We start from the raw sequence: 140,856 nt of genomic DNA on the forward strand, positions 1-140,856 counted from the left end.
CTAGCTAATTGACTAAATAACCTCTTCTTTATCAATCAATTTCACTGAATATAATTTTAAAATTTAAAAGCATTAAGTAATTTTAATTAAATTCATTAATTCATATAAAATTTGCTCATAGGACTTTAAAAAGATTTAGGGGTGTTATTTTTCCCCCATATACTCACTGCGATCCCTTTGAGATTGAACGGAGTCTTAGTTTGAACAATCAGCTGCGCAAGTTGAGGAACATAATGGCCTGAAAATAAATAATGTGTTAGGTTTTATAGTTTTAGGGACTGTGTCTGTGTTTTCATTTATATCAAAAGTATTGCTTTGATAACTACCTCCATAGCTTTCTCCGGTGATAAAGAAATCGTTATTCTTGTACTGAGGAAACTTATTGAACCAACGCTGAAGGAAAACAAGACTATCCTTTGCTGTGGAAGAAAATAGGCCACCGTTTCATGAATCATGTCAGTAAGAATAGAGATAGGTTGCTCATACTTTCAAAAAGTAAGGTTATTTTTAAAATGATGACTATAAGGTTATACTAAATATTTTATATATTTTTTTTGGAGGGTAAATGGCTAAATGCTTCATATATTAATGAAAAATGATTTTTTCCGGCAAAAAAATAATGGAAAATGATTTTTCTTTAAAGCAATGAAATGATTCTGAGTTGAGCCATAGTGGGCCTCAAAGCCCATCTTCTCTCGTCATGATTAAGGAACTCGAAGTCCACATCTGCGTCTTCCCTAGCTCCCTGTTCCGCCGCATGATATGGAAGAGATTGCCAGAATACCAACGCAACAGACGCGAAGTCGGCGATATCGGCAACTTTATGATCAGAATAAGAATGGCCGCATCTCCACCATCGATCTCAACTGGTTTGAACCGTTGGTTATTTATTTGCTCTTTGACTCCCCCCCACCCGGCGCCCCCTGATTATGCTCCGGTGACAGAGGCGATGATTCTTTCCATCTTCGGACGGACTCACCTCTCCACAAGATAAACACATTGGTGGTAATGGATTGTGTCTTCCATAAGGGGTTCTATAAACTAGACAACAAGATTGAGGTAATGCTTTTTCTTGTTTCCCTTCCAAAGTCCGGTTCCAGTGACTAAACGGGTTCTTAGATATATAGCAAACTCAGGCCTCTTGAATTCTACACATTGATTAGTAACCCTGATTTTTAGTCCAACTTAGAATTTAGCATGTTCAGACCCAAAAAAACAGAGAGAAGATTCTATTCTAGCAGGCACAAAATTAGTTGAGCGAAAGAACCTGTAATTTCATCATCGATAAAGCGATAGAAGGATTTGTTGGCAGAGTAAGAGAAACCAACTCCAGCTGGTGATTCCAGGTATAGCATATTTGCCTCTGTAAAGAGGAGAAGATCAATCAGCAAATCGGATTCAAATTACATTTTATAATTTATATTGGTTGCTGGTGTGGTGTCTTGGACTAACCTTTGTTCCAGCTGTAATCATTCTTTACTAGACCATTTTCGGTCGGTTTGAAAGGACCATGCTCAACGAAAGCTCCAGCTCCAAGAGATGAACAGCCAGGCCCTTCAAAAACCAAAGAACAAGAAACCCAGAAATCATCTTAATTGCATCTTTCGTTTAGGAGACCGAAAAGATCATGTGTATTTCCATATTGGTTTATCCGTAAAATCATACCTCCATTCAACCAGAGAACCAGGGGCTTGGAAGCAGGGTCTACTTCTGCTTCTGCAAAGTAGTAAAACAGAGCTCTCTGCTGCTTGTCGTCGACGGTAATGTAACCGGCATATTGCTGGAACTTCACCGGCGGCTGCCCCGGCAAACTGCTGATCTTATCATCTTCTGAAACTGAAATTGCAGTCACAAATATTTGTGCAACAACAAATAATATTGTTGCAACCATAGAAAATGGTCGCGGCGACATGGTAAGCTCCGAAGATATGGTTTTGATTTTGGCCTTCTCTGTTTCTGTGTGAACGGGTGACGGAGATGAAGCTTTAAGAGAAGGAAGGTAACTGTGCCTGTAAGATGTGTTTGAATTTGGAACATTTAAATTAACGCCTAGAAGAATATTTTTTCCAAGAGGGACGCGTGATTGACTTGTCTTCTTGCGTTATCGTTATTTTGTCCATTTCTTTGGGTTGTGTGAGAAAACTATTTTCATCAATATTTTCCCCTTCTTTTTGTCTGATCCTTTTAGGGTCTGCTTGGGAGATTCAGAGTCTTTATGTTCACAATTGCATTGATGCTTGCTTTTGATTTACTTAGGGAGTGGGTTTAAGCACTGATTACAGTACAATAGCAATCATATGCCCTGAGAATAGACGCAAGCATTATGCATACAAATTGGCCCTTTTATATTCTTTTAAATTTGGATTGGGATGTGGATTTGGATGGGGTAGCTATCGTGCAAGTTCCATTAAATCTAATTTTCATTCATCTTCCAAGAAACTTCTGCGGGAAAAAGAGAGAGAGAGAGACAGGTATTGGGAAGCGGGTCTTGTTTGGGTTCAACGATAATTGCAGATTAAATTATATGGGGAAAAACAAAAATTAAGAAATAGAACGTGTTTTCTACTATGCTAGAAGGCGGGATCTCCTTTTGAAAGATGTCATTAGATAGATTGTGCGATCAACACATGTCAACTACCTAACATTAATGTTGTGAAGTTTATTCGCATTGTTATTTAATGGGAAAGCGATCGTGAAATACAAGAATGAATAATCAAAAATCACATAATAATTAAATTGTGGAGATTACGCAGCAAGTGCATTTGAGGCGAGTGTCACGGGCGACAAGAAAAGGACGGCGAATGTAAAGACAAATTAGAGGCCAGAGAGGCGGAGATTGTGAGATTATTGCGCCAAGAAGAGTGCCAGATTGTATAAATTGATTTTTGTCGTGGCAGCGCAGGGACCAAATTAAAGGTCCATGGAGGAAGTCTATGTGAAGGCTCATGGGACCTTGCCAAGCCGGTGAAGCCACAACTGTGAACCCTTTAAAATAATTGATAATCATTGGACGATGGTGGTGCAGTATTATAATCAGAATAAATAAACAAAATAATTAACGGGGTTGATTAGATTAGGGAGAGTGGTTTGGCTGACGCCAAGAGATGCCAGAAACAACACAAAGGACCTCTCTCGGGTTTTACGTGTTCAAATACTTTCCTTTCTCTTGCAAATCACACTCATCCGTCTTCACTGAATAGATTTTAAAATCTGGTACATGTTTCGCCTTAACTAGCCGTTGAGTGAGAATTCCAGCTCGTGATATACTGTAAGATATTTTTGTCCAATAAAACCAGAACCATTGACTACGTCACGGCAACGTCAGATTCTGATTATGAGTTTTTGGGGCACTCTCTTAATTTGCGCCATTTTCGGAAGATGTGGACAGCCATATTGCAGGTCCCCACCCAAAAAAAAAAAAACATGATCATTCACCGTCCCAATTATCTGACTATTACTGTCTCCACTTTCACGATGCATAAACCAAAAGAAGAGGGAGGGCGATGGCATTATTGCAGATAAGATCCAAATAATCCAAATATCCCATATTAGCAGATCCAAAAGAAGACACACACTGCATGATGGTCGGTCCACGGATACCTTGTACATCAAAATGCACAAAATGCGAATATTAATGGGGCGAAAGAAGTAAAATGAGAAGGGAGGAAAAAAGATATAGATATATATATATAGGGAAAAGAAAAGGTGTTTTGCAAAGCATGAGGGCATGAAGCAAGGCGCGATCCTAACCAGAAAGGAACCAAAACTGGAAAAGCAATTAGAGAGATGCATTAAGAAATTAAAGAGTGAAACCCGATGAATCACATAATATGTAATGTGTTTGGGACAGTTTGTCGGTTTCACATTCTATTGTTGGACGCAGTGCTGGTCTGCTACATAAGGATGATCATATATTACGGTTACAGTACCACATCACAACCCTTTCACAGTCTGTGATTTTTTCGAGCAAACTTACTTTTAGTCTCCCAGATCAGATCCGATCATGAAAACAACAAACAAGAAGCAAGAGCAGTCCGTACATTACTCTTTCTGGTATCTGAAACACTCTTCCATTTGTTTCATTCGGCACTTCTGGGGTGGCTCTGCAACGATGCGCTTCACCATCTGGCTGTCCAGTTGCTGCGTGAGAATGTGGATTCTGATTTAGAGTATGAGCCATCTCTTGAGGATTGGTTTTCTGAAACAGACATTAATTTGCCTGATACGTGTGGATGCTGTTTGTTGGGGATAGCTCCTGCCTTCCCCCATTATTCATCACCGAGTTTAAATAAAACTAACAAAGTGCAAGTCCTTTTGACTTTAGGAAACCATTAGATGAAAAATAAGCTTAACTGTCCATCATATTTTGATTATATGAATATTTCTTTTAAATTACAGGGTCAAATTTTTACCAAACAATTGGATAGGGCCGCAAGACCAAACTTCTATGCGGTGTGATTTTGTTGTACTTTTTTTTCAAAAATGTTATGGTGACATTTTATAAAGGGACTCAAATGGTGGCTAGGTCCTGGGTTTTAAGCAAAAGCCTGGCCTTTACTTCGTGCACGCACCGAAGTTGAGCTCTTAGTCATTTACCCGGTTCTTAAAAATTCTGCAGAGAACGCTTATCATTTAAGAAATTTCGGCATATATCCTGATTTCCTTTGAAGCAATGAATCCCATAAACAGAGATGGTGTGCGACATGCGATCGCCGTTATTACGTCTCTGAGAAGTGGAACTCCTAACGCATGTAATCTAACAGAGGCATTGAAATTTGCAGATCTTTTAGCAAAAAATGCCTATGATAATAATGCAGATTCTACATTTATTTTAGAAGCCATTGTGTTCCTCCTCACTAGATAGACTTTGATGAGTGATGACAAATTGAAAACAGTGCATGGCAATTAGTCAAATTAAAGCAAAATATATTAAAAAAAACAATTTTCGAAATTATATGTTAATAATCCCAAAAGAACAGCTTAACAATCGTTAGTTAGTTATACAAGGCTCTGTACTCTTCTTTCTTTCTTTTTTGACAGAAACAATTCAAAACCGCAGGAGAGATACAATCTATTAAAACAGAAATAATAGACAGGGCATAAGCACATACGCGAGAGAGAGAGACAGAGAGACAGAAGCAAGCCCCATATACAACTGAGGCGTCCCTAACATCATCTGGGCCTGTCGCTTGGGCTCTATATTCTTTTTGCACTCTGAGACCAGGAGGTAGCCTCAGGCAACACCTTGACGAAACACTGATGAATCACGGCCTAAATTGGTCGGACCTATTGTGCTGGATGTGGATGATCATATATTACATGGACGGTTGACGGGTGGCGCATAAGCCTTTCATGGTGTTTGTAATTTTGCGAGCAAACTTTGAGTCTCTCAAAAATGGAAGTATGAAAGGTAGGGAGATGGGAAGAACAAAGGAGAAGGCATTAAAAGCGTAGCTCAGAGATCTGCTGGGTGCGACGGCGGCCATGGAGGTGCAGTAAGTGAGTATCATTCCGAAGGTGGCGAAGGTGAGCTCCAATCGGAGAGGAAAGCCACGAGTGAGGAAGTCGATGATGTAAAGAGAGAAATAAAAGCCCAGTGTGTTCCCAAACATGAAGCATACAAAAGTAACATAACTATAGGACTCAGCCCCGCCTGATAAGTGGCCGTCGCCATGAGAACCGCCACAGTGAGTAGTGCAGTCCGGACATGGCCGGGTTTATCTCTCCCTTCATCGTATCTGAGATATTTTTCCATTTGTTTCGTTCGGCCCTGCTGGTGGGGTTGAACCGCGACCGCTTCATCAGTGGCTGCGTCGTCAAAGGGTGGCGAAGGATCTCCATTCTGATTCAGGGTAAGAGCGATCTCTGAGGAATTGTTGTGTGGACTAGACATTATCGCTTATGCTGTTGTCCAACGACGTTTACTGCCTCAGCTCCTACTACCATATACCAGACCAACTACCTATTCAACGGCTAACCTTGCACCGGGAAAAATTAGTTGGTCACACTTTATTAGTTTGACTTTATTTTTGTTTTTTGATACACTAGTTTAACTTTATTTTTAATTAAATAGATTATTGTATTTTTTTCCCCTTTTCAGTCAATAGTGATAGGCTGTATGTTCATAATATGATAATGTGAATAATACATAAATTGTCATAAAAATAAAATACAAGAAAAGATTTAAAAAAATAAAACGATGGAATAAATTTATTTATCATCAACATAAAAATAAAAACTTATTATACTTATATATAACTGTTGCAAACATCTATATATAGTTTGAAACATGGTTAATTTTAATTTTATTTAGATTTATCTGACAAAATAATCTATTTGCATTCTCAATAAGAGCTACACATGCATTATCTGCTAACTTGTTTTGTCTTATAAATTAACAAATTATAAGTAATACACACTTATAATCGGAGAAACTATAAAAATTCAATCAAAAGGAAAAAAACCGGAAAAACCTAATTATAAATGAAGTAAAATTATAGGCGCTTGTATCTTAATTTTTTTTTCATAGAATGAAATCAATAAACGGAAGTCCTTTGACTCTGGGAAACAGTTAGATATGCAAGATAAGCTTAATTACTCTGACCTCCAGACGCGGTACTAGAGTTTAATCAGACCACTAAATGGAGGTTTAACTTGTTGACTTTGGGAAACAATTGGATAGTTAGATAAAAGACAAGCCCGCGGTTTTCATCATATTTTTATTTAAATATGTTTCTTTGAAACGGAAATCAAAGTTTTATGAATTGATTCCGATGATGAGCATGTCAAATACGAAGTCAGATTAAAATCTATGCATCTGGAAGTGCCCATGTGTGCTGATATTCGGAGCATGATCAACCTATGCGGTGTGATTTTTGCAGTTCTTAAGTTGGCGTGATAGAGAATTTTGCAAGTTTATTAGGACGAAACTTCAAATATAAAACAACAAATAATTCGATTTTTAACGTAAAAGATTGACTCATTCGCTTTCTAATCACCACAGATCAATCATTTTAATTTCACAATTTCCTTTGCAACCTCTATGGTTTAAAACAGAATGCATATGTGCCCTGTCCTTGTTGCAAGAAATCGGATCGATATGTGTATTTTTTAACATACTCATTAATCATTACCATTACATTCAACGTGTCACGATTTCATACGTAACCTTGTGACTTACAATGAAACTATTTATCATGTTAATTCTCTTTTCAAAAATGGCTTGATAAGAATTTCGCATATTGCTATTTTACCTCCTTTAACGCAAATCTCCCGGGGGGGGGGGGACGGCTTTTTAAAAATTGACATTTTCAAGTTGACCATGGCCCAGTTTTTGCACATTTAGCTCATGACATTGATGGCCCATTTGAAAAAACTTATGAGTAATTTTTCAACCATGATTTACAGAATACAAGATAAGCGTACGTATTATTTTATCTTTGTCGGATAGATTATAGATGAATGATTATTATATTTTAATTTTACATGTTAAATATTTAATACAAATGGAAAAAAAATCTAATGCCATACTCGCAGATTAAATTTATCTTCAGTGCTTAACAAAATATTAGGCGTAATTATTGGAGCGCTTTAAAATTTTAAATGGGCTTATATAAATGATTAGCACATCATCTGAAATAATTTTATTCGTTTCTGTTGGAATCATCTACAACACACGCTTCCCCGAGAAAACCAGCACCAACGCCTTTTGTGTGTGTGTGTGTGTTTTTTTTTTTGGTTGCAATGCAACATCAGATTCTGATTGTCATTTCTTAATTCAGTGGCGTCCCAAACACACGCTGTCTTTTACGTCCACTCTCTCAGGGTCCTTTTTTACCAACTGTTTTGGACGGTCCTGAATGGGGTGAGATCACATGCGTTGAAACTAATTGGGCTAGCCCATTCTCACTCAGTGGCTCAATTTCTGCCGGCTACTTCAACATTTCGGACTTCGCCTCTTGGTCTATGGTCGCTGAAGCATCTTTTGTAATTCATCCATCAGATTCCCACTTCCCACATTTCTATGTCGACCCTCCCCCAGATTCCTCTCTGAAACACTATCAGCCGGCAACAACAGGGACTGCGGCGATCTGTTTTGGCCCTTTAAACATTCTCCCTTAACTAAATTTATAAATATTTGGCTCACCATTATCATCGTCCTTGGCTTTTCTCCTTCTCACGCCGGTGGTTGGCCGGACCAGATATCCACACAATGATTATTGAGTAATCCAAACAGCCCCTAAATTATAGTTTTAAAAGTGTTTTTATAATATGCAAAATAAATATGTGGATGAGTTTGCATCGATTGGTGAAAAAGTTTTTTTTTAAAATGATTATTAAGCAATCCAAACACCCCTTAATAGACCAACTACTCAAGATTTGGGTCTCTTTGATTAGCACTTCTGTTAACAACTCATCAATCTGATTAGATGACTTTTCAGGAGTAATAAAACAGGCTGTAGATTTATAGATCTTAATTTTATGAAATTGGTGAATAATTTGATTGTGGTCAAATAAAAAATGTTAGGTTAGAAGTATGGACCCAGAAGAAGCACGAACTGCTCGGGAATCGTTAGACCTGGCATTCCATATGTCAAACATTCTTGACACGGGCCTGGACCGTCACACTCTTTCTGTTTTAATTGCACTGTGTGACCTGGGTGTCAATCCGGAGGCACTTGCTGTTGTCGTCAGGGAACTGAGAAGAGACAAGGCTTCTCCAACTCAGCCATCATCCTCCCTGCCCGCACAACCATCACATCTGCCCTAAATGAGCTTTAATATTCGCTTTTCTATTTTGCCTACGCATTGGGTTTCCTGTGCTTCAGGATCCATGCGCGAACATGATTATTAGTTTATCTTTTGGGGCAGACAAATGCTAAAATTCATAGATATCCATTAAAAGAAAAGTATTTAAGAAGTGATAGGAACTATTGTTTTTATTTGATTGATGATTGATACATGGAATACTACGTAAATAAGCTGTGCTTCCATATCAGCAGAGCACATCAGTGTTGGGGGATAGGAAGTAGTTTTCCTTGAAGGAAGGCATCAAACAGCATAAATGCCCTCTTTGGTTGAGTGGCCGGGGCTACATGGGAAGCCCCCCTTATCAATGCATAACTTAACCATTTCCCATACTCTTCTGTCCACCCTCCAACCTGCAATTTGTTTCACACGTCAGCATTGTCAAGGTGTTGGCTTCAATTGCTTTTAAAACTTACAAGAGAAACAAAATTTAAATTAGCTCACCTGCAGCTTTTCACCCACAAACCAGGGTGTGTACTCTGTCGTTACTTTGAGTTTCAATTCTTTAGCTAATTCCCTCACCAAACGTCGAGTTCCTATGAATGGAATTTTTGTATCCTGGTCTCCACTATCACGTCACATGCCATTCTAATTCATTATTATGTTGATATTCATATGTGCAACTTGCGAGATCTAATTAGTACCTGTAAACCACCACCCTTATGCCTGACTTCACGAGCCAGCCTACTACCTTAATCGTCGAGATTTCCCAGCTTGCAACTGAATAATTTGTATAGATGGGTCTACAGAACATAATGCCATCTAATTTATGCACAAAGAATATATAAAAGTATCAATTGTTACGTTCAAGTAGTGATCGGCAATTTACTTGTTACAATAGGCCCATCTGTTTGCTCCAACAAGCTGCGCATGCAAAGCCATCTGTACGTCCTTCCTATTTAAATAGTTGGATAAGAACGTCAGTTTGAGTTCACAGACGCCATCATCTCCCTACAAAAAAGACATTGAATTGATTGCTTTTCAATACACTCAAGCACCCATATATTTATGTCATTCGGATGTTGACTGATGACTTCACACCTGGCGATTGTTTGTATATGGCGGCAAAAGCTGAGACATTATCGGGGTTGGTGGGTGAGCGAGGATAGCTGTCGTGGATAAATTTAAAGATTCGCATGTTTGGCCCAGAATATTATCTGGGTCTACTGAATGAGCAAACGCAGTTTCCACAATGCCATAGAGTTTCTTGCAAGTGTCAGAGATCTTACCCTGGATCATTTGTCTTACATACTCAGAACCCTTACATGCTCTGTTGATAACGTTGTAAGTCAAATCCGATATTAACCCATGGGACCAATAGTAATCAACCTTCGAATCGAAGTCATTCTCAAACTCTAGCAAGGGATTTCCTATCTGCAATCCGACAAAAATTTTAGGGGGGCTATTGACTAAATATGTCTTGATCGCCCGTTTTCATACACGAAAAACAAAAACAAAGTCAACTTGTCGTAATGCTTCTCACCGCTATACCCTTGAGGTTGGGGATGACCTTGGTTTGACTAATAAGCTGTGCAACCTGTGGCACGTAGTGCCCTGACAGTGGCACAAACCCGACACTATGAGATTGAGGTCCAAGAAAATTTAAGTGTCCTAGAGGCCATAATTTATAGTAGGCTATATGTATATGTGAATGATTCCACGTGTTCCATAGGCATACCTCCATAACTCTCGCCTGTTATGAACAATTCTCTGTTCTTGTATTCTGGAAACTCGGCAAACCAACGCTGCAGAAATGCCAAGTTGTCTCGTGCTAACAAGGAAAACAATCAAAAGAGTAAGTTAGAGTCAGTTCCTCTTTCACGCAAATGATTAGTCAGAAGGATGATTGATATCGTTCTATAGGAGATGCCTTTAAAACTTGATATGGCGAGAAAATAAACCTATGATCTCATCGTTGTAGGAAGCATAGATGGACGTGTTGACGGAATAAGAGAATCCAACACCTGCCGGTGATTCCAAGTATAACATGTTCGCCACTGCAGTAAACACAATGTGAACTCTTGGATTTGGATTGTGTGTTAACGATGCAATAAACAAATTATTGTTCTTTAAAGATGCTACTTATGTTGCACTTATTATTCTTATTTTAGCTCTAGAGAATCATACCTTTGCTCCAACTATATTTATTCTTCACGATACCCTTTGCACTGACTACAAATGGCCCGTGTTCAAGGAAGGATCCGATGAGAGAAGAACAGCCTGGACCTAAAAGTGAAAAGAAACAAATTATATTATTTTCTTAGAAAAATAAGTGTTGCTCGAGATTATCCAGAAGTCTGAAGCAGGAAGGGAAGGCAACCTCCATTGAGCCAGAGAACGAGAGGCTTGGAAGCAGGGTTTGTTTCTGCTTCAACAAAGTAATAAAACATGGATCTCTGTTTCCTGTCATCGATGGTTATGTAGCCAGCAAATTGCTGAAACGTTACGGGTGGCTGGCCAGGCAAGCTTTGGATCTTATCCTCTCGTGGATAAGACTCCGCCATGGGGCATGTGAACACAAACATGGCACACACTATGGCCAACCAGTTCCATGGCTGAGGCAACATAGTTGACGGAGAGCAATAATAATTGATGGTGGGGGTGGTCATGGTTATGGAAACGGAATGAGGAAATTATATAGCAGGTTAGATGGCTTTGAGATAATGGTGGGACCCCGCATGTAAGACTATCATCTTCATAACTGTTCCCAAAGGGATCGCCTGTGGTAGAACCCAACCTGTTCACTTCTGTAATGCCCAATACGAGGGCTTTTGAAGCATGAAGTTGTTTTCATGTTTTCAAAAAAGACGAAGCCATGTTTATCTGTGCCAAATAGCATGATGACGCAGCAAGCGAATATAATCTCCTCAAAAAGAATATAATCTAGCTCTTTTCTATAAAACAAAGAAAAAAAAATTCTTCCAAATATAATTTTCTCAACTATAGGTATTTCCTTCATGCCTATAATTGATATTTGAGAGCGGCGTGAGACTGTCGAAGATTAACCAAGAGCTCGGCCACCGCCATATTATTAGCCATGGTCGCCCCGATCCTACTCACTCATTGTTTAGTGTGGTTCTTTATATGCATAAAAAAATTTTTAAAAAAAATTATCAGATTATTCATGAAAATTCTTTCCAGTTTTTTTTAAATCAAAAACTATAAATACGTGATTAAGAATTAGGTGAAATTATTAAAAAATGATTAATTAAGAATTTAAAAGAAGAACTGAATAAAGAAAGTAGGAAATAGAAAGTTTGAGAGGATACATGAAGGAAAGATGTGGGGCCAACTTCGAGGCACCATCCTGTAAATGAATAAATGGAGACATAATAATTTCATAGCGATGCTGATTAAACATCCGTTTACTGTTTACATCGCAACAACCTTTTTTCTTTTTCCCCAAAATAGATAGTGTACATCGCTACAACCATTGAGATGGACGCAATACTGATGCAACAGTCACGCATCGAACTTGGATCAACTTAAAATTATTACGGCGCGGAACCTCTCCGCTTAGGCATTCTCTCCATTTCCCTCCATTAACGCAAAACTTGGACGCAACATTGATTTTGGCCTTCTCTGTTTCTGTATTAATGGGTGACGGAGATAAAGCTAAGAGAAGGAAGGTAACTGTTCCTGTAAGATGTGTTTGAATTTGGAACATTTAAATTAACGCCGAGGAGAATATGTTTTCCAAGAGGGACGCGCGATTGACTTATCTTCTTGCGTTATCGTTATTTTGTCCATTTCTTCGGGTAGTTTGAGAAAACTATTTCATCAATATTTTCCCCTTCTTTTTGTCTGACCCTTTTAGGGTTTGCTTGGGAGATTCAGAGTTCTTTATTTTCGCAATTGAATTGATGCTTGCTTTTGATTTACTTAGGAGTGGGTTTGCGCACTGATTACACCACAATGGACTTGGATTCTCTCTACTACCTTCCCATCCTCTTCCCCTCCACTACCCTTCTTTTCTCTTCACAACTATTGGATCAAAATTTTAATGGTCCAGATTTAACATCTTATAAAAATAATATTATTAAAAAAAATTTAAACTGTTAAAATCTGGTTTGAACAGTTTACAATTGTATTAAAAAAAATTGCTCTATAATAACAGTCTGTAGTTATGAACTGTTCAAATTAGATTTTAACAGTTTAAATTTATTTATCTATTTTTATCATAATATTTATTTTTATAAAATGTTATAAAATATTAAATCTGAACCATTAGAGTTTTGATCTAATGGTTGTGAAGAGAAAAAGAAGGTAGTGGAGGGAAAGAGGATGGAAAGGATAGTGGAGAGAATCCAATTCACACCACAATAGCAATCATATGCCCTGAGAATAGACGCAAGCATTATGCATACAAGTTGGCCCTTTTATATACTTTCAAATTTGGATTGGGATGCGGTAGCTATCGTGTAAGTTCCATTAAATCTAATTTTCATTCATTTTCCAAGAAACTTCTGCGGGGGGGAAAAAAAAAGAGTGAGAGAGAGAGACAGGTATTGGGATGCGGGTCTTGTTTGGGTTCAATGATAATTGCAGATTAAATTATATGGGGAAAAAACAAAAATTAAGAAATGGAACGTGTTTTCTACTATGCAAGAAGGAGGGATCTCCTTTTGAAAGATATCGTCAGATAGATAGTGCGATCAACACATGTCAACTACCTAACATTAATATGTTTGGATTGATGTTGGGCAAAACTGACTTCTAACTCAACTGATTTTATAACTGAAACTAGAGTAAAAGTCAGTTAGGGTATGTTTGGATAGGTGTTTTTAAAAAATCAGTTGAAAAAAATTAAAAGTTGTTTGGATGATTAATAGAAAAGTTAGTTTAGTTGTAAAATGAATAAAAAAGGTATGGACTTTATTGAATAGTAATGTTTGAAATTTTATGTTTTTAATGTGATAATAGTTTAAAAAATACGTAAAATTATTATGATAAAATATAAATAGTTTGTTTGTGAAATTATAAAATAAAAATATTTGTTATAAAGGAAAATTTAAAAACACATTGTAGATAATTAATTAAATATACATAATGGAAAAATATGAATACAAATTAAAATTCATTTGGTCTAAATAAAAGCTCATTATGCTAACGAAGGAAATGAGGCAGAGGGAAAAATGTGAGGGTAAACCTGGGATGCTCATTTTTAATAATTACCGTTTGAAACTGCGATTTGAAAAGTCATATTTTTCTCCATTGAATCCAACTGAGGTTGAAAGCCAGAAGTTGGTTGGAAAAGTTAGCCCAGCCAAACAACAACTTTTGTTTAACTCGGTTTGCAACCTCAGTTTCACAGATTCCAAGGTACTTTTGCAGTTTCTAATTGCAATCAAACATGCTCTAAGTTGTGAAGTTTGTTCGCATCGTCATTTTAATGGGAAAGTGATCGTCAAATGCAAGAATGAATAATAAAAAATCACATAATAATTAAATTGTGGAGATTACGCAGCAAGTGCATTTGAGGCGAGTGTCACGGGCGACAAGAAAAGGACGGCGAATGTAAAGACAAATTAGAGGCCAGAGAGGCGGAGATTGTAAGGTTAATGAGCCAAGAAGAGTGCAGATTGTATAAATTGATTTTTGTCATGGCAGCGCAGGGACCAAATTAAAGGTCCATGGAGGAAGTCTATGTGAAGGCTCATGGGACCTTGCCAAGCCGGTGAAGCCACAAGTGTGGACCCTTTAAAATAATTGATAATTCATTGGGACGATGGCGGTGCAGTATTATAATCAGAATAAATGAACAGAATAATTAACGGGCTTGATTACACTGGGGAGAGTGGTTTGGCTGACGCCAAGAAATGTCTGAAACAGCACAAAGGAGCTCTCTCAGGTTTTACGTGTTCAAATACCTCCCTGTGTCTTTCAAATCACACTCATCCATCTTCACTGAATAGATTTTAAAATCTGGTGCATGTTTCGCCTTAATTAGCCGTTGAGTGAGAATTCCAGCTCGCGATATACTCCGTAAGATATTTGTGTCCAATAAAACCAGAACCATTGACTACGTCACGGCAACGTCAGATTCTGATTATGAGTTTTTGGGGCACTCTCTAAATTTGCGCCATTTTTGAAAGATGTGGACAGCCATATTGCAGGTCCCCACCCAAAAAAAAAAAAAACATGATCATTCACCGTCCCAATTATCTGACTATTACTGTCTCCACTTTCACGATGCATAAACCAAAAGAAGAGGGAGGGCGATGGCATTATTGCAGATAAGATCCAAATAATCCAAATATCCCATATTAGCAGATCCAAAAAAAACACACACTGCATGATGGTCGGTCCACGGATACCTTGTACATCAAAATGCGCAAAATGCGAATATTAATGGGGTGAAAGAAGTAAAATAAGAAGAGAGGAAAAAAGATATATAGCGAAAAGAAAAGGGTTTTGCAAAGCATGAGGGCATGAAGCAAGGCGCGATCTTAACCAGAAGGGAACAAAAACTGGAAAAGCAATTAGAGAGATGCATTAAGAAATTGAAGAGTGAAACCTGATGAATCACAAAATATGTAATGTGTTTGGGACAGTTTGTCGGTTTCACATTCTGTTGTTGGACGTAGTGCTAGTCTGCTACATAAGGATGATCATATATTACGGTTACAGTACCACATCACAACCCTTTCACAGTCTTTGTGATTTTTGCGGTCGAGCAAACTTACTTTTAGTCTCCCAGAGATCCTATCATGAAAACAACAAACGAGAAGCAAGAGCAGTCCGTACATTGCTCTTTCTAGTATCTGAAATAATCTTCCATTTGTTTCATTCGGCACTTCTGGGGTGGCTCTGCAACGATGCGCTTCACCATCTGGCTGTCCAGTTGCTGCGTGAGAATGTGGATTCTGATTTAGAGTATGAGCCATCTCTGAGGATTGGTTTTCTGAAACAGACATTAATTTGCCCGATACGGGCGGATGCTGTTTGTTGGGGATAGCTCCTGCCTTCCCCCATTATTCATCACCGAGTTTAAATAAAACTAATAAAGTGCAAGTCCTTTTGACTTTAGGAAACCATTAGATGAAAAATAAGCTTAACTGTCCGTCATATTTTGATTATATAAATATTTCTTTGAAATTAAAGGACCAAATTTTTGTCAAAAAATTGGATAGGGCTGCAAGACCAAACTACAATGCGGTGTGATTTTGTTGAACTTTTGTTTCAAAAATGGTATGGTGACATTTTATAAAGGGACTCAAATGGTAGCTAGGTCCTGGGTTTTAAGCAAAAGCCTTGCCTTTACTTCGTGCACGCACCGAAGTTGAGCTCTTAGTCATTTACCCGGTTCTTAAAAATTCTGCAGAATGCTTGTCATTTAAGAAAATTCAGCATATATCCTGATTTCCTTTGAAGCAATGAATCCCATAAACAGAGATGGTGTGCGACATGTGATCGCCGTTATTACGTCTCTCAGAAGTGGAACTCCTAGCACATGTAATCATACAGAGGCATTGAAATTTGCAGATCTTTTAGCCAAAAATGCCTATGATAATGCAGATTCTACAATTGTTTTAATTAGAAGCCATTGTATTCCTCCTCACTAGATAGTCATTGATGAGTGATGACAAATTGAAAACAGTGCATGGCAATTAGTCAAATTAAAGCAAAATATATTTTAAAAAAAAATCGAAATTATATGTTAATAATCCCAAAAGAACAGATTAACAATTGTTAGTTAGTTATACAAGGCTCTGTACTCTTCTTTCTTTCTTTCTTTTTGACAGAAACAATTCAAAATCACAGGAGAGACACAATCTATTAAAACAGAAATAATGGACAGGGCATAAGCACATACGAGAGAGAGAGAGAGAGAGAGAAGCAAGAACCATATACAACTAAGTTTAACTCAAACCTATGTTAGCTCAGTTGTAACTGAGGCGTCCCTAACATCATCTGGGCCTGTCGCTTGAGCTCTATATTCTTTTTGTACTCTGAGACCAGGAGGCAGCCTCAGGCATCACCTTCACGAAACACTGATGAATCACGGCCTAAATTGGTTGCACGTATTGTACTGGATGTGGATGATCATATATTACATGGACGGTTGACGTGTGGCGCATAAGCCTTTCATGGTGTTTGTAATTTTGCGAGCAAACTTTGAGTCTCTCAAAAATGGAACTATGAAAGGTCGGGAGATGGGAAGAACAAAGGAGAAGGCATTAAAAGCATAGCTCAGAGATCTGCTGGGTGCGACGGCGGCCATGGACGTGCAGTAAGTGAGTATCATTCCGAAGGTGGCCAAGGTGAGCTCCAATCGGAGAGGAAAGCCACGGGTGAGGAAGTCGATGATGTAAAGAGAGAAATAAAAGCCCAGTGTGTTCCCAAACATGAAGCATACAAAAGTAACATAACTATAGGTGCCCATAATTGAAACCCCAGCACGCTGTTTCGGATTCACATTCAGGTTGGTGTCCTGCCACACACCGCCGGGAGGACTCAGCCCCGCCTGATAAGTGGCCGTCGCCATGAGAACCGCCACAGTGAGTAGTGCAGTCCGGACATGGCCAGGTTTATCTCTCCCTTCATCGTATCTGAAATATTTTTCCATTTGCTTCGTTCGGCCCTGCTGGCCTGGTGGGGTTGAGCCGTGACCGCTTCATCAGTGGCTGCGTCGTCAAAGGGTGGCGAAGGATCTCCATTCTGATTCAGGGTAAGAGCGATCTCTGAGGAATTGTTGTGTGGACTAGACATTATCGCTTATGCTGTTGTCCAACAACGTCCCTGCCTCAGCTCCTACTACCATATACCAGACCAACCACATATTCACCGGCTAACCTTGCACCGGGAAAAATTAGTTGGTCAGACTTTATTAGTTTGACTTTATTTTTTGTTTTTTGATACACTAGTTTGACTTTATTTTTAATTAAATAGATTATTGTATTTCCCCCCCCCCTTTTCAGTCAATAGTGATAGGCTGTATGTTCATAATATGATAATCTGAATAATGACTGGACAATCCATAAATCGTCATAAAAATAAAATACAAGATAAGAAAATATTTTTTAAAAAAATAAAACGATGGAATAAGTTTATTTATCATCAACATAAAAATAAAAACTTATTATACTTGTATATAACTGTTGCAAACATCTATATATAATTTGAAATATGGTTGATTTTAATTTTATTTAGATTTATCTGACAAAAATAATCTATTTGCATGCTCAATAAGAGCTACACATGCATCATCTGCTAACTTGTTTTGTCTTATAAATTAACAAATTATAAGTAATACACACCTATAATCGGAGAAACCATAAAAATTCAATCAAAAGGGAAAAAAAACTGAAAAAAAACCTAATTATAAATGAAGTAAAATTATAGGCGCTTGTATCTTAATTTTTTTTCATAGAATGAAATCAATAAACGGAAGTCCTTTGACTCTGGGAAACAGTTAGATATGCAAGATAAGCTTAATTATTCGCCGCGTTTTTTTTTTTAAATTTGAATGTGCATTTGAAACAGATCAATTGTTTATGATTTTTTTTTTAAGAAAAAGGCTATTTTATTCAATAGTCAAACAAAAAAGAATCCCCTAAAAAGGCGGACCAGTATACATTATGAAATGAATCCGCTGAATACGTCAAATACGTTGTCAGATTAAAATATTTGCGTTTGGAACTGGAAGCATGATCAAACTATGCGGCGTCATTTTTGTACTTCTTAAATTGGCACGGTACGGTTGCCGAGTTTTGCAAGTATAAAAAGAAAATGATTGGAAAAAAATCAAATTATAATTTTAAAAATAATTTTACAGTATTTAAAATAAATATGTGAAAAAGGTTTTTTTTTTTACTTGTATAAAAATATTTTTTGTGTTTTCCAAACACTCCTTTCATATGAGGCTTCAACTTTGCAAGTATACCCCAAAAATAAAACGATGTTTAGCATAGAAGATTGACTCGTCCATTTTATGAGGAAAGTTCCTCTGAAGGTTAACTATCTCTTCTTTGGTCAATGTCACTTGGTTGCATCGACTTCGTAGTGAAATGTATAAAAATATGGAGGCCTGGATCTCATCACTAGGCATATACTCATTGTGAGCTGAAGGCTAGTGTTAGAACATTATATTTTACGGCAGCTCATAATAAATTATAAATTTATAATTAAACAGATTATTATTATTAATTATAACTATGTTTTCACATACATATTAATATTTTTGCCCGCTATGACAACTTTTTTATTTTCCAAAACAGCGAATTTTAATAAGTGGCATTTTCAAACTGACCCCGAAGCCCATGTAATTAGTCAGAGTACGCGGGCCGAATCAAAGTGCTAGAGCCATGCGCGATTTTAAATTATACTGCCCTGAAGTCACCTGTAATTGGTAACAAATTCTTTTATATTGAGAAATGTGTGAAATTGATAAAAGTTTTCAAAATTTATCCTTATTAAGTTTTTTTTTTTATATTCACAAATCATTATCATCTCTTCTTCTTTTTTTTTCCAATGAAAATTAAATAAATTAAATTAAAAATAAATATTAAATAAATTATAAATAACTTATATTTAGGATCAAAATTACTCCCCATAAGTGTCTTACAATCAGGATTAGATCGAGTGGTGATTAATAACAGCTTGACAAAAGTCTAAGCCTCACTTTTTAACACATACCAGATTTATGCAAAATGAATGCAAGTTTTGTTGGCACGTGATGAAATCTGATGAAAGAGTCATTGAAACGTAAGAGATCAACATTGTGCATTGCGGAAACTGAAAAACAAGACATTTGAAAACAGTACAACATGCAGCAGTTGGAAATTATACAGTCAAACTAAAGCAAAATGCCGGGGATTGGGGGCTACTTAATTTTCAAAATAATATATGTTAGTAAAAGCAATCACAAATCAAAGAACAGCTGTCTGGCAAAAAAAAAAAAACAATAAGATCAGGTGAACAATTGTTATTTTTTGATTTAGAAGGGTAAGTACAAATGAGATTAATTACAAATGGATTGACCCCGTGGGCTTTCAGCTGAAAGTTTTTATGCTAATGGACCACGGCATTATCAATTAGCTACACAAGGCTTTGTGTACGTGCTCTTTCTGTTTTTCTAATGGTCTGACAGAAACAATTCAAAATCGCAGGAGAGACAATAAAACGGAAATCGACAGACATAAAGGAGGGAGAGAGCAAAGCGAGCCACAGTTAGCAAGTGCAAGAAATCCACTGAAACAGAAAAACAAGAGTGTTGTGGAATTTTATTAAAAGTGGTCACAAATATTCTGCACATCTGACTCATATACAACCATGACAAGTTTATAACTCAGTAGTTGTCAATTTACTCGGTCGTTCCTATCATCATGTAGGGTGCAACGGCAAGCATGGATGAACAGTAAGTGAAAATCATTCCGACGGCGGCGAAGGTCAGCTCCAACTGAAGGGGGAAGCCGCGGGTGAGGAATCCAATCATGTAGAGGGAGGAATAAAAGCCCAGCGAGTTCCAAAACATGAACCATGCAAAAGCAAAATAACTATTGGTTCCCATGATTGAAACCCCAGCACGCTGTTTGGGATTCACACTCAGATTGTTGTCCTGCCAAACACCACCGGGAGGACTCAACCCCGCCTGATAGGTGGCCGTCGCCATTAGAACCGCCAAAGTGAGCAGGGCAGTCCGGACATCGCTGGGTTTATCTCTCTCATTATCGTATGTGAAATATCTTTCCATTTGTTTCGTTCGGCCCTCCTGGCGGGGTTGAGCTGCGACGTGATCCGCTTCACCATCTGGCTGTCCAGTGGCTGCGTCGTGGGAGGGTGATGAAAGATTTCCATTCTGATTCAGAGTAAGAGCGATTTCTGAGGATTGGTTTTGATCTGAAGTAGACATTATTGACTGCTCATGCTGTTGCTGATCAATGTTTCTGCAGCCAGCTTTCTGCCTCACCCACTTATATTTAACCGGCCAATTATCCAACGCCTGACCTCCAGCGCGGTACTAGCTAGGGTTTAATCAAACCAATAAATGGAGGTTTAACTTGTTGACTTTGGGAAACAATTAGATAATTAGATAAAAGACACGCTCGCGGTTTTCATCATATTTTTATGTAAAATGTTTCTTTGAAACGGAAATCAAATTTTTATGAATTGATTCCGATGATGAGCATGTCAAATACGATGTCAGATTAAAATCTATGCATCTCGAAGTGCCCATGTGTGCTGATATTCAGAGCATGATCAACCTATGCGGTGTGATTTTTGCAGTTCTTAAGTTGGCGTGATAGAGAATTTTGCAAGTCTATTAAGACGAAACTTCAATGTTGCAAATACCAGCATATAAGAATACTTTGATGTTGACCCCAAAATATAAAACGAAAAATAAATCAATACTTAACGTAAAAGACTGACTCATTCGTTTTCAAATTACCACAGATCAATCATTTTAGGGTTAGTACGAGAAAAACTGAGGGGGGAAAAATTTTAATAAACTTATTTTTAAAAAATTGAAAAGGTAGGGTTAAAATTTTCTAATTACTTTTTTTTTTACTCTTTTATCTTACATTTTCTTTTTATCAAATTTTTATAACCCCACTTCGATTTTTTAAAACAAGCTTATTAAAAAATTTTCTCCCCTCCCCTCCATTTTCCTTGTACTTTTCACAGTTTCCTTTGCAACCTCTATGGTTTAAAACAGAATGCATATATGCCTTATCCTTATTGCAAGAAATCGGATCGATATTTGTATTTTTTATATACTCATTAATCATTGCTATTCCATTCAACGTGTCATGATTTCATACGAAACCTTATAATCAAACTATTTATCATGTTAATTCTGTTTTCAAAAAATGGCTTGATAAGAATTTCGCATCTACATTTTCAAGTTGACCATGGCCCAGTGTTTGCACATTTGGTTCATGAGATTGATGGCCCATTTGAAAAAGTGGATAAATAACATTTTAATTATGATTTATAGAATACAAAATAAATATATTAAAAAACTTTTATCTCGTCTTATATAAAATGTGTTTATAAGTATTTTTAATCGGGAATTCAATCAGACTATGAGATTCAAAGCATGAGCGAGCGGGATTTTAATATTTTATTCCCCTTAGGAAAATGGAAGGGATCCTTTTTTTTTTTTTGGCAATACAATGGAAGGCAAAAATCTTTTAAGAAAATACAAACGGAGGGATCCCTTTTCCTCCCCTCCTAAGTCCTAAGTATGGGAAGCTCGAGTTGAAGGAGAGGGGAGGAGCTAAATTTTATATTATTATTTCAATGAGATTTTGAATATCGTAATACTTATATTCATATGGGATATGTTGAAATTTCAGAAAATAATAAGGCTTTAAAAATTGGGTTGGTTTAGGTACAGGTCGAATAGATTATAGATGAATGATTATTATATTTTAATTTTACATGTTAAATATTTAATACAAATGAAAAAATCTAATGCCATACTCGCAGGTTAAATTTAACTTCAGTACTTAACAAAGGGCTTTAAATGAATGGGGCTTATATAAATGATTATTGGACTCAGCACATCTATTCGAACTTCGCACATCATCTGAAATAATTTTATTCGTTTCTGTTGTAATCATCTACAACACACGCCTCCCCGAGAAAACCAGCACCAATGACTTTGTTCCCCCCCCCGGCCGATTGCAAATGACTTTGTTTCTGCAACATCAGATTCTGATGGTCATTTCTTAGGTGACAGTGGCGTTCCAAATGCGCACTATATTTTACATCCACTCTCTCATGGCCACTTTTTTTCAACTGTTTTGGACAGGCTTGAATGGGCTGAGCTCGCACTAATTGGCCCGTTCCCACTCGGCAGCTCCATATCCTGCCCGCTACTTCAACATTTCTGATTTTGAGGGTGTTTGGATAAAAACAAAATCATGATTTTAAAAATGCTTTTATGATATATGAAGTAAATATATTGAGGAGTTTGTCTCGATTTACATAAAAATGCTTTTGAAAAGTGATTCGGGTTACCCAAACACCCCTTTTATCTCTTGGTCTATGGTCACTGAAACATCTTTTGTGATTCATCCATCAGATTCCCACTTCCCATGGTTCCTCCTCAACCCTCGCCCAAATTCATCTCTGAAACACTATTAGTCGGCAACAACAGGGCCCTGCTACAATCTATTCTGGCCATTTAAACATTCTCCCTCAACTGAATTTATAAATATTCGGCTTATCATTATCATCATCTTGACTGTTCTCCTTCTCACGCCGGTAGTTGGTAGGACCAGATATCCACACAATACTGGTATGCTATCTCCACATTTTTGTTTTTCGCTATTTCTGTACTCACTCCTCACCAACATTCATTTTGGTATTTGGCACGACCGTTTTATAGATGATCTAGGGTTTGGCCTATCATTTATCACCTTTCATGTGGACTACTGTGTCTGAATTTTGTCTTTTCTCATTTATTTCTTTCTTGTTTTTCCTCCCTAAAAAAATATTTCTTGTTGGGTTTCTTTGACAGCAAAATTTGCGTTTCAACATGCTCATGAGACTAACAAACCAACTACTCAAAATTCGGGTCTCTTTGATTATTACTTCTGTTTACAACTTATCAATCTTATTAGAGGACTTTTCAGGAGTAAGAAAACAGGCTGTAGATTTATAGATCTTAATTTTATGAAATTGGTGAATAATTTGATTGTGCTCAAATAAAAAATGCTAGGTTAGAAGTATGGGCCCAGTAGAAGAAAGAACTGCTCGGGATTCCATATGTCAAACATGCTTGAACCGGCCTGGACCGTCACACTCTTTCTGTTTTAATTGCTCTGTGTGACCTGGGTGTCAATCCGGAGGTACTTGCTGCTGTCGTGAGGGAACTGAGAAGAGACAAGGCTTCTCTAACTCAGCCATCATCCTCCCTGCCCGCATAACCGTCATCTCTGACCTAAAAGAGGCTTAACATTCGCTTTTCCATTTTGCCTATGCATTGGGTTTCCTCTGTTTTAGGATCCATGCGCAAGCATGATTATTAGTTTATCTTTTGAGTGTACAAAAACCAACCAAGTGTTTATGGACAAAAATGTTTTACAAGCACTTAAATGCTAAAATTGGGAGATATCCATTAAAAAAAGTATTTAAGAAGTGACAGGAACTATTGTTGTTTTTTTATTGATGATTGACACGTGAAATACTATGTAAATAAACCGTGCTCCCTTATCAACAGAGCACATCAGTGTTGGGGGATAGGAAGTAGTTTTCCTTGAAGGAAGGCATCAAACAGCATAAATGCCCTCTTTGGTTGAGTGGCCGGGGCTACATGGGAAGCCCCCCTTATCACTGCATAACTTAACCATTTCCCATACTCTTCTATCCACCCTCCAACCTGCAATTTGTTTCACACATCACCATTGTCAAGGTGTTGGTTTTAATTGCTTTTAAAACTTACAAGAGAAATAAAATTTAAATTAGCTCACCTGCAGCTTTTCACCCACAAACCAGGGTGTGTACTCCGTTGTTACTTTGAGTTTCAATTCTTCAGCTAATTTCCTCACCAAACGTCGAGTTCCTATGAATGGAATTTTTGCATCCTGGTCTCCACTGTCACGTCACATGCCATTCTAATTCATTATTATGTTGATATTCATATATGCAACCTGCCAAATCTAATTAGTACCTGTAAACCACCACCCTTATGCCCAACTTCACGAGCCAGCCTACTACCTTAATCGTCGGGATTTCCCAGCTTGCAACTGAATAATTTGTATTGATGGGTCTACGGAACATAATGCCATCTAATTTATGCACAAAGAATATATAAAAGTATCAATTGTTTTGTTCAAGTAGTGATCGGCAATTTACTTATTACAATAGGCCCATCTGTTTGCTCCAACAAGCTGCGCATGCAAAGCCGTCTGTACATCCTTCATATTTAAATAGTTAGATAAGAGCGTTAGTCCGAGTTTGCAAACACCATCATCTCCCTGCAAAAAAGACATCGAATTGATCACTTTTCAATACACTCAGGCACCCGTATATCTATGTCATTCGAATGTTGACTGATGACTTCACACCTGGCGATTGTTTGTATATGGCGGCAAAAGCTGAGACATTATTGGGGTTGGTGGGTGAGCGAGGATGGCTGCCGTGGATAAATTTAAAGGTTTGCAAGTTTGGCCCAGAATATTATTTTGGTCTACCGAATGAGCAAACGCAGTTTCCACACTACCATAGAGTTTCTTGCAAGTGTCAGAGATCTTACCCTGTATCAATTGTCTTACATACTCAGAACCCTTACACACTCTATTCATAGCGTTGCAAGTTGAATCTGATATTAACCCATGGGACCAATAGTAATCAACCTTCGAATCGAAGTCATTCTCAAACTCTAGCAAGGGATTCCCTATCTGCAATGCGACAAAAATTTGGGGGAGGAACGTATTGACTAAATATGTCATGATTGCCTGTTTTCATACACGAAAAACAAAAACAAAGTCAACTTGTTGTAATGCTTCTTACCGCTATACCCTTGAGGTTGGGGATGGCCTTGGTTTGAATAATAAGCTGTGCAACGTGTGGCACGTAGTGCCCTGACAGTGACACAAACCCGGTGCTATGAGATTGAGGTCCAAGAAAATTTTAGTGTCCTAGAGGCCGTAATTTATAGTAGGCTATATGTATATGTGAATGATTCCACGTGTTCCATAGGCATACCTCCGTAACTCTCGCCTGTTATGAACAATTCTCTGTTCTTGTATTCTGGAAACTTGGCAAACCAACGCTGCAGAAATGCCAAATTGTCTCGCGCTAACAAAGAAAAAAATCAAAAGAGTACGTCAGAGTCAGTTCCTCTTTCACGCAAATGATTAGTCAGAAGGATGATTGATATCGTTCTGTAGGAGATGCCTTTAAAACTTGATATGGCGAGAAAATAAACCTATGATCTCGTCGTTGTAGGAAGCATAGATGGACGCATTGACGGAATAAGAGAATCCAACACCTGCCGGTGATTCCAAGTATAACATGTTCGCCACTGCAGTAAACACAATGTGAACTCTTGGATTTGGATTGTGTATTAACGATGCAATAAACAAATTATTGTTCTTTAAAGATGCTACTTATGTTGCACTTATTATTCTTATTTTAGCTCCAGAGAATCATACCTCTGCTCCAACTATATTTATTCTTCACGATACCCTTTGCACTGACTACAAATGGCCCGTGTTCAAGGAAGGCTCCGATGAGGGAAGAACAGCCCGGACCTGAAAGTGAAATGAAACAAATTATATTAATTTCTCAGAAAAATAAGTGTTGTTTGAGATTATCGAGAAGTCTGAAGCGGGAAGGGAAGGCAACCTCCATTGAGCCAAAGAACGAGAGGCTTGGAAGTAGGTTTTGTTTCTGCTTCAACAAAGTAATAAAACATGGATCTCTGTTTCCTGTCATCGATGGTTATGTAGCCAGCAAATTGCTGAAACGTTACGGGTGGCTGGCCAGGCAAGCTTTGAATCTTATCGTCTCGCGGGTAAGACTCCGCCATGGGACATGTGAACACGAAAATGGCACACACTATGGCCAACCAGTTCCATGGCTGAGACAACATAGTTAACGGAGAGCAATAATAATTGATGGTGGGGGTGGTCATGGTTATGGGAACGGAATGAGGAAATTATATAGCAGGTTAGATGGCCTTGAGATAATGGTGGGACCCCGCATGTAAGACTATCATCTTCATAACTGTTCCCAAAGGGATCACCTGCGGTAGAACCCAACCTGTTCACTTCTGTAATGCCCAATACGAGGGCTTTTGAAGCATGAAGTTGTTTTCATGTTTTCAAAAAAGACGAAGCCATGTTTATCTGTGCCAAATAGCATGATGACGCAGCAAGCGAATATAATCTCCTCAAAAAGAATATAATCCGGCTCTTTTCTATAAAACAAAGAGAGAGAAAAAATTCTTCCAAATATAATTTTCTCAACTATATAGGTATTTCCTTCATGCCTATAATTGAGATTTGAGAGCGGCGTGAGAATGTCGAAGATTAACCAAGAGCTCGACCACCGCCATATTATTAGCCATGGTCGCTCCGATCCTACTCACTCATTGTTTAGTGTGGTTCTTTATGTGCATAAATTTTTTTTTAAAAAAAATTATCAGATTATTCATGAAAATTCTTTCCAGTTTTTATTTTTATAAAAAACTATAAATACCTGATTAAAAATTAGGTAAAATTATTAAAAAATGATTAATTAAGAATTTAAAAGAAGAACTGAATAAAGAAAGTAGGAAATAGAAAGTTTGAGAGGACACATGAAGGAAAGATGAGGGGCCAACTTCGAGGCACCATCCTGTAAATGAATAAATGGAGACATAATAATTTCATAGCGATGCTGATTAAACATCTGTTTACTGTTTACATCGCAACAACCTGTTTCCTTTTTCCCCAAAATAGATAGTGTACATCGCTACAACCATTGAGATGGACGCAACACTGATGCAACAGTCACGCATCGAACTTGGATCAACTTAAAATTATTACAGCGCGGAACCTCTCCGCCTAGGCATTCTCTCCATTTACCTCCACTAACGCAATTCTCTCCATTTCCCTCCACTAACGCAAAACTATGTCATTTCCCACCTCTCCACCCAATCAACTTCTTGTATTCCCCTCCACTTGGTCCGGCGACATCGTTTTGCAGTGCCCTGATCTTAAAAAAAAGGAAAAAAGGAACACTCACTCAAACAAGGGAAAAAATCACAGATCTCTTCTCGTCTTCGTTCACTTATACCAACTGAGAAACAGCAATGGAGGAATAGAGAGAACAGCGCCACTACAGCAATTATAACAAGCCTTGTGAGTTATTTATTTATACAATATCATACTACAAATTGAGTATTCTTAACAAAAAAGAGGCAATCATCGAAGGCTATATAAAGACTGCGTTATGTGTGAAGAAAGACTGAAAGAGATCTATGATTCTTTTTTTTTTTTTTTTTGAGTTGTTTTTATCATTTATTTAACATCAGGGCATTCCAAAACAGCATCGCTGGACTACGTGTAGGAGAATTACAAGAAGCTGATTTGTGGGGAGATGGGGAACGACGTAGTTTTGGGTTAGTGGAGGGAAATGGAGAGGGTGCCTAAATGGAGAGGCTCTGCGCCGAAATTATTGTATAACAAATACTGCGATGACTAGGCCCACTTAAAAGAAGAACATTAGGCTGTTGCTTCAAATAGGCCGAGCCCAAATACCTTCAGGGCCAACCCATTCAAATTGGGCTCGATCATTCCCTGTTAATCAAATCAGAGGCCAGAGAGGCGGAGATTGTGAGAGGCGAAGAAAAGTGCCAGATTGTATAAATTGATTTTTGTCGTGGCAGCGCGGGGACCAAATTAAAGGTCCATGGAGGAAGTCTATGTGAAGGCTCATGGGACGATGGTGGCGCAGTATTATAATCAGAATAAATGAACAGAATAATTAACGGGCTTGATTACACTGGGGAGAGTGGTTTGGCTGACGCCAAGAAATGTCTGAAACAGCACAAAGGAGCTCTCTCAGGTTTTACGTGTTCAAATACCTCCCTGTGTCTTTCAAATCACACTCATCCATCTTCACTGAATAGATTTTAAAATCTGGTGCATGTTTCGCCTTAATTAGCCGTTGAGTGAGAATTCCAGCTCGCGATATACTCCGTAAGATATTTGTGTCCAATAAAACCAGAACCATTGACTACGTCACGGCAACGTCAGATTCTGATTATGAGTTTTTGGGGCACTCTCTTAATTTGCGCCATTTTCGGAAGATGTGGACAGCCATATTGCAGGTCCCCACCAAAAAAAAAAAAAACATGATCATTCACCGTCCCAATTATCTGAATATTACTGTCTCCACTTTCACGATGCAAAAACCAAAAGAAAAGGGAGGGCGATGGCATTATTGCAGATAAGATCCAAATAATCCAAATATCCCATATTAGCAGATCCAAAAGAAGACACACACTGCATGCTGGTCGCTCCACGGATACCCTGGACATCAAAATGCACAAAATGCGAATGTTAATGGGGTGAAAGAAGTAAAATAAGAAGAGAGGAAAAAGATAAATAGGGAAAAGAAAAGGGGTTTTGCAAAGCATGAGGGCATGATCCGGAAAATAAATTACTCGATGTGGACACTCATACATATAAATTACAGGGGTAGTTGCGGGGTAGTGCGAAACCTATCCACAGTCTTTCTGATTTTGCGAGCAAACTTTGAGCCTCTCAAAAACGTGATGCAAGCTAGAGAGATGGGAAGAGCAAAGCAGAGGGCAGTAAAAGCATAGCGCAGAGATTTGTTGGGTGCAACGGCAAACACGGATAAACTGTACGTGCAAAGCATTCCGGAGGCAGCGAAGGTCAGCTCCAACCGAAGAGGGAAGCTGGCGGTGAGGAATAAGATCATGTGCATGGAGGAATAAAAGCCCCCTGCGTTCCAAAACATGAACCATGCAAAAGCAGAATAACTTTTGGTACCCATGATTGAAACCCCAGCACGCGGTCTGGGATTCACATTCAGATTGTTGTCCTGCCATACACCGCCGGGAGGACTCAGCCCCGGCAGATAGGTGGTCGTCGCCATTAGAACCGCCACAATGAGCAGGGCAGTCCGAACATTGCTGGGTTTATCTCTCTCTTTATCGTATCTGAAATATGTTTCCATTTGTTTCGTTCGGCCCTGCTGGTGAGCGGCGACCGCATCATCGGTGGCTGCCTCGTCGGAGGGTGACGCAGGATTTCCATTCTGATTCACAGCAAGAGTGATTTCTGCTGATTGATTGTCTGGAGCTGACATTGTTGCTTATGCTGTTTTGGAACGATTTTCCTGCCTGCAGCCCTGTACCATATTTGTATTCAACCAACCAATAATTGCACCCCGCCTGACCTCGTACGCGGCACTCGCTGGAGTTTAATCAAAAAACAATAAATGGAAGTTTAACTTGTTGAATTTGGGAAACATCAGATAATAATCAGATAAAAGACAAGCTTGATTTTCATAATGTTTTCGTGTAAAATGTTTCTTTGGAAAGGATCAAATTTTTATGAATTATATTATATTGATACCGTTGAGCAGGTCAAATACAATCTCATATTAAAATCTATGCACCTGGAAATGCCCGTGTGTGCTGATATTCAAAGCGTGATCAAATTATGAGGTGTGATTTTTGCAATTTGCACCTCTTAAATTGGCATGATAGAGATTTGCGAAGTATATATATTAAGATGAAACTTCGATGTTGCGATCGAATATATAAGAATGCTTCAATGTTGAGAAAATGAAACAGAAAATAAGTCGATGTGAATTAACATAAAAAATTGACTCATTCGCTATGTAATCAGGGCGGACCGGCCACTTTACAATTTCATTTGCAGCCTCTATGTGATCTAAAACAGAATGCATTTATACCTTATACCAAACTAACCCACTTTGTTTTTTGGGGGGACTGAAAGCCAGCCCACTTACTCAACGCCTAGCCTCGTACTAGGAAAAATTAATTAGTGAGAAATTGCTGGTTTCACTTTATAATTTCTTTGCAAAGAACTGTATGGTTTAAAACAGAATGCATTTATGCTCTGTCCTTGTTGCAAGAAATCGGAGAGATATTTAATTATATATACATTTATATCAAATATCATGTACTTCGCTCATCAGTCATTACTATACATTTATTACATTCTGTGTACTGCGATTTCACACGATTTCGGAGGTAGTATATTACTATTTCAATGCGATCTTTAATATCAAGGTATACTTATATGGGATAGGTTGAAATTTCAGAAAATATTGTAAGGTATTAAAAATTGGGTTGGTTCATGCACAGTTAACTATTCCAACTGCAGTTGAATCGATTATAATTGTTGAATCACCAATATAATTTAACCTTCCATGTTAAAATATTCAATGCAAACAAAACCAAGTAAATGTAATACCATGTTCACAAATTAAATTTAACTTGAAGCAATTATCTGAACCCCAAGTCAAAACATTAAGCGTACCCACCGCATCTATTCAATCTTCACAGATCAATGTCTTTTTTTTTTTTTAACTTACTAGAGCAATGTTAACGCTCAATAGGCATATAAGGAAAGTTTTTGAGGTTTAATTTCTTTTAAAAGTTACTATTAATCAAGAAAAAATTCCAAAAAAAAAATGACCGTTGACTTTTAAAATTCTAAATCAGTATTAATTACTACACTCCTAAGGAAAATAACTATACTTAAAAAGAAAGTAACAACATATTTTTATATTAATTCCTGATTTAAAATTTTAAAATTTAATAGTTATTTTTTTTTAGATTTTTTCATTAATTAATTGTTTTGCGTACTTATTGTAGAAAGTAACAACATATTTTTATATTAATTCCTGATTTAAAATTTTAAAATTTAACAGTTATTTTTTTTGAGATTTTTTCATTAATTAATTGTTTTGCGTACTTATTGAATATTGATTTTTTTTTTTGGTACAGAATATTGAATTATTGATACTCCACTCAGCAGTCAGCACATACATGAAGCTCCGTTTGGAATGGGCCAACCAACATCCGTTAAAACTCAAAACTGATTGGGCTTACTCGGTTCCTCCATTTCCTTCTGGCTCGTTCAACTTATCCGATTCATACATTTTGTCTCTAGTCATTCAAACATCTTCGTAATTCATCCACCAGATTCCCACTTCCCACGGTCCATCTTCTACTCCTTTCCTAAACACTATCAGTCGGCGACATCAGTGCCTGATGCGATCTGTTCTGCTCTAGCTTTTTAAGCCTCCTCCCTCAACCAAGTTTATAAATATTCCGCTCGCCAATATCATCGTCCTTGGCTGTTTTCCTTCTCAGGCCGGTGTTTGGCCGGGCATTCCTTTTCATACCCACGCCAGATCCACACATTACTGGTATGTTATCCCCACATCTTTCTTCTTCGCTATATCTATATTCACTCCTCACCAACCTTTATTTAGGGATCTGGCACGACCGTTTTAGAGATGATCTGGGTTCTTGCTTATCATTTCTCGCCTTTCATCTAAACTACTGCATCTGAAATTTGTATTTTCTCATTTCTTTCTTTCTTCCTACCCCCCCCCCCAAAAAAAAACTTTCTGGGTTTCTTTGCCAACAAGATCAGCGTATGAATATGCTTATGAGAATAGCAGATTTCTGTTTACAATTCATCAATCTGATTAGAGGCCTCTTCAGGAGTAAGAAAATCCAAGCTGTAGATTTATAAATCTTAATTATATGAAATTGGTGAATAATTTGATTGTGCCCAAATGAAAAATGCTAGGTTAGAAGTATGGACCCAGAAGAAGCAAGAACTGCTCGGGAATCGTTAGACCTGGCATTCCATATGTCAAACATTCTTGACACGGGCCTGGACCGTCACACTCTTTCTGTTTTAATTGCTCTGTGTGACCTGGGTGTCAATCCGGAGGCACTTGCTGCTGTCGTCAGGGAACTGAGAAGAGACAAGGCTTCTCCAACTCAGCCATCATCCTCCCTGCCCGCACAAGCGTCATCTCTGCCCTAAATGAGCTTTAACATTCGTTTTTCCGTTTTGCCTATGCATTGGGTTTCCTTTAGGATCCGTGCGCAAGCATGATTATTAGTTTATATTTTGAGTGTACAAAAACCAGCCAGGTGTTTATGCCTAAAAATATTTTACAGGCACTTAAACGCTAAAATTGGTAGATATCCATTGAAAAAAATTATTTAAGAAGTGATAGGAACTATTGCTTTTATTTGATTGATCATTGATACGTGGAATACTATGTAAATAAACTGTGCTCCCATATCAGCAGAGCACATCATTGTTGGGGGATAGGAAGTAGTTTTCCTTGAAGGAAGGCATCAAACAGCATAAATGTCCTCTTTGGTTGAGTGGCCGGGGCTTCATGGGAAGCCCCCATTATCACTACATAAGATAACCATTTCCCATACTCTTCTGTCCACCCTCCAACCTACAATCCGTTTCACAGGTCAACATAAACATCGTCAAGGTGGTGACTTCAATTAATCTTACAAGAGAAACAAAATTTAAATTTAGCCCACCTGTAGGTTTCCATCCACAAACCAGGGTGTGTAGTCCACTGTCACTTTGAGTTTCAATTCTTCAGCTAATTTCCTCACCAAACGTCGAGTTCCTATGAATGGAAGGTTTGCATCCTGGTCTCCACTGTCACATCACATGCCATTCTAATTCATTATTATGTTGATATTCATATATGCACCCTGCTAGATCTAATTAGTACCTGTAAACCACGACCCTTATGCCCGACTTCACGAGCCAGCCTACCACCTTAATGGTCGGGATTTCCTTGCTTGCGAATGAATATCTTATATTGATGAATCTGCGGAACATAATGTCATCTCATTTATGCACAAATAATAACAATTGTTATTTTCAAGTAATGATCGGCAATTTACATGTTACAATAATCCATGTGTTTGCTTCGACAATCTGCGCATGCAAAGCCGTCTGTACATCCTTCCTATTTAAATAGTTGGATACTAGCGTCAGTCCGCAAACGCCACCATCTCCCTACAAAAAAGACATCGAATTGATCGCTTTTCAATACGCTTAGGTACCCCCATATTTATGTCATTCGGATGTTGACTGATGACTTCACCTGGCGATTGTTTGTATATGGCTGCAAAAGTTGAGACATTATTGAGGTTGGTGGGCGAGCGAGGATGGCTGCCGTGGTTAAATTTAAGGAATCACAGGTTTGGCCCAGAATGTTATCTTGGTTTACTGAAACCACGAACTCGGCTTGTACAATGCCATGGAGTTTCTTGCAAGTGTCAGACATCTTACCCTTGATCAATTGTTTTGCGAACTCAGAACCGTTACATACTTTGTTCATAGCGTTGTAAGTGGAATCCGATATTAACCCATGGGACCAATAGTAATCAACCCTCGAATCAAGGTCATTCTCAAATTCTAGCAAGGGATTCCCTATCTGCAACCCGACAAAAAATTGGGGGACAAAAATGGGTATTAACAAATATGTAATGATCGCCCGTTTTCATACGCGAAAATAAAAAACAAAGTCAACTTGTTGTAATGCTTCTCACCGCTATACCCTTGAGGTTGGGGATGGCCTTGGTTTGAATAATAAGCTGTGCAAGCTGTGGCACATAGTGCCCTGACAATGACACAAACTCAGCACTATGAGATTGAGGTCCAAAGAAAATTTTAGTGTTCTAGAGGCTATAATTTATAGTAGGCTATACGTATGTGTGAATGATTCCACGTTTCCATAGACATACCTCCGTAACTCTCGCCCGTTATGAACAAGTATCTGTTCTTGTATTTTGGGAACTTCGCAAACCAACACTGCAGGAATGCCAAGTTGTCTCGCGCTAACAAAAGAAAAAATGGATACGAGTATGTTAGTTATTGTTTCATGCAAATGATTAGTCAGAAGGATGAATGATATCATTCTGCGAGAGATGCTTTTAAAACTTGATATGGCCAGAAAATAAACCTATGATCTCATCGTTGTAGGAAGCATAGATGGACTTGTTGACAGAATAAGAGAATCCAACACCTGCCGGTGATTCCAAGTATAACATGTTCGCCACTGCAGTAAACACAATGTGAAATCTTGGATTTGGATCGTGTATTAATTATTGTTGTTTAAGGATGCCACTTATTTTGCACTCATTATTCTTACTTTAGCTCCAGAGAGACGTACCTTTGTTCCAACTATATTTATTCTTCACGATACCCTTTGCACTAACTGTAAATGGCCCGTGTTCAAAGAAGGCTCCGATGAGAGAAGAGCAGCCCGGACCTGAAAACGAAATGAAACAAATTATATTAGTTTCTCAGAAAAATAAGTGTTGTTCGAGATTATCCAGAATTCTGAAGCGGGAAGGGAAGGCAACCTCCATTGAGCCAGAGAACGAGAGGCTTGGAAGTAGGGTTTGTTTCTGCTTCAACAAAGTAATAAAACATGGATCTCTGTTTTCTATCATCGATGGTTATGTAGCCAGCAAATTGCTGAAACGTTACGGGTGGCTGGCCAGGCAAGCTTTGGATCTCATCCTCTCGTGGGTAAGACTCCGCCATGGGGTATGTGAGCACAAAAATGGCACACACTATGGCCAACCAGTTCCATGTCTGAGACAACATAGTTGACAGAGAGCAACATTAATTGATGGTGGGGGTGGTCATGGTTATAGGAACGGAATGAGGGAATTATATAGTTGGTTAGATGGCTTTGAGATAATGGTGGGACCCCGCATGTAAGACTGTCATCTTCATAACTGTTCCCAAAGGGATCGCCTTTGGTAGAACCCAACCTGTTCACTTCTGTAATGCTAAATACGAGGGCTTTTGACGCATGAAGTTGTTTTCATGTTTTCAAAATGATAAGGATTATAAATTAAGGTCGTATTTATTTTATTATTTTATATTTTCATAATAAAAAAATGCCTCATAAATTTCAGTGGTTAAAGAATTCAACTTCATTCCAGTTTGCGAATACGCCCCCGATATTCTCAACCTGCTTCTCGGGGGTACTGTTATTTTGAGGACTCGATCAATAATGCATGAATGGTCAAAATTTCAGAGAACCCACGAGCTATGATTAGAGAGGACATGAAAGGGAAAAAGCATAACTAAAGATGAGGCCATGTTTTTTTTGTCCGGTCAAAAAAGAGGAAGCCACGTTTATCTGTACCAAATAGCATGATGACTCAGCAAGCGAATATAATCTGGCTTATCCTCAAATCTGGCTCTTTTCTATAAAACAAAGAAAAACAATTCATTATGCAAGTCCCAATGATGTGCCTCATTTTTAATTGAGATTTTATAGTAATTTTTAGTGTGCCCTTCTGAATATAATTTTCTCAAATATAGCCATTTGCCTCATGCCTACAATTGAGATTTGAGAGCGGCGTGAGACTGTCTAAGATTAATCAAGAGCCTGACCACCACCATATTATTAGCCATGGTAGCTCCCATTCACTCACCGTTTACTGTGGTTCTTTATCTGCATAAAAATTTATTAAAAAAATTATCAGATTATTGATGATTTTTTTTTTTTTGCAGTTTTGTAATAAAAAGTTATAAATACCTGATTAAAAATTAGGTAAAATTATAAAAAATGATTAATTAATAATTTAAAAGAAGAATTGAATAAAGAAAACAGGAAATAGAAAGTTTGAGAGGACACACGAAGGAAAGATGTGGGGCCAACTTCGAGGCACCATCCTGTAATATGAATAAATGGAGACACAATAATTTCATAGCGATGCTGATTGAAACATCCGTTTACTGTTTACATCGCAACAGCCCCTTTTTTTTTCTCTCTCTTTTTTAAATACATTCTGCACATCCCCACAACCATTGAGATGGACGCAACACCGACACAACATTCAACGCATTGAACTTGGATCCGGGGCTCAATTATTGTTATATTATAACAAACACTTGGATGACTAGGCCCACTTAAAAGAAGAACATTAGGCTGTTGCTTCAAACAGGCCGAGCCCAAGTGCATTCAGGGCCAACGCGTTCCAATTGGGCTCGATCATTCCCTGTTAATCAATTTCCTCCCTGCTGTGCTGGCTGCTTCAACTCCACAATTCACACTTTCCTGGTCTTCCATGCTCGTTGAAACAATATTTGTTCCCTCTCTATCTTCATGACTTCATCCTGTCGTCAACCGTTGACCAAATGCTGCATCAAGCTGAAGCTTTCTCTTTTACGCTTTAATGACTGGATGCTTGACTCTTTTCCTTCCTTCTCCTCCAGAGCCATAGGTTCCTTGCTCTGCAATAATATCAGACGGCTGGATCATGACAGAATGAAATTACCCACGTCAACAAACTTATGTACGAAAAAGAGAATTAACAAAGCATGGATTCAACTTCTCTCGGCGATGAAGGACCACTGAGAGAGAAAAGAAATCCTCCAATGCGAGTCCAAGAGTCCATATTCCATATGTTACTTTGGGTAATCGAGGCAAACTAGGCGATAAGGATTCCATAAATCGGTGGGAGAATAAATCTTCGACCTCACTTTTTCACCGAAGATTCTGCAAAAGTCACGCCAGTAATTTTCAGCCAATCATCAACGCCTACACCGTGGTTCGCTTCTAGAGACACCATTCATACAACTTGACCCTGAGGCCAGATTCATCCTCCCCACAAACTTATAGCTATCAACACTGTCGCAATAATACTCAAATATTACAAACATATGTATGCTGATTACTAAAAATCTGGATTTAGATCTTCAAATGGTAGATTAAGAATTCCCATACTAATGAACCATTGAATGAACCAGAATAGAAGTGTTTGTACTATCAGGCACCTCCGAATACTATGCTTTCGTTTTGGTTTTTGGCAATTTTCTAAAGATTAGTCTGAGGCCTAGCCACTTGCTAGATATTAGCATATATAGGTATATATAGAGCAGGGTCAGTCTATATCAAGTTGCTAGCTAAAGCCTGACCGCGGTATCTCACTAAAGCGGCCTCTAAATTAGACTATTCTGATGCTTTTCTGGAAATGTAGCCTTATCCCATGTTCCACACATAGATACTCACCTACATTGTCCATCCCATTCCTTCATTGTCTCCGTTCATACTCACTAGAGTTTATTTATGGTTTAACTAGCCCAAGAATCGGATGAAGAATATACTTCTCAAGCTCTGAATTTTTCAAAAAGGGGAAAAAGAAACACCAATGCTCAAGACCAACAGCAGTAGCAATAACAACAACATAGAGTAAGTAAAGGCAAGTTTACAAGGGTGGTCTGAGGAAGAAAATGATGTTACAAGATATGAAAAACTCTAGTTTCCGGGGGTAATTCCATCGTCCTATTATTCCTGCGTCTGAATCTCTAATGTTACAAAGCTTCTTTGTTTTCTTTAACAAGCTAAATGTGGCAGAGAAGTCAAGTAATGATTTGTTCATTAAGAAAAAGGTCAAGTAATCCAGTGCTACATCGAAGCTTTTTCAGAGAACATAACTGTGGAGTTAATTATATCCGAAAAATGCAAACTCCTGACTACTTTTGGTGACAAGGCCATTTTTCTGGCAAATTTTTAGTCTTTTCTTCGCCACAGCTGAATCGGATATCAGTTATAATGTCATTACGAAAGCTCCATATTCACAGGTACAAAATCCAAATAATTGGATGGACCAGCCAGACCCCAATCATGCCCTTTTCACCCAAAAAAAGGCAAACTTCACTAGGTACTATTTTTGTATGAGGGGCGGCTAAATTTTTCAGGTAAAGATATTATTCTCCAGACTGTAATTATATCTTGAACATCAGCGGGAAAACCTAAAGCCTATATTTTGTGCTCCAGGTCAAGCCACTGGCCAGAGTTAACAGCAAAAGACAAAGATTACTGACCAAATGAAAGGATCATTGACAATAATATTTACCTCATGCATATATAGCAGTGTTGTATTTGTTGGCAGCTGGTGCATTCTCCAAAGTTTGTAACATCCGAACAATGATAAGAATTATCATTCGTCCAATCCTTATGAAATTTGCTTATTTACCAACCAAATGCAGCTTCTTCCTATAAATGTTCCAATCAATTTAAGCATGTGTTCTCTTGTCCGCCATACAAGATGTTCCCATTAGTTGCCTGATTAAGATAGGTCAATGCTCCAAGGTTCGGATTAATTTCTATGATCCTGGAGCGTTTATTGTTCAGAAGAAAGAAAAGCGTACGAGTAGTCATAGTTCTTATATAGCCGCTTATTTTAGCTGATGATATGAGTGGAATTGAAGATTCGTCTCCCTAAGCGTTAAACAAAAAACACCAACGTAACGTACGTTATTTTGAGCATAAGGGGTCCCTGAAGCTACAGGAGTAGCAGGTAACAATGTTGACCTTTCACTGGGGTTAAGAACAAACTACAATCATTGTACGGACACAAGAGGCCAGCTAGAGCGTTGGACGGCTGTTCAAGACAAGTACCCTTCAAAGATCACCTGCCATAATGATTACCACAAACGAGATTCGTTTGTGATCAAACTCTTGAGAATAAGAGTACACAGATGTTTGATAAACACCTGGGTTTGAGCTTGGACCCACTGGAAAACTGGTGCAACTAAGAGAATTAAATACAGGCGCGTATAAGCTAATAGTGAGTGGCGCCCTTAAATCCACAAATCTGGAAGCTTGACAACACGTAAACGAGTAACTACAGGTTTAATCCACGATCTTGTTGAAATTTCCCAGGGAGGAGTTTTAATTTGATATATATCAGGGAATCAAGAATAAGGAAAGAGGACTGGTGCATAGACGAAGCATGGTAAATCCTATCGTTTTAGACTTTTAGTCATTTGTTTTACGGTTTCAAGATACTGATTCTCCCATATTGCTGCTCTTCTTCTTGGTCCTGCTCCATTCAGTGGCTCCTAAGGATACATATCACCAAATTCTACTCCACTGAAATTTTAAGCAACATATCAACGCCAAGTGCCAACTGGCACTGCCCCACCTTGCACCCTCCCACTTATGCTTATAAAAGGAGAAGCCATTGCCACGTCTCAGCACATACCAGCTCTTTCTGATCAGGTCTTACTCTATACACTCTCCAACATTCTTCCCATTCTCCAGTATATCTATTGCCAGGACTCGCCCTTAAGGAATGGCGTCGAGCTCAATGTCATCCACTGGTTCATGGAGTGCCCAGGAGAACAAAGCCTTCGAAAGGGCTCTTGCAGTTTATGACAAGGACACTCCTGATCGTTGGTACAATGTTGCCAGGGCTGTCGGTGGAAAATCACCAGAAGAGGTGAAGAGGCACTATGAGATGCTGGTCCGGGACATTCAGCATATAGAATCTGGGAGAGTGCCCTTCCCCAATTACAAGAAAAGTGTGGGCTTTGATGACCAAAAAAGGTACGTACTCTCGTCTAATATTCTTAACGCCTCCCCAGAAAATAAGAGTCACTGCTCACTTGCTCTAGATTAATGATTCTAACGTTGCTATATATATATATATATATATATATCTAACTGTGCATTTGACCCTTCTATAATTTGCAGGCTGAAAAACCTGCAGCTCCGGTGAACCATCAGTGACAATGAAGATTCTGATTGTCTCGTAATTGCATATTATAGCACTTGGTGTTATGTGGCATAATATATATATATATATATATATAAGACTTTAAGTCATGAGAATTAATTATAGCTCATGATCTATTTGTACTTTAATCGATGTCGTTGAAGCTGCCAAGAAGAATCAACGGCTATATATGCTTTCTAAGTTTCTGTTTGGCGTCATTAATAAAGCTACCAGAGTTCATGGTACTTCCTCCGCTTTAACTTTGGTATAGTTTCAATTTTTTTTTTTTACAAGGTTTAAGAAATTATTAATTAATGTAAAAAAATTAATTACGTCATGAAAACAAGCGGTGAAATGACGAGTTGATTATATAAAACAGAAGCATAATGTTAGCTATCTGTGCATGAGAATTGTCCGTATATTACATCAGCATAGCTTGAATCACTTGGTAGAAAATCACTGCAAGCTTATATGTTCTTTGTTTTGTCTAGGGATAATTAATCTCCAGGTCCTTATAGTTTTATCTGATTTTTAATTAGGTCCTTATAAAATTTTTTCTTTTTATCAGATCCTTTTACTTTCGTGTATTTTTAATTAGGTCCTTCTATTTTTTTTCTTTTTATCAGGTCCTTATAGTTTCACTTATTTTTTAATTAGGTGCTTTGTAGTTTTTGAAAAATTATTTATTAACTTTATTCTTTAAAATTAATTTCATTTTTAAATTAATAATTATATAATTGGACAAAATAATTAATATAATCATTTAGTAATTAATAAATAATCAGAATAATAATTATAATTAAATATAAATTATCTATAATCATATTTTAATTTTAGATAAATTTATTTTTATAATTTGAATTTTATAATTATAAAAATTCGAATTGAAAATAAATAATATATTTGTTTAACTAAAAATTTAAAAAAATATTAACATAAGATTGTTACAATAATTTATTATTTTCAAAATGTTATTATTTGTAAAATAAAGAATAAAAACTACAAGGACCTAATTAAAAACAAAGTAAAACAATAAGGACCTGATAAAAAGAAAAAAAATTATAAGGACTTGATTAAAAATATATGAAAGTATAAGGATCTGATAAAAAGAAAAAAAATTATAGGGACCTGATTAAAAATCAGTTGAAACTATAAGGACTTATACATTAATTATCCCTTTTGTCTATAACCATACGAAGGACCATTTTATATGTTGTCTAATAGCCTTCGGTGTCGTAAATTATGGTATGTTTTTGGTCGAGTTTCACGCACTATGGTATATAAAATCGTGGATTTGTATTCTAATATGGAGATCCCCTCGAGCTTTGAAAACAAGCTTTTTGAATATTAAGGGGCGGAGAGGAAACAAGAAAGACGCTAAAACCGAGCACGGTAGGTTGTGATGGAAGCAGAGACTGGAAAACCTTTTACCTTGTCCCTGTGGTCTGGGATTCAACGTTTGGATGTTGAATTGGCGTTGGAGATAAGAAGAGGCGGGAAATTTTGCTTTGAATGTCCTTAAGAAAAGAGTAGTATTGAATCGGTGGTCTCCAACAAAACGCTGCCACGTGCACACGAAATCATACGTTGCTTTGCTTTTCCTTCTGTCTTTCAACTTTTCAAGACCGTGGTTTAGACTTTCAACGGTTACTAACCTTTCATTTTTCTTTTAAAAGGAAGGAGAAAAGACGAGAGAACATTTTTCTCAATTTATAATTATAATAAATGAAAAAAAAATGGGGGGAACTTTTTTATTGTTTCCCGGACTTTCTATAAAAATAACAAAATTTTGAATATTCCAATCAGCCGAAGAATAGCTGCTTTTCAACACGCTCTCATGAAACCTTGGTCTTTTATGATTGATTTTGTTGTCTATGAAGAGCCTCATTCTCCTCTCCATATACTCGTTTGGTAATAAATATAAAACTTATTTTATATTATAATAAATATGAGATTTATTTTGTAGTATAAATTCTAAAGAACCCATTTAAGAAAAGGAAAATTCTAACTAAATCCGGTTAAAATATCAAAATTCTGATTAAAGCCTATACTTTTAACAAATTCCTAATTAAGTCAAGAGGTCTTGTTAGGGATTTTTGAATATTGTTAAAAGACTAAAATACCCATTTAAAGTAGCAAATTGGTAACTGGTCCAATCAATTTATGATCTAAATTCTTTTTTTTTTAGATGTTGTTAGATGAACCATCGACTTTACATGTTCTTACTCTATATGTTGTTAAAAGAGTAAAATATATATATTTTTTGTATAAATTTATATTAAGAAGTTCATATTACTCCATCTGTCCCATGAAATGTTAGAAAAGTTATTTAGATTTCTAATACAAACTCATATTAATTATTAGTAAGAATTTTAGCAATAAGACTATAAGATATAACATGATGAGAACATCTATATGGTAGATATAACAAAGCACTCAAGAAAATGACAAATTTGATGCCGAAATATACTAATACATTAAGATTCTAATTTTTCAACTATAAGGAAAAAAAATTTCTTTTAAAAATTATTAATTTAATGGCATTGAAATCAAATAATTAAAAGGTCCTATTCCCACTACCCAAAAGAAAAGTCCTCATTTCCATAAATTTCTTATCAATATATTGGAATTAGTATAAAATATTATATTATGCTTTGTCAATATTTTGCTCTTAGTATTTTCAAATTTTTTCATGTAAAACATTTTGTATAAATAAATACTATATAATGTAAAATTTCATGGTTTAAATTTTTTTTCAAAATAACATTATTTTAAATCATAAAAGCATATTTTAGTCTTTTAATAATATTTAAAAATTCCTAATAAGACCTATTAACCTAATTAGAAATTTGTTAAAAATATTAGTCTTAATTTGTGTTTTGATATTTTAACAGGATTTAATCAGGATCTCCCCTATTCTGAGGACAAAGAGGCATGAACCGTTACAAAACTTGAGTTTCAGCATCAATCAGATGTCGTCCTCCCCCTTCGGCTTCAGTACGGGTCGGATATATTCAAAGTATATATATATAACTAAATAATTTAAATATTAATAATAAGTATATCAGAATAATTTATTTTTTATGAAACTGAGTAATATATATATATATTCAAAATATATACATTGCATGCATTGATATATCTAGAACTCTTCAAAAACAAAAAACAAGGGGTATTTTTGTCATTGTTCATTGAATTTCAAAATACTACTTGAAGTTTATTTTCTTCTCTATCATTTTGAAGTGTTAGGTGCATGAATTGAAATTTTATATATTCAAGACTTTTTATATATCATTTTCCTAAAAATACATCAAAAAAATGTGTTTTTTTTGTTGGCAGTCTCAGTATTGGCTAAATCATGATATACAAATAGTCTCTCAAATACCGTGCGATATAAAACTTCTGGCCTGTTCTAGGTTTCTTGGGTTGGCCTCAAACCTGGACAAATGAATAGAGGTTTAATTTATTTAATCATGAAATGTTAAGTCAGAAAATTATGGTTTATAATAAAAAGATAAATTGTTTAAGCAGTAAATAACGCTGTTGGAATTCAACCTTTTTTTTTCCCGGCTGTGACATACGTTTCTATCACATTCCACACTTTTCGTCTATTTTTTTCCCGGACTTGTTTTGTACTACTTCCGATCCTTAATATAAGACCTCGTCAAACTTTTATTTTAATCTTAAATATAAGACTCCAATCCACTTTATCTTTTATATTTATATATATTTTTTCAAGGTAGTCCTTCTAATAGTGATAATTCTAACCAATACACTTGATTAGTATGGATATTTTAGGAAAGACAATACCTATTTATTACAAATAACTAGCTTAATTTATTTCCTTAATCTCCTCAAATTAGTCAATTAGCTTTTTTAATTAGGATCGGGGGTAGTAGTTTAATTGACAGTGAATGAATCAAATTATTTATGATCCCATGCACACATTATCATCAGTTTAGTGTATATTTCTTCAGTCAATAAAATAGAAATATTTTCTGAAACCGACTTATATTGTACTATATCTGTGAGTCTGGTTATAAGAAAGATGATAAACAGTATAAACGTGATAATGCGCAGGGCGTTTTGTTAAAATTTTTATGTTGTGCATAGACTAGAACTGTTTTTTTCGTATATGTGAATCAGAATATGTCCATATATGCAACTGGAACGAGATGGTGCTGGTCCCAATTACTATACGTGCATGCGAGATTCAATACAAGTGAATTAATAAATGAGTACTAAGGGCATAAATTAAATCAATACAAAATAAATGAGAGAAAACGACATAAAATTACATTTTTGGGTTTTAAAGTGAGGGGAAGCCACAGAAAAACAACTGCCCTACCCTCCGTGGTGTAACTGTTCCAAAAGCCGGTGATAACAGTATGACTTTATCAGTATGCTTGACTACGTCAATCTGTTTAATGACTATGTACAGTACTTTTTCATTTAATAACTATGTACAAGTCCTATCATGCTTGTTTACTTAGTTGTTACGCGTGCAACAACGTATATTTATTTGTAATTGAGTGCGTGAAGTTAAACGCTGCCACGTGTACACTTTCAACTGTTTAATTCAATAATTTGAATAGTTTATATTTTATCGGAATGATTTAAATTTTTCTTGCTTAAATGCAAAGTGCCACTAATTTTTCAAACCATAGCTGAGAATTATATTTATCTGTGGAAGAGAAGGTTTTTTTTTTTTTTTGATACAAGGAAGAGAAGGTTTTATTAAGGAAACTTAAAACCTTAAAAGAACAGACTTCAGGAGAGCCCACGATCGAGGCCCAAGTTCAGATTTAAAACACCCATGACGCATGCCGAGTACGGATAGACAACACATGACCTGTTTCTTTAAGACTTCATGGGTCACTCTGGTTCATTAGCCGACGTGGGTCCAATTTCACGATCAATGCCAGTGTTTTGACATCAACTAGCTAGGAAGTTAGTTTAATTAGTGAGGAGTCGGTTCATAATTTATAACATTGTGAATTCGAATCCCATTATCGACATAAATATTGAACTGATCCGTTAAAAAAAAAAAAAGATAGCTGATCAAGAAAAGCTTATCATACAATGCCGTGGTATGGGAGCGCACCCTGATCTGATCGGTGATCTCATAACATGACAGTGCTGCATTTATAATCTGGAATTAATGATCTGATTTATTGCTGGAGTTGTTAGTGAGGCTGGTGGACAAGAGTGAAAGAGGGCTGTACTAGTACTAGCAGGCTTTGTAAGTTGAACGAGTGGTTGTGAGATGCAATACAGTGGCCCATGCTTTCTTTCATGGAGGACGAGCCATGTCGGCTTCACCCCCCTTTTCCATTATTTGCTTTCTGCTTTTTAACATCCCTCATTATTTGCCGTAACAACCCAATCATTGCTCATTTCTGCTGCCAAGCATCCCATTACTCACTCCAGATATCTGCAGAAAGGTTTTACATATGCATGGAATGTACCTGCTGATGAATTCATGATTTTGGAGGTACTTTTGACGATCTTGATTGCCCCGGGAGTTGGCATATTCACAGCTTACAGAAATGACATTGAGATATATAACTCCTATTCGCACATCTTTCCACGTGCAGGAAACCAGATCAGCATATAGCCACCTCAAAGTTTAATTGATTAGTTACATTCGTGAGGTTAAAAGGTTGTCGATTGGGCATTTACCCGATTAGCTCATTCGTGGGGTTCGCCTATATCACAGTCCACACGTACGTACGATTATAAAAACTGGTATGTTTTAGATTCAACAACTAATCTATTAATTTTCTTAATTTTATAATCAATTATTCTTCAATTTTCAGGTTTCTTACGTGTTTAGATGATATTCAACACACGCTGAGACAATAGACCGCCACGGAAAGGCTAGCTGGTTGCAATATATCATCATATCTGTTTTAGCAGAATCAAAATTTCCAAATTAATTTAATTTAATTCCACGCAATCACCAATTCATGTTTTGTTATGTACCAGCGAGCACCTCTATTTCAGCTTCTCTATATTTGAACCTGAAATTAAATGTAATAATCTGCCAAAATAGGCGAAGAAAATGGCAAGGTTTTCTCGGAAGCTGGATTTGTCAGATTGGGGAATGCATAATTTTGGCTGAGAGTTGGATGCGACTGGCGGGAAAGGGACAACTATTGTTATTATGATCATCATAAGAGGCCATTTTCTGTCAGATCATGTTAGTTAAAATACTCCTCCACTACTTAAATGTAAGATTGTACGATACAAAATGAATTTTATATTTAAAAATTTATGCTGCCGGGAAATACAAGTCTAATTCAATTATATATTGTTAAGAATATACAAGCAATTTTCAAAGCTCCAGTCAACTTCTATCAAAGCAAGCCACAATCACAAAATCATGTAAACACGAGTGAGTTACTTGAAGTTCCAATCCTCACACAAACGAGTCCAAGGCAATGAGATCAACCCATTCCCGTAGTGGCATGGTGATGGACACTCGCAGGTGCACACAACATACCATCCTTGATCCATAAATTTAATTATAGATCCATTAAAACCAAGGAACTTTCAAGGTTGATCCGCACACGGGTAGTACTGTCATTGAACCAACTTCCGCTCTGCCGTTCACATTTCTTTCTTAAAAAAACACCTTCGTGTGTGTTACTCTTCCTATCTTTAATATAGGACTCGATTTTTGAATTAATTTTAATTTTAAATATAAGACTTATTTATTATATTTATCAATTTTTTTTAAATTACTCCTATGGATACTCCCTCAACTATAATCAAGTAGAAGAGGGAGGTAGAGTATTAAGAAAGATAATTATGGTATTTTAGAAAAAATGTGTCATTTTTCTTACAATTAACCAACTTAATTAATTTTTCTAATCTAATCAAATTAGTTAAATGAGTCTTATATTACGAATAAGAGGAGTATAATTTATTGGAAAAAATGTTTACTAAAAATAGAGTTTTGATACGCGTTTTTGGGAAGTGTTTTTCAACACGTGTCTTTCTCTCTTGGCAGCATGAGAGGAGGGCCCACGAGCGAGCCAATGATGATGGTTTTTGAATTTGCGTTCATCTTTAATAAATGAGGAGGATACGGCAGGACACGCGGCGCAGGATAAGGTTCCCTCAGCTCCTTGGTGAATGCCACGTCATCCCCATGGGCACGAGTAGCCTTATCTCTCTCCTAAATCTCCCCCTTCCCTCCCTCACATACTAACAACTCACCGCGCCCACGTGCAATCCCACACTTGTCTCTAATTATTCCTGCCACGTGTCCCAGACACCGGTTCTAAGCGTTTTTCTTCGTCGTACCCATTAATCCCCGATACTAAACGAATGCCTAACACTCTTTTTTAAAATTTATTTTAACTATTAAAACCCCTCTTCTTTTCTCAATACTCACAATAATTTTGCTGTAAAAATTGTTTATTTTTTAGAGACTTTAAGTTAAAAAAAATGTTATTTGAATTTTTTTCTGAAAAAAATTGAAAAATACTCTTAGAATGGGCAGAAAACTAGTTCGATAACAAACTAATGGATATGTAAATAATACTACCTCCGGTCCTAATTATAAGACCCCGTTGACTAATTTGAGGAGATTAAGGAAAGAAGTTAAGTTAGTTATTTGTAATAAATAGGTATTGTCTTTCCTAAAATATCCTTACTAATCAACTATATTGGCTAGGACTACAATTATTAGAAGGATTATCTTGAAAAAAATATATAAATATGAGAGACAAAATGAATTGGAGTCTTATATTTAGGACCAAAATAAAAATCAAATAGGGTCTTATATTAAGGACCGGAGGTAATATTTACATGATCTTGGAAAATTCATAAAAAGTCAATTTCAAATGTAAACTTCGAAAAAAAAAAATACTGTATGTGATTTTACACCAGCAAGAAAGAGTGACAAAAACTATATCCAAAAAAAAGAAGGAAAGAATGGCATAAAAATATGACATGACAAAATATAGCGTGTTGGGTCATGAATGGTAAGGCTATTCACGGGACGGATCGGGACCGGGACAGGCCTGTCCCGGTTCCTTCCCGGTGAACAGTAACAGGACAGATTTTCTGTCCCGTGTCCCGGTCCGTCCCGGACATTTTTTTTAAATTTGTTTTTTAAATTTTTTTAAATTTTTTTTAATAAAATCTGAATTTTTTAATTATATTTTTTGGGCTTAAACCTTATAAAAAACATCTTTTTATTTTTTTATTTGTTTGGGCACTCTTAAACAAAAGCTCAAAATATTACATATAATAATCATTAAAAACTCTAAACAAAAGCTTTTAACACAATAAAAACTTGCTAAAAATTCTAATAATCAATAATCTCAAATCATTAACAAATATAAAAACTCTAAATAAATATATCTATAGTTCCATACAATAGTCTCAAATCTTAAAAAAACATGAAAAAAATGATATTATATAAATAGAATAAAAAATTAAAAAAATTAAAAAAAAAAGGACCGGGACGGGACTGCCCCGTCCCGTGTCCCGTCCCGTCCCGGTCCCCTTTTTTGTCCTGTCCCGGTTTGTCCCGTCCCGAAAAATTTCGGGACGGATCCGTCCCGTCCCAATAAGACCGGGACCGGAACGGGCCGACCGGGACGGGCCGACCTTGAACACCCATAATGAATGGAAATGAAAAATTGTTTGATTATTTAGAATTAAAAAAACTGTACATATAAATTTAAATTCATAAACTCAATATCTTTTTTTTTTGGCTAAGTTTGGATAACTGTATTTTAAATTTAAAAATAGGTTAAAATCGCTAAAAATAAAACTGTACTATCATCAGCAATAGATGAGCATTTCAAAAACAAAGTTAGTGGCTGAATAAACAATAGGCAAATATGTTTTTGTCCAGCTTTTATTAAAAACACTGATTTAGATATATAAAATAACTCATTTGAAAGTCCCGTGAGCACGAAAAGGAAACTTTGGAAGTTTTTTTTGGCCATCTTTAAAAGTGTTTGTGCTATAAGAATTACTGCAAAACAAAATTTAAGTAGTTTGCGATTTAATATGGGAGAATTATAATAAATTCTCATAAAAATAATTACTAAATTTTTTTAATAATAAATAAAAATTATTATTTTTATTTAAAATTTGTCATTACAAATTGTTTAATTGTAATTAAAACTTTATACCACGAGTAATTAGGGACTTGCTGAAAGACCATTTCAACGAGACGGGGTTGGGCCCCACACGCGGACGGAAGGCAATCATCTTCCGTCGAGGCAGGGCTTATGTTTTCCTTTCCTTACCATACTTCACACCTGACAACGGTCCATTTCTTCCGCCTACTGTAATTTCCACTTCCATCAATATCTGCATTATATTGCTCTGCGCAGAATATTAAAAATATCCTTTTTAAAATTAAGAAATTAATCAATATACCTAAAAAATGATCCCAGTATTCACACTTTTATTATTTTTAATCAAATCATGATACTTATAGAAATAACCTCTCAAAAAATCATGAAATGTTAAGTCAGAAAATTATGAAAAGGGCTTTATAATAAATATCTAAATTGTTTAAGAAGTAAAAACAACGCTGTTGTAATTCAATTTTTTTCGCCGTTGTGATTCACGTTTCTCTAACTTTCCACACTTTTCGTCCCTTTTTTTTTTTTTGTTTTTCCTGTTTTGTTGTGTAGTTTAAGGGACACCGTCATGGGTTGTCAACACTTAACAGCAAAGACAGCGAATGAAACAAGCAACCTCCATAGTATTTCTTTGTATTTCGTTCCCGTGTTTCACGCTTCTTCCTCCCACGCCCACATCACCCTCAACCCAGCATTTCAGTGTATATTTCTTCCGTCAATAAAATGGAAATATTTTATGAAACTGACTTGTGTTGTGCTAGTATATCGGCAATAGGTCTGGTTATGAGAAACAGACGATAAACCGTGTAAACGTGACAGCACATTTTTGAGAGAAGGGGGTTCTTTTGTGAGCGAAGGCTTTTTTCTAAATATAAAAACTAATTGATTAATTTAAATAGATTAAAAAATAAATTAAATTAATTATTTATAATAAACATGTATTGTCTTTCTTAAAATATCCTTACTAATCAAGTGTATTAGTTAGAACAGTAGAACTATTATTATTAGAAAAATTATCTTTAAAAAAAATAGATATATATAACAGACAAAATAGATTATGGTCTTATATTTATGATCAAAATAAAAGTTAAACAAGATCTTATATTAAGAATTGAAAGTAGAATTAAATATTACTATTAGTTTAAAAAAAAACGCACCCTAAAATATTTACCCCTGTGCTGTCCAATGAGGAGTTTGGACACTCGGACGCCGCAATTAATTACCAAACTACTCGGAACAAGAACTTCAATTTGTTTGTTAGTGCTATCTCGGGCAAGGCTAGGAGAGAGGGATGTCCATTTTGTATGAAAACTGACATCAACGTAATTAAATTTTAGCTGACGCGTGTAGCTAACATAACTAATTAAATACATGAGATGTTTTGCATAAATTGCTTGTCTATTACTTGTACCTTGAATTAAAAATTATATACAATTACCCAAGCAGCCAACGTTCCATGTCACCATTATTATCAATTTAAAAACTGACTCATATTGACTGCATGGATTAAATTTCAAAATCACGTTATTATCTCTAATTAAGTTTAAGGAGCTGATAAAATCTTTAAAAGTTATTCTCATTAGTTATGAAAATCTGTAATTAATTTCTGTTGTGCCAATTTTATTCATTGCATGTATTAACAATAGAACCAAAACAAATGCTGGCAAAAAATATCATCAAAACTAATTACTTTTTTATTTTAATTAATTATTCAATACATATATTAAACTTTATTTGTTATGCATAGACAGAAAGCTGATTTTTCGTACATGTGGATCAATACATGACCAAATATCATAGGCTAATGCACCTGAAACCAAAAGGCACGGGTCACAACTAGAATATAATATTTCCGTGGCACTAATGGCATGAATCAGTAGCACAAAATAAGTGAGTGGAAGCAGAGCAATTATGCTGCCCGCCCTGGCGTAACAGTTCCAAAAGCCGGTGATAAGAGCATGACTTTATTGGCATGCAGGGTTACGTCAACCATTTTGATAACCATGTTCAATAATTATTACGCTTGTTTAATTAATTGTTATGCAACAACATATGTTTATTTCTAGCTGAGCCCGTGAAATTAAAAAGAAAAGCTTTGGTATATACCAAGCATGCAAGCAAAAGCACAAGGTTGGTTTTCGGTTGAGCCATGAAATTTGGACTTTTTTTTTTGACGGGCCATAATAATTCGGATTATTTTTAAAAGTTATCTTATTGGATGAAGCAGAGGGGAAAAATACGATTAATGGTGTAATTTTCATCTTTTTTTAATTTACCCCGATAGTCTCAGAAGATGCAAATTCCAGACCCAGCGCATCACATGAAAGAGCGACCGAATCTATTCGAAGTTGGAACGAGGCGTGCGCGCGCTTCGTAGCAGAGCCCACCTCTCCCCCATATCTCTCTATATCTAATATCTGTATCTCACCACATTCAGTACCTACTTTATTCATATATCACCTCCGCCCTTTTCATCCTCTCAGTTTTTTATTTATTATTATTATTATTATTTCATTTTCAACACAATACGATCCCACTCGCCCTCTCCCTCCCTCTACGTTTCTGGAACAGTACTTTTCCAATTTTTTATCATAACAAATGCGTTTGCCTGTATACGCATTTTCTGTGAGGGCGTGGTTTTGAAGAGCCAGTATTTCTGGATTTGTCAAGCCCCCGGTATTCGTCGTAGAGAGCAGCAAAGATAAACAGAAGTGGAGTAGATAGACATACTATTCCTCCTCGTTTTTGGCCTTCCCCTGAATTATCGCCCCTTTCTTTCCTTTTCTATTTTCGCTCCCCAACAACAAATTAAAATTTATTACCTTTCCTGAAGGTCTTGGCTAACTCACAATCTGATAAAACGCGACGATTCTTGTTTCCGTGTTGGTTTCTGTTCATTCTCATACCTTTTTTTGGATCCTCCCATTCCACGTATACCCCTATTTGTCTGCCCGAGATTGACGATAATCTCGTCCGCATTTTCTTCGAGGATAGAAATTTACAAGTGCTAACTCTCCAATTGTTAATTTTCGGGAATCCCTTGTTTGCGTCGGATCACTGTAAAAAAATTTAGCTCCGAGCTACCATCTGAGTCTGATTTCTGGGCAGCATCAATATCAGCTTCAGCTGCTTCTTTGCTATTGAGATGCCATATCCTTATCGCTTGAGAATCCTCTGTTTTATCTGCCATTGATTGCCCTCTGTAAAATCGATTCTTTTGATCTGGCTTTCTTACAATTGATCGGTATTGTGGGCTTTCTTTCGTGAAAATGAAGTCCCGGTCCTTAGATTACTGGAGGAGTTACTTTCGAACCGCGAACTCCGATATATTTGATATTATAGACCATGCGATCATGGTGGCCGCCTCTGATTGTCCAAAGGAGTTTCGATTGCGAAGAGATAGAATCGCGGAACGGTTGTTTTCTTGTCGGATGACTCGTTGTTTGGGTTGTGAGCGAGTGGAGTTGGCGGTGTCCGGTGTCGACCAGGAGTACGATGGAGGTTGCAAGAGTGGTTTTGATAGAGACGGAGCTGAGGTGGAAGCAGGTGCAAGTAAAGAGAGCAAGGCCCATAGTAGCAGAGATGACCGTGGAGACATGAACATGAATCACGTTAGCAATTTTAGCTACGGAGAAGCTGAAGCATTGACGGATGAGATTGAAGAAGAGTCTCAACTGGTTGGTGAGACTTTGAGAATCAAGGAAATTCTACATAACTGCGAAGAAGAGGTATGGTCTTCTCAGTTCTTTCCTACAAAATGCTCTGGCTGTCAGCTTTTAGATTATTCTTCCCTTGTTCTCTTTTCTTCCTCTTTTTTATTTCATCAGCTTTTAATCGTATGCTTCAGTTCATGCTTCTTGATTTTGCAATTTGATTGGAGATTAGGTTCCTGACTTTGGGCAGCGACAATTTTAAATGCATCTGGTTCTTTGGAAGACTTTTGAATCCTCTGGTCACTCATTCATGTTGTTTTGTTCAATGTTGCAACAGTCTGATTCGGAAATATTCGAGTCGTTGAGGAGGCTACAGCTGATGGAACTGACAGTGGATCTTCTAAAGGTTTGAGTTAAATCATCTCTTGTCATTCAAAGTGTCCGTCATGGCCTTTTCATTTCTATTCTTGTTTTTCTGGGAAAATCTTTTGACGGATTTAACCTTTTCAGGCGACTGAAATTGGAAAGGCTGTCAATCCTTTCCGGAAGCATGGATCAATGGAGATTCGTCAGCTTGCACGGACTCTTATTGAGTATGTTTTAGTTTCTCCCGGATGCTTATTTGCCATGAATATATCTTAAGCTTGTCTTAGGGAGAAAAATGAGCCTGTTTGTTGTCTGTTACATGTTATGTATTATTGGGCACATCTTTCGTTGCCATTGTTCCTTGTTGACTGCTTATTTCTTGTGAAAACCTAACTTTTGATCAGTGTATTAGACGTCAGTCGTGTGATTTTTTCTGAACATGAATGATTTATGAGGTTCTGCATTTGTGGTTTCTGATTTAACTGCTTACTTGCAAAATGGATCGAAAATATTGGCATTTTAAACGGAATTTTTTGAATTGCAGTGGCTGGAAAGAAATGGTGGATGAGTGGGTCAATGCAACCACAACAAATGCAGGTATGATTATGTTTCCCGCCTTCATTTGGTAGCCATAAGGTTAATCCTGCTGTTTCTTCTCCTTTCTAATAATGTACTGTTAATGTTTGTAATTGATTGTGGATTTTCTTATAATTATCTGTAGGTTCTGAAGGTACCCCAGATTCAGTAAATCCATCTGTTGTTGATGAAGAGGAGGAGGAAGGCCTTCCATCACCTCCTATGGATGAAGGGGCTTTCTTTGCAGCTCAAACTGCATCAATGGAGTTATCACAGGTACTGACCTCTTCTTTTGCCGTTTGTCCTATATCTTTTGTGCAGTATTTGATGGTTAGAAACTGACTTCGATATTCATGGCTGGATGTCATTGCTGGATGGTTCAAAGTTCTTTGATGGCATGGATGATGATGGAAGTGAGTTGAATTTGCAACTTTTACTCTTAGCTCGCTTTTGCTCTTCGGTTCTTTATTTGAATTCCCCACTTCTTTGATTCATGATCATGAATGGGGAATGTTGTTTCAGATCCTCGACAGAGTGGGGAATTCATCAAGAACCGGGAAAATGGCAGAAGACCAGCTCTGGACAATCAAAACATAGTAAAGAGGAAACCGCAGGCTTCTGATGGGGCGGAAGCCATGGTCAGAGATAGCAGGAATCAGCAAGCAAAGAAAAACGAGGCTGTTGCGAAGCTAAATAAATCAGCAACTGTTGGTTCTGGTCCTGGCAGACCATTAAAATCTAGCATGCAACGAAGAGAGAATATGGAGCCAAGGATGTTGCAAAAGATGGACAGGAGTGGAGTCCCCAAGAGGCCACTTGCTGGTCCGCAAGATGTAAGGGAGAATCTCTGCCTGAGTGTGTCAAATTTTTTAGATTTTTTAAGTTTTGTCTTACATTCATGTCTTCTCTATCAGAAGTCGAAGTGTGCAGATGATACTTCAGTCCAAATGAAGCTAGAAGCTACCAAGAGGAAACTTCAGGAGAGTTATCAACAAGCCGAAATTGGTTTGTTAGACTCCCTAGAAATCTCGTCTGCAATTTTGTCTAACTTTGCTTTCAAGTTAATTGTGATGTGGGCTTTAAAACTTAAATGACGAGCCTCGTGTTTCATTGTTTACTTGCAGCCAAGAAGCAGCGAACAATCCAGGTTATGGAGTTGCATGATCTCCCCAAGCAAGGAGGGATTGGCCACAGAGCTACACATTTCAAACCTATGAAGCACCAAAACAGGAATTGGGCCCAGGGACGAAGGTAGAGCTTCATTGTGTGCCAAGTCCTTTCGACCCTTCCTTTTAAAGTTGATGGTGGAAGAGCAATAACTGGCTAGGCCATCCTATGGACTGAAGCCGGATCTGCCTGGCCGTTAAAAGGAACACATTCACAATTGTTACTTGGTTCGAGCTGTTTTGATTGAGAGGGAAGTAAACTCTGAAACACTGTTTATTTCCTTAGTTAAAGACCCGTAGTATACATACAAATCAATTTGTTTATCCAATAGGTAACTTTGGCGCTCAACTGACATGGTTTAAAATCATTGTCTATAATATAAATCCCATTTTTTTCCCCGACTCTGATGTAGTAGACTCACGCAATGACTAGAACATTTTAGGGCGGCTTATGCGGGCAGAATTTGATTACATTCCATATGGGTGGATTGAAACAGATCTGGGAATAGGCATCTGAATAGAATATAGAATGTATCTAATACTCTGGGGTAGAGATGCGAAAGGAAGATTGATGCCTTGTTCGTTTTGTGAAATACTCGTATCAATTATCATGGACGGGGGGGAGTGAGTGATGACGAATGCAGTGATGAGATAGAGTTGAATAAATATTTCATGTGGGAGCACGTGTCTGTATTTGTAAATTTGGTGACATGCCTTTTGGGGTCGGCTTGACTCATTTCCTCTCATTCTCTGTTTAATGGGACTCTTTCTTAGGCGTGGCTGAGTCACGAGCTCAGAATTCCACGATACCCAATCCGTTTTGACCAAACCCTCCTTCTCATTAATGCAAGCCGCAAAGTTTGTTCCGCAATTCCTCCCCCTAATTTGACTTTTATATTTATTTGTGAATATTAATATTAATCTAACTGATAAATATGTTTTGGAATTGGAATATCGATTTTCCTCTTGACCGCCAGCTGAAGTCCGCGTGTCTCAACTACTCGGCAAAAAAACATGTGCATGAATAGCTTATGAGCATTATATAAATTAATTTATTTTCATTATAAAATATTGCTTTTGTACATAAAAGAGAACCAGAAATACCTAGAGTCGTTACTCTTCCATCAAGTCGTACTTTGACCGTCATCTCGTGTTTGGGAGTAACTTGTTTTTCCTTCGGCCTTGGGTTTCCTTTTTCATGAGTGATTTGAAATTCAACTTTACATGAAAGATGAAACCGCCTTGTTGAATTCATGAATCGATCCCACGTCCAGAACAATGGAATTGGTCTAACTTCAGACCCGCCACTTGGCTTTATGAATCACGGTTTTATTATGATTCATCTCTACCCAAAACCTTATAGAAAAGAAATGGAATAAAAATAAAGTAAAATTTATTTCAAAAACAAAATAATGTTTGATATTTTTTTATTTTACATGAAAAATCATATGAGCAGTCAAACGCGACCATATTCTGAGGCAATCTTTTTGGCTGTTTTTTCAAGACAAGATTCTGGATATCGTATTCCATGAATATAACCGTGTAATCTGTTAAAGCATTGAGATGCGTAGCGTGGCTGCTGCAATTTTATTCAATGAGTTTTGTGTGGGTGTGAGCCCAGCAGAGTCCCTTTCTGAAAGCGGGAGGGACCACGTCTGCAAGTTGATCCACCAGCACAAATCCTTCCATGTTTGAAAGTAGGGGGGGGGGGGGGGAAGGGAAGTCACTTTCCGCGGCAATTCCCTTCTTGGCGGTGAGGTGTTTACTTGAGCACAAATGAACCATGATATGAGGATAAAGACTCAAAAAGATTAAGTGATCTTATCCTTCCGTCACAAACAGATCATATACTACCTCCGGTCCTTAATATAAGACTCTGTTTGACTTTTATTTTGCTTCTAAATATAAGACCCCAATCTACTTTGTCTCTCACATTTATACATTTTTTTCTAAGGTAGTCATTCTAATAATTGTAGTTCTAACCAATATAGTTGATTAGTAAGGATATTTTAGGAAAGACAATACCTATTTATTACAAATAACTAACTTAACTTCTTTCCTTAATCTCCTCAAATTAGTCAACTGGGTCTTATAATTAGGAACGGAGGTAGTATTACTTTGCCTTTCTTTCAAGTTATTCAATATGCTCCACAAGCATTGACCTAAGCCATAATTAGCAATAATCGCTTGCATGAATACATGGGAGCTACCACTGCGATTCCAAATGGGAAGTAAAAACAGGGCTTTTTGTGGTTAAAGAAAACAGATAAGGAACTTGGAAAGACAAAAAAAGGTTGAGGAAAGTGGGAGAAAATGAGACGGAAAGATGCCACCTAACTAGGCTGTCGTGGTGTTTACCTAATTAAACAGCTCTCAAACCACATGTGTAGATACACGGGAGTGTCTTGTTTTCCTTGCTTTCGTTAGTTGTCGCCTCCTCGTTAACGTCGCACCTCACACGTTTCTCAGTTAAATCCATGCATCTCAAGTATTTGCTTACCTTCATTACCTCGTTCGCAAGAAACCGTTATATCTCATGGCCCCGTTTGTTGTATTCTTTTAAGCCTTAAAACCATTTTTACCCCGACAAGGCGGCAGCCAATTGAAATTGACCAAGAAACTGCTCAATGAAAGAAAGAGGAACAACAATTAAAACCTCATCGAAAAAGTTAATACAAATTAGGATTTTTAAAAAATATTTTCAGTGTTCAAATATAAACAAATTACTCATGCTTTGATGGTTAATGCGGTCCTGACTTAGTATTGACCTTTTTATGAGATTCTTAGCTGCTATTTTCCCTACAAAGGACAAGTTATGGGCAGACAGCTACTTAGTAATAATTTAATAAAACTTCTGTGCGCTACGCATTTTAAAAAATAAGTCATGTTGCTTGTAATTTATGTAGTACGAGCACGACTTGCTGAAGTTTTTTGTATTATACATATTACACAGATTCTCCTCAAGTGAAGGAAAAACGTTGTCTTTATAGTCTATCGTCTTAAATTTGCAAGACTAACGAAGATTATACATTTCATGCACTATATACTACCGCCGGTTCTTAATATAAGATTTTATTTGACTTTTATTTTGATCCTAAATATAAAATCATAATCCACTTTGTCTCTCATATTTATGTATTTTTTTTCAAGATAGTCATTCTAATAACGGTAGTTTTAGCCAATACACTTGATTAGTAAGGATATTTTAAGAAAGATAACACATATTTATTACAAATAATTAATTTAATTTTTTTAATTTATTTAAATTAGTCAACTAGCTTTTATATTTAGAACCAGAGGTAATTTTTATTTAATGTTAAATAAAATCAGTTTATTGCTGGGCAGCTCCATCGAGAGGAGATATCATGCTGTCAATGAACGATGAAATGAAGTATTAGGTGATGATTTTGGATACAGGACTATAATTTTTTAAGGTAGTAAATAATGAAGGTGCTTTTATTAATTAGTTAAAATTTTATAGTCCAATTATTAAATTATTTTAAAATATAAAAATACTTAGTCTAAATAAATGCATAATAATTCAGTATTACAAGAGTAAATATTTCAATTCTTACTCTGTTATATTTGGAATCTAATAATAAAGACACGCAATATCTTTTAAATATCCGGCCGTGAGGTGGCTGGCCCAAATTTTAAGAAACGTTTTTGTATGTTATCCGATCTTATCACGAGATACACTGGGAGAAAAATATCTTCTCGTTTTTTTTTGGGGGGGGGGGGGGGTTAACTAATGCGGAGCAGCGGAGGCAATCAAATCCTGAACATGTTGACTGGGGGTAAAGCAGGCGGGCCCCATCCCTCACGCTAAGACGAGTTTGAGACAAGACGCCCTTATACGTCGCTTACATCGCGACGTTCGCTTTTTTCTGCATCACACATACCGGATTTTGTGGGCATATTTGGTTTCTATTTTAAAAAAAAAAATTAAAATTTTTTTTACCTGAACAATTTAAAATTTTATCAATGGTTGAATTTGAGGGAAAGAGTTAATTCCTTATAATATAGTGAATTAATGTTTAAATTTTATTAAAAAAGATACCCACATTTAGTATATGATAATGCTTTAAATATAATTGTCTTTAATGAGAAATAACTGTGCTTGGAAATTTTTTCTTTTTTTGAAGATATTTCCAAAGTCAAAAGTTATTTGAGTAATTTTTTACTTGACAAAATTCATATAAGTGCTTCTAAAGTTCCATTAGTCAAAAAAGATTAATTTGAATTGCGTTTGAAATTTTATTTTTGATTTGATTTTTGAACGAATTTCAATTACTTTTTAATTGTTATCCGAATTGATTGCCTCGAGTCATGCTTGATCTATGGTTGTTTACTTTTATTGTCATTATTATATGATTTTAATCTTCGAATTATTTGTTAAAGGTAGGCTTCATTATAAACGTTAGAGAATTTAATATTTATTTGACAGTTAGACAGAATGCACAGAATTTTTGGTGGCTGGAATAAAGAAGATAATAAATGGTCATATTTTTAGATTTGGATGTTTATTGTTTTGGATTTACCAATAGATTCAGAGAGATCGGCCTTTTGCAAGATATCAAATCTGAGTGATAAAGTCAGATCAAAAAATCTGAGCGATAAAGTAGAACGTAAGTGCCCTTTTTCCTGTTGTACTCCATTCCCAGTCAACTTTGATGCTTGCTCGGATTGCAGTTAAAGCGAGAGGTGTTTGGTAAGCCTATTAAAACATTTTAAACCAGTACTTTATATAAATTGAGATACATTTTTTTCTCACGTAATTATATCGCATGCCATAAAACTGAATCCAAAAACCCACTTGCGTACGCCACAGCCAATGCGCTGCAAATAACAGCTTTATAACTATAAATTGTTAATTATGGTTTCTAGACCCCCATCGGTCAGTCTATATAAATTCTACAAGCTAAGACTGCATACGGGCAGGGCTAGATAGGACAGGATTTTTACTGATGCCCAATCCAAAAAATAAACGGGCTGAAAAATACAACCTATTATCTAATCCTATCCATAAAAAGTCCTAGTAAGTTCGGGCTAAACAAATGCGGGCTGGGAAGAGTGGGTTTTCATGTCCAAGGAATCAATATACTATATTAATTAACTAGTTATTTATGTTCTTCTAAATAATCTGATGTAACTTTATATTAAAATGACAACTTAACCTTAATTTAGTTATTACTCATTAATATACTATAAAACTACATTTTATAATAGCTAGGAGGAGTGAACTATGACAAACAAAAATGTTGTTACTATATTTTATTAAATTTAATTGCTGTTCTAATTTCTAAAATTTCTTAACCAAATTATGAATATTTTTTTTCATAACTCCCAAATACTCATAAGATGACGGACCAATTATACAAATCGCCAATGGTCATAATGTTTGCATTAAAAAAGAGAATAGCTATACAAATCGCAGTAAATAATAACACGTTTAACTTTCAAAATTATTTGAAAATAAATAAATATAATGAACACTGAATATTGATTGATAACGATATATTCGATTTAAGAGATAAATATGAGGCGATGGAATATATAAATAGAATTATATATATTTGTGCGGACATGGCCAAATGGGTAGGGCAGCATACTGTGCTTGATACCCAGCCCAGCCCGACAACTTGTCTGGCCCAAACATGCCCAATATTTATTTTAGGCCATTTTTTTAAGGACGGGTTGGGGTTTTTTTTGTGAGCTTGGGCTAGTATAACGGACAATCAGGCTCCGTGAACATCCCATGAGCCATGTAAAGGAACTAAAACACATAGGAATACACAACCTAGCTGCACTGAGTTGAAATAGGTAGCGCCACACACATATTCAGCCAATTGAATAAAACCATCATGCGGCATGCTCAAATAAATTAGTTGGAGGATTGAATTTGATCATATACTTTTTTTTTTAACTTTATTCCTTATATTTATAGTTTTGATGCAATTGACTAAAGATGATGTTTCATAAAAAATTAATACATATTTTTTTATAAATAATTAATTTAATTAATATTTTTTTAATATTTATAAATTAGTTTTCTAACAATTATATTAATAATTGGAGAGATGATAATAGCTGAAAATATATTTTTCCAGTTCTATCATGCAAGCAGCCCAAATGGGTGGCCGAAGAAAAGCTGCGACAATTGAAAGGGTCGGAATTAAAATTAAAAATTTATTCACCGAAAAAAAAGCATTCAATATTTAAATGGAAATTTTATTTATCATGCACATATTAGTCTCTTCTTGGTTTTTTTTTTGGTACAAACAGTCTCTGCTTTTTATGTGACATTGGGTTGCATCAGTTTGTATTGAAGGCCCGCTACAAAACTTGAAACGCCCTCCAGCCCACGCGGGACAAGAGATATTGGGCCATAATTGGGCCCAATTTCAAGTTTCTAAGATCAGGCGGAACATAACAAGGCCCAATAGCACAATAAACCTCAGAGGTTAGTCCATTCCACAAGAAGGCAGCGTTGACCCCCCCCGGGGTTCCATTAAGATTAGGTGAAGCATCATTTTGCTGGTTAAAAAAAAAAGGGTGAGTATCATTTTCATCTTGAAAAATTTTAAAAATGCGAAGCAGAAAAGAAAAGGACAGAAATCTCAGATCTGGTCCGTAGCTAATATTAATATATATTTGCGAGGACGCCGGCAGCGGCCGAACAATTGTTCCCCCGGCAAGAGAGATCAATGATGCTCATATTAGATATCCCATCATCATCATTTATAAAGATCCCAATTTCGATTAATTAATAATGTCCCAAAGGCAGCCTTCCCTAACTAGCAGCAATTTTTTTACAATCAGCATGATGCCGTCTCTGACCGTGGCCGTGGAATATGCGATCAACCAAGGCAGAAGCAGACGGAGGGGAATGTGAAGGGTTGGTATTGGTTTGGTCATGGTGAAAGAATAATTTTGGACCCTACCCATGTGCCCGTGATGAAGGCTCCTAGCTATTCTACGACCCCATCGCCTTTTCCATAATTATATTATATTAAAAAGTGGTGCCCCCAGTCTCTTATAATATAATAAAATGGGCACACTTGATAAAGATGTACAGGACCCCAAAAGTTAAAGAAAGACGCGAGAGAGAGAGAGAGAGGAGAGATAAAGACCAGAGCTTGGCAAAGCAACACTGGAAAGATGGAGGTGCGTCTCAGAGTCAACATTAAACCCTACTTCCTAGTTCCCTGCCCACGTTCTGAGTGTATTTATTATATTATCTTCGGTCTTAATTATAAAATCCTGTAAACTATATATAATATATGAGATTTTATAATTAGAATCAGAAGTAGTATATAATTACATACATAATTATATGCGGCAGAGGTGAGTGAAAGCAACGAGGCATGCGTTAATTAGAATATTCATGAACTTGTGAGATGAATCCTGCTTATAATTGTGTCCTATCTCTCTCGGTTTGCTTGGTCTAAGGAGTGAGATAGTACTACTCTACTATTAGAGGCCAAAGTCCGAAGCTAATAAGTAGATGCGAGATAGAGCCGCTTGTTGTTGGTTGGAAGCAATGTGGTTGTGCTCATCATTAGGAAAACTGGGTCGGTTTAAGTGATGACTCGCCAAATTCTCCACCCGCCCGCCACTCATTGCAGCACCAGCTCGGTTTAAGTGATGACTCGCCAAATTCTCCACCCGCCCGCCACTCATTGCAGCACCAGCTTAGAAAGAGACATCGTTCCACGGAAATTAAAAATAGAGCGATGATGAGGTGTCAATAATCTCCCACCACTGATACAATATAATGACAAAATCAATAATTTAATTTCACGTCTTATCATCGGATGAAAAACCAAAGTTACGAGACGTGTAAATTAAAATATTCTCCAAAACTTATTTATCAAAACATGGCTGCATAATAGAGAAATGCGGTTATATCCCAAATGATGTAATTAATCAAAAGGTGACTATAAAGTGCAGTTCACATATCCTAAAAATGTGATATGATTTACAGCGTTTATTGGGTGAGAAATGGGGCCTTCCTTAAGACCTTAACAAAGCACTTTCATGAAACAGGGAAGCAAAGGCGTGAACGTTGGCCTCGTGATGCCAAAAGCCAGGGCGATCCGTATCAAAGAAGGTCCCCAAAGTCCAAAGCGTCAGTCCAAAATGGCCGTTACCATAAATCCCACTTTTTGATTAATTCTATTCCCCTTTTTCAATCAATCTCACGCGCTCCTTTCTTCCTTCGCGTGGACGGTTACGATCTGCGCCATTAACATCCACGGCCAGGCCATTACTCGCTTGCCCTGCCCCGATTCTTAAATCCTAATCCTTCCCAACTCCCCTCACTAATCATTCTTGTCCCTCGCCTAAGCAAAGCTCTTTTGCTTTCCAAATCTCTTCACTTTTGCATTATTTTCTAACCCCCCAGAAAAGAAAGGCAGAACCTCCATCTTTCCTATCCTGACTGCAAAATTCTGCCAACACAAAAGCATCAACCACACAGCAATAAATTTCTTAAACTTCACTCTTCTTCATTCTTTCTAGAGTTTATTGTACATATAGAAAAGTTCTTTCTTTTTTTGTCGTGACTTCTGTTTTTAAATTATACTCACGTACGTTTTCTTCGACTTGAAATGCTTTTCAAATAACTATTTTTTTTTTATATTTAAATCATCTTGAAGTGTTTTTTATTAGAACTTAATATTTTTTAAAAAGCAATTTTGTTTTTATATCCTAAATTTTAAAATATTTTTAGTGATAATTACTTCAATGTTAAAATTGCGCTAAAAAGGACACGACTTGTCCGTATCCGGAGCTACGATATTGTTTAAATATTGTCGCAGAGGATAATCGCAGGCAGGCAAAATAAATGGCGTGATAATTAATTAATCTCCGCAAATAGTACGCCTAGTTGATTCCTTTGAGGAACTATGATCCCTCTCCCACGTGACTGCAAAAATGAGCCATTTATCCCACCGCTCATTGAAATCCCACCGCTGTCTCCGCCCTCCCTGTTAGGCGCTATGCTCTCACAGCGCAACTATTATCCCCATCCTTATGATCTGAGAGTGTTTGGATGAGTTTATAGATATTTCTTAAAAATATTTTTTCACAAATCGAAATAAATTTCTCTACATATTTATTTCGTAAATCGTTAAAATTATAGTTTTATTTCATTCAAACACTCCTTAACTGCTCACGTCAACAGGGGAAACAGGTAAACTAGTAATTAAGGAGCGAAGGAAAAATCACATATAAGAAATAAAAAAAATATCGCACATATAATAATACACGTGTGGAAAAAAAATATCAAGTCGTGAAAGGCAAAATCGAAAGGAACACTTTTTCTTTTCTAGAATATTATTATCAATATAAGAATTATAAAGTTAGTTAATCTTATCAATGATTGGGATAGTAAGGAGTCGTGTAGTTTGGAGGCGAAAAAGTGATCACTCAATTCTTGTTACAAGTATCTCCTACTCATGCATGCTTTATTTAAAAAAAGTTGTTTTTTTTTTACCTTTATCTGTAATGAATCATATAAATTTATGATTAATTAATTTAAATTTTACAATTGATAATTTCAATGAGACAAACTTTAAATTCTATTAAAAACAGACATCGGGGCAGAATCAATTCAATCCGGGGAATACTTATTGGACAGAGCCACGACTTCTGTTTATATTTTTTTAAAAAAAGACCACGGAACCCAAAAATTAGCCAAGCAACGACATATAATGTCGCGAAAAATGAAGTTTTGTCGTGTCCATCCATCAAGCTACGGTTGATGGCTAACCAATTATTGGCCAAAAAAAAAAAGGCTAACTTAATTCATATTCGAAATCATTTCAACCCCAATGATAACACCACTGGCTCCAGCCTGCACGAGGAAATACAAGCTAGCTTATATTCTTATTTATGGTTTTGATTACCCTAATTAATTAATTTTAAAAAAATTAAGAAAGTTTTTAAATTATTTATTAATTATAACATATTTATATAGTATCTTTAAAATATTATTTATATCATTATATTATATATTAACTTCTAAGTATGGCAATTCGGATAAAATAATAAATATAAATATTTTAAAATAATTTAATAACTTTATTAAAATTTCCAGGTTAGTCGATTGAGTCTTGTATTGAGCACCAAAAGTAGTAGTCTACATATGTCAAGTAATGTATGAATTTGAGTCACGGTTGTTGAATATTACCTCCGTCTTTAATATAAAACTTAGTTAACTAATTTTAAGTTGTTTTTTATAATAAACAAGTGTTGTTTTTATTAGAATACTTTTACTAATCATATATATCAGCTAGAACTATTATTTGATATAACATTTAATATGTACAGATACTATAATGATTACTTTTTAAAAAAATGATAAGTATAAAAATAAAATAGATTGAAACCTTATATTTATAATCAAATTGAATGTTCGAATAGCTTTTATATTAAAATGAAAGAGTAAAAATTAGCCAAGCAACGACATATAATGTCGCGAAAATGAATTTTTGTCGTGTCCATCCATCAAGCTACGGTTGAATTAGGCCCAATAAAAAGGAAAAAATTAGAAATTTTATCCAAGATAACATGTCAAATGTAACACTGGCTAGGCTATTCGAAAAGCGTGGTCCCTAAGGGATTAAAATTTTAAAAAAATTAAGAAAGTTTTTAAATTATTTATTAATTATAACATATATTATATAGTATCTTTAAAATATTTAATTAATTTATTAGATTAACTTCTAAGTATGCAGTTCGGATAAAATAATAAATATAAATATTTTAAAATAATTTAATAACTTTATTAAAATTTAGTCGATTGAGTCTTGTATTGAGCACCAAAAGTAGTAGTCTACATATGTCAAGTAATGTATGAATTTGAGAGTCACGGTTGTTGAATATCCCTCCGTCTTTAATATAAAACTTAGTTAACTAATTTTAAGTTGTTTATTTATAATAAACAAGTGTTGTTTTTATTAGAATACTTTTACTAATCATATATATAGCTAAACTATTATTTGATATAACATTTAATATGTACAGATACTATAATGATACTTTTTAAAAAATGATAAGTATAAAAAATAAAATAGATTGAAACCTTATATTTATAATCAAATTGAATGTTCGAATAGCTTTTATATTAATAGATGAAAGTAGTAATATCTAATTTACACAAATTAATCGTTTGCGCTATATAATTGCCCCAGGCGAAAGGCTGTAATTAGCACCCCCAATAACAAAGGATGTTAAAAATTAGAATATGCTTTATCCAAGATTAACATGTCATTGAATGTAACACTGGAATAGGCTATTCGCAAAAGCGTGGTCCACCGGAAGGGATAAAAAGAGGTTGGCCAGAAAAGGAAGCGATCAAAGAGAAGACTTTAGGAGCATCTCAATGTTACGTATAATTGCGATTTCATTATTTAAGTGAAGATATTTAATATAAAGTCTATTTAATTAATTTGATTAGATTAAAAAAATCAGGTAAATTAGTTAATGATAAAAAATATGACATGTTTTTTTTTTAAACACCAGGAAGTATCATTAGGGATAAATTAAGAAATACTGATAAACGTGAGAAATAAGTTTTATATTTAGGATCAAAATTAACTCAATAATCAGATCTTATATTATATTAAGGATAAGATAAGTAGTAGAATTCTTTTAGTAATATGTATCGGTCAAAGCGAGAAGTCAAAGGATCATGGTGGCGCGAGGTCGAAAACCAGCCATTGAACGACGACACCCCACCAAACACAATGCTAATTCGGATCCCAGTGCTTTTCAACCGAACACGAAAGTAAAAGTGGAATAATGAATAATCACACTAATAAAATTTACCTCCTTTTATTTCCCTTTCTTCTGTTTATGCCTGCTTTATTTCTCCCACTGCTTTACCCCTTAGCATGCGAATTCACCAAACGTGCCCCCAGCCTTGATGCTCTGTAAAGGAGCAAAAGAACCAGGGTGACCACCATCTCCAAGATATGCCAGACGTCAGAGTCATAAACTGCAGGACAGGGCCTACCCAGCTCACTGGGGAAGAACATGGTCCATTTCTGGGAGGCGGGCAATGCGCCTGGCTTTACTTTTGCATTTTTTACGATTTCACCCCAGGGTTGCACTTCCCCTATGAATGGCACATTAACAAATTACATATCCATTTTTTTCAGGGTAGACAAACGGGTCAGACACAGAAGCTTTTATTTTATTTCACCTTTTGAGAAAGTAACGCTAAACCTCCTCTTAAGATTCTTCTTCTTCTTCTGCACCTAACTCTCTCTCCCTTTGTGCTCCCCCCTCCCTTACCCGTCATCCTCTTTCTCTTCTGCAGAACGTACTGGTGAACTATCTGTTTGCTCTCTGCAGAGCAGCAGAACTCTCCAAATTAGCTTAGCTCTATGTTTTGATCAGACATTTGGCCACTGATTGTAAGTTCTACTAAACTCTCCAAGCTGCATTTTGTTGCATGCAGTAGAAACGGCCGAGCTAAGACTTTCCAGATGCTTTCTTGTTTGTTCAGCTGTGTGATTTTCCGTTTGCTTTTTGTTGCCCCAAGCGCATGTCCTACCTTCTGTTCTTATATTTGTTCTCTTGTTTCCTGTCAAGTAAATTAGGCAGAAAATTATTGTCAGGCAGACTAAAATTGGTAATGCGGGCTCTTAGAACTCAGTCATGTAGTTGTGTAGCTCGCAGTCAGTCGTTGCCAGTAAAAGCAAAATGTTCTCTTGCATGATCTCATATGAACTCCGCCTTCACTTTATCAACCCCCTCTCTGTCTTTATCACTGACTATTATGTCCCAGGCTTCTGAGTCATTTTTGCCTATTTTTTCAAATTATTAAGCATCTTATACAACTATGGTTATTATTTCTTAGAATTCGACTGGTAGCGACGGTTAGTGATTCTGATTTATAACCATGTAAGTCCTACCTTTTATTTCTTAATATTTTTTAACAATGATTTTACCTTCTTGCTATAGCATTGACGTCAGTGCAATAAACTTCACTAAGCCGTGGTTGATTGATTGCGCAGCCCATAAAAGCAATCTTCTGATCCTGAACATAAGCACACGGTAGATTCATTAGGGGAATTTCCTTCAGTGTTATCTGATACTATGTTATTTTCCATTCGCTTTGACCAGAACTGAATCATGACAAAGATAAGTCCTGTCGTTGAGATCAAGATGCCAATGGAAGCAGCTTTGCCAGTTTCAGCTGATGTGAGCTTTGCTTCTAACAGTTTCCCCAAATATAAACTAGGGCCTGATAATCAGGTTCTGGAGGAGCCAATAGAGGATAACCAAGGTCCTTTATTGAAGGAGGTTATTGAACAGGAAGCTTCCCATTTGTCAGAGCAGCACAAGCGTCTCTCAGTCCGTGACCTTGCCAGTAAATTTGACAAAAACTTGACTGCAGCAGCTAAGCTGTCTAATGAGGTTCTTCTTATTCAGCCTCCTTGTGGTCTGCAATTTCATATTCCTTTTCCATCAGCCATAGTTTATCAAATTCACATTAGATTTGTCCGTTTTTCCCCAGTCTTTGGTATACCTTCTCTATGTTCAAAAGATGGGTGTTACGAACTTGATCCCACATTTCAGTCAGTTCATTCATATCGTGCAATTTTTTCTTCCTAGAATATTTTGCAATATTGCTTGCTTCATATCTTTTATCAACTTCTGGCGGTGTTACAAACCACTATAATTTTCATGGAAATCAGGCAAAGCTGAGAGAAGTGGCATCCTTGGAGGGACATGTTCTTTTGAAAAAGTTAAGAGATGCATTAGAGTCCTTAAGAGGCCGTTTAGCAGGGAAAAATAAGGATGATGTAGAGAAAGCTATCTCTATGGTATGTATATCAAATTATTTTATTTATTGAGTTACTTCTTTGTTCGAAGTTTGAAATGACAAGCTCGTGACACACGCACACTGACACATGAGGAAAAAAAGCATGACTGATGGATGAACTTCCTTTATAGCCACTTCAGCTGACATAAAATTGAAACTGCTGCAATATGAAAGTCAACCGCCGACTTCTAAAATTACCCCTTCAATTTATTAGAAAGAAAGATGACAATAACCAATGACCATATGGAAGGTGGCTTGAATTTTTGGGTGACTGATTTTTAAATGCTATTCTCAGTGCGTGAATCAAGAGGAGGAATCACCCCTTAATTCTCTGTTACTCGTGCTAAGTGCTCATACTGAAACCATGCAGGTGGAAGCTTTGGCGGTTAAGCTGACTCAAAAGGAAGGTGAATTGATTCAAGAAAAGTTTGAAGTGAAAAAGCTAGTGAACTTTCTCAAGCAGGTCATCTATGGCAGTTTTACTTTGTCTTAAAGGGTTATTTGAATGCCTTTCTTGATTATGTTTCTCCACACTAAAAAACGAAGAAAAACCTTAATGGGTATATTATCTTGGTTTATCGATTCAAAGGTCAATCATTGTGAAGCCAAATTAAGGTTGGTACAGGCTATTTTTCATAAGAGCCCTTGAGTCTGAGTGATCACTAATTGCAATTTAGCACCATGTGTTCAACCAAGACAGTGAGACTGTTCAATCCTATCATTGGATACTAAATGCGGGTTAGGTCTTGAATATATGATCATTACATCATATGTACTTTGAAAATCAGTTGCACATGACTTAAAAAGATAATGCTATTGATTAGTGAGGGAGAATGGTTTTCTTTCTTCCTCTGTTCAAGGTAAAAATGTCTGAAATTTCTGCCAGTGGTGATGATTGCTTTGTGTTGCTTCATGTAGGAATCATTGTTTTTCCTTCTAAAGTATTCCCTAAATTATTATTATTTTTTATTTTGCAGTTCGTGCACTTTTTTCCTTCATGCTGAAACTTCCTTTGTTTTACAGGCTTCTGAAGATGCTAAAAAATTGGTTAATCAAGAAAAGTCTTTTGCTTGTGCTGAAATTGAGAGCGCTAGGGCAGTGGTGCTAAGAATTGGGGAGGCCCTGGAGGAACAAGAGAACGCTTCCCAAGCCTCTAAGACACAGGTTCTCACAAGCTTCTTAATTACATATGTATGCATGTGTGTCTTCTGATGTTTGCATCTATGGTTTGATGTCATGTGATCGAAGAATCATATGTGAGATATATGAAAAAACTTCCAAGTAATATGGGCTTAGGAAAGAAAATAGGAGTTCATTTTCTGTAAGGTGAAGAATCTGGAGTTTGGATACACCAGAGTTCTGGTAAAGTTTGGTGGGATAAGGCAAAACAAGCAATAGGGGGGAAAAAAGGAGGAAGAACAAGGGGAAAAAAGTCAGTGGGTGAAGACACTGCCACCAGATGACATTCTCCTAAGCAGCCCAGAACTCATGGTTTAAACAGTTAACCTTTAAGAAATTGATCTGCTTATTGACACTAGCACAACGCCACAACATCATCTAAAAGTTATAAAATATTGCAGGCTGCTTATTGCTCCCCCTGAATTTGAGATGTCTGAACTGAATGTGCCTGTCATATACATCCCGCGGCCCATCTTATATGACACATATGAATTTGTCTGACCTTTTGAGGAGTTGTTTTACATTCTTTGTACAAGGCATCATTTATTTCAGGGATTGCTTAAAAATACCCTCAACATTTTTTCGAGAGAGAAAATTGAATGATTAGGGTTAGAGAAGACATCTACTTTTAGTTTCTTTATATCAAAGCTATATGCACAATTAGGATCATCCAGAAAAGGAAAATGGGACTGAGAGTCAGCCAGCCAGTTGCTGGTTTGAGAGAGGCTATATTATTGTCACCGAAGGTGATTCTTGCTGATCATTTGCTTTCAGCCTTCATATCATGTTCTAGCATCCTTCAGTTTATAACAATAATTGGGTATGAAATTATACTAAAGATGCCTCATAAATACTGCGCAGTCATTTCCTTGTTGAGTATGGCAGATATACACTATCTGATGTTCCTCACTGTCAGGATGTGGGTGAACTAGTTGAAGAGGTTCAAGAGGCTAGAAGGATCAAATTGCTGCATCAGCCAAGCAAGGTGCACTTAGTTTCTTCCCCCTTATTATTGCTGAGTGGATTATTTTTCTTGATTTTCTGAATCACTGTAAATTGTATAATGATACCAAGTTTAATGATGATAACGATGGTGATGGTGATGGTGATGGTGATGTTGGCACTGATGGGATGATGAATTCCTCTTTTGACAGAGTTTTAATGAGAATGACAATAATTCACGTATATATCACATTCAAATACAAATACTCTTATAATGATGGAAAATTGATCATCACAGATCATTATGATATTTTCAGGTGATGGCCATGGAACATGAACTTCGTGCTTTAAGGGATCAAATTCGAGAAAAATCTATTTTTTCAATTAAACTGCAGAAGGAGGTTGGTTGAAATCTTGTTTTTACAGGCTGAGCTATGTGGATTATTCCAGTATGTAGAACGGTTGACTAGATCTTAAAGCAAGTTTTAATTCTACTGACATAGTTATGAACTGGCAGCTAGATTTTTCATGATTCTCTTAGCTGCATGATAGTAATGTTTAAAATGAAATATTTTTCCTTGAAAACTACGAGTTCTCTCTTCAGTATAGAGCATAATGCATCACATAACTTAGCACCATAACAAGCATATGATTGTGCAAAGCCATGTGTTTCTCTCCTAGTTAAGTCATTTGAAACCTGATGTAATTGATGCCTGAAGTACCTCATCTTCTGTACTGTCAGGTACCATTTACAACTAACAATTAACCTACAATTCTCATACTCTTGAATATTAATAAATTCATTTCCTCCTTTCCAGTTGACAATGAGCAAGAGGAGTGAGGAAAACAAATATTGTGTATATAAACTACATGGTTCTGAGACATTAGGTTCATGCCTACGAGTGCAGCCTTGCTCGGAGGAGGTGCCACCAATTTCAAAATGCTCATTTCAATGGTACCGCTTGTCATCTGAAGGCAGCTGGAGGGAAGCAATTTCAGGTATAATTTATTAAGTTTCTCTCTTAATCGATTTCATTTTTCCAGTTGTGGTCTTGGAAGTGGATGCTTTTCTTTATTGAGCGTAACTCATCACATAACGAGCATATGATGTATTTAGTTCTCGTTGTGCTTGTATCATCTGTCAGATAATATTTTCAACTCATTCTAGGTGTTCCTTCTGATAGTTCCAATTAAGTTTTTGCTGACATGGAAAAATTGGAATATATTAAGATTGAATGTCTCAATAAACGTATGGCTTCAATTAGGTTGCAGGATCATATTTATTATTTACTACCTCTATTCCTAATTATAAGGCCTCGTTTCTAAACTACAAACAAGGCTTTATAATTAGATCTGGAGGTACTATCTTTTTAGTTTTATGTTAGTCACTTTATATTTCTTATTTGAATTTAATCATCTTTTTTGCTCTGTTATCCAACGACCAATTAGTCTACCAGGATTTTGTTTTTTGTTCTTCCTCTGATGTTGGTTTTACTTCTTTTCATCAGGAGCCAACCGATCAATTTATGCCTCAGATCCCTCTGATGTTGGGCGAGTCTTACAAGTAGACATTATTTCCAATGGCAAAAAGCTTACAATAACGACTGGTCCTATTCAGCCTGGTTGGTCTTAATTCTGGATATTTTGTTTTTGCTAACAAATTGTTTCTGTTTCCCACGTTATTTATTGAGGCTTAGAGAAGTAGAAGTAAGAGGTTAACTATTTAATTTCTGACAGTTGCAGGACTTGGAAGCCATGTGGAGACACTTCTACGAAAGTCTAATTCAGAATTTAATGTATGTTATCCATAGTGTTTTCTATTTTCCGTAATTTTGATTCCTCCTAGCTGAAAAATAATTTACCATGCATATGGAAACTTATGATCATCTTGTTTCTTCCATTTCTGAAAATCTGACATAACTTTGTCATTACATGTCAATAACTGACATTCTTGACACAACAGTCCTTATGACGATTGGTTTTTTTATCTTGACAGGTAGTTATCTCTCAGATGAATGGACAAGATTACTCATCACATTCTGTTCATTCATTTCATGTGGGGAAAATGAGGATAAAGCTATGTAGAGGTTGGATAACAAAATCTAGAGAAATATATTCCCCAGCAATGCAGGTATTTATTTTGGCTATCAGCTTTCATACTTGTGCTGAGGATTTCAAAATTGAAAGTCAAAATCTACAATAGTTTATCTGATTGTTGCATTAATCCCTCTTGCATTTCATTAGAGTGGTTGTGATTTCTTCCCCTGGCATTGACTGTATCAATTTCTTTGGCATTCAGAACCGCTACATTTTATATCCTATTTGATATGACAACCTAGTAGAGAACTGTAAATATTGTCAAATCACAAAACAATGTTTTATTCGAATACGATGTGGTGAAGTACAAATTCTTCGATTTTTTTGTTTGGCTACGTTTGTCATGCTAACCTTGAATTGATTACCAGTTGTGTGGAGTTAGAAGTGATGCCAGTAATGCAGCGAAGGCAGTGTTTTGGCAAGCTAGAAAGGGTCTCTCGTTTGTATTGACATTTGAATCAGAGCGAGAAAGAAATGCCGCCATCATGGTTGCCAGGAAACATGCTCTTGATTGCAATGTACGTATCTTTTATCTCTCCAGATTATATATACGGATTCCTACACTAGCATTATTGCGCCAAGTTCCTAGCAATATTCTTCCCATAAAATGGACCCCTGGCCCCAGCATGCTAAGTTATTACTTGGTTCAACACTCCTATGGAAGTTAATAAAAGATGATCATTTCATGGCAGGTTGTGCTCGCAGGGCCAGATGATTTAGTGTAGAAGAAAACCTAACTGACTGAGTTTCAACAATTGTGAGTATTGTTCTGATTTTTGGGTGTGAGTATATAATACATGAGTGTGGCTATTTGGTTACGAAAGGGATGCTTTGGAGCCTTGTAATTTGGGTTTCTGCTAACTTGGTTGCATTTTTAGGCATGTTTTTTTATTTGCCTAATCATATGTTGTAACAAATCCATGTGGGGATGATCATTAGTTCATTTGTTTATTGTGTCTGATTTGCAAATTCCTGCAACAAATTGTCCATCTTTCAAGTTTGCCTCGTGACCTTCACTTTCTTCTGCAATGCTCAAGTGGAGCATATGATCATGCAGAAAACAGAAGGCAGTATATCAGGGCTTAGTTTCCTGTTGGGAAGTTATTCACAGTTAAAATAATATACTACGTTGAAACCCTCCTCAAATGGAGGTTGCACAGTGAGTGTGTGAATGCAATATGTCTTCCGTCAATTTATTTTACTTTGTTGTAATCATGAAACTTTGAAGAGGATTTGTTTAGCGTCTTCATCTGATATAGGTTCTAACTTAATTAGGAGTCTCAAGTCTCAAGTTTGAGTCCTGAGGATGTAGCAGCGTTGAATCTCGATAATAGTGGTCTCACTGGAAAGAATTTCACGTTACTCAATGAAGTTCTCTTAGCTCAAAAGACGCCGGCACCAATTGAAGGGTTATGCTTGTTTAGTGTCTTCAAAATAAGTTTTTTAAATTAAAAAAAAAACAAAAAAAAAATGTCACTAACAAAATATTGTTATCAATATCTGGATACGAACAAAAGCCTTTGTCAATACAATAAATTAGTATGCCTTCGCTACTTAGTTACTTTTTTGATGACTGGATATTGCCTATTCATACTTGAAAGTTTTCCCTAATCAATTACCGGAGCTTTAATTACAAATCATGGTTTATAATCTTCCCAAAAAGCAACGTTGATATTATCAATGATAATAGTAAGACTCATTTTTCGCATTTGTTTGATTGTGAAAATCAATTTTTGTTCATCCGGGAATTATTAATGTTGGAATCATTAAAATCAATTTCTAAGAACTTCAGGGAAGTCAGGACCAACCACACTTCCCTGGTCAATTTTTCTTCTTCTTTTCCCTTCGTCTTTCTAATATAGGAGGGAAGAAGACATAAATAAATAATTGTAAAAGAAATTCACTACAGACTCAAACACGCAAGGTGTAGCTGAAGTCACTATGTTATCAAGACTGATGCTATCTAACTATGAGATTGAGAAATGGCATCGTTCCAAGTATAACGAATGATCGAATAATTAACGCTCATATTAATATTATTTGGATATTAAATATCAATATTACATAAATATTAAATATTGATATTGACACTTTTTTTTTGGGAACAGATATTGACATTAATAATCAATATTGATATTGGGCGAGTGCCGATTTAAAGTAATGTTGGTGATATTATTGCTAAATTCACTCTCATATTTTTTTAATTTAATTTAGTTTTAGGGGGTGTTTGGGTAATTCCATAATCACTTTTCAAAAACACTTTTTTCGTAAATCGAGATAAATTTCTTCACATATTTACTTCGTATATCGTAAAAAACACTTCTGAAACTATGATTTTATTATTATCCAAACACTCCCTTAGTTAATAACATTTCTCCTGTACAGCTTTAAAAAATAAAAAATTGTTTTATAACATGGCGCCGCAGGTGTTTGCTTGCCTTCAACTGACAACGGGAGCGTGGACCATCCACGAAGCCCAAGCCATGAAGGCCCATTGCACATTATATTTCGTTTTTTATTTTTTTGGTACGCACTAGTCAGATGCTTTTTGAATTTCCAACGGCTACAATTCTCCTGTTGGAACTTGGAAGCCACATTGTGCCGTCCGATAAGGCTTGAGCATCCAACGGTTTAAAACTCGGCACTATTCGACCGTTAGAAGAGAAGAGAAGCGTCACCTCTCTCAGCTTCAAAAAGGAAGGGCTTTTCTTCTCCCTCCCCTCGTCCTACTTAACGAGACACAGACACGGAGAAAAAGCGCTAACTGATTCAGAAGGGGCTCTCTAAGCAAACCCAGAAGGAGAATCGCAGACGCAGAGTGTTGAAAATGGCTTCGAGACCCATCGTTCCACCACAGGCCAGAGGTACTCTGTTCCCCATCTTGTTCCCGTATCTTTAAATTTTTAGCCGTAAAATGTTCATTCTTTATCCATTCCTATGCGTGCTTCTTTTCATTCTTTGTTTACTGGGATTAGTATCCTTCACTTATCGTTTTTTCTCTTACATCTTTTGTGGGTTTGAGTGAAACCTGGTCTATCGCTTACAGACAAATGCGAAATCTGGTTTCACTGCGCTTCTCTAGGATTTGTCAATGGACAGCATCATTTGAGGATATAATTACTTGGTCGATTCGTTTTTTTCTCTCAAGTATTTGCAAAGACTGAACCGAATAGATAAGACAGGAAGTATAGTTCAGCGTAGAAAAGAAAGATCTTGTCCGGATTTTCGGGACGAAGAACGTCTAATACGAAAAAAGGGCTTGGGAAGAAGGCTGTGGGGAGTGAGGGGAAAGAGTCAAACTTATTTCTTGGGTTTATTTTAAATCTTTTCACGATCTCATCCACATGCAGAATGGGGCATTCTTTCTATTCTGGGTTTTTTTTTTTTTTGGCGTGGATGTTAAATCATTAACATTAATCTGTATTTATATCGATCTATCACCCCTGTTAAGATTTCTTATTTTTCTGGGCGAATCTAATAGGTGATGCAGTCGTCGAGGGAGGTAAGCAGCAAAAGAAAAATCCAGCGGCAGAAGGAAGAAACCGCAGAGCACTGGGCGACATTGGAAATTTGGTGAACGTAAAAGGAGTAGAGGTCAAGCCTAACCGCCCTATCACAAGGTCTCTCTCGCTTTCTATATGATGCTCATCTTTTATTGGTCATTGCAGTCTTGATCTTAACCTCTATTTATCTTTCTGTCGTTCTTTTAGGAGTTTCTGTGCCCAACTACTTGCTAATGCCCAGGCAGCAGCTGCGGCTGACAACAACAAGGTCTAGCCCTATTACTTGTTTCAGTTCTTGGGTCAATTGTTGAGTTTTACATTCACTGGTATAATGGCTGTATAGGATTAATCTTGGGTTGCTTATTTATTTGTTTTTAAATTGCAGAAACAAGCTTGTGCTAAGGTGGATGCACCTCTTCCGGTCGTTGATGGAGTCGTAGCTGCTAAGAGAGTCGCACCAAAGCCGGCTCAGAAGAAAGTCACCGTTAAACCAAAGCCCGAGGAAGTCATTGACATAAGCTCAGAAGAAGAGGTAGAGAAAGAGAAGTCTCCGAACAAGAAAAAGGAAGGAGATGCCAACTCTAAGAAGAAATCACGCACTCTTACTTCCGTACTCACTGCTCGAAGCAAGGTTAGTGGGGGTGGAATATCCTCCTCGTATGGCGCTGCCTTATTTTTAGTGAATTCTCAGTCCATACTATGTCCTATTGCAGGCAGCATGTGGTCTGACTAAGAAGCCAAAGGAGCAGATTGTTGACATAGACGCAGCTGACACTGAAAATGAACTTGCTGCAGTTGAATATATAGATGAAATTTACAAGTTTTACAAGCTGGTCGAGGTATAAATCACATTCCCTGAATTTAATAAACTCGTTATGTCTGTTTGCATTAATAAATAGCAATTTTGATACATCATGCCTGTGTGATGCAGCATGAGAACCGGCCTCACGATTACATGGACTCGCAACCTGAACTCAACGAGAGGATGAGAGCTATATTGGTGGATTGGCTGATAGATGTCCACAGAAAGTTCGAGCTCTCGCTTGAGACTCTTTATCTCACCACCAACATAATTGATCGCTTTCTTGCCACCAAGACCGTGCCAAGGAGAGAACTCCAATTGGTTGGCATCAGTGCCATGCTCATGGCATCCAAGTATGAAGAAATATGGCCACCTGAGGTTAATGACTTTGTTTGCCTCTCAGACAGAGCTTACACTCACGAACAGATATTAGTGATGGAGAAAACCATATTAAACAAGCTGGAATGGACTTTGACTGTGCCCACCACTTACGTTTTCCTTGTTCGTTTCATCAAGGCTTCCATTCCTGATGAGAAAGTAAGTTAATGACCTTGTTAATTCAAGGCTTTTGTGGTCAGTGCTTCATTCTTCTCACGATGGAAACTTATGGTCGTTGGCTTTCATTTGAATTGTTCAGTTTGAAAACATGGTCTATTTTCTTTCTGAGTTGGGAGCCATGCATTATGCCACCATAATGTATTGCCCATCAATGGTTGCTGCCTCAGCAGTCTTAGCAGCTCGTTACACTCTAAACAAGAACCCCACTTGGAGCGACACCCTGAAGCTTCACACTGGATACTCAGAAGCACAACTAATGTAAAATATATTGCCTCTGTTCCCTTCAGTTACAGCGGAATTCATTTTCTCTCAGATATTATTTACTCATGGATGATGATGTTGATTTCCTTTCTTATCAAACAAACAGGGGTTGTGCTAGATTGCTGGTGAGCTTCCACTCGACGGCTGAGAATGGAAAGCTCAAGGTGGTGTACAGGAAATACTCGGATCCAACCAGAGGAGCTGTGGCATTGCTTCCTCCGGCAAGGAATCTCATGCTTGAAGATTCCGCTCCTAATTAGAAGGGAAAAAAGGGATCTGCTGCAGTAACATTTGTTATTATTTTTTATATCTTTTTATTCAATACGAGACAGAAGTCTGGCTTTGAATGTTTGACTGCATTAATTTCTCACGAATGGGGGTTTAGACATTTGATATTTGTTGTTGGATAAAATGGTCTCACTCTACTTGGAGATGCAAAAGCTTTCTCAGTTCTCGCTTTGAAACGAGAGCTTTTGCGTATAGTGCTGAGATTTCATTGTAAAGTTGAGGTATAACTGCTAACTGTGTATCAATACATTTTCTCAGACTGGAATTACAGCGGAACATTGTTGTAATGTTTCCCTTGTAACGGCTTATGGGTAGCACTGCTGCAATGTTTGATTGCAAATTTAGTTATCATTATTATTATTCTTTTAAATTAATATAAATATAAATTAGCTTCAGCCCGTGAAATATAAATATTAATATCACATATAAATGGGGGAGAATGACCAAAAAAAGAACTGACCTCCTAAAAAAATATATTATTACTATTTTTGAGTTAAGTGTAGCAAAAACCTATTAAAGTGCAGGAAACAAACAGAATTTAATAATTTTCATGTTCATTTTTTGTCATTTTTTCTATAAATAATGGAATTAATAATTTTTAAACAATTATTTAATGTCAATACATTTACAATTTTAACACCCCCTAACCATGTAAGTTTTAACCCAAAAAAATTAAAGTTATAGTTTTCTTTGCCATCAATTATTTTTAAACTATAGGAAACAATATGAAAACTATAGGATTAATTTATTCTTTAGAAAATTGGGCAAACAGACTGAAAAGCCAAATTATTTTGCGTAACATTACTGTGTTTTAAAATTTTCATTTAATGGACCAAAGTCTTTTAGGGGAAAGGTGTTTGATTAGGAACCGACAAACTTGGCCACACCGTAACGTTGCTTGCATGAAGCCTTGTCACTTCCTGCTCGTTTTCTCTTCCCCCATTCTTTTTTTCTCTTCTTTCTGGAAAAGCGTTTTAGTCTTTTTTGCATTCGTACACAGTTCTTTCTCAGAATCACCATGGCCTCTTGAAACCAAAATGTCAGACTCAAAAAAAGAAAAAATTGTAAGACCCAAAACACAGTCATTTTACTTTTTTTTTTTTTTTTTTAATTTAGAATCTGCTCAAATCATTTTGAATTTAAAATTAATTTCTACGGAATTAGTATCCAAATATTTTATTGATATGGTCTTTCAATCAATTTTTCTTTTTTCTTTTAACATTTTTTTAGAAAAAAAACTTCAATTAAACTTCCTTTTCTGACCAAATTAAAATGATCTCCCTAACAAAGATTATTTATCAAATTAAGTATTCTTCTAATTCCTAATATAAAACCTAATTAACTAATTTGAGTAGATTAAAAATATTAGTTAAATTAAGTAATATAAAATTTTTTCTAAAACATCGTAATCATTTTTCTAAATTTCCTCCATCCCTCCCTCTTCTACTAATTATTGTTAAAAAACATCAATAGAGTTAATTTGAAAAAAAAATTGATGAGTATGTGAAATACTACCTCCGATTCTTAATATAAAATCATGTTTGACTTTTATTTTGGTTCTAAATATAAGACCTCAATCCACTTTGTCTCTCATATTTATACATTTTTTGCCAAAGTAGCTATTCTAATAATGATAGTTCTAATCAATACACTTGATTAGCAATGATATTTTAGGAAAGACAACACCTATTTAAGATAAATAACTAACTCCATTTACTTCCTTAATCTCCTCAAATTAGTTAACTGGCTCTTATAATTAGGACCGGAGGTAGTATATCTTATATATAGGATTAATATCAACTTTCAAATAAAGTTCTATATTAAGACCATAAGGGTATTATCTATAAAAAAATTAAGAAGAATTATTATAAAACCCTAAAAAAAAGATAATTACTAAAAATCCTAAGAATTATAATATGTTTTAACTCGTCATTAAATTTTTTTTAGTAATTATTTTATTTTTTAAATAAAGCTCACAGTAATCCTCTCAAAACAGCTCGACAAACATAAGAAAACGACGGCGAACGAGGAAAAAAATTAAATAAAGGGGAAAAAATTCAGGCATTCAATTTAATCAATTAATTTTAGGACGTTATCAGGAGGGAAAAACCGTTGCCGCCAGCCCGCCATAAACCCTAAACCCTCTGGCACTGCCAGCTCAGTCGTCGATTGGCCTCCCTCACAAGCGAGTTTGAGGGCCATATCGTGTGTTGAATCCCCTTTCTTCCCCTTTCCCTCATTCATCTGCCTTTATCGAGTGTCCTTTGGTTGCAGCAAATATTTGGCTTCTCAGTCTCACGTCCTGCAAGGTCCGTACTTCTGTTGCTACAACACCCAATAACTTTTGAGTCCCTTACTCCATTAATCTACTCAGTGTAAATATTCTTTTCTCGAACAAACCAAATTTTAGAAAACGATCAAAGAATTCTGAGAGGAGAGTTGGATAGAATCTTTTGTTGATTACGTTAATTTGCGTGGTTTGAATTGCAAAATATTGCGGTCTGATATCCTGGGATGTTTTGAATTTGTGTGCCTTTGCTTTCTTTTGAAAAGAAAATAGTTATAGATGCCTTCGAAGGGAAAAAAAGCATGCCAAGGCACAGTCGAGGCTATCAGCCTCTGAAGTGGCCTCTCCTCGTACACCGTCATTGACTCCTAACAGAGATTCAGATCTGAGTGAAGAAGAACTTATCCTTTCTTGTGAAGAAGCATCAAAAATATTCCCGCCTTTCATTGGCAATTCTGCTTTTGTTGGCGATATCAGTGCTGTGGAGCTGAAATCCAAAGGCTGTAAAATCTGGCTTTCTGAGTCTTCCATGGTTTCTTCTTGCCTTGCGCCGGGTTCCATTGTGTCGGTAATTTTTCCATTTGCTAACTCAATAATAATAATTACAGCTGCAATTCTCGTCTTTATTTTCTTGCATCTATTACAATGTAAATGTAAATTGGTGGTAGATGATTGATGAATAAAAAAGGGTTTCCTAAATTTTGACTTTTATCTGCTGGTCGCAGAGAATATATGATTCATGATGATTTGCAGAAGACTCTAGCATGTCCAAAGCACTCACTTTTGAGATCTGATTAGCATTATAACATTTTATATAGATACCAGATCAACGAATATTGAGTAATGCCATTTTTTGAACGCAAGACACCTAGTCAGTTATCCAAGGCTAACATAGATTTCCATACAAGATTTTTATTTTTATGGTTCTACTTTATTTTTATTTTCGTGGTCGTCCTTTAGTCTACTTCATCTCATCATATTAATTCAATTGGCAGGTTTCAATTGCATCTCCGAGAAAGAAAAATCTGGATTCAGATAGCTTTCCTCTTAAATCATTAACAAAAGAATGTGCCCGATGCTATGGACTGGATGCTGGGAACACTTCTGATAGTGTTGCGGGGAACTACTTTGCTCTTGCACTAGTTTTTCCTTCTAGCAAGGTTTGTCTGGCTACTTTTCAGCCATCAAACATTTGAAGTGCTACTGTATTAGTATAAAAACTGATAACAATATAAGCACGAAATTAGAAGGAGGTTTAATGTCATTATATTATGTAGTTAAGGAAATCAATTCTAAACTATGAGCTAGAGTTACCAGGGAGATAAACATTCTATGGGAATCAATTTCTGGAAGTAAAAGGGTTCCCTGAGAGCATTTTTCTGGGGGACATTTAGGAGTAAGATTAAATTGTATTGTTGAATTTTTGGATCAGGTCTCCTTTGTTCAACAAATACTGTGAGTGAAGAAACGTGGAAGCTAATAATTAATAATTATTGATACCTTCACTGTCAGGTTGTTAGGGATTTGTTCTGGCTAAACCAAACTAGACCATAACAGCCACTGCTTCTGAGTTGTATTAAAGTTGTAGATGTTGCTACCAAGAAGGCCATGAGAAAATCCATGGAGGAGGATTTTCTTCAGGATTGAAAATCCACTTAGTGTGCCCTGCTTCTGTGAGATTTTTCTTACTGGTTTTTGTAGTTTGGAAAAAGCAAACCCCTGGAAAAAAGGGGGGGGGTGCCTGGATGCATGCATGTTTTAATGGTGTTTGGGGGTAATCGCTCAAATGTAACAATAGCATTTTAAGATGCAAATTCAACTTTTCTATGGCTTTTTCTTGTTTCCTGGGCTTGCTAGAGTCACCGCCCAGCGGGAGGGTTCCCTTCATTGGTTTTACAAAGGGATAGGACATTTCTTTGAAGCATGTTTATTCTTCCCTATTATCCATGCATGTATGCCTAATTTATTTCATTATATTTACTTAGGTTTTGAAGAATGGAGTACAAATTTCCTCAGAGCTTTCTCATACCATGGGATGCCCTACTTTTGGCACACATGTTTTCATTTATCCGGTGCAGAATCAGTGCCTATCTTCTCTTGTAAATGAGAAAAATCAACCACGTTCTACAGAAGATAATAGCCTGCTGGTGTATGATTGCAAGGACTTGTATCTTCAGCTGGCTCCTTTGAAGAATGGATTACCCATGAAAATCGGTAACATATCACCAACAGACTTGTCTGCAGCAAAATTCAATCTTCAATTTGGGAATGAAAATGTTACTTCTCCTAAAACACCTTCGAATGGATTGAAATTGTCTAGTTTTAGTGATTTATCTTCACCTATATTTGAAGATTCTTCTTCTAGCATACATAATCAAAAGAGCCAATCCCTAATTTCATTTGATCTAAGGGAGGCATTGGGGGATGAAAGCTCCAAAAAACTACTGCAGACATGCGCAATGTCATGGTTGTATTCCCGTTGGTTACTACTAGGGAATATTGTGACCATACAAATATTTTCAGAGCTGTGCGTTTTCCAAGTAATAGGAGCTACAAGTGTGTCAGGAGACCAGTCTACTAATTCATCAAGTGAAATTAGTTCTTCTTACCGAGAGGGTTCTGACATATCAGAGCATACAAATCATGCTATTATTGTCACCCGTGAAACAAAGGTATCTTTATCTTTGCCATCAAATGTGACTTCTGATGAGCTGATTCAAAGAGATTTATCTAAGGTGGAACTCAGGGAGAAGGGCACTAAGGCTAGTGTACCTAATAATATTTCAAAATTGGGTGGTCTTTCTAAAGAATATGCAGTTTTGAAGGATATAATTTTGTCTTCAGTAAAAAATGACCTATTAAGGTATGCCTTGTCTGTTGGATATTTCAACCTGTGGTATGCATGCAATGTTGAATCATAGGAATGCCATGCTAATATAATCAAATTAGAATCTGACTTATATTTATCATTGTCATATAGTATCAATTTATGTCAATGGATCAAATTATAAGTTCTATTCTCATATGTATCATCACATGTATATACGCCCATGCATTTCTGCTTACATATGCTACTTGTCTTTCCAGTAACTTTGGGTTACGAGCTACAAAAGGCGTTCTTCTTCATGGTCCACCTGGCACAGGAAAGACTTCACTAGCTCAATTGTGTGCTCATGATGTGGGGGTCAATCTTTTCTGGATAAATGGACCTGAAATTGTAGGCCAATATTATGGTGAAAGTGAGCAAGCATTGCGTGAAGTTTTTGATTCAGCCATTAAGGCTGCACCTGCTGTGGTTGGATCTTGTCAAAGCTCATTTATTAGCTTCATATTTTATTCATATTTGGATGAAATTCTGTGTTTCTGATGTTGATGTTTATGACTTGTGAGTTACAGTTCACAAAGGAAAAGCTTGTTATAGAACAAGGGATTTTAGTGCCAATTGATGAATCTTCAAAACTAATTCCTGATTTTTTTTTTTGGGGGGGGCGGGGGGAACTAATTCCTAATGATGATTCAGCAACTGACTTGGTTAGCAAAGCCTGCTATATTTAAGCAACTGAGAGTTATTTAGCAGATATGCTTCACTTGAAGGACATTTTCTCCTGTTGATTTTCTAGAGTTGTTGAGCAGTTATCACGTTCCGTTGATATAAAAGATTTATTTTTATACAGTGCTATGGTGATTCCCAAACATTTTTTGTTAAAATTTTTATAATTTGATTACTTGTGGTTCTTTTTGAAGTGTTGTGCTTGATTTGCTGGGAGTAGTCCAACTTGTTTCAAACCATGTTTGTGGTTCCTCCAAGCGCCTAACTGAAGGAATTTCTATTACAGGTATTTATTGATGAGTTGGATGCTATTGCCCCTTCAAGGAAAGATGGTGGTGATGAGCTTTCTCAGAGAATGGTTGCCGCCTTATTGAATCTCATGGATGGAATTTGTAGAACTGAAGGATTACTTGTTATTGCTGCCACCAACAGGCCTGACAATATTGAGCCTGCTCTGAGGCGGCCTGGAAGATTTGACAAGGAAATTGAAATTGGTATGATAACATTGCGGTGAGAAGGTAGTACATGGCTTTGATTTTTTTTGGTTCGGAAGAAAACTGGCAGAAACTTCTTTTCTTGGGGTTGAGGGTTGGGTGTGTGGTGTATGTTTCTTAGGAGATCAAGCTTAATTCTTCTCCCTTGTGACTGATAGAATGGTAAGGGGCATTGTAGGTTTCCTAGACATGCTATTCTCTTGTTTCTATTTCATTTCTCAATTTAATTGGGCTACAGCTTTTTATTATTTAGTTTGAATTCTTTGCAGATTCACAATTCAACTAACACCTGTGTCTCCCTAAAAATTTATACTTAGGTGTGCCATCTCCTCTCCAACGTTTGGATTTGTTGCTCACTCTTCTCAGTGAAGTGGATCACGCTCTTTCAGAGATACAAATTGAATATCTTGCCACAGTCACACATGGTTTCGTGGGTGCTGATCTAGTTGCCCTTTGCAAAGAGGCAGGCTTGGTTTGTCTTAGGCGTCATTTTAATTTAAGAAGGATTGGGATAATTGCTGCTATGATGGAACATGCTCACAATATAAGGGTCAGCAACCTGCGTTGCTTAAAGATGAAGATGACTCAAGAGATCATTCTGGCCATTCACCTTCATCTGTTTCAGAGTTATCAGTGGCTTCGAACTATTTGCTACCTTCTTGCATGACAGGTTTAACTTCTGACAATATGGAAATAGTTCCTGACAGTGGTGAGGATCATAATTTGAAAGTAACTTACGAAGATTTTCAGAAGGCAAGAATGATAATAAGACCCAGTGCCATGAGAGAGGTAAAATTTGTGTTATGAGTGGTTTTCCAATAAGATGTGGAAGCAATCAACCTAGATCTGCGTTATAAATTTGTGCTTGTTTTGACGATGTTTTCATTAATGTCCTTTTTGGTTCATATGAGGGTAGTCTATGTCACGTAAAGATCAGAGGTAATGTGTTAAGAGTCGCAGATGCCTTGAATTTTCCAGCAGATATGTTCAACTCACTTCATTGGATTTATATTAACAAGAAATTTTGTCTTTACGAAATCCTACATTCAACTGCAATGGTAATTTGTTGTGATATATTAGTCTATGGTGTAAAGTACGGGTCCATGTGTGAGGACTTCCTGAGAAAATATAGTGGAAAGTGTTTGCAGTTCTATTGATCTGCCCTTTTTTGTGGGGTAAATTATTGAACCTAAGGAGCCTTGTGATCAGAAAACAGTCCACTATACCCAGATGAAAGCTGTATTTGTTGTTTAAACTTTACTGTCTTCTATCAGGTAATCCTGGAGATTCCTAAGGTGAAGTGGGAAGATGTTGGTGGCCAAAAGGATGTCAAAGCCCAGCTGATGGAAGCAGTAGAATGGCCCCAGAAGCACCATGATGCATTGAAGCGTATTGGGACTCAGCCTCCAAAAGGTGTGTTGATGTTTGGACCTCCAGGTTGTAGCAAAACTCTCATGGCACGTGCAGTTGCTTCTGAAGCAGCAATGAATTTTCTGGCTGTTAAGGGTCCGGAACTCTTCAGCAAATGGGTAGGTGAATCTGAGAAGGCTGTCAAATCTTTGTTTGCAAAAGCAAGGGCAATGCTCCATCTATTGTATTTTTTGATGAAATAGATGGCCTTGCCGTCACTCGGGGGAAGGAAAGTGATGGTGTTTCAGTATCAGATAGAGTCATGAGTCAACTTCTTGTTGAATTGGATGGTTAGTGATAATTCTGAATCAGTAGATATGTGAGTGGTTGTTTTACATATAGATGGGAAATAGATCAAGATTTTGGTTTGATTAAAAATAATTTCTCAGGTCTGCATGAAAGAGCTAATGTCACTGTCATTGCTGCTACAAATAGGCCAGACAAGATTGATCCTGCCCTTTTAAGACCAGGTATTCCATCTGTCTTTCAGTTGCTCTCACGTCTATAGAGACAGAAAGGAAGAGGGAAGTGAATAAGTTTTCAGTGATTGATGGGGGAGTGTTACAGGACGCTTTGACCGTCTGCTGTATGTGGGACCTCCAAATGAGATTGACAGAGAAGAGATATTCCGCATTCACTTGCAGAGAATCCCATGTTGTTCTGACGTAAGCCTAAGAGAACTGGCTTCTCTTACAGACGGTTGCACTGGTGCTGATATATCACTAATATGCCGGGAGGCAGCTGTTGCAGCTATTGAGGTTTGTCTCCCAACAATGGTGGTTGATTTATTAAAGGGGTGCCTCTGAACTGAATAATTGTGAGCAACTTGTGTTTGGATAATTAAAAGATTCGGTTTTGTTGTGACCCATTTATTAAATAAATGATTTCCGAATCATGGCATGTGGATGGGTGTTTTTTTCTTTAAAAAAATAGAATGATTTATAGTATAAGCAGTTGAAGGGAAAAAAAAATCTCTTATTTTTATAGCAGAACCTCATAGCAAATACCTAAGAAACTTTACACGTCTTGTCTAAGTTTTAATTGACAAGATTGAGCATAGAGCTTGGCTCTATTGCAGCCTGATATATTTTTACGGCATATGTTAAAATCAAGTTTTTGGTGATTTTATTAGGAGAGCCTAATGCTTCGGCAATAACAATGAAGCATTTGAAGACGGCAATTAAACAGGTGCAGCCAACAGAGATTCAGTCTTACCAACAGCTGTCAGCTAAATTTCAAAGGGCTGTAGGCACCTGTGATGTAAAACATGAGGGCAGCAACATGCATGTTCAAACAGATCTACTTGGCTCCCCATTGGGTAATTATTTTTAATATTACATGTTATATTTCTATTACCTTTTTCAATCTTGTTTTCTTTTTGGTTGTGGAAAAATTAACTGAAATTGGGTGCTGATGAGACAGTATTTTGCCCTGGCCAAATTATCAAGAGTAGCGGGTTCTGCACATGTTGGTGATTTATTAGGAGAGCCTTAATGCTTCGCTTCGGCAATAACAATGAAGCAATTGCTCTTAGTCGACAAGATACACCCTACATTTTCAGTTGGATTTAGTCTGACAGTGTCTCATCCTCTATGTTGGTGTTCCTAAAACAGTACGTATGTTTATTGTTTAGTGCTCAGCTGCGAGGAGAAACTTTCCTTCCTCCGAAATGCTGAGATTATGCCTCACAAGCACACCCCCATGCTTCTGAGTCCACTGACTCAGTTGTCTTGGTTCAGTTTTTTCAGTTTCTGTCCTGTCCGAATCTAAAGCAACTTGGCTAATGTTTCATCATGCCAACCAAGCCTTTGCATGCCCCTCCAATTGAGCCTAGTCATAGAACCTAGCAACATTCTGGAGTAGATCGATTGATTGCTTTCCCCTTCCCTTTGAATTTCCCCAAGTGTATTTTTCAGTATAAGAAGGGAAAAAATAGAAAGTATCAAGTAACTTTCTGTTTATTATATTCCTAATGATGCAGGAAATTCATAAGATCTGCCAAATTGCTTCTCTATCGGTTTTCAGTGGCTGTTTTCTATTCGACAACTGCTTCATGTGGGTAGTCACAGTTCACTATCATGCTGGTTGGATTCTGGTGACCAGGCTCACGTGCCTTGTTCCATAGTCAATGGAGTGAGTGAGTCGGCCTTACTGCACTTTCTGCAACTTTTCAAAGTCACAACGTAGATTCTGAACCAGTGTCAAAAATAGAAAATCAGATAAAGCAGACAGGTCTGTTAGGCCAATTTTTTTTTAGGCTGCATATTTTATTTGATATCATTGACCTAGCTTGAAAAATTGGTCAATATTAGATTATTTTGGAAGACGTGTCAGGTAGCCCTTCTTGATCTGAAAAATCAGGTTTGTTCGTCATTTCAGCTTTTTATACTTTCTGTGGGTTCTTCCTTTGTCACACGAGTTAGTGCTGCAATTATATTTGGTGAGAGAACTTTATATACGGATTTTCATCTTTCCCCTTGTTGAAAGTTGATAGGACCCCGACGAAATTTAGGTTGACTTATTCAAGAAGACCGAAACGGGGGAGAGAGAATGACGGACCCAACGTCTAGTTTGTTATTTGTGATTCTTTTATCAGTTATTTTTTATTTTCTTGGTTCCTATCCTTCAGGATTATTAGTTGCAGAATAAGTGGGATAGACCCACTAAAACTTAGGAGCCGTCTTTTAGATTCTGAAACTACCTTCCTATTTTTGGGCACTGTAAACATTATAAGTTGGCATTCGCTTCCGGAATAAAGGATCGACTATTTCAGAAACGACTATACTGTGAAGGAGATTCTCCTAGGTCTATTTACGAGTAAGTGTGAGATTCTTGCCTTACTTGTCAATAGAAGCAACTCGGTCCTTCTTTTCGGTTTTGATTTTTCTTTTTTTATTGATTTCCTGATTCGGTCACTACCAAAAGTTTATGTCGCATGCCTGTATTATTTTCGATTTGGCGGAAAAAGGGGCTAGTTGTGTATTGTTCCTGTGCTGCTTAGTTTAAATCTAAATGTTTTCCTTAGTTTTTTTTCCCATAAAAAGTTGTGTATTATATTCTATCCAGTGTAAAAAAAACCGGTCCGGTTCATAAGCTAAACCGGGAACCGGTTCAAACCGGTGTGAACCGGTCAAAACCGGTGAAAACCGGTATGAACCGGTATTGAACCGGTTTAAATAAATATATTGATATTTATCCTATTTTTTCTCATTTAACTCCTAATATCTCAATTATTATAGATTTAAATGAATTTTGATGATGAGTTTGGCATCAATAACTATTAATTTTAGTTATTGAAAAAATTATAAAGATCAAAATTCTCAATATTGTTGTACTTTATTATTATTACAATCAAATTCTTATTGTATTTCTTTATATTTTGTTATTAGTAATTATTATTATTGTTATATTTTGTCATTTTAATTAAATTAAATTATTTTAATATGACCGGTTTGATCCCGAGTTGACCCCGGTCTGACCCATTAACCCTTGAACCACTACCTCAACCGGTTTAGTGTCCGGTCCGGTTTTTTGTTCCTTGATTCTATCCATATTATTTGAGGATTCCTATTTTCTTTCCTAGAAAGTGATTGTTATTTTAAAAGATAGAGTGCATGCAACAGGGTTATGTTTTCTACTTCAAGACAATATGGAATTGGTCTTTCAAGCATAATTGTTCAAATGCAATAGACCTTTTAATTTTATGTGCCGCTAGATTATTACATACCGTGGAAGTGAGAAACTGTTATTTCTCGCTTGTTTGAAAATTTTCTAGAACGGTGATTGGATAATTGTAAATGGACGAAAAAGAATTCAATGTAGAAGGGGCAAGTTCTATACTCCTACAGTAACTGAGATTTTGGAATTTAGGCTTCCAAGTAGGAACTAGTTGTGAAGAGCTCTGAATTACTCTCTGGATCTGGGTTTTTACAACTTGTAGGAAAACTGAATTTTGGTCTCTTGGGGCTGTGAATTGGAGTTATTCTTGTTTATTTTCTTACGTTTTAATCATCAGCTTAGTTTCTCCTGTATGCCAAATAAGTGGTATTTTCTATCTCAATTTTATGATGTCCTTTTCATAATGTTCTGACTGACATGTTAAATTTTTTTTTTAAAAGAAAACATGAAATTACCTCCGCATGCCACCAAAAACCAAAATTGAGATTATTTTGGAGATGCATAAATTATGGTATCGTTTCTTATGCACAAAGTGTGAGTCAAGTCTTCGAGCTTATCATAGCGTCACATGGTGGGGGCCTCATTCTTACGATGCCGTACCGTTCAAGGCACTCATAAGTTGGGATAATTTTTTTCACATATTTATTTTATGTTTTGTAAATTAAAATTGAAAAACTGTCTAGAATTTAATTAGAAGCTCTTCCAAATAACCCTCAATTGGTACGTGAGTAGCAGTGTTGCCAACGTTGGCGCGAGGGAGCCCCCACGCCCCCTCCTTCCCCTCTCCTTATAGCTCCAATAATTGTGATGCCCTCTACTTTTGCTAATAATAGGAAAGGCATCAGGTTCATGCGTGTATTGTGTCTGCCTTGAGAGAGTGCAGACCGATCGGCTTATAAATTCATATTTGGATTGGTGCCAACAGCTCATCCACTTGCTTTTCTGGGCGTATCGTGGTTTTTGTTCCAGCCCCTTGCTCTATAATTATTGATTGCTTTATCTGCCTTTTATTTTATCACTTGTTTGCGCGTCCATTGATTATCTCCACTTCATCCCAGGAGGGAATAGGCCTATAAGTCAGCATCGTATGGGGGGATCGATCTCCATTTGGCATCCGAAACCCAATGCCATCTTTTTGAAACTTGGGAGATATCCTCACAACCAAACAAACACCAGCTCATGTTATTCCCTATCTACAAACAACAAATCTCACAAAAGTAAAGAATCTTTGCATCTCTCTCCTCATCTTAAACTCCCATTCGCCTCCCGTACAATTCATATTTGTTGTACTTCCCTCCAACCATTTATTCCTTCACCACCCGTGTGGCTTACGCGCCACTAATGCATCCATTCCTCTCTGTTCCTGGTTACCGTTGGTCCCCTATTTGATTCTACTTCACGAGTGGGGTACTCCTTGGGTGAGTTGCAGAGGAGCGTGCAACTAACGCGCCTCCAAATGCAGGTGGAAGGAAGATCACGAGATCTTGAAACACTCGCTCTCAAATGTAAGACCCTCAAATCCCGGAAAAATAAATCTCACAAAAATCATAAGGAAAAAAGCATCAGCAAGAGTCCCAACAACAATAACAGCTGAAAACAAGACAAGATCCACCTCGAACCTCTCTCCATCTCCTCCCAAGTCCCAACTCCTCCAGTTCTGCCACCAACACCACCACCGCCACCACCACCGTCGCCGCCACCTCTGCTGCCACTATCTTTCTCCACTCAGAGCTCTCCTCCTCGCGTCATTGACTTTATCTATCTATCTATTCCTCTCTCTTTCTGAGTCAAATTCTATAGAGAGAGAGAATTTTCAACGATCAAATCCCTGTCTGGTTTCCTCCTTCGACAATCCATATCTCCCGTGGTTCTGTTCAGTTCCAAAAATCTAGTTTTTGCTGACCAGAAAATAGGAATAGTGGATTGGGTTCGGGTTGATTTGCGAAATAATGAGGGAAGAGGAGCCGAATTGGTTATCGCGATGGGAGGAACTCCCTGCTCCGAACGAACTCATGCCCCTCTCCCAAACCCTAATCACTCCTGATCTTGCTTTGGCTTTTGATATCCGAAATCCTCATGTCAATACCTCACAACAACTCCCTCAGGCCCCTCCTCCGTCAAATCCTCTGCCTTCTCCTGGAAATCCTACTCACCCAAACTCCACGGACTTTGCTGATTCCGCTGAATTGGGTTCTGGTATTGGAGGCGAGGAACCCGCTCGCACCCTTAAACGTCCTCGCCTCGTTTGGACTCCACAGCTTCACAAGAGGTTTGTTGATGCTGTGGCACACTTGGGAATAAAGAATGCTGTGCCCAAGACTATAATGCAGTTGATGAGTGTGGATGGATTAACCAGGGAAAACGTGGCTAGCCACTTGCAGAAATACCGGCTTTATCTTAAGCGCATGCAAGGATTATCCGGTGGCGGCAGCGGCGGAGGCAGCGGCGGCGGAGGAGGAGGCGGTCCATTGGCTGCTTCTGCAGATCCTGCCACTGACCATTTGTTTGCTAGTTCGCCTGTGCCACCCCATTTCTTGCACCCAACTAGGCCTAATTCGGATCATTTCTTGCCGTTTGTGCCGGTCCAGACTCTGCAGCACCACCATCACCAGCAGCACATGGTGGCAGCTGCGGCGGCGGCGGCCGCGCATCCACAGTTGCAGCCACAGTATCACAGACAGGTGGGACATTTTGGTTCACCGCCAAACGGGCACTTTGAGCATCCCTTTCTAACAAGGCAGTCTCAAGCTCAGCCACTTCACAGGATGGGAGCCCCAGTGCACAATCCAGTAACCGCTAATTATGTGGAGGACATGGAATCGGCCAACGCGGCAGGAGCGAGAAAGGTTCTTACTTTATTTCCTACTGGGGATGATTGAATCTGTTCTGTGGTCCTCTTATTGAGTTTCCTAATTCTCCTTATATTCACCTTCTTGTCTTGCGAAATATTGTTTCTGGTGGTTCATGTTGAGTGTCCTTGTTTAATTTTGTTTTAGGGTTCACGGTAATCTTGATGCTACTAATTGGTTCTGGAGTCTAGGTGTTATCTGCACTTCTGCAGATCTAAGAGTCCCACCTGTCGTGCTTCTGTGGCATAATCGGATATGTTCGATAATAATGAGTATGACTAGAATAGATTGCTAGATTCCACAGTGGTGTCGTTCCTGTACAACCACGTCCATAGTTCAGGTGACTGACATATACCATGATGTCACTTTTGAAGTGGGAAAATAATATTTGCAAGCTTGTGCATGAATCAGTAGCTGCGTCAAGACTCATCCCATTGTTGTCTAAGAATCGCCTGCAGTTCAATATAATCCCGAGCGCTTCTACTTGGGAAGCTTTTGATTGACAGGATTGGCTGAAGCAACAAGTTCCAGTGACAATGAGCTTGCAGATTTAAATTAATTTTGTGCTACACTAGTTAGGAATCAAAGGAAGCATACTGGTTGGTGGAGTTGGTTGTGAATTCTTAAACTAAATCCAGGATCCTCTATTGTGAACTGAAAGATTTGTCTCTCGAGTGTCGAGCTGTCTATTTCTGTAGAGGTGAGGCGTATATATAGAAGATTTAAACGCCAGATGTAAGGGCATATTTTTAAATCCTGATCTCACGGCATTGTTGGGTTAACCCCTATGCTAATGAATTGTAGTAGGCTAGATTCCATAATTTCTAGATGTACTCTTTTCAAAGGAAAAATAAATAAAAGCTCCACGTTGTATTTCTTGTCTGACAGGCATACGTGATTTCTTTATATCCCAAGTCCTGAGGCTGACAGTGGGTCTCATTATATGATGATTGAGAATGGATCTTCTGCGATTTCTTTAGTGGTGCATTTCTTGTGCACGTCCTATTTTATTATTTAACCCATCATATACATGTTTTCTCACTTTCTGCATTGCCTCCTTACTAATAAAATAAGAGATGCGCAGAAAATGCATCACTAAAGAACTATGATGATCTATTTGCTCATATCACGGATCTTAGCCATACTACGTGACTTTGTTTAATAATATATCCTCCCTTCTTCTGAACAGGATCTGTTTCCTACTGAAGCTCCCAATTCTTGTATGACTATACATCTGCACATAACTTGGATTTTGGTTATCCCATAATTGGATATTATTTTTTGGAAGAAAGAATAATTCATCTTAAATGAAACGCTTGTTATAGAGATGTTAATCATTAACGTATATTTAACCTCGGGACGAGATATTTGGTCCCGACTGAAAAACAAAACTCTCGGCAAGGTCTGTAACTTTTGACGCGAATAATTCAGCTCCTGTTTTTAGAGATACACGTAGCCGTTCTGCTAGGCTTGTCTTGAATTCTTCTTTTTAATTTAACATCTCAATTTCATTTCATCTGTTTGGGAAATCAAAGTTGATCCCTTAATGTAGGGCCGACGTAATTTTCGGGTTACTTAAATAACGTGTACATTGTTTGAGGTCTCGTAGCATTCAATCTGAAGTCATATAGCTTACTCGGTTCTGTGTCTAAATTTCCACACCTTCTTCATGTGTTGTTTGTCATGTTTGGATGTTTTTTTCAATCATTCTGAAGAAAGATCGATTCAGGTAGCTTCGGCCAAAAGTCTTAGATACGGTCTATAGAATACAGGTTTTCCTTTCTGGCGGGCTTGAACTTGGTTTCGTCAGTAGTTAATTGTCGATGCGATAATTTGTTTATCCAGCTCTATTTTAATCCCGATTATAGGCACAAATAATTGAAGTGTGCTGGCCTTGAAAAATTCGTCTCGCTGTTTTTCTTTTTTCTTCTTTTGCCCCCTCTCTGGTCTCTTCTTCTCTGCATTTGCACATTTACAGCAGCAGAAATAAAAATGGAGAGCTGAGTTTCTCATTAGTGTGATGCAGTATGTCAAAATCATTATTATGATGCTGTGCGTTCGTGTTATTCTCACTATAAAAGAAAACAGAGAGAGAAAAAACAAGTTTACACGAATACACCATGAAATCATGTTTACCACTAAATCAGAAGCGAAAGACGGGGCTGCAGAATGAAGCCATGCCAAGACAAAAAGTGGAAAGGAAGAAGCAGGGGAAGGGGGTCAACGAAGGGTATGATGATTGATGATGAGGTAGTTAAAAATGGGGAAGCATTGGGACAAGGTGGCAGTAACATTATGAGCAGCATCTCACATTTGTTTCGAGTTTTGGAATGTGGTACCCAAAACCAACAGATATTCTGCATTGCATTGTTGGATTAGGATCTGGATGTTGTAGAAAGGCCATTGGATTTGTGCAATAATGGAATGGTGGCCATGTGGGGGAGGACCAACAAAATCTTTGGCGTTTCTTGCTTTGTCCTTGTTTTTTAATGCGTCAGAGCCTTTGGTTGCAAGATTCCAGGCTCAGAAGAAGGTGGACGCCACCCTGGACCTCACATTATTTAATTGGGGTGCAAGCACTCCATTAACATCCCTATCATCTTCCATTAATCCGTCGCTTTAAACTATTCTTTCTAATATTGGATCCAACTGGTCACTTAACCCTTCTATTGTTCGCTTCATGGAAGTTACTCGAACCAGAATCCTCTCCCTGTCCCATCGTCTCTCCCACTTGCCCCCATGTTGTTTTCCATATTCTGTTGAATCTGCTGCCCGGACTTATATAGAATATTATCTTGAGAATATATATTGATTATCAACTAACCTTTAATATATTCAATATATAGAATATTATCTTAAGAATATATATTGATTATCAACTAATCTTTAATATATTCAATTCGCATTAAATATATTCCTAATATATTATCAATTTAGGATTCAAACTACTTGGAGTAATAACTTCGGAAAGGCTGCCTAGATATTTAAAATATGCTAATATATGACCATGCTAATTATATTTTGATTACAATAAAAGCAATATAGATACTCCCTCCGTTCCTTATTATAAGAGACATTTGGTGCTTATGGCATGTTCCTATATATAAGAGACACTTAAAAGTTGTCTCTACTTTTTTGTGTTGATTTCCTATTTTACCCATATTTATTGTCTCCAACTCACACTCTCTCTCCTTCTCACTTCTCTTTCTTTTAATAAATTACCATTGTTCTCTCTCATGTTCTCTCTCCTTATTAATGAGGGCATTTTTGAAAAAAAAAAATTATACTTTTTACATATTAATTGTTCTTAACTAATTTTAATTGTTTTTTTTATCAACGTAATTCGATTATTCGTCTCTTATAATAAGGAACGGAGGGAGTACTACTTTCTTAATTGATCACACTTTATAAGTAAATACTCCTCCAATCCTTAATATAAGACCCATTTAACTAATTTGATTAGATTAAAGAAGTTAGGTAAGTTAGTTAATTATAAGAAAAGTGACACATTTTTCTTAAAACACCATAATCATCTTTTTTAATACCCCCACTCCCTCTTCTATTTGATTATGATTGAGAGAGTATCTATATGAGTAATTTAGAGAAATTTGATAAATATGAGAAATTGGTCTTATATTTATGACTAAAATCAATTCAAGAATTAGGTCCTATATTAAGAACGGGAGAAGTATTTTGAAATTTGAGAGGCAAGACCTGAACTCGCGCTGCACCCACCACGAAGCAGGAAAAGCAAACTCATCTGAGCTGCGGAGCCAAATCCAGACATGCAGCACCACGAGTGTAAATAACTGAATTGGATTTCACAATCACACTCAGGAATTTGGGACTCATTATCTGTCTTTCTGACATTCACAGTTCACAACGTCAGAACAGAACCTTGTGCATTGCGGGAACACTTGGAAACTCAACAATTGGCGTTAACAAATTATCAAGTCATGGCTAATTGGCGTAAACAAAGTAACTAAAAAACTTATCATTCATTTTATAAGCTTCAATTTACTCTGATTTTAATATTTAGTACATTTTTTATTTTATCCTTAATTATTTATTCTTTTTCATTTATCATACTTCTTCTTATCACCTTTTTTTTCATATATCTTCTTTTATCTTTTTCCTTATCTATTATAAAAACATATTTGAAAACAAAACTATATTTCTCACTTATTTATTGCTTTTAAATAATTTTAACTAATATTTCAGTATCTGTGAGTTAGTTATTTAAACCTTATAATAAGAAGGAGGGAATACTGTCCTTTTTGGGAACGGAGATGAACCAGGATGCTAGATTTCGGTTTTTCCCACACCCATTTCCGGTTATCCGGTTGTGCGCAAGACCCTACCAGCATGTTTCAGAACGGCGCCGTTGGGGCCGCATGGCATACTCGTAGCACCTGAACAACAACTAAGATTTTGCGTCCCCGGCGTTAGAGGAGAAAGGAGTATCCATGAATACCTGTGTATATATTGAGATCCACTGTAACCATAATATATTTTACTATGATAAAATCTAAAACGGAAGACAGACTACAATTGGAACAATAGGTCATCTACTAAGAGTTCCAAAAGCATGAACCTAAATCTCAAAACCTACAGCTAAAATAATTTCAGCGTACAAATTGATAAATCCCCATCAGCCATCGTCTAGTAGTTCTGCGGATAATCAAAGCTCAGCGGCTGTTGACCAAATGGAGCCTGCAAAGCAACCAAAGAGAGAATATGACACATAAGAGAATGGTTAATCATATGCAGCGCCTGGCGAAAGCGACGATGCATGGAATATATAGTATATGAAGCAAGTGCAAATTCCCGAAAGCCACAAATTTCTTTAATCCTCACCGGAAAGAACAATTCAAATAATACAAAGTGACCCCACTACATTAACCTGGGTGACCTTCGATGCTCCCAATGTCACTTATGACTGGGGGTAAAATATGGGGGGGAAAACGCTAAAACAATGATGTTCCATACAGCCATTCATGCTCCATCACAAACTATGATAAGCACAAAGTGAAGGAATAAAACTGGCGCAACAACCCAATTCTAAAAGCAGTATGAAACAAGAAATTACAAGAACGAAAAGAAAGCTTGCACAAACATCTAAAATTCCCACAAGGGAAAAGATACCGTACGATGACAACTCCTGCACCGGCAATAAATTCATTTACAATTTGGTCATGCTATTGCTAACAGTCATAGACCTTACACTCTAAAAACCTAAAAATTTTCTGCCATTCATAGCTAAGAGACACAAACACCAAGCCACAACTGATGGATTAATGATATTAACAGTTGTTTACCTGAAAAACAGCATGTCTAAATTGGTCATATGAATGTGCATACATCATAGCAGCACTTGGCCACTGTAGGTAAGTAACATTCCCACCCATCTGATTCAGTCCAGTAGGGCAGAAAGGACTCAATAGTGGGCTTGAAGGGGGTCCATAGCCAAGTGAAGGCTGAGTTTGTGACATCTGACCCAGCCGATTGAAGTTACTGTCATATTGAGCAAATGAAGGTGGAACTTTGTGAAGACTAAAAGGCGCCAAGTTTGGAAAATTCCTAGCATACCTGCCAAAAATCATTATGGTAAATCATACTAATAAACAAATTCTTCTCGTGCTAAAAATAATCACCAAATTATAACACCAGCTAGCAAATAAAAGGAACAATTCAGAGAAGAACAAACATGAGACCATTTAAAACCATTGATCCGATATGCTCTTATATTTTTACTTTGCACTGCCAAAAGCATTTCTGATTTAAGTCTGGATTTATGAATGCTGGCTTAAAGAGACATCACTCGTCCATCTCCCTCTCCTTCTACCCACCCCTTCCTCACTCACACTTTAAATCCCACAGACAAAGAAAAAACAAATTAATTCTCGCTTTACTTAGATTACTGCAGTCGGCACATGAACAAAAGTAAAGCAGAAAATTATAAGTTAAAAAGAAATATTGCTAAAAATTCTATGTAAAGGATTTTCAGATGGACAGTGGACTCACGTGCAGATCCTTATATCTTTGCTATAAGTTCTCTAACAAAAGTATAGGATACGCATATAGTTTATTTTTTTGGGGAAAAAAAATGATGCTGGGGTATAAATTATACAACCACCATAGACTTGTCATGTTTTAATTGGATAACATAACAACAAAAATATATAGAGGTGCACATAAGTTTTTCCAATGGTTTTTCAGCTAATATAACATTGACAAGGAGCTTGCAACACTAGAATTAATGTTTGGGCATCTCCTAAAATAGTTAGGTACATGAATGAATCTTACCTTCCATAGCTACGATCATAATCTGGGTCACTACGATCCTTCTCCCTATCTCTTAAAATGGCAACACGAGTGGAACCAATATCCTTGACACTGGTGCATTTTTCTGAATCAGCCATAGGGTTCTTGCCAGCTTCATTCTCATCCTGGCCCACACTACAATTTCTTACATCCACCGGGACCTGGGACAATGCATCACTTGCATCACAACTTCTAGAGCCACTAAAGATGCGTGCTCGTGCCCGATCATATTCCTCCTTCCTCTCTTCCACACTTCTCATAGGATTTCCTTTCAGTCCTGCTTCATTGATTTCATTTACATTGCTTTTATTAGGTCTAGGCCTTATGGCAATTTTTATCTGCTCAGGTTTATCATTTTCTGGTTGTTTGACAGGTATTTCAGACAAGCGGACTGCAGGATACCTGCTTTCTGCTAACTTTCTCACCACTATTTTACTTCCCTGTCCATCTACGCCATAATCTTGAATCATAGTTTGCATACCGTAGTGTTGAGCAACACGATGTGCTGCCAGTCGAAGATAGGAAGAAGGGAAGTGCTGGAACTCAAAATGCTGCTGATCAGTGTTATTCAAGAACCTCTGAATATCAAGTTCCATGCGCAAAACTACAACACAACACAATCAGAAAGTTGAACAGAAACATTAGTTGGGAAAAGCGAGCCATCACAGGAGAAAGACCAGAACCCTCAAAGTTTATCCCATAAAGTTCCAAGAAAACTATAAATCCATTAGCCAGCCCACCATTGAAGATTTTCTGCTTCTAGTATATGACAAGACACTCGAGCAAAGTAAACAATACCCCAGCTACTCAAAATATGAAGTGGCAATGTCAAGAGAGCTTTTTTAGCCTCAAGGCCCAAATGAACAGAGTCTCAGACTCAAGTTATTTCGCCATGAATTTCAGGGTACACAATTTTCTATGATATCCATACACCGGAAAAGATTTGTTATTTACAAATATAGGGCTTTGACATGAGAAGCGCAAAGTTATCCACTAAAGAGTCTCCCTGAATTGAATTACATAGTCCATGGTGGGTGCCCTGTTTCTAAAGAGTCGAAGTATAAAACTGACGCGACGTTAGGAAGATAGAAAATTAAGCTGCACCGCCGTTTCATCCTCACTTGTTCGACTAGAATTTTATATCAAAGAGAACGTACTTGGTGTGCATCTACATTGCATCCATCCGATGACGAAGATCTTGAGGCGCGTGTCTGATGTGTGAATAAATTTTTGGATTGGTCTGAAATTCAAAGGCCCCCAATTTTGGGATTCATTATAGCAAGCACGTGGAGTATCCTTGTCCCCTTAAAAGGAACCAGCTCAAAGCTACATATCGAATTCAAAGTGACAATTCCTAAGGTAATTTGACGAGTCATAGCAAATGAAAGAACGACTATAATTATTCCAGATCTCATAAAATCGATATTAAACATAACGTTAACAAGACCGCGGAGTCTTATCTCAAACCCTAAACCTAAATCGCATCGACGAAGGAGAAAACTATAAAATTAAAAATCTAAACATAAAGTCAACAAACAAATAACTCTTCGACATAAGACATCTAAGACCAAAATAAAAACAAGAGCAAAAGGCAAAAAGGGGCACTGACTGGTGAGACGGTGACGAGAGTTCTGAAGAGCTGCAACCAAGAAGGGGTCAACCATTGACTCCTTGTCCTTGAATCCAGAAAAGGCATCAATGGAAGCAGATGAGGAATCCATGATTCTACGAAAAAAACAGGTAGATTGGAGAAGCCTGTCCCTCTTCTTTTTTCTCCGTAATTCCTCCCTCGGGACGAGGGGAAGGAAGGTCAGGAAGAAGGAAGAGGGGGAGAGGAAGAGGAATTGTGCCTTATACGCATGGGAAAGATAGAACCCTTCTCATCTGTCTTTCTATCCTCCTCCCTCCATCCACCAATGCCCAACGAAAGAGAGCCCTCTCAGAATAAAACTATTCACAATTTATAGGTCCCAAAATTCTCTCCCTCGCCTCTTCTTTTTAAAAAGTCAGTTAAAAAAATTAAAAATTATTTAGATGATTAATATAAAAATTAGTTTAGTTATAAAATGACTGAAAAAAATATAGACTTTACTGAATAGTTGTGTTTGAAATTTTATATTTTTAATGTGATAATAGTTTAAAGATATATATAAAATTATTATAATAAAATATAAATAGTTTATTTGTAAAATTATAAAATAAAAATATTTGTTACGGAGAAAAATTTGAAAAATTAATTAAATATATATAACGGACAAATATGAATATAAATTAAAATTATTTGGTTTGAATAAAAGCTCATTATGCTAACAGGGGAGATGAGGTAAAGAGAAAAATATGTGGATAAATTTAGGATGCTTATTTTTAATAATCACCTTTTGATGCTGCAATTTAAAAAGTCAAATTTTCCTCTATTAAGTCCAATTGAAATTGAAAGTCAGAAATTAGTTGAAAAAGTTAGCCCAACCAAATAACCTTTTTTATCCAACTCAGTTTCATCATTTCTAAAACATTTTTGCCCTTGGAAACGACAATCTAAACATGCACTTCTACATGTGACGCCTTGAAGGTTGAAATAATGTCTCAAATTTATTTATTGCCAAAAATGACTGTGTTTTCATGAGCTTCAGATACTTTTTTCCCCACAAAACTTAATCAGATAGTAAGAAGTCTAATAACAAACTATATAATATTATCGTTGCGGCAATAGAATTTTATATCCATAAGAAGATATGATTTTTAGTCCATGATTGATATATTTATATATATTACATGTACATTTAGTTTTTATATATTTTAAATACTACCTCCGGTCCTAATTATAGAGTCAGTTAACTAATTTGAGAAGATTAAAAAAATAAGTTAAATTAATTATTTGTAATAAATAAGTGTTGTCTTTCCGAAAATATCCTTACTAATAAAATATGTTGGTTAAAACTATAATTATTAGAAGGACAGTCTTGGAAAAAATTAAGTAAATATGAGAGACAAATTGGATTAAGGTTTTATATTTAGAACCAACATAAATTATACAGGATCTTATATGAAGGACCGGAAGTAGCATTTGTTTTCAGGAAAAAAAAAGAGAAATAAATTAAGAAACAAGACATTTTAGACATATCTTGGATGGGAGGCTGACACCGTTTCTACAGGAGACTCGGGGGCCGTGTTTATGAAGGCGAGCCTGCTAAGAAATCATACTTCTAATTTTAAGGGGTATTTCAATTAGTATCTACATAGACACGATTTTGTATAAAATTAGTTTGGTCATGAGGTGGTTCGGCTTTGAATAGTATTGTCTTGACGGGATTTTAACAAAAATGATCTCTGGTCCGGTTCACCAGCGACAATAGCGGGGCAACTCCAGTCGGGTTCTAATGGCCCATGAAAAGCCCAATCGAGGGACATCAGCGACTGTCCACTCAAATGGGCCGTATTCGTTGGACCAGGCCTTTTGCAAAGCCCACATTCTGTCAATCCTGGATGTTTATCGTCAAAGCCATGCACCACTTTTGAACAAAAAGGAAAGCCGAGAGAAAAATAAGAACAGCAAGTAGGCTGCGACATCATTACAGCGTGCCGTTTGGAGAATGACGTGGCGGAAACGTAACTCCAAGATGCACAGTATTCACGCCTCCCTAGAAACTTCCTCTTTCAAGTGTCAATGACCTCGTCTCCCCCGTGTCATTCCCTTGTGGATGAGGTTCATTGCCATTTCATCACCACTCGCACCCCCCTTTTGTTCACTCCACGAGCGCCAAAACCAGCTGGCTCCCTCCACGCCCAATCTGATGCGCGTCGCCTAAGTCCTAACTATCCATGGAGCGAAACAAAATCCCCTGTCAACAAAACGAAATCACGCGGAAACATCGTCAATGTCCAAGACTTCCAAGTCTTGGTCGAAAGTTGAAAGTTGAAACTCTCCTTTGGTTCTTCATTTCTAAAACCCTCCCCATGACTGAGCCAACTCCATCCTCGGATTTGTGTTTCAGCGATTTATCATCCGAGTTGGATAACCTCCCTGCCCCGTCCATGGATCCCCTTTTTTTCTCCGACAACAATCACGCCATGCCTTCTGAAGCATTCGCATCGGACCTTGATTTGGCCATGGAATTCGGGAACGATGGGGATTTCGAGATTTCCTTCGATGATCTCGACAATCTCTATATTCCTCTAGAAGTCGATGATTTCCTGATACCCAATGACTCTGTGCAATCGCCTGCATTGCATGATGCCGACTTGAATGTCGATGATAAGCAGTTGAGCTACAACAGTACCCATTTTGAGTCACCGGACTCGGATACTTCAGGTTCGGGAAATCAGATTTCTAATGTTTCGCAGTTCCTGAATTCACAATCACCTGAGTCCGGTAGTTGCCACCGGGAGCTTTCTGTGGCACACTCGGCGGATACTTCTGGTGATCAGGACTCGCACCATTCACTGGATGGTAAGGTTTCGAGCTTTAAATTGCCAGATTCTGATTCTTGCGATCGGGAGTCTTCTGGTGGTCCCGTTTCATCTCACGGTTCAGGCAACGGTATAGTGATGAATTCACCTACACTGAGTTCTGACTGCGACGACAGAGACATTTCTTCTCTTGGGATTGCTGGTCAGAATAGAAGATTGGGGGAAATGGGCAAAATTTATGATTTGAAAAGGAAGAAGCAGCACAATGAAGGAAATACTGAGGCGAGAACGACGAAGTTTCGGAAGTCATCGATGCCTATGGATAATACCAGTCAGCAGTCTGATCTCAGTGCCCTCGACGAAGAGGACGACAAAAGGAAGGCTAGGCTGCTAAGGAATCGGGAGAGTGCCCAGCTCTCCAGACAGAGAAAGAAGCATTATGTGGAGGAGCTTGAGGAGAAGGTGAGGTCAATGCATTCTACCATAACTGATTTGAGTAGTAAGGTATCAGTTATTATGGCCGAGAATGCTACTTTGAGACAGCAATTGAGTGCTACTGGAATGTGCCTTCCGCCAGCTCCAGGGATGTATCCGCATCCCCCGATGGCACCCATGCCTTATCCATGGATGCCGTATGCACCCTATGCAGTCAAGCCGCAAGGTTCTCAGGTTCCTCTGGTTCCAATTCCCAGGTTAAAGTCTCAACAATCACAATCAGCTCCAAAGGCCAAGAAGTCCGAGAATAAGAAGCCTGAGGGAAGAACTAAGAAGGTTGCCAGCATTAGTTTCCTGGGTTTGTTTTTCTTCATATTTCTTTTTGGTGGACTTGTTCCTCTGGTCAATTATAATTTTGGAGATTTAGGGGACAATATTCCCGGTAGGTCCATCTCTATTGCTGATAGATTTTATAGTCAGCGCGGAGGAAAAGTTTGGGAGATAATTGGTTATAGGAATGGATCTGAAGGAGATAGGACAGTAGGATTCTCTAGTAGGAATTTGAGTATTTCTGATAGACTAATATATGAGAAAGGTCGCAAATTAGAAGAAACATATAAACAGCGGGATTCCCCATGTAGAACAGGCTCAGATGGCTCTGTTCATAAGGGCAATGCTAGCGAACCAGAGCCTCTTCTTGCTTCTCTGTACGTTCCACGGAATGATAAGCTTGTGAAGATTGATGGGAACTTGATAATCCACTCTGTTCTGGCTACTGAGAAAGCGAAGGCATCTCAAACTGTTCATTCAGAGAATAATAGGAGAGAAACTGGATTGGCGATTTCTAAAGATTGGGATTCTGCTCTGGCTATTCCTGAAGTTGGAAGAAACAGAGATTCACATCCTCACCTGTATAGGAGCCCGCCTGAACAGCGGAAGGCTCTTGCCTCTGGTTCAGCTGAGACTTTGAAGGACCATTTAAAGTCAACTGCGACTGATGGTAAAATGCAAAAGTGGTTCCATGAAGGCCTTGCTGGTGAGTTTGCTTTTGCATTTTTTTTTTCAATGAATATACTGTTATATATAGATTGCTTGGCGCGGTTGATGCTTTCTTTCTTTTTTCCTTTTTTAATTTGTCCTGTGGATTCATGTCATGTTGGTACCCAAGGTGGTCGTTAGCCTCTGCTGTATAGGCTTTCCAAGTAACATTATGACGTTGTTGGAACAGTGTGAAAAGCCATCATGACGAATGATTTTTTCCATCTTTTAAATGTGTCTAAGCTCCTGCAACGAAGAGAACTACGTGTCTATTTTGGTAATCATAATTCTCACAATTACTGAAGGTCCTGGATTCCTGATGCAGGGCCAATGCTAAGTTCTGGGATGTGCTCAGAGGTTTTCCAGTTTGATGCCTCACCAACACCCGGAGCCATAGTTCCAGCATCGCCAGTCGCTAATGTTTCTGCAGTTAACCCCCAGAATGATACAAGCATCAACAAGAGCAGGAATAGAAGATTTCTTGATAGGCCTCCCAGTTCCCTTGCCAGATCCGATCGCAACCCCAGTAAAGAACATGGAAGAAATTCCCAGAATGAGGACCTCACTGGTAACAAGTCAATGTCTTCCATGGTGGTTTCGGTTCTTGTTGATCCCAAAGAGGTGGGAGATGGTGATGTGGATGGCATGATGCAACACAAGTCACTTTCTCGGATTTTTGTGGTTGTGCTTATAGACAGCGTCAAGCATGTGACTTACTCTTGCGGTCTCCCGCGCACACCTCTCCATCTCGTGACTGCGTGATTTGCCTACGGATCAAAATCCTTTGACCGGCAACAGAATGTTTTCAATTGAGATCTAATATGTAATATCTAACTCATGCTTCAGTTTCTCCAACAAGTCAGAATAAGAGGAAAATGAGGGAAACTGAGCTCCAATTTTGTACATAACAACGTGGTTCTGTTCTACTGTAGTGTACTGAGGACAAGACCTTTACGTGTAGAATTTAAGTGTATGTAATATTTAGACTAAGGAACCTTATCCCGCCCCTCAGAAGAATTTGCATTTTATGAACAAGACCTGTTAGTTTAAAATCTTGTTTCTTTTTAATTTTTGTTGTCGTTTGCTATTTCTAAAATTTAAACAAAACCAAATGGTTTGATAACAGAATAACATAAAGTTATAAGTAATTGTATGACTGAAAAGGTTGGTATTCATGCTTTTAAATGACTGTAATAATACCTTTTTAAGGTTCCAGAGTATCCTCTAGCAAAGGGAATCTGATAAAGGTTTGCTCAAATACAAAAAATTGATCTCTCTGTTTATTCAGCAAATACTTCAATGCCGCACAGTAGATGAGCATACAACAAAAATGTCATAATGGGCGTCATGGGCTAACCTAGCTGAGTTATTTGTACACACCATAATTTCTCTCAAAGGAAGACTACAAGATTTTACGCATCATGCGACAAAATAAATCAAAAGCATCTTGGCAATGGCAGGGCAAGTGTCAACCCCGAGAGTAAGCAAACTGGGTCACATGATGCTAGTTGATTTAATATTAAATTACTCAAAACTAAACAATTTGAATTAATGCCGTGTTCATGAAACCTATTCACATCGATTGGTTAACAATTTTCTCTGTGCAAGCTGTTCCCCCGTGAACTATCCATAATGGCTAAGTTGTTTTTTTTTTTTTTTTGCCCCCAGAGAACTCATTCCATAAAATAACTAGGCAAAAGGCCAAGATAAGCAAACGCATCAAAGCAGAAGGCAACGCAGAAAAGCAAAGTATCAAACCGAAAACGAGGATTCCAGTCCCACCAGCTCCGTGTTCCTCTTCCGTTCAGTCCCACAACTGCATAAAAGTGTCGTAGGTGAACCCCTTTTATTTTGAGAGAGCTCGTTCCAATACTAACCGTGTAAAAACCAACGGCATTTATTCTGAGTAAACGACGAAATATTATAGCTGACGTACGCAATATGTCTTTGGAGACTACGGGGGCAAATCAGGATTCATAGTACAAGATGTCCCTTTTGGCGACCTCAACTGGCAAGCCTCCTTTCATCCGCAAGGTCAAGGATAACACGTGGTCGGGACACCTGTCCTTGCTCTGTGCCTCTATCTCAAACAATTCCATCACTGAAGCTGCTATGCACTTCATCTGAATGTAGGCCAAGTCTTTGCCTAAACACAGCCTTGGGCCTGCATGAAACACTGGATATCGAAACGGGTTCTCGCCTCTGTAAACTCCATTTTCAATCCATCTTTCTGGTTTGAATTCGCAGCAATCCTTTCCCCAAATGCTCTCCATCCTCCCCATGGCGTATGTGTGGTAAGATATGAACCAGTCCTTCCGAATCACCGTACCGTCCGGCAACACATCGTCTTTCAGGCATGCTTTTGTGTCCACCGGTACTGGTGGGTACAACCTCATCGTTTCCGAAATGGCTGCTTGTAGGTAGTTCATATCTTTCAGCTCCTCGTACCCAAGGCTTCACCTCTCTTCTTCCCGTTTCGGGAGCGAGTGGCTCTGAGTTCGTCTCTTATTTCTTGCTTCACGTCTGGTCTTGACGAGAGTATCCAGAAGAACCAGCTCAGAGCTGCCGACGTCGTGTCTCGCCCAGCCAGGATGAAGCTTATCACGATATCTCGCAGAAATGCCGGAGAACTCTCTTCTGTTCCGATAAAACGGGACAATAAGTCCAGATCCCGATTACTTTCCTTGGCTTCCAATCTGGACCTTATGATCTCATCCGCAAACTCGTGTACGGTCACGATTGCTTCTCTCAGCCTCCGCTCTGATCCCACGTTCAACCACCTCTTGATTTTGAACACGCCCGGTAAAGCGTACATGAACCTCCGGGAACTCAGCGTCGCGGCATCCTCGAACGCCGACATGAATTCCGTTCCGCCGGTTCCCTCGCCGCCTAGACACTCAGGGTCGTAGTTGAAAGCGAGCTTGCAGATGTTGTCGAAAGCGAAACGCTCCAAGATGTCCTGCAGGTCCAGAACCCCGTGGGTGTCTGAGGCCCGAGAGAGAAGCGGAACCAACCTGGTCTGAATTTCGACCGTGACGTTCTCGATGACAAAGTTTCGAAGCGATTTGGTGTTGAACTCGTAGCTGGCGGTTTTCCTCTGAACTTTCCAGAGGTCGCCGTCGGAATTGAAGATTCCGGTGCCGAGGAAATCATGGAGGAGGCTAATGAATCGTTCGCCTTTGGGATAGTTGGGGAAGTTGGTTTTGAGCATGTGCTCGACGTTGTCTGGGTTAGCCGTAATGACGCCTTGGACTTTGCCGGGGCGGAAAAAGACGGCGGTGTTAGGGGGGCAGTCACGAAGAACCTGGGTGGTCCAATCCAGGAAGCGTTCGCGATTCTTCAGGAAATCTGGTAAAGTTCCAAGTAACGGGTAGTTTCGGAAGCCCCTCTCGGGGGATATTCTGAAAAACTTGACAAATAAAAGGGAGAGATAGAAAAGGATGAGGAAGACGAAGAGTAGGGAAAGCAAAGATAAGAGATCCATGGCTTTGCACTTCGGAGCTGATCAGGTATGAGTTGGAGCCGCGCGCATAACGATGGTTTGTGCGGCCCATATATACATACATTTATATACTCCTTCTATCTCTTGTTTTAAAATCTAATTTTTTTTAATGAGTTTATCTTTTTAATAAAAAATTTTTTGAATTTATCTCAGTATTTAATACGATATTATCTATTTTACATCTAATTTAATATATTTAATATTTTTTTATTTATTTTACTATTACTCTCTCACATTTATTTATTTAAATATAGAGGTATATTTGAAAAAAAAACTGTATTTGCTGCATATTAATTATTTTTAATTAATTTTAAATATTTTCTTAAACTATATAATTTAGTTAAAAAGATCTTATAATGAGAGATGGAGTAGTATGTAATAGCCCCCTTTTCATCGGAATTATTTTTAAAAAAAATACAGTATATAATATTTATGAAACCGACTTTTTAAGACCTTAGCAGACCTTAATTAACTTCTACCTCCGGTCCTAATTATAAGACCCAGTTGACTAATTTGAGGAGATTAAGGAAGTAAATTAAGTTAGTTATTTGTAACAAATAAGTGTTGTCATTCCTAAAATATCCTTGCTAATTAAGTGTGTTGGTTAGAACTATCATTATTAGAAGGACTATCTTGGAAAAAAATGCATAAATATGAGAGATAAAATGGATTGGGATCTTATAATTAGGACCAAACTAAAAATTAAACGGGATCTTATATTAAGAACCGGAGATAGTACAAGTCTCTCAGGTCAAAAAAAAATTAACTACAAGTCTCCGCTTAACAATATACCAGTCACCAGAGTTATAATTCTACCATGGAGATCAATATACAGACGAAAGTTGAACCATGTCATCATAATATCGAAGAGAATGTTTGTTGGAATATCGGTCTCTTTAATCATAGTCCACCGTCGGAGGATTATACTTTTGTCCCATGGGTTGAGCCGTCGAGTGATGATCCAACGCGCTGGCGACCCAGAGTTTTCCGGTCTGCCTGGTGATGTTTAATCGAGTGGCGTCGAGTGCGAACCATTTTTTTTTGTTAATATAATTTTTAGTCTCTAGAATTTAGATTCATTTTAGTTTTGATGCATCAAATTTTAAACATATAGTTTTAGTTTTTGAAATTTAGTTAAATTTAAAATGTTAGTTCCTGAAGCTGTAACACTGTTAAGAACAGCTGAAATATTGTAAACGGTATTAAAATGATAATATGGATTTACCAATGACACCTAACTAAATTTTATATAGATAACATAATAATTATATAAAGGCGGATGGGTTCTCAAAATGAGAACAGGTCCCTCAAACGAGTCACCATAGGGGGAAAAAAAGGGAACTAAACAACTGCGTTTTGAAGACTTATTTTTTTCTTCTTCTTCCCTGTATTATCCATACAAGACCCACCTAAGTGTTATTTGGTGGATTCACGTTACCACTTTAATGTCATATACAACATTTTAACAGATATTAATATTTTAAGTCGGTTTAAATTTTAGGGACTCAAACTGTAGACTTGAAATTTGAAATACTAAAACCAAAATTTACCCAAATTTTATAAACCAAAATTATATTAGCAAATTTTTTTAACCAACACGGAAGTGTTTCATTTTGTTCATACTCAAATACTACTCCGGTCATTAATATAAAAGCTTGTATGATTTTTATTTTGGTTTTAAATATAAGACATCAATTTATTTTGTCTCTCATGCTTATTCAATTTTTTTTCCGAAGTAGCTATTGTGATAATACTAATTTTAACCTATACACTTAATTAATAAGGATATTTAAGAAAAGATAACACCTGTTTATTACAAATAACTAACTTAACTAATTTTTAATTAATTTATTTAAATTAGTTAACGAACTTTTATATTAAGGATAGGAGGTAGTACTAATTTTCATATCATGAACAGATTTTTTGCTTTTTAAATAGAACCTAATAACCCAGATTACAGAGAGAGAGATCATAGATATCAAATGAGCAGCGATATAACACTGTGATTGATTAAAAATGTTTAAGAAATTAACAAGCATAGTGAATTTCTATTATTCACATAGTGATTTGCTTCACACAAATGAACAACGTGGAATTTCTTCTGGAAACTTTGCAGGTTGTAGAGGGAGCAATAACACAAGCCCTCCCACCTTTGTTACAGTGTCCCTGGTAAAGTTGGTGGTAATAGGTTGTAGAACTACAGCTAGGATAAAAACTCACACTGTAATATCCTATTATAGTAATAATAATAAAAAATATATAAGTTAACTTTCCACCGAATTTGGTGGAAAGTTGGCGGTGGATGTGGAAATTTGGAGGGGGTTGCGGTAGAATTCAACCCCTCAATAAATATTTAGGGGTGTTAAATACAACCTAATAACCCAGATTACAGAGAGAGAGATCATAGATATCAAATGAGCAGCGATTATAACACTGTGATTGATTAAAAATGTTTAAGAAATTAACAAGCATAGTGAATTTCTATTATTCACATAGTGATTTGCTTCACACAAATGAACAACGTGGAATTTCTTCTGGAAACTTTGCAGGTTGTAGAGGGAGCAATAACACAAGCCCTCCCACCTTTGTTACAGTGTCCCTGGTAAAGTTGGTGGTAATAGGTTGTAGAACTACAGCTAGGATAAAAACTCACACTGTAATATCCTATTATAGTAATAATAATAATAAAATATATAAGTTAACTTTCCACCGAATTTGGTGGAAAGTTGGCGGTGGATGTGGAAAATTTGGAGGGGGTTGCGGTAGAATTCAACCCCTCAATAAATATTTAGGGGTGTTAAATACTCCTCTCCAAATTCATTTCTCACGTCAGACACAAGGAGGAAAGAGAGATAGAGGGGTGAGGAACGAGAGAAAGAGAGATAGAGTGGGAGGAGCAGACCGGTGAGGAGGAGGAAACAAGTTTTGAAGATATTTTAGGTACATAAAATTATTTCTTTTTATCAAACTTTCTTTATGAATATTTTCTGTATATTTTGAGCTTCCTATTTATATTATTATTATAGTAATTGGAAAAAATTTTGAAACTTATATATGATCTAAGTATTGAGTTTGATAAAAGATGACTATAGAAATTTAGAAGTGAATGGGTTGTTAATTTAATCGATTAGATTTGTCTATTTGTTGGTTTTTAGTATTTAAATTAGCTTTTCTAGTTGAAAAATCTGTTATATATGATTTATATTATATTTTTACCGATTAAATTCAAGTTAAGTAATTTATTGGGCTGTTTGGTATATTATTAAGATTTAATCGGTTTAGTTTTATTTATTGGGTGACTGGAGGTTTTAAAATAATTATTGTAGCTAAAAAGTTTATTATTTACGGAAATATATATATGGTAGTTATACCATTAAAGTTTTGATTAGATTATTTATTTATACATATTTGAAGTATTATTGAATTTTTGATAGTTTGATTTTGAGGTTTAAACTTAAAATGGGATTTTTAGAATTTAGAACATAATAATTTATATTTAGAAATTGTGAAAAATCCTTGTTATTAAGGTAAATAATTTGGAGGTGGTAAATAAATAATTTGGGTTGTTAGAAATTTTAAGTTGTTTCTAAAATACTTAATAATTTTTTGGTTATGAGAGTTGCGGGAATTTAGAATAAAAATTTAATTAAATTAGAAATTTAACTAATATAAAGAATTTTAATAATTAATTAATATTAATATGTAGTTATATTAATTGTGTAGATTAATCATTGGTTGAGCAAGTGATTGACCTTGTGGTAATCCTTAGTATTGTTTTGGCGAGAGGTAACCACTTTCCACTGGTTATATGTGCTAATATGTTGTTTGTAGGTATTTTGCTATTTTTAGAATAATATTTGATATTTGGAACTTGAGTCGATATGTTATATCTTCTGAGCTATGAAAATTGTCTTGTGGGATTTTTGGAATTGCGATTGAGAAGTTTGGAAGAGATATGTGATTATATCTTATGGATTATACTGAGAAAAGATTGAGACATTTTTCGTTATATTGTGAATGATTACTTGTTATTTGGATTTTGGATTGAGTTCGATCCTACCACGTGGTAAGGCCGCCATTGGTGCACATTGGTTGGCTTCTTCCTTCGTCCCCCATAGTGAGAGATAGGCCTTTGTGGCTTCTTATTCGCCCCAGGAGTGAGGGATAGGCCTATATGTCTGATTAATCCCCCATAGTGAGGGATAGATTTATGTGGCTTGTGTGTTAGCCCCCACTTGACATTGGTTGGCTTCTTCCTTCGTCCCCCATAGTGAGGGTTTGGATGGTTGAAATTATATATCTAAGTTTCGAGAATTAATAACTGTCCCACTTGACACCTCACGAGCATGTGTTAGTATGTATAATGAGTTGGAAAGTTGGTTACTAAGGCGTTTGTCTCACCCCGTGGTTTTTACTATCTTCAGGTGATAGTTCAGGTGGTGGCCCATCAAGGAAGGCTCCGGAGGCATAGTGTTGGTTATAGCTTGTATAGCCTCCCTGCTTTTGTTTTATGTGTTGACTTGTTATACATTGCCACATAGGGCCCATATAGTCTAATGCTATAAACTAATACTTTTAATTACTACTATCTGATATGGGAGGTCATTGGAAGGCCAGAGATATTAAGACTTTGCGTATTATGCTCATTTAATAATGTTGACTTTTGACTAATGGGCTTCATGACTTATATTAAAATGTTTTATTAGTTCGTGTGTTTGAAAGTATAAGTTTGGTTTGGGCTAACGGTTGTGAATAATATTTCTAGACTTTGAAAGTCCAATGCCTAAGTTAATGATTGATGTAACTCGTAATATAAGTTTATTTCTTTTAACTATGATAATGATTTTAAAATTTTAAGGTTTCTTCTTTTCTATCATGGTTAATCATTCAAATAAATTCTTGGATTTAAGCTAAAATAGTTTTGAAAGAACGGTTGTCACACACACACAAATATATATTAATATATATAAATGGAAAAATGAGATAAAAAGAAGTTGAAAAATTGTAATATTTCAATTTAGGCACCTAAGAAATCAAAATCACAGGGGAAGAAGTGGTACTTGATTTGGTATTTTACAAACGTAGTTAATAACTAAAATACCTTTGCATCAAATTTTTTTAAAAAACGCTATCAAACTTGTTATCATCAATACATTTCTCATAATTAGATATTCAACACTTATCATTCCCAGTTAACAGTTTATTAATAAATAGCTTGTCATTACCAGTATATTTTTATCATTTGTTATTTAATATTTGTCATTTTTAATTCACAACTTGTTAATAAACTTTTTGATATAAGGGCATTTTTATCATTTAACTATATTTGAAAAATATCAAATCAAGCACCATTTCTTTTTCTGAAATTTTGACCTCTTAAGTACTGGAATTGAAATATTATAATTTTTAACTTTTTTTAATGTCACTTTCCCACACATATACTACATCCGGTCCTAATTATAAGACCCAGTTAACTAATTTGAGAGATTAAGAAACTTAGTAAGTTAGTTATTTGCCATGAATAGGTGTTTTTTTTTAAATATCCTTACTAATCAAGTTTGTTATCTAAAACTACCATTATTAAAGGACTATTTTAGAAAAAAATTGATAAATATGAGAGATAAAATAGATTGAAATCTTTATTTAGAATCAAAATAAAAGTCAAACAAAGTCTTATATTAAAAGACTGGAGCTGGTATATATTTATATCCCAGCACTCACGACCTAAATCAGAAGTTTGGCATATTGCTCATCACCACCAGGTGGCACATAAGCATCAAAATTATAAATGCACTTTGTAGAAGTGGAGAAGAATTTAAATTTCAGCGTGGGGATGAGACGCATCAAAGCGCAGCTAGCGCTGATAATCATCAGGAATTATGAGAGATGTGGATAGACCCATCTCGACAGGGGGAGAATGATTTCTTCTTCCCCCCCCCCTCTTTCTACAGTTATAATATCATGTTGGTAATAAAATAGATGATTTTAATTTAGAACAAATTTTGTTTTTGAAGAAAAATGATGAGAACTTGTCTGGCCTCTCCAGCCTCTAATCATTTGGTGTGTGATATTAATTGACCATAGAAGGAGGGATACCACAAGCTGATGTCTCTGCTGTCCGAGCAGATATTACTGATGGGTACAAGACCTTTACGCGTAGACTTCAACTGCATGTAACATTCAGATCGAGGAACCGCCTCTGCCTTTTTCGTTGTTTTGGCCCCACACACCCACCACTTTTGTTGGGATCCGGAAGAATTTGAATTTTATCCATTAACTATCTTTTAAATTAAAAAAATTAGTTAAATTAATTATATGTTTTTTAAAATATTATTCTAATCAAGTATATCGGTTAAAACTACTATTATTACAATAATTATTTTGAAAAAAATAAATAAATATGATAAATAAATTTGATTGGAATCTTATTTACTATCAAAATAAAAATTAAATGAGCTTTTATATTAATGATCGAATGTAGTAATTTTGTATCCAGGTAACTGTTGACAGAATTCCAATATGACATTTTTTGTGTAATTGATACTCATGAATAGTAATATACTATTTATGGTCATAAATATAAAAGTTGGTTGATTAATTTTAGTAGATTAAAGAAATAAGTTAAGTTAGTTATTTGTAATAAATAGGCATTATCTTTCCTAAAATATTCTTAATAATCAAGTTATTAGCTAGAACTACTATATTAGAAAACTATTTTAAAGAAATGGATGAACATAAAAGACAAAATGAATTAGAATTAGAATTTAAGATTAAGAAAAATAAAAATAAAATAAGATTTTATATTAAAAATAGGGGTATGAGATAACTTACAAAACCCACTGATCGTCATTCGTCACCAACGACTTTAACGCCCCAGACTGGCAGCTGAGCATAGTTACAACTTACAAAAAATCGTCGTAGGCGCCTCATGAGCGAGCCTAGCTGAATTAGCATTTAGCAGTACACACCATTATTTCTCTTCAAGGAAAAGTGCAAGACCCTACGCTGTCATGCGATAATAAAACAAAGCATTTTAATTGGCATTCTTTTCTTTTGGGCCATTATTACTCTACTCTATACATTACTCTCAAAATAAGCACTTATCAAAGCGAGCAGCGAACCATCGATTGATCGATTGGTAAGAGAGTCGTTTAGCTTAATCAGAAATCTCAAGTGAACAGGGAAGAAGGCCTTGGGGGAGAAGATGGGTTCATGACAAAAGACGTGAACCTGCTTCGTGGAACCGGTGAGCTCTTTACCTTAAACTGCTCATTAATTGATGGTCACAATAATAACTTGTGATTTGTGTGTTCGTGGGAGAGAGAAAATTGGATGATATCGACCGAGGAGAGAAGGGGACAAAAGCAAAAGTAGAAAACCTGGTCATGTTAACTTATTTGCTTGGATGTATGGAAATTTTAAAAGATTTTTAGGTAAATCGAGGTAAAAGTTTTTCCACCCCTAAAATTTCTTTAGAATCATGATTTGGTTCCATTCAAATAAGTCTGATTGATTTAAATATCAAAATTATAAATGCACTTTGTAGAAGTGGAGAAGAATTTAAATTTCAGCGTGGGGATGAGACGCATCAAAGCGCAGCTAGCGCTGATATCATCAGGAATTATGAGAGATGTGGATAGACCCATCTCGACAGGGGGAGAATGATTTCTTCTCCCCCCCCCCCCTCTTTCTACAGTTATAATATCATGTTGGTAATAAAATAGATGATTTTAATTTAGAACAAATTTTGTTTTTTGAAGAAAAATGATGAACTTGTCTGGCCTCTCCAGCCTCTAATCATTTGGTGTGTGATATTATTGACCATAGAAGGAGGGATACCACAAGCCGATGTCTCTGCTGTCCGAGCAGATATTACTGATGGGTACAAGACCTTTACGCGTAGACTTCAACTGCATGTAACATTCAGATCGAGGAACCGCCTTTGTTGGGATCCGGAAGAATTTGAATTTTATCCATTAACTATGCTTTTAGATTAAAAAAATTAGTTAAATTAATTATATGTTTTTTAAAATATTATTTCTAATCAAGTATATCGGTTAAACTACTATTATTACAACAATTATTTTGAAAAAAATGAATAAATATGATAAATAAATTTGATTGGGATCTTATATTTATTATCAAAATAAAAATTAAATGAGCTTTTATATTAATGATCGAATGTAGTAATTTTGTATCCAGGTGTCTGTTGACAGAATTCCAATATGACATTTTTTGTGTAATTGATACTCATGAATAGTAATATACTATTTATGGTCATAAATATAAAAGTTAGTTGATTAATTTTAGTAGATTAAAGAAATAAGTTAAGTTAGTTATTTGTAATAAATAGGCATTATCTTTCCTAAAATATCCTTAATAATCAAGTTTATTAGCTAGAACTACTATTATTAGAAAAACTATTTTAAAGAAATGGATGAACATAAAAGACAAAATGAATTAGAATTTTATATTTAAGATTAAAATAAAAATAAAATAAGATTTTATATTAAAAATAGGGGTATGAGATAACTTACAAAACCCACTGATCGTCATTCGTCACCAACGACTTTAACGCCCCAGACTGGCAGCTGAGCATAGTTACAACTTACAAAAATCGTAGTAGGCGCCTCATGAGCGAGCCTAGCTGAATTAGCATTTAGCAGTACACACCATTATTTCTCTTCAAGGAAAAGTGCAAGACCTACGCTGTCATGCGATAAAACAAAAGCATTTTAATTGGCATGGCACTTCTTTTCTTTTGGGCCATTATTTACTCTACTCTATACATTACTCTCAAAATAAGCACTTATCAAAGCGAGCAGCGAACCATCGATTGATCGATTGGTAAGAGAGTCGTTTAGCTTAATCAGAAATCTCAAGTGAACAGGGAAGAAGGCCATTAGGGGTAGAAGATGGGTTCATGACAAAAGACGTGAACCTGCTTCGTGGAACCGGTGAGCTCTTCACCTTAAACTGCTCATTAATTGATGGTCACAATAATAACTTGTGATTTGTGTGTTCGTGGGAGAGAGAAAATTGGATGATATCGACCGAGGAGAGAAGGGGACAAAAGCAAAAGTAGAAAACCTGGTCATGTTAACTTATTTTGCTTGGATGTATGGAAATTTTAAAAGATTTTTAGGTAAATCGAGGTAAAAGTTTTTCCACCCTAAAATTATCTTTAAAATCATGATTTGGTTCCATTCAAATAAGTCTGATTGATTTAAATATTAAATTATTCAAGACCAAATTGGAACTACACAGTCAAGATGTCTCTTTTGGCGACCTCAACTGGCAAGCCTCCTTTCATCCTCAAGGTCAAGGATAACACGTGGTCGGGACACCTGTCCTTGTTCTGTGCCTCTATCTCAAACAATTCCATCACTGAAGCTGCTATGCACTTCATCTGAATGTAGGCCAAGTCTTTGCCTAAACACAGCCTTGGGCCTGCATGAAACACTGGATATCGAAACGGGTTCTCGCCTCTGTAAACTCCATTTTCAATCCATCTTTCTGGTTTGAATTCGCAGCAATCCTTTCCCCAAATGCTCTCCATCCTCCCCATGGCGTATGTGTGGTAAGATATGAACCAGTCCTTCCGAATCACCGTACCATCGGGCAGCACATCGTCGTTCAGGCATGCTTTTGTGTCCACCGGTACTGGTGGGTACAACCTCATCGTTTCCGAAATGGCTGCCTGTAGGTAGTTCATATCTTTCAGCTCCTCGTACCCAAAAGCTTCACCTCTCTTCGTCCCGTTTCGGGAGCGAATGGCTCCGAGTTCGTCTCTTATTTCTTGCTTCACGTCTGGTCTTGACGATAGTATCCAGAAGAACCAGCTCAGAGCTGCCGACGTCGTGTCTCGCCCAGCCAGGATGAAGCTTATCACGATATCTCGGAGAAATTCCGGAGAACTCTCTTCTGTTCCGATAAAACGGGACAATAAGTCCAGATCCCGATTACTTTCCTTGGCTTCCAATGTGGACCTTATGATCTCATCCGCGAACTCGTGGACGCTCATGATTGCTTCTCTCAGCCTCCGCTCCGACCCTACGTTCAACCACTTCTTGATTATAAACACGACCGGTAAAGCGTACATGAACCTCCTGGAACTTAGCGTTGCGGCATCCTCGAAAGCCGACATGAATTTCGTCCCGCCGGTTCCCTCGCCGCCTAGACACTCAGGGTCGTAGTTGAAAGCGAGCTTGCAGATGTTGTCGAAAGCGAAACGCTCCAAGATGTCCTGCAGGTCCAGAACCCGGTGGCCGTCTGAGGCCCCAGAGAGAAGCGGAACCAACCTGGTCTGAATTTCGACCGTGACGTTCTCGATGACAAAGTTTCGAAGCGATTTGGTGTTGAACTCGTAACTGGCGGTTTTCCTCTGAACTTTCCAGAGGTCGCCGTCGGAGTTGAAGATTCCGGTGCCGAGGAAATCATGGAGGAGGCTGATGAATCGTTCGCCTTTGGGATAGTTGGGGAAGTTGGTTTTGAGCATGTGCTCGACGTTGTCTGGGTTAGCCGTAATGATGCCTTGGACTTTGCCGGGACGGAAGAAGACGGCGGTCTTAGTGGGGCAGTCCCGAAGAATTTGGGTAGTCCAGTCCAGGAAGCGTTCGCGATTCCTCAAGAAATCAGGTAAAGTTCCAAGCAAGGGGTAGTTTCGGAAGCCCTTCTCCGGTGATTTTCTAAAAGACCTGAGAAATGAGAGGTAGAGATAGAAAACGATAAGGAAGACGAAGAGTAGGGAAGGCGGAGTTAAGAGATCCATCGCTCTGCACGGCAGAGAGAAGAGGAGACCAAGTGAGGAGGTGATAAGGTGCGAATTGTAGCTGCTCATATAACGATGGTTTGCGTTGGGTGGCCTGCATGTGATGGAATTTATGCTTTTCTTGTCATGAAAAAATAGAATATATACCATAATCATATTTATAAAACCGACTCCTTAACTACAAGTCTCCAGAGTATATTACGAGATTATCAAGTAGGTTATAATATAAATATATATAGTTTTTTAACCTTTAATATAAAGTATGTAGTTGAAACATGCCATCATATTGAAGATGTCACTGGTCGTTGGAATATTGGTCTTAAATCGTAGTCCACCAACGGATGATTATATTTTAAGTTTATTGACCCAACGCCCTATAGCTACCAAGAGTTATGTTGAATGGAGGGGCGCCAAAGTGTGAACCACTTTTTTAACCAATATATAGTAGAAAACTCTTTTCCTTCGGCTCCTACTCAGATATGATGTTTTCACATCACTAACGTACTTTTTTCTTACAACAAAGAGGTGATGTACAATGAGTAGCGATAACACTGCGATTAAAAATGTTTAAGAAATTAACAAGCATGGTGAATTTCGTTTGTTCATATAATGATTTGCCACAAAAATCGAAAATGTGGAATTTATTCTGGAAACTTGGAGGTTGTAGGGAGAGAAATGACAAAATCCCTGCCACCTTTTTACAGTGTCCCTGGGGTTTGCTAGTAATAGTTTGAAGAACTCTGAAAGTGGGATCCATGACTACAGCTGGGAGACACCCACAAAATATAGATATATATATATATATATGTATGTATGTATGTATATAAATCCTGTCACATGCAGACGTAAAACAGTATCTTGGCATATTATTCCTCACCATTGAGTGGCGCATGAGCATCGAAACTATACATGCACCCTGAACAAATGGAGAAGAATTTAAATTTCAATGTGGGGATGAGACGCCTCCAAGTTAAAGGCTGATTGGGAATAATTATTATAGACGTGGACAGATTCATTTCTGGTCGGGGAATGATTTTTTCTTTTTTTGGCTTTCTTTCCAGTACATTCATAATGTCATGTTCCGAGAAACGTAAATAATTAAATAATTTTAATTGCAACGATTTTAAAACAAATGCTAATTAAATGTTGAGCACGTAATTAATCGGCTTTCGAATCAAAGCCAATTCAGCTATTAATCAATGGAGCTTCATATGATTGAATCCGTCACTAAATTCCAAACCGGTGGTGCTCTCTTTGGGTTACCGTGACAGGCAGGCCTCCTTTCATTCTCAAAGTCAAACAAAACAGAAGCTGAGGACACGTGTCCTTATGCAGAGCCTCTACGTCGTACATCTCCAACACCGAAGCCGCAACGCACTTCATCTGGACATAAGCTAATTCTTTACCCAAACACAACCTCGGACCTGCATGAAACACCGGATATCGAAACGGGTTCTCCCCTTGGTAAATCCCATCCTCAATCCACCGTTCTGGCTTGTATTCGCAGCAATCTTCTCCCCATATACTCTCCATCCTTCCCATGGCGTACGTATGGTATGATATAAACCAGTCCTTCTTGATCATCGTACCGTCCGGCAACACTTCGTCCCCCGAACACGCCCTCGTATCCACCGGAACTGGTGGGTACAACCTCATTGCTTCCGATATTGCTGCTTGTAGATAATGCATGTCTTTCAGATCCTCGAATCCGAATCCATCTGTTATGTTTTTCCCTTTTTTAGAGCGAATCGCTTTTAGCTCCTCCCTTATTTGTCGTTTTACTTCCGATCTTGAGGATAATATCCAGAACAACCAACTCAACCCGGAGGACGTCGTGTCACGCCCTGCTAGAATGAAGCTTATCACAATATCTCGTAGAAACTCCGGCGAGCACTCCTCCGTTCTGATAAACCGGGACAGTAGGTCCTGGTCTTGATCGGCATTCGGGGCTTCCAATCTGGACCTTATGATCTCATCCGCGAGCCTGTGTACAGTTGCGATTGATTCTCTCTCAGCCTTCTTTCTGATCCTATGTTCAACCACCTCTTGATTTCAAACATAAGTGGGAAGGCGTACAAGAACCTGTCGGCGCTGAGAGTGGTGGCATCATCAAACGCCCGCATGAGGTCAGCGCCGGCTGTTCCGTCACCGTCGAGGTATCCGGGGTCGACGTTAAAAGCAAGCTTGCAAATGTTGTTGAAAGCGAAGCGCTCCAGGATGTCCTGCAGATCGAGTACCCGGCGAGTCTGGGAGGCCCTCGAGAGAAGGGAAGTAGCCTCGTCTGAATTTCGATGGTAACGTTGTCCATGACGAAGTTTCGAAGCGACTTAGAGTTGAATTCGTAGCTTGCTGTTTTCCTCTGAACTTTCCAGAGGTGGCCGTCGGCGTTGAAGATTCCTGAGCCCAGAAAATCTCGGAGAACGTATGTCATTTTTTGGCCCTTGGGATAGTTGCGGAAGTTGGTCTTGAGAATGTGTTGTACGTTGAGCGGATCAGCTGTGAGGATGCCCAGGACATTGCCGGGACGAGCTAAGAAAGCTGTGTGGGTGGGGCATTCGCGGAGGACTTGGGTGGTCCACTCTAAGAAACGGTGTCGATTCTTGACGAAGTCGGGCAAAGCTCCGATGAAAGGGTAGTTATGGAAGCCCCTTTCGGCAATATCTGTGGTGGAAATGAGAGACCGAAGGTAGATGTATGTAAAGAGAAGGAATATGAAGAGCAAGACGGCGAAGAGCTGCATGGCGAGGAGACGAGTACTGTGAAATGTAAGTACTACTATATATGTTGATGATATATATGTAGTAATACTCACGCCATAAGACCGTGAGTCGTGATCTGTGAATATAATTAATTAATCTGTTAATCTATAGGGATTAGTTAGAGATAACTGGCACTGGAGAGGAGTTAAATAAGGTTGATGATGCCCTTGCGGAACGCATTGTCATTTTCTAATATAAATTGACTTAATAATTGTCTGTCGAGTGGTGTGCTCTTCAAGTTTCAAAGAAAACAATTGGATTTGTGAGGATCTCCACCGGATATACAGACCTTTTTTTTTTAAAAAAAAAAAAAAAAAAAAACTACTCAGCCCTGCCTCTCGTATTAAACATCTAAACTTCTATAGAATATCCATGCAAGTGTCACGAGAATTGTAAAGATGTCCCTATAATAAAGTTGTATATGGGTGAGCATGGAGAGGTTCCAGGCCGAGACTATCAAGATATTGAAAGTCAAATGTGGAGATTGTTTGTTGATGGGGTTTTTGTAAGAGAGCTTGCGTTCTATTTATTCTTAATAACTGTCGTCTCATGAAGGGAAATATAATCATAGAATTTTTTTTTCTTATTATCATTTATAATTAGAATTTTCACCAGCCAACCAATAGGAATCTTTCAACTATGCGTCTAGCCTCATTTTGCGACATAGGCTTGGGCTTGCTATTACATGGATCAGGCCCATCCCACCCCAAACTATGAAAGGGTCATCCATTTTTTTACGGGCTTAACAAACGGTGCTAAATTTATGGCTTGTCAACTGGGGAAAAGGGAGAAGAAGCATGCAATGCTACGAGCCCACAAAAAAAAAAACAGAACGTCATAGACTGATAGGCCCAAAGTGCCATTGGAAACTGGAAGGATTCGATCGCCTTATAGTCAGTTTTGAGAAATCAAATCAGATATTGTGAATGGGGAGAAAATTATGCATGGAAAATTACCTTTTATTTGAGGCTGACAATGGCTGTGTGAATTAATCAATAACATGATTCCTTTGAAAAAAAACAAAAGAAAAACAGAGAAGAATGGTCATGCAATTGTGATAAAAAGGGGGAAAGAAAGAAGATAGGCACGCAATAATAATAATGAGGAAAATCGAAAGAACATAAAAAGCCAGGCAAAAAGATAAGTGAAAACCTTTCCAATCGTTTCTTTCTTTTTTTCAGGATATTGGACGGATTATTGGTTCATTGAATCTAGAAATTTTTAGATAATCCTCAAACAATCTAGAAAAAAAAGACCCAAAAATAAACCCAAAAATGCTAATATATATAACCCCTTTATATAATTATTTACCATGATGGTAAAATAATTAGAATAAAAATTAAGGCTGTTTGTATATGCCCTTGATATTATTTTTTTTTTAGCGACTCCACATGGGTCGTTGTCATGGAAGGTAATAAGTTTTTTTCCCTGTTCTTGAAATTATTCGAAGGTCCCTTGGCATATTCATATATAGCATTAAAACTATTAATTGAAAGAGCCATGTCTGGGTGACGTAGATAATGGGATTGGGATGTGGAAAAAACGATGCTGTGAAATGCTAATCGTGTGGTTATGATTGGTTTGGTGGGCTATTTAGCATTAGAGATTTTTATCTTTTAGGCTGAAGACAATGAAGCTTAGAAAATAACAAGTCTTCTTTGGAGGTCCACGATCACGAAAAGAAAGGAAACCTACAACCATCTTACAAAAGCTTCTATTTAGGTAAAATGCTTGTCTCCATCCATTATGAATTTAATTTCAAATTATCCTCTTTAAAAATAAATAAATTAAATAAAATAACTCTCATGGTCCTTGATTAACGAGAAGCACTGACATTTTATACAAATCTAGCTAACTCCATTTAATATAAATGTTGGCAACATAGCCCTATAATGCTCCTCCGTGATTATTAATTAATTAATGGGGTTATTACTGACTGGATCCACTACGTACATAGCTTTATTGTATAATAATTTTTGTCTGTTCTCTAAAATAATATTCATAAGCAGTAGGTGAAAAGATGTGCGTTTGTTAGCTAAAGTAATCCATTATTTTCTTAAATTGTGGGGATTACAAGCCATGATCGCAGGGATCGATTATATATTATCAGAAGCTCGTGCAAAATTCGGATCAGAAGTGTCATAGGAACAAAATCAATATCGATACTTGTATAAAATTATAGTTATTAATTCACTATCATGATTAATCAGCTTGTTATTTTACTGAATTTTTTCTTTCTAATGATCCACGTGTCATCAGCCCACCCAACTTATAAACGACACACATCAAAAGTGGGGAAACGTGGGAGAGTCATTTTTCATGTTAAGGGGGACCTCGATCTGGTGGTACATGGTATTTACATACTTCACGAAACCTCATTTTTATTAATTAGGAATTTGGTTGTCTCGGAATATCAATTTTTTTATTGCAATTATTGCATGCACGTACATTATATGCTTTATATTATTTTTCCTGAATGCCCAATAAATGTGCTTGTGCTTTACGTGAAAACGATGGGGTTTCTATCATATCTGCATTATATTATATATATAAATAGATGCCATTTTCGCATTTGAAATCGAGAAGCCTCTATTCCTACTGGGTCTCGTTCATTTTGGAGATTAAATTTTCCAATATTTGGAATATTATTGATTATGTATAAAGTCAAGTTCTCCTAGTCTTTAATCCGCGCTAATGTTTAGGCTAAAATAATAACTCAAACTTGTGCGTGGGTTCAAATTGGACGCGTCAAGTTCATAGATAACAAACGAGAACCGTATAGGAACTTATCTCTTAACTATTATTTTTTTAAAAATAAAAAATTAAATTTAAACTATCCAAATGAGATTTGAATTGTCTAAATATGATGAGCTTGAGGTGCTCATTCAAAACTCTTAATTATTATCTTTTTTAAAATAAAAAATTAAGTATAGACCATCTAAATCAAATATGAATGGTAAATACGATGAGCTTGGGGTTGTGATGAGCACGTAAAACATAATAAATATATATATTTATATTTTATATATATGGCTGAATGATCCCGCCAGAGAGTGTACTTCTATCAGTTCAAGTCAGCAATGTTCTTCATTGTTTTTTTTTTTAAAAAAATTTTATGAGTAAATAATTCTTCGACATAATATGCTTTTGTTAAATAAATAATTATTAATTAACGTAACTAGCAATAATGTGATCGATGTATCATCTGTCTGAACATGTTTAAAAATGATAATTAGGACATAATCTAAAATATTGAGGAAAAAAATGTATATATATACATGTCAAAGCAAGACAATATTATGTGTGCCAGCTATATACAAGACTTTTTAAATCAGAGAAACTCTCATTTTGCGTCATCTTTCATATACTCCTCCGTCCTAATTATAAGACCCAATTGACTTATTTGAGGAGATTAAGAAAGTAAGTTAAGTGGTTATTTATAATAAATAAGTGTTGTCATCCTAAAATATCCTTGCTAATTAGTATTGGCTAAAACTATCATTATTAGAAGGATTATCTTGGAAAAAAATGCATAAATAATAGACAAAATGGATTAGGGTCTTATAATTAGACCAAATAAAAAGTCAAATGGGGTCTTATAATAAGGACCGGAGGAGTATATATATATGTATGTATGTATGTATGTATATGTGTGCGCGCGCGCGGGGCAGACAAGTTGCGTAAATTCTTTGACAAAAACATGATAAACATATCTGATACTGACGGTTAGCCAGAGAAAAACAAATCTGATAACCCTTCAGATTTATATATCGATCAGTGATCGCTTCAAAATTATATGATACTGACGGTTGATGATTTTTTTTTGGTTTGTTTTACCGAGATTTTTGCAAAGTCGGAAAGTACGTAAGTCAAAACCGCAAAAGTTTCAACCGAATTAAAGGAGAAAAGAGAGATCAGAATTTCGATTTTGCTTAAAAACTCATCCAAGAAGTCATTTGCACCTAATGAAATGAAACCACGTTTATCGATCAATATCACCGCGCTTTCCAGTGTGGGCTCTAAACATTTTTGAAGAGACAAAAAGAAAAGAGATAGTGTTTGAATTGTCCACCATTATATTTAAATCCTTTTATGATTTAATGCATATATATTTTGAAGCGATCCCACCATATAGAACACCAGTTGTGATCATTGAACACTTCGCAGCAAAAGTCCTAAACAACTTGTCGAGTATTATTTCTATAGATGAAGAGAAATTAAAACACATCTCTCCTACGATGCACAAATAGTTCATTATTAGCATGCTTTTGCATATAATATACGCCTCGTGCTATTTTAATACAGTGGCTGTATTCATAGGCATATACGGAATATACTATTTAAGGGTAATTATAGGCATTACATATATGATTGCATCGAGCATGATAACAGGGAGAAATTCAAGGAGACATTTTGCGTCGGGGAAATCAGAATCAGTGTTTTGGTCCAAGGTATCGTACCACTTTCACTTTTGCCTTTATAGAAAGTATAATAAAGTCATTAGTACAGTAAACACATTCAAAAAGGAGGAGGAAAAAAACAGAGAAAAGGGATATTCTCGGCACAACAATTTAAAGTTTATCAGTTTTTGTTCCAAGTGCGCACTAAACAACCAGGAAATCAATCATAATTCATAAAGGACTCTGTGTGTGTGTGTGTGTGTGTGTGTGTGTGCTGCTGCTGCTTTCTCATCACTAAATTTCTTTAACATATCATCACTAGCTAGCTACCATATATATGTATGTGTGTAATATATTGTTAAGCACAATATAATGGCGTCTTCCTCAGGGTTTCAACATTAAGTTTCTTTCATTGGAGTTCCATGCACGTCCATGAATAAAGACATTAAGAGGGAAGCTAAAGTATCTGTGTGTATACATACAAATATATATATATATATATATATGAGAGCAAGTGATAAAGTGAATGAATAATAATAGAGTTTGATCAATAATCGAAGAGGAGGCATAGATGCATCATTCATATTAAATTAGACAAAGAAATTAAAGTCGACCCGTAGTTACATGGAGAGTTTGGTTTTTTGGATAAATAATAGATGGCAATGATTCGTTCTCGTTCGGTAACACTGATTTTTAGTTTTTGGATCTTTGACCATATATAGCTTTTGAGAGAGAAAATTTCAATCAATCATGGACACTATCTTTATTACAGAAATTTGATGTTTTGGCAACTAGAGAAGCAATATGTGTATATGCTCAAAGTTAAAGGAAATGCAACAAAGCAATGACTATTCCGTAGCCGTTTCATCCATTTTGGGTATTATTGGGGGCTAATAAAGTGTTGTGGGGGTCGAAAAAGAATAAATAAGAGATAAAAAGAGTGGAACGTACGCTTTTGGGTGTGCTTGTTTCTGAAAGCTACAAACTTAAGTCGGATGCGCGCACAATTTGCAAATATTATTGTATAGTTTAATGTCGCTTCAGGTTAATTTTTGATTTCACCAAAAAGGTTTTTCACCCGCAAAAGATGATTGAAATCAACGACTTGAGTGCATCAGTCCAAAGGAATTCAATTCGAATATATGGTTTAATTTATCTGATCTTATCTTGTCTAATCTAAATTTAAATTCTAATAAAATATTACATCATAATATGTTTCTTTTTAAATTAAAGAAGAACAGCACTACTAATTAATAATAAAGTATCCGGTCTTTTTCTTTTCTTTTCTTTCACTTTTTCAAAATCTTTGCTTCATTAAGTTTCCCCCTTTCTTCTTCCCTGTTGTTGTAGTTTTAAGGCAAGCGGGTCCCTGCGGGAAGACTTATTTCATCTTGGCGTGTGCCGTTGCTATGTATAGGAAGGTCCACAATCATAATTGCTGAGACGGTATTTATTTTATTAAGTTCTTATTATTACAACTGTTAGCATTCGACACAGTTCCTATACTTGTGTGTATATTATTACATTATTTGCAAACTTTGCGCGTCACTCTCCTGCTTACGTTATTAGCGCATAGCAAATAATTGAAGCCATATTTTAACAATAAAATAAATTCTACATGGAATTTCACATAATATCTATACTAAATCCAGTTCTTAATATAAAATTTAGTTTATAATTTAATTTGAATGACAAACTAAATATTATATTAAGAACCAGAAGAAGATAGTATGTATTATCATGCATTCTAATCTTCTAAATATATAACTGCAATAAGCTTATCAATATTTGACTGCATGGACATGTTGATTGCGAAGTTCTTTACCCCTTTTTTCATCGGATTAAAGATTAAAAGGGTCTAGAGGTTGAATCGGACAGCACATAGGAAGTAATTTAAACTTTTGGTTTTTAGTTTTAAAATCTTAAAACATCATATACATATCAACTACAGCTTGGAATGTATGAATAAAACTTCTTATTATATGCGCTGGAAAATATGGTTGAAAGTTTCTTTATATGGAGGCATTATGTTGTTTGACTCGCTAGTGCTCTCCTTGCAAGCATTTGGCCCTTGTTAAAAATTTTCCAACCTAATCCAACTTGCTATCTCGCCAGAAGGCGACAAGGCAAAACCAACAACAAATTAAAAGCACCAATTCATATAGCTGTGAAGGAACCTCTCGATCGATCCCATCCCCATCACAGCCCATATTACTATTCTTTCTCAGTTAGTGGAATATAAAAAGCAAAACCCTAGTCTTAAAAGCCTATAATCTCAGTGGCGAAGATATTCAAAAGAAAAGCGAAGGAAAAAACACAACCCCTGAAACATAGAGAGCATCAATGGCTCCTCCTCACTGCCTCAGCAAAGTCCAACATTACAGCCTCATAAACCACTTGCTCTTATGTTGTAGCTTGTAAAGGATATAGTACCCTACCCAATTGCTCTTGTCACCTCTTTTTACCTTTATAACTATTTGGTATTGCGTGAATTTCATAAACTTACAAGGATTATAAAACGGAAAAGAGGAACATTCCAATGATGTCCTTGTGAAAGAAACTGATGATATGATGAGACCATTCCAAGTTGGTCACCGAAATATATATATGTTGGACGTCGACGCAGTTATATATAATATTTATTGTCGTATTTGGAGACAAACATTGTGATGATTGGTTGGTGATTAGTGATTAGATCCCCATTTATGCATGCTTACCACTTTCCCTGAATCACTTTTCTCAGGGACTGTTTTTGACCTTGGCTGACATTAGCCATTAAGACTGCTTCTTCTCCATTTTGCATTTGTAGGCCCTAACTGAGTAATATGGATGGGGCTTTGAATCGCTAAAATGTGTGTATTTGGCGTGACCAAAACCTTTGTTAGCTTTGTCTCTTCGTGAAATTTGTGGCTTACGATTCTTTATCCTTCGTTTCGGATATTTGTGTGGGAGGAAATGATTAAAGCTGAGAAACATTATAATTTGCTTTAATTTGTGCTTTCTATTAATTGGTGGCAAATTGAGAAATAGAAAGAATTCCCTGTTTATTTCGTTATTGGGATACAATCAGACTGAATTTTCTGTGGCTAACAAGGACAAATAATAATGCGTTGTGTTCACTGCGTCCGCATTAATGATTATTTGTCATCAGATAGCCAGGTCAATGTCATATATATGTACTGGATACATCATTTCATATTATTGGCAGTTTTTAGTTAGTTTATACATTGCCATAGTAAATGATATCAGTGTTGAATGGATTAACCATTTGGTGCACTTCCTCACAGTCAAATGATTAGTTGCTATCGAAATACTTTTCGTTAATTGTGCAGAGTTTTTGCTAAATATAATGCAAAAAAATTAACTACTTTGGATCAGTTACATCCCATACCGCAAAAAAGGATCGGATACCAAGATTTTAAAACGTACAAGCAACTAAGAGTTTACTTTCTGGACAATTTTAGTGGGAATAGCTTATATATCTTTGTCATGCACTGCAAAAATTAAAGCCTAAGTTATGGACACCAAATTGCCATTTGGACACCACAAATTAATGTACGTAATTCCACACTTGATTCCCGCCGGGACGCGATGATCCATTAGTTACGAAACCGAAACCGTGGCTACGACTGATTCAAAATCATCAGTTTTAAGTAATTTTTGCATATATACGACCTAGGTTGATGCCTGAAACTTCAGTTAATAATTAATAAACACATATAGATATACTCCATGGAAACCCATACTGGAGCTTCTCATGTATTTTTTTTCCCCCCTTTGTTAGGAGATTCTGCGGTCTGCGGAGACAAATGGTAGTGACCACTCAAATCAGTGCACTTCGGACGTCTATTTGTGGAAAATCTGTTCCACATATATGTGGCCCTCTTCCCCCTTGTTCATTTGTTTGCTAGATTTTTGCTTATCTTCTTCTCCTTTCTTTTTCCTCATTTCTCTATATATTGTTCATTAGTCTTTTTGTCGTAGCATGTTTTATTGGAATTCTGCCATATATGATTAGCTTTTATAATATGGTACGCATGCGATCATCAATATAATCAACTATAAAATATAAAAGTCATATCAATAATATTAAAAGGCAGTGCGTCACAAACTGTGATTAACAAAACTTTGTTATTTTTGAGAGAGAGAGTGAGAGAGATGCGGAGAAAAATTGGGGTTGATGCTTTTTGTTTATTGTGGCGTAGGAGAAAGATTAATCTTTTGCTGTATCAGCCAGCAGTGGGGAAGTGAAACAAATTAGGACGAACCTTTCTTTCTAATCTATGTGAAATGTGATTAATCAATAGACACTAATGTTAAGAGCGATGGAGACTGCATCAACCAAAGTGCGTCATCTTTCAATTGAAAATATGGGAAAGAAAAATTCAAGAAAAAAAAAAAGATTAAAAATTATATTAAAGAAACAAATAAAAGTAAACTGAAAGGTGGTCGGCAGGAGAGCACGACACAGAAGATTCGCACAAATGATATAACATTATGAAAAGGAAAATTCCCAACCAAAACTTTTGCATTTTCCAATGAAATTAAAATGCGCATCGCATATCTCAGACGTTTATATTGAGCCAAATAAATCTGATATATATAGAGTGATGACAATAATTCAAACTCTACTACTGCATGCATCCTCCAACGTACTGTCCTAGTGATGATTGATGACTCGTCAACTTGAATCGAATTTATGACCAAATTGGCAACCTCCCATGTATGTTGTCTTGTCAAGAAGCAACTGATCATGGTAGAAAATCTACCAAATATTGTGCGAGTTGACCTCGTAATCCAACGCTATATATATATATATATATATATATAAATTTTACCTCATGCAGGTTTGGCGTGGTTTTAAAAGAATGTTATGTGATAAATCTTAAAAGAGTTGTTAAGATTAAAAGCAGAATGAAAATGGAAGAAGATGGTCCAAGAAAATGAAAAAGAGAGAAAGGAATTGATGATGAGGAGTAAACAAGAATGAAAGAGGTGTCCAAGTCGGGACACTGTTCCGGTGGATGAGGGTATGGAAGAAGTTCGCCGCGTCGTGAAAATGCTTACAATAATAGTATGGTGACGCTGTCCCCACTTCCCACTAATATCGTTGTCGTCACCGTTCACCATTCTTTCTTTTATTTCTTCGGGACCCACCCACCTTCAATCCTCATCTTCATTAATTGTTCACGTCTCAAACTCATTTTTCCTTCCTCCATCCATCCATCCATCCATGTATAACTCTAATACATGCATAATAATGCAGAGTTTAATCTCCTTTTTTGTACTGGAGATAAAACGTAGATCCTCCAATCAGTCGAGTTGCTACATGGTACATACATAATAGTTGCATTTAAACTATAAAAATTAGACCACACAGTCTAAAATTGAAAAGCGTTTGTTTTGAGTACCAATTTAAAATGAGAATGATCTTACATGTTACATTATCGGGTTACTTTAACATGAACCAGTAGTGGAAGAAGTCACGTGTAAAGGTGAGATCAGCAAAGCTCTCGCACGCTTGCCCAGGAAGGCCTATAAATACGAGGGAAGGCCTGCGTTTTACACTTAGGAGGCGACACAAACAAGTTCAAGTGTGTGTAACTCCTCTGTGGTTCAGGAATCCATCAAAGAAGAAGAGAGAGATGGAAGGGAGTGGATGTTGTTGTAGGAGTTTTCTTCAGAGATGTAAGCCTTACATTGCTATGGTTTCCCTTCAATTCGGGTATGCTGGGATGAACATAATCACTAAGGTCTCTCTCAACAGAGGGATGAGCCATTACGTGCTCGTGGTTTATCGTCATGCCTTCGCCACAGCAGCCATTGCCCCTTTCGCTCTTGTTCTCGAAAGGTGTATTTACTATCCTTTTCATGCTCAGAACTGGAACTTTAATTTTTATCCTTTTTCTTGAATCCATATTCTTATCATCTTCTTCCTACTTCTTCTTGTGGTCTGCAGAAAAGTGAGGCCAAAGATGACGTTTCTCATGTTCATGCAAATTTTCGTGCTGGGTCTGCTCGGGTTAGTAATTTTGTCGATCCCCTCCTGAACTTGAAGGTATTTGTGTTCATCATACTGAAAACGAGTGTTTCTAAATGTTGGCTTCCTCTGTTTCTGCAGGCCCGTGATTGATCAAAACTTGTACTACGCGGGATTGAAATTTACTTCCCCAACGTACTCATGTGCTCTCAGCAACATGCTCCCTGCAATGACATTTGTGATGGCTGTTCTTTGCAGGTAGTTATTTCCCTACAGAAACAGTTGAACAAATATACTTTCTTCTTCTGCTTTCTTGTTCATCTGATCTGACAATGGCGTTGGATAAACTAGGATGGAGAAGGTGGACCTGCGAAAAGTCCGATGCATAGCGAAAGTGATAGGAACCATAGTAACAATTGCCGGGGCCATGTTGATGACGTTGTACAAAGGTCAAGTCATCAACTTTTTCTGGACTCAGTACATGCATCGTCCTAGAGATTATGCCTCAGTTAGCCCCTCTGATTCAGCCGAAAAAGATTGGCTTAAGGGTTCTATTCTGCTCATAATTGCTACCCTTGCTTGGGCTTCTTTCTTCATCCTTCAGGTAACCAAAACACGACAACTCAAACCTATTCATACTCGCTTTTGTATTGCATAAAGCACTTGAAATTGAAGTCCTTTTGGGTTTTCTGATATATATACAGGCAGTGGCGTTAAGGAAATACTCTGCTCAGCTCTCCCTCACGGCACTAGTGTGTTTTATGGGTACACTTCAGTCAATTGCAGTTACCTTTGTGATGGAACACAAGCCCTCGGCTTGGAGTATTGGCTGGGACATGAATCTATTTGCTGCAGCCTATGCAGTAAGTCTGTGTGTGTGTGCGCGCTAATTTTCTGGGATTGGATTAAGAGAGTGGAATTAATACAAGCGATGTTTGGTGAACAGGGAATAATATCATCAGGCATTGCCTACTATGTTCAAGGGATTGTCATGCAGAAAAAAGGGCCTGTTTTTGTTACTGCTTTCAGCCCATTGATGATGATCATCGTTGCGGTCATGGGATCTTTCATCCTCGCTGAAAAAATCTACCTTGGAGGGTAAATCTACATCTCTCTAAATCAATCTTTATAATTCAGCAGAAACTTCACTTTCATGCGTTTTCTCACCACGTGCCCTGTCCTCTATCAGAGTGATGATATTTTCTATCATTGATCACTTAATTTACAGTTTTGTCTCTCTTCCTCATCACAAACAATAACGCTTTTTATCTTTCTCTAAAGCATCGTAATCACTAAGTTAATTTCTAACCTGTTGAATAATTTTATAGCGACTAACGTAAATTTATGTTCTTGTGGACATTACAGTGTGATTGGATCGATACTGATCGTAGCGGGCCTGTACTCGGTTCTATGGGGGAAACACAAGGAGAACCGAGAGAAAGAAGCGGAGATATTAATGCCAGAAACAACCAAAGGATGCACACAAAACGGAAGAATGCAAACTGTTCCGGAAGTTATTGAAGAAAATGACATAGAGATGCAGGAGGATGGAGCTAGAAAAGAATCTGTTCCTGCGGTAGCCATTAGTGTTCCGAAAGCTTGAACCACTAGAGGCTAAACAGAAAACAACGTACAATAACCGCTATGCGAGGGGTTTTTGTACATCACCCCTGGAATTTTTAATTGCAACTTTTGTACCGAAACGAGGTTTAAACTTTTTTATTTTTTGGGGGATTGCGTTTTGGTCAAGAGACTAGTATGAGATAAATCAACTTTGTATCCGTGATGTAACTTGTGACAAATTGTAATCTTTGTTCAAATGAGAATCAAGAGATTGCAGAAGCATTCACTCTGCCTTCCCTGGCATATATAAGAAACAAGATTGTGGAAAACGTACACGAGAGAAGGAAACCTTATCAGAAAGCCTGAAGGGTCTAATCATTCCTGGAAAAATTCTCATTTTCAGGATCTGATACTTGTTATTTTCCCACCTAGTTGATTCATCTCACTTCATTGGTACTTGAACACATAAGCTTATCCATCGTACAAGGCATGATTTTCCGACTTCCCGACTACCACATGAGCTGGGGATCTCTTTCAATGGGATTTACCGTTATGTCCTTTTTATTTATCAGATGCAGAGTTACACAGCTAAAAGGAACCAGTCCCTAACGCTTGTTGCTGGCAGAGCAAGTATTAAAGCATAAACTATCGTAAGTATTTCTGTTAGTGTTTTTGGAACCTAAAAGCATGTTTTGGCTTTGATGAGCTCTCGAAATCCAACTCATTTAAACTTTTCTTGTTTCAACAAAAGCCAAAAAAGCATGAGCTATCCACTAACCTATGAAATGATTCTTGCTGGTTGTATTAACCACTTAGATTTTTCTGCATGAGAACTGGAAGATAAAGTTCTCTCTTTTAATTCAGCAATATTAACAATACCTGATTGCTGCATTAAAAAAGCTTTAGCAAATGGAAATTTTGAAAATTTTAAGCAAAATTCTTGAAACTGATCTCTCTTGCCTCTCGGGAGTATACGGTTGGTTACTTGACATGGACTTGTTGGAAAAAAATTAGCACAAAAGAACTTGGAATTAAGGGTAATGTCTTTCGATTCCTTTATGCCTCTTTACTTCGGGCCACTGATTCATCTCTGTGGTGGGGATTTCTCTGTCATGGTTAGAGACTTGGAATGATTCGAACCTAAAAAGAAATAAATGCTAAACTTAACTGGATCAGAATCCAGTTCCTTAAAGAACATTCTTTCATGTAATTGAACTTAAAGAATGGAACTGCCGGCACAATTCAGGCAAGAAATATTAATTGACATGCACTTCAACACAACTTCATCTTACTTAAAATGGCTGAGAATATATATAGCCCATGTTCCTGAAATTTATAGAGATTCTATACCACACACACACACACAAGCATTATCTCTCTGGTGGGGAATAAACATCATTACCGGCCACCAATGGGTGACGCAAGCATGGGCTTTGGAATTTTAGGCAACCAGAGATGCCTGAGGACATGTAAATATATAGAATCTCTGGACAATCCATCTTCTAAATCTGATTCTGTACGCTGGTTATCAAAAACCTTGTCCCATCAACATCTTCTATCCATATATATACATAACTCTGACAACTTAGTACCAGCCAGCCCCAACTTTTGTCCCTAACTTTGATTCGCATGTCAGGTCATTGTAATATCAACACACTTGGGATTTCTAATATCAGAATGAAAATACATATCAGGATTATCACCTTTTTTAATATATAAAGACGAGAAAGAACAAGAGATGAGTTGAAGTTGTTTATATAGTAATCTTTAATTAGTTCCCTGCTCCAAAATAAAAGAGCTCTTGTTGGGTTATCGAGCAGTGACAACGAATTAATACTGTGGTGGGGATGTGGAGTTATGCAAGTATTTTGGAATTGTTTAAGTTGATTTAACTAATAAATAAGTGGACAATAGTGGATGATTAAGCAGCATTATATGTAATTGGAGTATATATGTGAGACACACAACAACATTGCCGGCTTGATCCAGAAGAAAAAGCAAATGAGATACGAAATCTGTCGAAAGAGCTTCAAGATATGTCTTCTCATGATGCCATCGCCCACTATATAGTTTTAAAATTAGAGGAATTAATCTAGCTAATTGAGCCAAATAACATGTCTTGAGTATTTCTGTTAACCCCGACCCGAAACTTGAGAGACTAATTTAAGATCATTTTAAAGGGAGGATGTCAAGATGTAATCAGCATCATACACCTGATCCAACAAATTAAACACCCACTAGTTAATGCAACGTGAATGTACGTCCACTCATATATATATATATATATATGCCTTCCCCTTGTTTCGTCATCAAGGTTGGATGATGAACATACAAAAATGTCAACACCACAAATCAACTCATCAGTCTCCTTTCATTATTATTGAAGCGTTTGGAAGCTACTGTTACTCAGGCTGATCTCTCCACTTCAGTAATTAAGAGGTGTGGGACATGGGACATATATATTCACTAATTAAAATGCACTCCACTTTCTGCTCTATGACCAAAATCATGGCCACGTATGTGCGACTCTGTGTGTGTACACACACACACTATTAGCTATATAATGCAATACTCTATAAACTATTTTAATTTGATTTGAAGCTGCCTGGGTGAGGACGTCGGCAACAAAATAATGAATCTAATCATGAGGCTAAAGTAGGTGACATCACATATATTACCCCTTCAATACTTAATACTACCTCCGGTCCTTAATATAAGACCTTGTTTGACTTTTATTTTGGTCCTAAATATAAGACTCTAATCCACTTTGTCTTTCATATTTATACATTTTTTCTCAAAGTAATCTTTCTAATAATAGTAGTTCTAGATGACAAACTTGATTAGCAAGGATATTTTAGAAAAAACAACAGCTATTCATTTAAAATAACTAACTTAACTAAGTTTCTTAATCTCTTCAAATTAGTCAACTAGATCTTATAATTAGGACCGGAGGTAGTATAAAACCTTGTTTGATTTTTATTTTGGTCCTAAATATAAGATCCCAATCCACTTTGTCTCTCATATTTATATATTTTTTTCCCAAGGTAGTCCTTCTAATAATAGTAGTTCTGGTCAATACACTTGATTAGTAAGGATATTTTAGGAAAGACAGCACCTATTTATTATAAATAACTAACTTAATTTAATTCCTTAATCTTCTCAAATTAGTCAACTAGCTCTTATATTTAAAACTGAAAGTAGTATATATATATATTAATACTAAAAGTAGTTTTGATTATAATATACGACTAAATGCTGGCTTAGTCATGAGATATATGGCACGGCTGGACAAAACCATCCGATTGTTCCAGGATGGTCTTGCTAGCCGTGCGATCTTAATTATGATTAGTGACATTTTGAGAATCGCTGGCTGAGATGTAAAGGAAATAATTGCGCAACTTCGGTTCTCCACATATGATTAGTATAATACTAATATTGCTATATATATCGGCAATGTGTTGAACACTCGTTAACTCTGGAAGGCACCTGAATAGAAAACACAGAAGACAAGTTTTCGTGCAGCCGTGGATTCGTGTGGTGGAAATTGAGTATGTAACAGAGATATTTATTGAGACTTATTTTATTTTTCCCCCTTTTTAATATTTAAATAATAATATTGGTGGATGGTTAAAGTTAAATGGTAGGTGGAGAGTGTTGAAACTGACTTGTGGAAGAAATTAAACAGAAATGTGGAGAGGGAACACACATTGAATTCAATCCTTAGTCACTGCGCATTCCAATTCTTCAATCCTTTTCAATCATCAATGAACTTAGCTTCCGTCCGCCCCACCAAAAAACAAAAAAAAGGAAAGGAAAAACTCAGCCTGGCTTTTTTATTTCCTCCTGTATGCATTTAGTGTTTTATCTGAAAATAAAGAGACGCAAAATAAAACAGTCTCTTGAACACGAAATCAAAACTGATAATTCTATTACCGAAAAAAAACTGATAATTCCGATTAAAAGTAGGAAAAATAAATTTTCATCAGATTGAACTAAAAATTTAAAATCATACATTTCTCTGAGTTAAAATTTGAGAGATATAAGAGTATTTCAATTTAGGCACGTCTGATATTGGGAAAGAGACTTTACCCTTTCCGTCGTCTTCGCGCATAACTCGTTTATTCTTGTGCGTGCGCCATTTGAAAGAGAAATGGTAAAATAGTCAAAAAGCACTCTGCAACTTTTAATAAAAAATTTAAATTATATATATTTGTGTTTTTCATGTTCCTTGCGAAAATGTCTTTTTAAACTTTATGATCCCTTTAAAGGTTAAAAAGAATTGATCCCTTTAACTTTTAAAAAGCTTTTTGTCCATTTTGCTTCAACATATACGAGATTTATTTTTCTTATTTTCTTGCCACATACTCAATATAAAAGGAAAAAAGTCAAAATTTCATAAATAAACATATGAAGGGTGAAATATGCCTCGATTTTATTAAATTATAAATATTGCAAACACCGTGGATGTCTATAGTTTTCATTTTTAAAAAAATTGCAAATAAAGACTCCCGAATATGTAAAATTATGATTTGAGACCCTTAATTTGAAAAATAGCAAATAAGGACCTGCTCTTAAATTGTAAATATGAAATTTTGGTGAAATATCTGAAATGCCTCTCAGCCAAATTGTAATTTGGTCTACTGAAGTTGTTATTCCCTAAAATGAATTTGTCTTTTTACATAATCAACTTGTCATTTGACATACCCTCAACCAAGTTGTCATTTGATCTGCTGAAGTTGTTATTTGTTAAAGTAAACTTGTTATTTTTCATATCCAACTTATTATTTGGTTGAGGCACGTTTCAGACATTTCACTAAGATTTTATATTTACAATTTGAAACCAAATCTTCTAAAGCTATTTTTCAAATTAAAGATCCTAAATTGTAATTTTATATATTCACGAGTCTTTATTTACAATTTTTCCTTCATTTTTTGAATTCAAAAGAGTGCGATATTGGAGTTTACATTGATCACGCCCAAAGGCCTGCCGTTTACTGAAGTCAGAGTAAGAGGATAGCTCTTTTAATTAATGTTTTCTATTAATTTTACCATTCAACTCAACTATTTTTTAAAAAAAAATTAATGGGTTTTGGGTTTTGGAGTTTGGGCTTCGGTTTCTGTTAATGGAAAATATTTTTGGCCCAAAACAGTCAGCTTGTTATTTCGTTTCAGTCTTACTGAAATGGACTCAAAAACAAACACAAGACAAAAAACTGCTGCTGGGAATTTTTATCCCTGGCTGGCCCATGAACATTGCCCTGTACAGGAGTCATTCTTTTTTTGGGCCTTTTGTTAAGGGCAGTTTTTCTCATATATGAGACGTTATTAATTGTAATTTGCTTTTTTTTTTTAAATTTATTGAGGTAATTTAACAATCATGGTCTCAAATGTCTAAATACTACTCTTTAAACCAATGAGTAGTTAGTCGAGCTGGTAAGTGGACTCCCTCCCTGTAAGGATGAGAACGCCTGTTCGAGTCCCAGGAAGCGCTCTCGTTGGGAGAGAGGACAACCACCGTTAGAAAACTGTGGCACTCCTACCTCTCGAGTCTGGATTAGTCGGTTGCCAATAGGCGCTCGATTACCTAGCGGTGTATAACCAAAAAAAAATACTACTCTTTCTAGTCTTTAATATAAATTCAGTTAACTAATATTTAATTTTATCAAAAACACGTTGTATGTGACTATATATATTATTAATAATTATTTTGCTTCTAAACATATAAAATGAGAAATATGTACGTGTTTAATTAGATCGAAGAATTAATTATGGCCTCGTTTGGATTGCCGTTAGGGATGGTAAAAGCACAAGGGAAAGCATGAAACTGAGGTTTGTAGCTTATTATAACTCAGAAGCTTGTTTGGACGGGACTTATTTTCTAACTGACTTATGAGAAAAAGTAACTTTTCTAATTGACTTATTCAACGCAATCTGGATCAACTTTTATAACTGACTTATATGAAAATTGTGTAAAGCTTACGATCTAATTAGTTATATGATTTTATTTAGTTTAATTAGAGACCAAATAAATTTTAATTTATATTCATATTTGTCCATTATGTATATTTAATTAATTATCTATAATGTGTTTTCAAATTTTTCTCCGTAATAAATTTTTTTATTTTATAATTTCACAAATAAACTATTTATATTTTATCATAATAATTTTATGTATTTTTTTAAACTATTATCATATTAAAATATAAAATTCCAAACACTAGTATTCAATAAAATCTATATATTTTTCAGTCATTTATAACTAAAACTAACTTTCTATTAATCATCCAAACAACTTTCAACTTTTTCAACTGACTTTTTATAAGCACATATCCAAACATAAATCGTATTACACTAACTGACCTGTACTCTAATTTCAGTTATAAAAGTTAGTTAGACTAGAAGTCAGTTTTGCCTAACACCAGTCCAAACATACCCTATATGAGCCGTTGAATGAAGAAGGTCGTGAGTTGGCCAGTGACCTTGTAATTATGAGTTGTAAATCTTCAAGTTAAAAAATAATCAACTAAAACCAAAAGCAGAGCACGTTCTGTGAAGGCCAGGGTAAAGTTTTAGCAAGTGAAATCAGTGCCTCATTAAACGAGCCATAAACAAACTACTGCAGTAATTAAATAAAGACCAGTAGATTTAAGATTTTAAAAATAATTTTAGCTAAATTAAACATAAGCTGAACACGAAATATGCATTAGGAAAAGAATATAAGCTCCTGGGAACACAAACAGCTCATCAAAATAAATTGAAAAGAAATTTAACATTTTTATAATTAATTTAAGGTTTTCTCAACAACTTTTTGCAAATTTTATATTAAAAAAATCGTTTTTTTAATAATTTTGAAAGGCTTCTATGTGAAAAATTTCAGGATCTTACCAACTCCGCCTCCGGTTGCCACCAACTCCCGGTGGGCCCCTTAAACACTTAACCATCACCCCACCACTACTGCCCGATCATTCATGAACCCACTCTTTAGTTAAAGGTCTCCGCCCCACGCGCACACCCCCTTTACATACCATCAAAGTCAACACAAGCGCGCGCCTTATCATCTTTTTTTTTTTGGTGGTAATAACAGACTCCTATTTCTGATGAGGAGTCGGAAATGCAGTAAAATGTAGAGAACAATTATAAATTATTAACTCACTAGTATATTATTTGGAATTTTTTCCTTAAAAAGTCATTATGTAACATCCTGAGTTTTTATCGGGTTTTAAT

The 140,856-nt window shown here is 36.7% G+C and overlaps 17 protein-coding genes and 3 pseudogenes across 25 annotated transcripts in view; 11 read left to right on the forward strand and 9 right to left on the reverse strand.

Moving 5' to 3' along the window:
* The window catches only part of LOC114724523 (serine carboxypeptidase-like 45), a 3,433-nt gene extending 1,353 nt beyond the window's left edge, over window positions 1-2,080 (reverse strand). Inside the window, exons 1-5 of the mRNA XM_028910876.1 lie at window positions 1,666-2,080; window positions 1,453-1,554; window positions 1,268-1,363; window positions 327-419; window positions 168-238 (exon numbers count right to left, since the gene is read on the reverse strand). Of these exons, the coding sequence (XP_028766709.1) occupies window positions 168-238; window positions 327-419; window positions 1,268-1,363; window positions 1,453-1,554; window positions 1,666-1,912 (609 nt within the window). The 5' untranslated portion in view covers window positions 1,913-2,080. The remainder of the gene's footprint in view (window positions 1-167; window positions 239-326; window positions 420-1,267; window positions 1,364-1,452; window positions 1,555-1,665) is intronic.
* A 6,456-nt stretch (window positions 2,081-8,536) lies between these two features.
* LOC114724516 (mitotic-spindle organizing protein 1B-like) lies at window positions 8,537-8,770 on the forward strand. The gene has a single exon (XM_028910865.1). The coding sequence runs from the start codon at window positions 8,537-8,539 to the stop codon at window positions 8,768-8,770; it is 234 nt and encodes a 77-aa protein (XP_028766698.1).
* Window positions 8,771-9,008: 238 nt separating this feature from the next.
* Window positions 9,009-34,937, reverse strand: LOC114724507 (serine carboxypeptidase-like 45). The gene is made up of 10 exons (XM_028910858.1): window positions 34,679-34,937; window positions 34,486-34,584; window positions 34,276-34,371; window positions 34,058-34,150; window positions 33,863-33,933; window positions 24,828-25,160; window positions 9,638-9,759; window positions 9,453-9,551; window positions 9,253-9,376; window positions 9,009-9,161 (listed from the first exon to the last, which is right to left on the reverse strand). Exons 1-10 carry the CDS (start codon window positions 34,923-34,925, stop codon window positions 9,009-9,011), a joined length of 1,437 nt encoding a protein of 478 aa, XP_028766691.1. The 5' UTR covers window positions 34,926-34,937.
* Window positions 9,731-11,375, reverse strand: LOC114724596 (serine carboxypeptidase-like 45). Its single transcript, XM_028910969.1, has 6 exons — window positions 11,129-11,375; window positions 10,936-11,034; window positions 10,710-10,805; window positions 10,487-10,579; window positions 10,292-10,362; window positions 9,731-10,182 (listed from the first exon to the last, which is right to left on the reverse strand). Exons 1-6 carry the CDS (start codon window positions 11,373-11,375, stop codon window positions 9,844-9,846), a joined length of 945 nt encoding a protein of 314 aa, XP_028766802.1. The 3' UTR covers window positions 9,731-9,843.
* Window positions 23,527-23,687, forward strand: LOC114724559 (mitotic-spindle organizing protein 1A-like). The gene is given in 2 exon segments (XM_028910922.1): window positions 23,527-23,539; window positions 23,542-23,687. Coding segments are annotated over 2 exon segments (159 nt in total).
* On the reverse strand, window positions 23,813-33,318 carry LOC114724597 (serine carboxypeptidase-like 46). The gene is made up of 5 exons (XM_028910970.1): window positions 33,266-33,318; window positions 24,616-24,699; window positions 24,431-24,529; window positions 24,231-24,354; window positions 23,813-24,139 (listed from the first exon to the last, which is right to left on the reverse strand). Exons 2-5 carry the CDS (start codon window positions 24,681-24,683, stop codon window positions 23,987-23,989), a joined length of 444 nt encoding a protein of 147 aa, XP_028766803.1. The 5' UTR covers window positions 24,684-24,699; window positions 33,266-33,318; the 3' UTR covers window positions 23,813-23,986.
* On the forward strand, window positions 32,077-32,442 carry LOC114724600 (mitotic-spindle organizing protein 1B). Its single transcript, XM_028910972.1, has one exon. It carries the CDS (start codon window positions 32,082-32,084, stop codon window positions 32,313-32,315), a length of 234 nt encoding a protein of 77 aa, XP_028766805.1. The 5' UTR covers window positions 32,077-32,081; the 3' UTR covers window positions 32,316-32,442.
* LOC114724598 (serine carboxypeptidase-like 46) lies at window positions 32,480-33,299 on the reverse strand. The gene is made up of 4 exons (XM_028910971.1): window positions 33,212-33,299; window positions 33,037-33,135; window positions 32,837-32,960; window positions 32,480-32,745 (listed from the first exon to the last, which is right to left on the reverse strand). Exons 1-4 carry the CDS (start codon window positions 33,226-33,228, stop codon window positions 32,593-32,595), a joined length of 393 nt encoding a protein of 130 aa, XP_028766804.1. The 5' UTR covers window positions 33,229-33,299; the 3' UTR covers window positions 32,480-32,592.
* Window positions 34,938-39,331: 4,394 nt separating the features above from the next.
* On the forward strand, window positions 39,332-40,083 carry LOC114724503 (protein RADIALIS-like 3). The gene is made up of 2 exons (XM_028910855.1): window positions 39,332-39,669; window positions 39,817-40,083. Exons 1-2 carry the CDS (start codon window positions 39,416-39,418, stop codon window positions 39,839-39,841), a joined length of 279 nt encoding a protein of 92 aa, XP_028766688.1. The 5' UTR covers window positions 39,332-39,415; the 3' UTR covers window positions 39,842-40,083.
* Window positions 40,084-51,376: 11,293 nt separating this feature from the next.
* Window positions 51,377-55,117, forward strand: LOC114724604 (probable mediator of RNA polymerase II transcription subunit 26b). 2 transcript variants are annotated; one of them, XM_028910978.1, is made up of 9 exons: window positions 51,377-52,682; window positions 52,945-53,013; window positions 53,118-53,200; window positions 53,518-53,570; window positions 53,695-53,825; window positions 53,935-53,962; window positions 54,072-54,382; window positions 54,467-54,554; window positions 54,674-55,117. In XM_028910978.1, the coding sequence occupies exons 1-9, from the start codon at window positions 52,224-52,226 to the stop codon at window positions 54,802-54,804; spliced, it is 1,353 nt and encodes a 450-aa protein (XP_028766811.1). In that variant the 5' UTR covers window positions 51,377-52,223; the 3' UTR covers window positions 54,805-55,117. The 2 variants fall into 2 exon arrangements, with proteins under 2 accessions (XP_028766811.1, XP_028766810.1); XM_028910977.1 differs by having other exon boundaries at window positions 51,384-52,682; window positions 54,464-54,554.
* Window positions 55,118-66,921: 11,804 nt separating this feature from the next.
* LOC114724519 (stomatal closure-related actin-binding protein 3) lies at window positions 66,922-73,936 on the forward strand. 2 transcript variants are annotated; one of them, XM_028910871.1, is made up of 14 exons: window positions 66,922-66,937; window positions 67,044-67,140; window positions 67,853-68,146; window positions 68,428-68,556; window positions 68,926-69,018; window positions 69,579-69,719; window positions 70,651-70,719; window positions 70,994-71,077; window positions 71,495-71,675; window positions 72,185-72,298; window positions 72,414-72,472; window positions 72,673-72,807; window positions 73,142-73,291; window positions 73,466-73,936. In XM_028910871.1, the coding sequence occupies exons 3-14, from the start codon at window positions 67,862-67,864 to the stop codon at window positions 73,496-73,498; spliced, it is 1,473 nt and encodes a 490-aa protein (XP_028766704.1). In that variant the 5' UTR covers window positions 66,922-66,937; window positions 67,044-67,140; window positions 67,853-67,861; the 3' UTR covers window positions 73,499-73,936. The 2 variants fall into 2 exon arrangements, with proteins under 2 accessions (XP_028766704.1, XP_028766702.1); XM_028910869.1 differs by lacking the exon at window positions 66,922-66,937 and having other exon boundaries at window positions 66,960-67,140.
* Window positions 73,937-75,527: 1,591 nt separating this feature from the next.
* LOC114724589 (G2/mitotic-specific cyclin S13-6-like) lies at window positions 75,528-77,898 on the forward strand. Its single transcript, XM_028910962.1, has 7 exons — window positions 75,528-75,637; window positions 76,255-76,393; window positions 76,484-76,544; window positions 76,662-76,907; window positions 76,990-77,115; window positions 77,208-77,615; window positions 77,716-77,898. The coding sequence occupies exons 1-7, from the start codon at window positions 75,601-75,603 to the stop codon at window positions 77,896-77,898; spliced, it is 1,200 nt and encodes a 399-aa protein (XP_028766795.1). The 5' UTR covers window positions 75,528-75,600.
* Window positions 77,899-77,962: 64 nt separating this feature from the next.
* LOC114724508 (calmodulin-interacting protein 111-like) lies at window positions 77,963-87,439 on the forward strand (annotated as a pseudogene).
* A 3,768-nt stretch (window positions 87,440-91,207) lies between these two features.
* Window positions 91,208-93,344, forward strand: LOC114724584 (transcription factor MYBC1-like). Of its 2 annotated transcripts, XM_028910958.1 has the most exons (2): window positions 91,208-92,450; window positions 92,645-93,344. In XM_028910958.1, exons 1-2 carry the CDS (start codon window positions 91,554-91,556, stop codon window positions 92,669-92,671), a joined length of 924 nt encoding a protein of 307 aa, XP_028766791.1. In that variant the 5' UTR covers window positions 91,208-91,553; the 3' UTR covers window positions 92,672-93,344. The 2 variants fall into 2 exon arrangements, with proteins under 2 accessions (XP_028766791.1, XP_028766790.1); XM_028910957.1 differs by having other exon boundaries at window positions 91,209-93,344.
* A 3,538-nt stretch (window positions 93,345-96,882) lies between these two features.
* LOC114724583 (R3H domain-containing protein 2-like) lies at window positions 96,883-100,656 on the reverse strand. Of its 4 annotated transcripts, none has more exons than XM_028910956.1 (4): window positions 100,387-100,656; window positions 98,760-99,381; window positions 97,858-98,042; window positions 96,883-97,166 (listed from the first exon to the last, which is right to left on the reverse strand). In XM_028910956.1, exons 1-4 carry the CDS (start codon window positions 100,496-100,498, stop codon window positions 97,135-97,137), a joined length of 951 nt encoding a protein of 316 aa, XP_028766789.1. In that variant the 5' UTR covers window positions 100,499-100,656; the 3' UTR covers window positions 96,883-97,134. The 4 variants fall into 4 exon arrangements, with proteins under 4 accessions (XP_028766789.1, XP_028766787.1, XP_028766786.1 ...); XM_028910954.1 differs by having other exon boundaries at window positions 97,815-98,042; XM_028910953.1 differs by having other exon boundaries at window positions 97,772-98,042; window positions 100,387-100,648.
* Window positions 100,657-102,433: 1,777 nt separating this feature from the next.
* LOC114724580 (bZIP transcription factor 17) lies at window positions 102,434-105,620 on the forward strand. Its single transcript, XM_028910948.1, has 2 exons — window positions 102,434-104,655; window positions 104,983-105,620. Exons 1-2 carry the CDS (start codon window positions 102,597-102,599, stop codon window positions 105,417-105,419), a joined length of 2,496 nt encoding a protein of 831 aa, XP_028766781.1. The 5' UTR covers window positions 102,434-102,596; the 3' UTR covers window positions 105,420-105,620.
* Window positions 105,621-105,918: 298 nt separating this feature from the next.
* LOC114724582 (cytochrome P450 94A1-like) lies at window positions 105,919-108,223 on the reverse strand (annotated as a pseudogene).
* LOC114724581 (cytochrome P450 94A1-like) lies at window positions 105,919-119,129 on the reverse strand. 3 transcript variants are annotated; one of them, XM_028910951.1, is made up of 2 exons: window positions 117,416-119,128; window positions 105,919-106,096 (listed from the first exon to the last, which is right to left on the reverse strand). In XM_028910951.1, exon 1 carries the CDS (start codon window positions 119,084-119,086, stop codon window positions 117,419-117,421), a length of 1,668 nt encoding a protein of 555 aa, XP_028766784.1. In that variant the 5' UTR covers window positions 119,087-119,128; the 3' UTR covers window positions 105,919-106,096; window positions 117,416-117,418. The 3 variants fall into 3 exon arrangements, with proteins under 3 accessions (XP_028766784.1, XP_028766783.1, XP_028766782.1); XM_028910950.1 differs by having other exon boundaries at window positions 105,919-106,092; window positions 117,412-119,128; XM_028910949.1 differs by lacking the exon at window positions 105,919-106,096 and adding an exon at window positions 106,472-106,660 and having other exon boundaries at window positions 117,449-119,129.
* Window positions 119,130-119,939: 810 nt separating this feature from the next.
* Window positions 119,940-121,712, reverse strand: LOC114724602 (cytochrome P450 94B3-like; annotated as a pseudogene).
* Window positions 121,713-131,660: 9,948 nt separating this feature from the next.
* Window positions 131,661-133,946, forward strand: LOC114724520 (WAT1-related protein At5g07050-like). The gene is made up of 7 exons (XM_028910872.1): window positions 131,661-131,940; window positions 132,049-132,111; window positions 132,211-132,327; window positions 132,421-132,673; window positions 132,774-132,932; window positions 133,016-133,167; window positions 133,435-133,946. The coding sequence occupies exons 1-7, from the start codon at window positions 131,735-131,737 to the stop codon at window positions 133,670-133,672; spliced, it is 1,188 nt and encodes a 395-aa protein (XP_028766705.1). The 5' UTR covers window positions 131,661-131,734; the 3' UTR covers window positions 133,673-133,946.
* The last annotated feature ends 6,910 nt before the right edge of the window (window positions 133,947-140,856 follow it).

This window comes from Neltuma alba, unplaced genomic scaffold (assembly GCF_004799145.2).
Source record: "Neltuma alba isolate B1F8T4 unplaced genomic scaffold, ASM479914v2 tig00012192_pilon, whole genome shotgun sequence".
Lineage (NCBI taxonomy): Eukaryota > Viridiplantae > Streptophyta > Magnoliopsida > Fabales > Fabaceae > Neltuma > Neltuma alba.

Excerpts from the sequence above, each read along its gene's own strand:
- LOC114724604 (XM_028910977.1), top strand. The coding sequence starts at position 52,224 with ATGAAGTCCCGGTCCTTAGATTACTGGAGGAGTTACTTTCGAACCGCG. Across the intron at positions 53,201-53,517 it reads CTTGCACGGACTCTTATTGA|TGGCTGGAAAGAAATGGTGG; the intron begins GTATGTTTTAGT and ends TTTGAATTGCAG. Across the intron at positions 53,571-53,694 it reads TGCAACCACAACAAATGCAG|GTTCTGAAGGTACCCCAGAT; the intron begins GTATGATTATGT and ends AATTATCTGTAG.
- LOC114724580 (XM_028910948.1), top strand. The coding sequence starts at position 102,597 with ATGGAGCGAAACAAAATCCCCTGTCAACAAAACGAAATCACGCGGAAA. Across the intron at positions 104,656-104,982 it reads GTTCCATGAAGGCCTTGCTG|GGCCAATGCTAAGTTCTGGG; the intron begins GTGAGTTTGCTT and ends TTCCTGATGCAG.
- LOC114724600 (XM_028910972.1), top strand. The coding sequence starts at position 32,082 with ATGGACCCAGAAGAAGCAAGAACTGCTCGGGAATCGTTAGACCTGGCA.
- LOC114724503 (XM_028910855.1), top strand. The coding sequence starts at position 39,416 with ATGGCGTCGAGCTCAATGTCATCCACTGGTTCATGGAGTGCCCAGGAG. Across the intron at positions 39,670-39,816 it reads GGCTTTGATGACCAAAAAAG|GCTGAAAAACCTGCAGCTCC; the intron begins GTACGTACTCTC and ends TATAATTTGCAG.
- LOC114724581 (XM_028910949.1), bottom strand. The coding sequence starts at position 119,086 with ATGATTATGGTATATATTCTATTTTTTCATGACAAGAAAAGCATAAAT. Across the intron at positions 106,661-117,448 it reads AAGGAGGCTTGCCAGTTGAG|GTCGCCAAAAGGGACATCTT; the intron begins GTCGCCAAAAGA and ends TTGCCAGTTGAG.
- LOC114724596 (XM_028910969.1), bottom strand. The coding sequence starts at position 11,375 with ATGTTGCCTCAGCCATGGAACTGGTTGGCCATAGTGTGTGCCATGTTT. Across the intron at positions 10,580-10,709 it reads CTACAACGATGAGATCATAG|CACGAGACAACTTGGCATTT; the intron begins GTTTATTTTCTC and ends TTTCCTTGTTAG. Across the intron at positions 10,183-10,291 it reads CCAACCTCAAGGGTATAGCG|ATAGGAAATCCCTTGCTAGA; the intron begins GTGAGAAGCATT and ends GTCGGATTGCAG.
- LOC114724519 (XM_028910871.1), top strand. The coding sequence starts at position 67,862 with ATGACAAAGATAAGTCCTGTCGTTGAGATCAAGATGCCAATGGAAGCA. Across the intron at positions 68,147-68,427 it reads CAGCTAAGCTGTCTAATGAG|GCAAAGCTGAGAGAAGTGGC; the intron begins GTTCTTCTTATT and ends CATGGAAATCAG. Across the intron at positions 72,808-73,141 it reads TATATTCCCCAGCAATGCAG|TTGTGTGGAGTTAGAAGTGA; the intron begins GTATTTATTTTG and ends ATTGATTACCAG.
- LOC114724589 (XM_028910962.1), top strand. The coding sequence starts at position 75,601 with ATGGCTTCGAGACCCATCGTTCCACCACAGGCCAGAG. Across the intron at positions 76,394-76,483 it reads CCTAACCGCCCTATCACAAG|GAGTTTCTGTGCCCAACTAC; the intron begins GTCTCTCTCGCT and ends TCGTTCTTTTAG. Across the intron at positions 77,616-77,715 it reads CTTCCATTCCTGATGAGAAA|TTTGAAAACATGGTCTATTT; the intron begins GTAAGTTAATGA and ends TGAATTGTTCAG.
- LOC114724507 (XM_028910858.1), bottom strand. The coding sequence starts at position 34,925 with ATGTTGTCTCAGACATGGAACTGGTTGGCCATAGTGTGTGCCATTTTT. Across the intron at positions 34,372-34,485 it reads TAAATATAGTTGGAACAAAG|TGGCGAACATGTTATACTTG; the intron begins GTACGTCTCTCT and ends TGTTTACTGCAG. Across the intron at positions 9,162-9,252 it reads TTGTGGGTGAAAAGCTGCAG|GTTGGAGGGTGGACAGAAGA; the intron begins GTGAGCTAATTT and ends AACAAATTGCAG.
- LOC114724597 (XM_028910970.1), bottom strand. The coding sequence starts at position 24,683 with ATGAAGGATGTACAGACGGCTTTGCATGCGCAGCTTGTTGGAGCAAAC. Across the intron at positions 24,530-24,615 it reads AGATGGGCCTATTGTAATAA|ACCCATCAATACAAATTATT; the intron begins GTAAATTGCCGA and ends TATGTTCCGTAG. Across the intron at positions 24,140-24,230 it reads TTGTGGGTGAAAAGCTGCAG|GTTGGAGGGTGGATAGAAGA; the intron begins GTGAGCTAATTT and ends AACAAATTGCAG.
- LOC114724584 (XM_028910957.1), top strand. The coding sequence starts at position 91,554 with ATGAGGGAAGAGGAGCCGAATTGGTTATCGCGATGGGAGGAACTCCCT.
- LOC114724520 (XM_028910872.1), top strand. The coding sequence starts at position 131,735 with ATGGAAGGGAGTGGATGTTGTTGTAGGAGTTTTCTTCAGAGATGTAAG. Across the intron at positions 132,674-132,773 it reads CTTCTTTCTTCATCCTTCAG|GCAGTGGCGTTAAGGAAATA; the intron begins GTAACCAAAACA and ends ATATATATACAG. Across the intron at positions 133,168-133,434 it reads GAAAAAATCTACCTTGGAGG|TGTGATTGGATCGATACTGA; the intron begins GTAAATCTACAT and ends TGGACATTACAG.
- LOC114724598 (XM_028910971.1), bottom strand. Across the intron at positions 32,961-33,036 it reads ATAAGGGTCGTGGTTTACAG|TGGAGACCAGGATGCAAACC; the intron begins GTACTAATTAGA and ends GTGATGTGACAG. Across the intron at positions 32,746-32,836 it reads TTGTGGATGGAAACCTACAG|GTTGGAGGGTGGACAGAAGA; the intron begins GTGGGCTAAATT and ends AACGGATTGTAG.
- LOC114724516 (XM_028910865.1), top strand. The coding sequence starts at position 8,537 with ATGGACCCAGAAGAAGCACGAACTGCTCGGGAATCGTTAGACCTGGCA.
- LOC114724583 (XM_028910953.1), bottom strand. The coding sequence starts at position 100,498 with ATGGATTCCTCATCTGCTTCCATTGATGCCTTTTCTGGATTCAAGGAC. Across the intron at positions 98,043-98,759 it reads TATGATCGTAGCTATGGAAG|GTATGCTAGGAATTTTCCAA; the intron begins GTAAGATTCATT and ends GATTTTTGGCAG. Across the intron at positions 97,167-97,771 it reads TTAGACATGCTGTTTTTCAG|GCTCCATTTGGTCAACAGCC; the intron begins GTAAACAACTGT and ends GTTGCTTTGCAG.